Source organism: Arachis hypogaea, chromosome 12, assembly GCF_003086295.3.
Source record: "Arachis hypogaea cultivar Tifrunner chromosome 12, arahy.Tifrunner.gnm2.J5K5, whole genome shotgun sequence".
Classification (NCBI taxonomy): Eukaryota; Viridiplantae; Streptophyta; class Magnoliopsida; order Fabales; family Fabaceae; genus Arachis; species Arachis hypogaea.
In genome coordinates this window covers 18209901-18354079 of record NC_092047.1, presented here as the reverse complement: position 1 = coordinate 18354079, position 144179 = coordinate 18209901, and the positions used below count along the sequence as shown (strand labels likewise).

The following is a 144179-nucleotide window of genomic DNA, read 5'->3' as shown; positions in this document are numbered from 1 at the left end:
AAGTATGGAGCAAACAAGAGAGCCCACTCATGGACCTCAACAAGAGCATGAGAAAATTTCTCATCATGAAATCCCTGAGATACCTCAAGGGATGCATTTTCCTCCACATAACTATTGGGAGCAACTCAACACTTCTTTAGGAGATTTGAGTTCTAACATGGAGCAACTAAGAATGGAGCACCAAGAGCACTCCATCATCCTCCATGAAATTAGAGAGGACCAAAAGGCCATGAGAGAGGAGCAACAAAGGCAAGGAAGAGACATAGAGGATCTCAAGCACTCCATAAGATCTTCAAGAGGAAGAACAAGCCGCCATCACTAAGGTGGACCCGTTCTTTAATTTCCTTGTTCTTATTTTTCTGTTTTTCGATTTTTTTTATGCTTTATGTTTATCCATGTTTGTGTCTTTATTACATGATCATTAGTATTTAATGTCTATGCCTTAAAGCTATGAATGTCCTATGAATCCTTCACCTTTCTTAAATAAAAAATATTTTTAACTGAAAAAGAATAAGAAGTACATGAATTTCAAATTTTAAAATAGTTTAATTATTTTGATGTGGTGGCAATACTTTTTGTTTTCTAAATGAATGCTTGAACAGTGCATATTTTTTATATTGTTATTTATGAATGTTAAAATTGTTGGCTCTTGAAAGAATAATGAAAAAGGAGAAATGTTATTGACCATCTGAAAAATCATAAAATTGATTCTTGAAGTAAGAAAAAGCAGTGAAAAACAAAGCTTATGAAAAAAAAGTGGCGAAAAATAAAAGAAAAAGAAAGAAAAAAAAAGAAAAAGCAAGCAGAAAAAGCCAATAGCTCTTTAAACCAAAAGGCAAGAGCAAAAAACAGTAACCCTTTAAACTAAAAGGCAAGGGTGAAAAGGACCCAAGGCTTTGAGCATTAATGGATAGGAGGGCCCAAAAGAATAAAATCCTGGCCTAAGCGGCTAAATCAAGCTGTCCCTAACCATGTGCTTGTGGCGTAAAGGTGTCAAGTGAAAAGCTTGAGACTGAGCGGTTAAAGTCGTGGTCCAAAGCAAAAAAGAGTGTGCTTAAGAGCTCTGGACACCTCTAACTGGGGACTCTAGCAAAGCTGAGTCACAATCTGAAAAGGTTCACCCAGTTATGTGTCTGTGGCATTTATGTATCCGGTGGTAATACTGGAAAACAAAATACTTAGGGTCACGGCCAAGACTCATAAAGTAGCTGTGTTCAAGAATCAACATACTAAACTAGGAGAATCAATAACACTATCTGAATTCTGAGTTCCTACGGATGCCAATCATTCTAAGCTTCAAAGGATAAAGTGAGATGTCAAAACTGTTCAGAAGCAAAAAGTTACTAGCCCCGCTCATCTAATTGAAACTAATCTTCATTGATGTTTTTAAAATTTATTGTATATTCTCTTATTTTTATCCTATTTCGTTTTTAGTTGCTTAGGGACAAGCAACAATTTAAGTTTGGTGTTGTGATGAGCGGATAATTTATACCCTTTTTGGCATTGTTTTTATATAGTTTTTAGTATGTTTTAGTTAGTTTCTATTATATTTTTATTAGTTTTTATGCAAAAATCACATTTCTAGACTTTACTATGAGTTTGTGTATTTTTCTGTGATTTCAGGTATTTTCTGGCTGATATTGAGGGACCTGAGCAAAAATCTGATTCAGAGGCTGAAAAAGGACTGCAGATGTTGTTGGATTTTGACCCTTCTGCACTCGAAATGAATTTTCTGGTGCTACAGAAGCCCAATTTGCGCGCTCTCAATTGCGATGAAAAGTAGACATCCTGGGCTTTCTAAAAATATATAATATTCCATACTTTTCTCGAGATTTGATGGCCCAAACTGGCGTTCAAAGTCAGCCCAAGGAATTCTGGCGTAAAACGCCCAAATTGGCACCAGAATTGGAGTTAAATGCCCAAACTGGCACCAAAGCTGGCGTTTAACTCCAAGAACAACCTAAGCACGGAAAAGTTTCAATGCTCAGCCTAAGCACACACTAAATGGGCCCCGGAAGTGGATTTCTGCACTATCTGCACTTAGTTACTCATTTTCTGTAAACCCTAGTAACTAGTTTAGTATAAAAACTACTTTTAGAGATTTATTTTATGTCTTTTGACCCCCTATCGATCTTTAAATCATATTGGGACGTTTATGTTTACGTTGGGAGGCTGGCCATTCGGCCATGCCTAGACCTCTTTCACTTATGTATTTTCTACGGTGGAGTTTCTACACCCCATAGACTAAGGTGTGGAGCTCTGCTGTTCTTCATGAATTAATGCAAGTACTATTGTTTTTCCATTCAATTCACGCCTACTTTTTCTCCAAGATATACTCTTGTTCTTAATTTAGTTAAGTCAGAATGAAGGGGTGACCCGTGACAATCACCCACTATCTTCATTACTCGCTTAGCCAAGATCTGCGTGCCTGACAACCACAAGCGGTCTACATGATGTTCAACGTAGTCATTGGACGACAGCCGGAGTATATTCTCTTGGGTCTCTAATCAACGATTCACATCGTCTCTCCTGACAATAGAGCATCTGAATTTGAGAATAGAACCTTCGTGGTATAGGCTAGAACCATTGGTAGCATTCCTGAGATTCGGAAAGTCTAAACCTTGTCTGTGGTATTCCGAGTAGGATCTGGGAAGGGATAACTGTGACGAGCTTCAAACTTGCGAATGTTGGGCGCAGTGACAGTGTGCAAAAGGACAATGGTCCTATTCCGACGCTAGCAGGAACCGACAGATGATTAGCCGTGCGGTAGCTGTACATGGTATTTTTCATCCGAGACGAGAAATCCGACAGTTGATTAGCCATACAGAGATCGTACATGGATTTGTTTTCATCCAAGAGGATCATACAGCTTGCCATGGAAGGAGGTAACGCATGGTTGGAAGAAGGCAATAGGAAACCAGAGGTTCAGAAGCAACAAAGCATCTCCATACGCTTATCTGAAATTCTCACCAATAAATTACATAAGTAACTTTATCTTATTTTATGTTTTATTTATCTTTTAATCATCAAAACCTCATAACCATTTGAATCCGCCTGACTGAGATTTACAAGATGACCATAGCTTGCTTCAAGCCGACAATCTCCGTGAGATCGACCCTTACTCACGTAAGGTATTACTTGGACAACCCAGTACACTTGCTAGTCAGCTATACGGAGTTGTGAATAAAAGTGTGAGATCACGATTCCATGTACCACAGCTATAGGTAAGGAAGAACTTTTCCAAAATTTTCCAAACCCTCACTTGATTCAAATCTTTGTAACTTTTTATCCAGAGCTCTGATCGTCACACTGTTTGCGGCCACATGACCGCGGCGTCGAGCTCTACAAATCCCATAATATTGTTTAAGAGGTACACCATGTTTTCTCACTTGTCTCCCAGCCCTTGATTTCGAAAATCTTGAGTAAAAGTGTTGAGATTTTGAGTTCTTTGATATTATAGGATCCAACTAGCTTGAGGAAAACACTTAGTCTTGTCTCTTTGGCCCGTGGGTATGGTAAGAATTCTTAACCCTAGTGAAATTCTTGATTTATTGTGTTTGGGTATTAAGTTGTTACACTTGAATGTGATATTGTGGATTAGGTAGTATATATATATATGTATATTGCAGCTTGATTGAGACTTTGGGTAGCTTGGAAGTAGAGCTATATGCTGGAAAAATCTGTTGTTGAGGTGTTGAGGCCTTAGAAACTTGAGGAAAAGTGAATTAGGAGTGTTCCAGGTTTATCAGGGAATCGACCAAGGTATGATTTCGGTTTTTTGTATCTAAAATATAATGTAATGTGAAAACTTAGGTTAGTGACCCTAGGATAGGAATTGAATTTGTGATGTTGTTAATTGGTTGAAATGAATAGTATTGATTATGTGATTATTGGTTTTGGAGGGTGTAATTGATGTTCTTGTTGATGATGCATGTGAATTGTATATGATGATGATGATTGGTAATTATAAAGGTTGACTTGAAGTTGAAATTGTGCTTGGTATGGATATTTGATGTTGTATATTGAATATTGGGGAATTAGAAGTATTGGGTTGGAATTTGATGAAAATGGAGAATTGATAAAATGATGAATGTATATTGTATATTGTTGAATTTGAAATATGAGTTGAGAGTTGCTTGATGCTGAATGGCTAAGGTTTGGTTGATTTTAAAAAAGGGTTGGAATTGGTTTGTTTTGAAAATGGAAGTTTTGTAAAGTTTTATGAAAACTATGTTTTTGGCCAGGTTTTGCGAAGCATAACTTGATCTCCAGACCTCCAATTTTATGTCAAACTTGTTTAGAAATAAAATTTGATTTGAGATGTTTATTCTGTTCGAAGAACGAAGGAAAAATGTTTTAAAATGAGGAAGTTATGCTCAATCAAAGTTGGGTGTACAAAGCTGAAAATTCTGGACTTAACAGCTTTTTGACTGATCTGCACTGTATGCGTATGTGAACCCCTCCATATGCGGATGGGCATTTCTGTTTGGCATGTATGCGTACGCGAACGGGATAATGCGTACGCATCATGGGCAAAAAGAGACCCTTGCGTACGCGAGCATGGGGCTTCATAAGCGGACGGTTGGTTCTGTCCAACGTACATGCGTACGCGGACGAGGCAATGTATACGCGAGGAAGCAAAAACGTACGCCCACGCGTACGCGTGACACCTGTTTTCAGCAAAGTGGATTTTGTATTTTAAAACCTAATTTCGAACCTCTAAATCTCTATTTTTACTCTTTTAGCCCCTAAACCTTAGTTGCATATTGAGTGGTGAGAAGAAGGTAGGGAGGAGTAGTAACTTAGAGATGAAGAAAGTTTGAAAAATGAATGAATGAATGTAAGGGAAAATGAATAAAGAAGTAATACTGAAATATGATTGATGATTAAATGATTATGATTAATTGAGGAAGCGTGAAAATGTGGCGAGTATGCTGGAGATGCATATATGGGTAATGACTGAATGTAGTAAATGAATCACGAATGGAGCATGTTAAATGTGAGTATGCTTGTATTTTCTCTCTGGTTGTAAGGGTGACCTGGCACCGATACCCTCTAATGGTGACATGGCACAGATACCCCCTAATGGTGATAGGACACGTATTCCCTCTAATGATATTAATGAGCAACAGAGAGACAGTGTCCGGGTTAGCTACCGGACATGTCGGGTTTGGCTTGATAACTAACAGATGAGACTCATCAGCCACTAGGACAGGCATGCATCATATGCATCTATATGTTTGTTTGGTGTGTATTGTTTGGAATGCCTAACTAATTGCATCACTACTTGCTACTTGTTTATCTGCTATATATGCTTTCTACCTGTGATTTTCCTGTATGTAATAATTGTGTTTGTAACAACTGTTTTCAGTGGCAGTTGGGAGGTTTAGAGGAATTGGATTGGGGAGTATTAGATAGTCTGAAGACCTTTAGCTAGTTGCCTATTTTACTTTTATAGTTTAGTTATGTTTATAATCTTTAATTATATGTCGGAAGATCTAGGATTGACTTTGGCTTTCCCAGGACATTATATGTTAGATATGTGGGCATTGTTACCATGCTGAGAACCTCCGGTTCTCATTCCATGCGGATTTTGTGGTTTTCAGATGCAGGACGTGAGGCTCCTCGCTGAGGCTTGTTTGAAGCTTCTGGTTAGCGAAGATCCTTATCTTTTGGGACTTTATTTTGGTTATATGTATTTATATCGATACTATTTATCTCCACTGTTTATATATATATATATATATATATATATATATATATATATATATATACACTGTATTAACTCCTCTTAGAGGTTATTTTGGAGACGCAGGTTCTGTAACTTTGTATTTTGGGGTTTCTTTTGGGTTTTCCTATATATATCTATATGTAAACTTATGTGCTCTGACCGGTTATCTTCGCGAACCGAGTCTTGAGCCTTGTTATCTATATTTTGATACTCTTTTATATCTATTCGTGTTAGCCTATCTTTTATGTTACTTCGTTTCCATTATCGCATTCAGAAGTGTTGTACTTTTCAATTTAATGATTTTGCTTTACCCTTTTCTTCAAAGGCTACTAGTTAAAAATCTTTTTTACTATTATTATATATATAATTTTACTTTTAGAGGTCGTAATACCTCACCACCTCTGTCTTATGACTTAAGCATAAGGCTCTGTGTGGTAGGATGTTAGAAAATGGACCATTGAAGGACATTGTAAATGTAGTGGTCGTAGATAGTTACCTCAAAGGAATAATATTAAAGGGGTTTAGGATGTGTGTTGGATATGGGAGTAGGACAAGATATTGGAAAGACTTATGGCTAAAAATAAGGTCGAAGGACAAGTTCCCAAGACTATGCGATTTCAGTGCATAGATCATAACTTATTATGAATTGTGGTTTTTAGGATGGTCTATCGTGGAATTAGAACCTTAGATGAAGAAGGTTTTTCTTTGAGTGGAAGAGTAAATACCGCGAGAAACTTCATATTATACTACAAAATGCTTTCTTGAATGTAGGTACAGAAGATAATATCATTTGGACGTTCTTGGTAGACGAAGATCTTTCGATCAAGTCTTTGGTGAATACGACAATTGGAGAAAAGTTAGGTTTTGTTGAATCCAAACACTTCTTTGACAACATATGGAGAGGAGTAGTCCCACTTAGAGTAGATATGATGGTATGGTTTGCGGTACTTGGGAAGCTAAACACAAAGGGGAGGCTTGCAAGGCTCAAAATAATTGCGAAGGACAAAACAAAATGTATCCTTTGTGGCATAACTGATAAGGATGTGAATCACCTTTTTGTACATTGTGAATATGTAGATAAATTATGGGCAAGTGAATTATGTATAAAGGGAGTGAATTGGGTGACACCGTTAGGTATTAAAGAGTTATTTTAGCATTAATGTGGGCAACAGAAAATTGTGATGGATAGAGAAAAATTGATTAATTTGTATTTTACAGTTGTATGGGTGACCTGGTAGGTTAAGAACCTAATTTTTTTGGAAAATAGAGAAATCCAGTGGGAAGAGGCTTGGGGAGAGATTATAAGTCATTGGAAGAAATGAGAAAAATATAATTATAAGAGTCATTAAGGTGGGAACCTTAGGAATAGAGAGGTAGATAAAAGGAATATATGTCCTAATCCTCTAAAAGTTAGGTGTTGGTGGTTATGCTCAGATTTTATACCACAAAAGCAATATTTTGTAGTGGGTGGATATATGCTAAAGAATAATAATAAGTTAAGGGTTATTCTTTGTGAAATGGTTTTTGGAGGTAATAGATTGATGGCTTTGGTAGATGGAAGTGAAATTGTTATGCAATTTATTCTTGAAGAGGTTCTTGAGATGATAAAGGAATGTACATTCATAAAATGGACGAGTCATGCCTTCTCGCGTGGCAACAAAGGAAGTCAAGTATATATTGGAGAATGAATTTTGAAAGAAACAAGTTCTGAACTTGATGCAAAAGGTGTCCAACATAGAATTTCAAATGGTCCAAACAAAGAAATTCATCTTCATTGATAAATGGAGAAAAATGGCTCAATTAAATAATGATAATGTTGTAATTAGCAATTTTAATTTATAAGTATAACTTAAGGTGTTTGTTTTTTACTACACATCAATTGGAACAATGTCTATCCTGATAGCAATGCTGAAGGGATAACGTGTGTTCTAAATTTTGATGTTGGTTTGGATATTAGGATGACTAGATAGTTTATTTGGTGATTAGTAAGCATAGTGATGTTTTGTTGGTAGTTGTACTTAACATACTTCTCTCTGTTTTTTGGGGTCGAGATCTTTGCAAAATTATCAAAAAAAGAGATATACACATGTCCTTTCTTGGACAAACACTTATAACATTTATACTGAGTAACATAACCTAATAATAATAATCAAAGATCAGATTTATAGTCTAGTTTTTGTTTGTTATAGGGTTTAAATAGGAGAAAACATGTACACCTAAAGACTTTTAACATATTATAATCTAATTTATTGTGAAGCAACATTTCAAAAGGTGTTTGATTTTGTAAAACAAGTATAGGAAGACGATTAATGATGTAAATGTCAATGATAAAAACATCATCCTAAAAATACATAGATAGAGAGACTGTGATAAGCAAACGAAAACAAACTTTAATGATGTGCCTATGTTTGTGTTCTACAGTTTTCTGTTGTTCATGTGTATATGGACATGAAAGGTGATAATGAATTCCATAAAAATATAAAAAAATTACAAAATTATTAGAGAGAAATTATTTTCCATTATCAAATTGCAATGCTTTAATAAAATAACCTGTTTGTTAGTTAATAAGTATAAGCAAGTAAATTTTGAAAACGCATCAACAAAATAAATATAGTAACAAAAACTATTTTTAGAGTAAATTGGAACAGAACCCTAAATATTAACATACAAAGGTCTAAAGGTGCATTATAATTATATTTGAAGGTAGTAAGAGGTTGTTGATGCATTTTAGCCAAATGATAGATTTCACACGTAGAAATAAGTGAGGAATTCATTGAAACATAATTATCACATTGTTTTAAAACATGTAAAATGGTGTTAGAGGCACTATGGCTTAACCTCTTGTGCACAAAGCAAAGTTTTTCTTCTTTAGATTTAGTGGTAATGGTCCAAAGAATAAATTTAGGATGAGAATGCAAATTAGTATGCAATCCATAAGAATGGCAAGATATAAAACAATTTAAAAAAATATTAGGATCTTTATTTTTTAGAGAAGTATTCAAAGTACATTGGTGTTGGTAAGAATTATTATTTAATATAAAGGATGAATCAGTGTTTAAAGCAAAAGAATTAGAAGGTGCAACAGTAAAAGATGCTAAAGTTTGATTACATTTTGGATATTGAGCACACACAAAATCAACAGAATTAGTAACATGTAAACATTTAGAAATAGAGACAATATTAAATCTATAGATGTCATTATCATCTTTGCTCTAAAGAAGGTATTATTGGATAACCTGATCACGAATAACATAATAATATGGCCAAACTTTGAATAAAACATGGTTGTTAGCAACAAATTGTGACACACAAAGTAAGTTATGTATAATATTAGGTACATACAATAAATTATTTAGTTGAAAACATAAATTATTAAGAGAACTAATAAGAATACGACTGCTTGTATGATGAATAGAGATACCTTGTCTATTACCAACAAACAGTTTTGAACCTTAACATGTGTTTGATGAGGTTAAGAGGTTGGAATGATCTGTAGTGATATGATGAGTAGCCTTAGAGTTAGGGCACCATGGTGAATCAAAGATGGATGAAGGGTTGGAGAAGTAAGCCCATAGTTGATGAAATGAGGATGATGGGGGTGTGGCATGAAAATTTCATATGAAACCATAGTTGGTGGTCAAGATGGTGCATTTGAACCTTGAAAATGTGTATCAAATCGGTAGTAATAATTTTTCACTACATGGCCTAAACGATCACACAATTGACACTGAGGAACCCCAATTGAACCTTCCACCACAATTAGAACTGCCTCCTCTTACATCTCTCCTGCCTTCAAAGCTACGCCTAGAAAATGGTTGATTGAAAGAGGGATTTTGTTCCAAATTATCTTGGGCTAGAGTGAGTAATAATTGTTTGAACTTTTTTGTTGTGTTTTCAGGAAAGGTCAGTAAATTTTCAACATCACCGATATTGAATAGTTCTAGTTTCACTTGGATTAAAGAGATATAGTTTGAAAATTTCTCAAGGAGACCTTTACAAATCGTTTCAAGATGGCCTTCATTAGAAAGATTGTAACTTGTGGCAGCCAATGATGCAACAAGATTCTTAATTTTGGAAGGTTAATCTGTGATGGAAAGATACTTCTTCTTTAATTCATGAGTTGATTGCGGAGTTGTTTTATTTTTATCTTCGTAGATTCAATCGAATGGTGTTGAAGCTTTTACTAGATTTTCAGAGAGGATGAGCAATGCACTATGAGATTCTTCAAGGAGGAATAGACAAAAGCTAGAATCCATGTGCTCAAATTATTGTCTTATTGAACCCATTCTACATACTTGGCAGAAATTATTCCAGAGGCTTTGGCAGCTTCATATTCAAACTTGGGAGGTGCCTTACTGATGGGAGAGAAATCGTCGGTAAAGAATTTCACAAAAAATAATCGCATTGCAAGTATAGATCTAAACCGACAATTAAACCTCAATCAAATTTAATTTGTTTGTCACTTAAGCAAACCCAATAAAAATCGACCGAAGTATTTAAACATCGGGTCGTCTCTCAAGGAATTGCAGGGAAGTGTACTTATAATTGGTTATGAGATTGTATCTTTTTGGGTTTTGTGATAAGAGACAAGTAATATAAATAACAAGGAAATAAAATAACAACTAAGAAAAGTCTTAACAAGGATTGAGAATTAGAATTCTTATCCTCATTGTCATAGTCACTTGTAATGGTAATTGCCTTTTGTTCTCACTTAGTTAACCTCTAACAGTTGAAGGTAAGTCAAGTGAGCAATTCAACTTGAGCTCACAAGTCCTAATCAAAGACTAGAGTTAGTGAAGCTCAAGCCAACTAGCAACTTTCAATCACCAACCAACAAGAGTGTTTTGATAACTCAAGTGTCTCCAAATTATTCAATCCAAGCTAAGAACATAAAAAAACTAATTTAAAATTCAACAAAGCATTTTATCAAACACTTGGTGGGCACAAAATAAAAGCTTAGACAAACAATAAGAGAATGAAAAATTTAAAACTAACAATTGCAAGCATCAATGATAACAAATAAAGGAAGGAGCAATAACATGAAATACATCAAATTGTATTAAAAAGGAAATTGAATCTAACATGAAGAGTTCATAAATTAAATTGGAAAAATAAAAACATCAACAAGGGAAATTAAACTAAGATGCTAGAATAATAGAAATAGAAGAAAACTAAATTAAAGTAAAGTAGAATTCTAAAATTGAGAAGAAACAAAGCTAAAAATCCTAAAATCTAGAGAGAGGAGAGAGCCTCTCTCTTTCTAGAAAACTACATCTAAAACCTAATAATTGTAAATAATGAGCTGTCTCTCTTGATTCTCCTACTCTGTAGCCTCTAGTCTGTGTTTTCGGGCTTGGAACTGGGCCAAAAATAGCCCAGAAATTGGCCCCAGTGTTTTCTGATATCTGCAGCACGTGATGCTTTTTCACGCGTATGTGTCGCTTGATAAGATCCTGGTCATGCGTATGCATCATGTCACGCATACACGTCGCTCGTCTGCTGCATTGATCACGCGTACGCGTCGCTGCTAGCTTCTCAAAACATCATTTTCTTGCGTTCCTTCCACTTTTGCATGCTTCCTTTCCGTCCTCTAAGTCATCCCTGCCTATAAGCTCTGAAAACACTCAGCAAACATATCACGGCATCGAATGGTAATAAGAGGGGATTAAAGTTAGCAAATTTAATGTCAAAGAAGCATGTTTTCAATCAAAGCACAGAATTAGGAAGGAAAATGTAAAACATGCGAATTATATGAATAAGTGTGAGAATAATGGATAAAATCTATTAAATTAAGCACAAGATAAACCCTAAAAATGGGGTTTATCACTTACCTTCTTGAATGTGATCTTCAAGTTCCTGGCCTCTAATGGTGAAGAGCACATATTTTTGCCAAGCCATGAAATTAGAATCATCGAACTTATCAAAGATTGGGGCTAAAAAAATTGTTTGTGGTGGCAGTGGAAATTGTTAACATCATGGATCGATTTTGGCTCTAGATACCATGTAAAGATTCAAGAATAATGCAAATCTGGGTTCTTGATGAACACATTACTTTTTAGTGAGAGTTTCAGAGAAAATAAACTGAGTACATAAATTGAGTACATGTATTGAAGAAAAATCTGAAAAAGAATAAAATTAATTCTAGCTACAGTACCATATCTAGCAATGGTAGTTAGAATTATTATTCAAGACAAAAATCCTAACTATTCTTTACACATGCAAATACCTTAACCACATTTTTCTCTTAAACCAAACCCAAACAAGTAAGCAAAATTAACACCGTCTCACTCTGCACACTTTTATCGGCACTACTACTACCATGTGCTACTGCCTATTTACCTTTTCGCCTCCTCCACACACCACCTACTTTGCCATCCTGTCTCCACCTCCGAACCTCAACTCAACTTTGCCTTTAGATATGTCACCATATCTTCATTATCGCCTTCACCTCCAACACCACATTCGGATTAAACCCGACCGCCTCTGCCTTCTTTTCTCTACCCCTATCTCTGTTTTGCCTCTTGATTTTTTACTTCATCCAGCTATCAAGATGATTAAATAATTTTCCAAAGCACCAAAAATAATATCTCTATAATCTTAACAATCAGACCAAGATACTCTATTTGAGTATTGTTCTTATGCAATCAAACCACAAGACGTACTGAAAAAAAGAAACATTTTTCGTTCCTTTTTAAAAATGGATTTATAAGGATCCATTCATGTATCTTAGGTTCATCATCATATTTTATCCAAAGTTTTGCTCCAACAAATATTATCATTTTCCGTTGGCTATCTTGTAATATTCTCCTCTTTTGAATAATTGATCACCATCTCCTCTAATGTTCCTAAAGCTTCTTCAAGGATAAATTGCATCACAATATCCACTCCCAAAATTGTCATAGCTGTACAACTACATGTTTCAACACATTCATGAAATAAAAACTAACATTGTCCTCTGGCCATTTTTTTTCATCCTCTTCTTGTAATATAAATTTTTTTAGTATAACAGAAATGTTTGAAAGATAATAAAAACTAACTCAAAGTTATTTTATTTTATATTTATTAATTATCTTTAAAATAAATATATAATATTAAATATAATAAATTTATAATTTTAGATGTTATATACATAAAATTATAAATATTAAATTAAATAAAATAATTTTAGATTATTATCTTTAGCATTACTGATTAAATTTCTTTCTTCAAGATTTTTCTTTTAAATAATCAATTGCCGCTTCTCATCACTTCATTTCAACTCCAGATTGGTACCCAACTTCCACGTTTTAAATGTCGCATTATCGTTGTCCTCTTCCATGGATTCATTGTATTTTTCTTGATCACTCTTAGCCTCTCTTTTATACTTTGGGGGTGTAACCTGATATAGCAGACTTAGAATTAGTTAGTTAATTGCTGCTGTTAGTATTAGTCAGTTAGAGTTGCCAGCTAGCAAAGTTAGTTAGACAGATTAAGTTAATTAGCTCTTGTGTAACTATATAAAGATAAGCATGTAATGCAGAAACATATGATGAATGAACACAACTTTCATCTTCGCCAAAATCCTTCTTTCTCATCTTCTCCAATTCTCTCCTTCTGCAGATTCCAATTCTCCAAATTCCAATTCACTAACAGCTTCTTCTTCACTTGCACCTTCCTCCTCTATTCATCTCTCTCTCTCTCACTCCCTTCTCCAAATTCTTCACCCTTCACCTTTGGACTCACCTGACAGAGATTGATGAGAGCCCAAATATCTCTAACCACGAAATTTCACACAATTACAATAAAATTCCACAGCAAAATTACAACTTTGATCCATTATGATTCTCACTACACTGACTCATTTGCTCCTAGTTTGCATCAACCAGACATGTCTCAAACTCATGTTCCACCTACACATCATCAAAACTATCAAAATTTTCAAACACCATCAACTTTGCATTCTGAATTTGTTGATCACACCATAAATGAACCTGTATATTCAACACACACACTGTTGAACAAACAGAAAATCTTACATCACATGCATCACATCAAAATCCACAGCCACTTGAACTTAGAAAATCTACACGAATTAAAAGGTTACCAGTCTATCTCAAAGACTATCATTGTAAAGTGAACAATTCAGTTTCTAACTCCACTCATCCTTTTTGCAGGTACCCTATTTCGCAGCATATTTCCTATGATGCACTCAATCCAAAACACAAGGTTTTTTCTTTGGCTGTTGCTGCAAACGTTGTACCTAGTAACTATGAGGAAGCTGCTGCTCACCCTTGCTGGAGAGAAGCTATACAAAGAGAACTTGAAGCTCTGAAGAAAAATCAAACTTGGCAAATCACAACACTCCCTCATGGCAAGAAAGTTATAGGTTGCAAGTGGGTGTTCAGGATTAAATTCCTCCCTGATGGAACCATCGAAAGATACAAAGCGAGGTTGGTTGCAAAGGGCTTCACACAAATTAAAGGTGTCGACTTCATTGACACATTCAGCCCAATGGTTCGAATGTCGACTTTGAGAGTGGTTTTGGCCTTGGTGGCTATAAAACAATGGCATATCAAGCAGCTAGATGTGAATACTGCTTTCTTGCACGACGACCTACATGAAGAGGTCTATATGACGCTTCTTCCAAGGCTTGAACAATCTGAATTGGCAGCGAACTCAGTGTGTAAATTGTGGAAATCGCTCTACGGCCTGCGGCAAGCTAGTAGGCAGTGGAATTTGAATTTGATTGAAACATTGAGCTCGGCTGGTTTCTCCAAATCAAAATCGGATCATTCTTTGTACACCAAAATCATAGCTCATGGGGTTACAATCATCATGGTTTACATGGACGACTTGGTCTTGACAGGCAATGATCTTGCTGGGATTGATTCAATCAAGCAGCTACTTGATCAAAAATTCAAAATTAAGAATTTGGGAGACTTGAAGTACTTCTTAGGCATGGAAATGACCTGCTCGTCAAAAGGGATCCATCTTTGTCAATGCAAGTATGCCTTAGACATCCTCAAAGACTTCGAATTCTTAGAGTGCAAGCCAACTAGCACTCCAATGGATTATACTTCTGCATCAAAATTGTCAAGGGAAAGCGGCAATGCATTAGAGGATCGAGCCCCATACAGACAACTAGTTGGCAGGCTCTTGCACCTGACCAACACAAGGCTATATTTAGCTTATGCAATGGGAAGACTTAGTCAGTTTATTGACTATCCCACAGATGTGCACCTGCAAGCTGCTCACAGGGTACTGCCAGTGACGGACCCAGAAAATTTATGTTAGGGGGGCAAAAATAATATACATTACTATCAAAAGATATATTAATTCAAATTTAAAAATATAAATTAAAGTGCACATTAATTAATCAAATACAAAAAAATAAAAAATTATATATAATAAAATAAGACGAAAAATATTTTTCTATTACTATTTCTAAAAATAAAAAAATATGTATTCTAAATGAGTAAATTGATCAATTGACTTTAGAAATTTATATGCAACATAATTACATATAATAAAATAGAACGAAAGATAAACAAATAAATAATAAGGATCACTAAATTGAGAATAAAATAAAATATATAAATTTATGAAAAAATAAAAAATTAGATTAATACCTACACTATAATTGTTTGAATTAAAATTTACAATTGAAAATATCAAAAAGAGAAATAATAAAATTAAAAGATACATAGAGTCATAGAGAGTTATATAAAAAAATATTTAAAATTTATCTTTTGATAAAGAGAAGATGACCACTAAAAAGAAATAGAAAAAAAAGGCTGAAAATATGAAATTAAGAAGACGGTTTAAGAGAATAAAAGAGTGGTGACGGCTAAAATTTGAGAATGAAAAAATACTAAATTTGATTAGGTTAACTAATAGTCAAAATGATAGAAAGATAAAATGAATTTGAAACTTTAAATAATTAGGTTTAATTTATTTGTAACGAAGTCATTTAAAATTTAAAATAAAAATATATTATATATATATATTTCAAAAAAAAATTGAAATGGGAGTGGGGGCACGTGCCCCCTACTCTAGCACTTAGGTCCGTGCTTGGGTACTGCGGTACTTAAAAGGATGTCCCTCAGTTGGTCTGTTCTTCCTGGCTGCCAATGATCTTAAACTCACAGGGTTCTCGGATGCAGACTAGGCAACGTGTGCAGATTCCAAAAAATTCATCACTGGCCATTGCTTCTACATTGGAAATTCACTCATTAGTTGGAAAAGCAAGAAACAGAACACTGTTGCGAGGTTGTCCTCAAAAGCTGAGTACAGAGCTCTGGCCCTGGCAAAATGCCAAGCTCAATGGCTATCTTTGCCAAAATTCTTCTTTCTTATCTTCTCCAATTCTTTCCTTCTGCAGATTCCAATTCTCCAAATTCCAATTCACTAACAACTTCTTCACTTGCACCTTCCTCCTCTGTTCATCTCTCTCTCTCTCTCTCTCACTTCCTTCTCCAAGTTCTTCACTCTTCACATTTGGACTCACCTAACAAAGATTGATGAGAGCCCAAATCTCTCAAACCACAAAATTTCGCAAGAGAAGTTCCATTCGCTCTTCATTTCTTTGCTTTCTCACATGTGTGAGTGGTTGTTGCTGTTGTTTGATTATTATTATGATGATCAAAGTTAAATATTAATAGAAGTATTATGCATAAATATTTTTGTGTTTACAATTAAGTGGTGACTTTTAAATTTTTCTTTACAATTATTAACACAACTATTGACTCTTAAAAATACAAAATATTTTTAATGACATTAGATAAGTGGCCATAAAAAATATATTTTATATTTTTAAAATAATAATAATAATTATTGTTAAAGATTATAATTAGATCGGACAAACCGATTTAGCCAAAAAATTGATGAACCAAATTTTAAACCAGTCTAAATTAATTTTTTTTATAAAAAATAACTACAATACCTAATTATAAAAAATGACTAAAATACTCATATTATATATATTATATATTTTGAGAACTCTAAATTCTAACCATTTTCTTCTCTTTGTGTCGTCATGGGTTAAGATTTATGGTTTTTAATATATATATATATATATATATATATATATATATATATATATATATATATATATAAAAGAGTATTTTGTCATTTCTTATAATAAGGGTATTATAGTCATTTTTTATAAAAAAATATTAATTTAAATCGGTTTAAAATTTATTTTATCATTTTTTTGGCCAAATTAATCTATTTGATCTAATTTTAATAAAATAATATAGTTTAATCAATTATATATATTGAATTTTAATTATTAAAAAAATTATATTTATCTAAGTGGCTCTCATTATTTTAATAATCGATGGGATTTGGTGTCAGCCAATCCTAGTGAAATGTTTTATATTTAATAATATATGTTTATAATTAAAAAATATAGATAAATAATTTCTAACTAGTTAATTTTAAATAACTGTAATTATTAATTATATATTTTTTAAAAACTAAAATTTAAGAAATCGCTAATTAATTGTATAGAGTACAATTTGAAAATATTTATTAACTTATTATTGGCTAGATCTTTGTTAATTACCTAACGAGATTGTTTATAATTATATAATCAGTTTTGAAAATATTTAGTAACTAAAGAAAATCAGTCAAAAACAACCATAACTTACTTTATTTAACATTCATTAATTATTGCGACAATTAATAAATACTAAATAAGACAAGTTTTGACTGTTTTTTTTGTTCCTTGCATTACCCACCAGTTTTTGGATAAGACACAAATAGGCGGCGATATGTTATAATATATATTCACAATTTGTTGCGTTTAATTTAAACTATTATATAGTAATAAAAAATTATCAAAGATTTCCCTTCAAGTCACTATCGTTTATGATGAAAAGGCAAAGGACACAACAAAACACATTCGTTTACCTTCACACATTTCTTAATTATTAAACCTCTAAAATAATAATTAAGTGACGGCTCTAGATCATCATCATTACCTTAACTATCGCTAACAAGCATCATCTCAACATCAGCCAATCGTAGATTGGTCCTAAGTAGTAATATGTTGAGCGCAGGTTAATAACAACTTGAAATTAACTCAAAATATGATAAAGTTTAATAGGCCACATCAATATGTTAAAATATAATATCCATTTGACCATATAGTTTGGTGAATATAATATAGGGCACGCTCATATTTTTTGGGGAAAAAAAATTCATGCTCGTATAATTGGATAAATAACTGCTGAATTGATTTTAATGTATTGTTAAGTAAAAATAATTGTTTTTTATTTACTGTTTAAATAACTATTCAAAAAAGATAGTTGATTGAATGTTGGATACAAAATTTTATATATGTCAATTCATAAAAATAAATATATATTTAAAATATAATTTACATATATAAATTAATTAAAATTTACAGTGATATCTTTCCTTGTTTCTTTATTCAAAGAAATTTGGACAAAATTATCCATATACTCTCTAATTAAAACATGTCAAGAGAATTTCTTTGGGTCACTTTCTGTTTAGTTTCCTTCTATGGTGTGCTGAGGAAAACGACACATACATACCCTCGTCCCAATTTTCATCTTCTATGTATATATTCTCTGAAGTGGTGATTCGATTCTGATGACTTATGTTACCAGTTATTCATGGCAAAATAACGTCATGTTGACATCAGCCAATCGTACGTATATGATAATTGGATTATATATATACAACAAAATTATTGATGAAGAAATATATCTTTTAAATTATTAAATTGATGAAAAATATAGATTTTAAATTTGTTGGCTACAAAAAATAACTCTAAAATAATTTAAAATGCGATAAAAATATTTAAATATATATTTTTAAAAGAAACTTTAGAGATTGAATTTTGATATAATGTATAATCGATGATAAAATAATCAGTTATAGCTTGGATGAAAATAAAAAAGTGAACATTTGGCTTAATTTTTGGAGTTAAACTAAATAATTGGGTTAACTTAGTATGTAAGATGGCTAGGGTTTTTTTTTTTTTTTTTGGTATATGGGGTTAAGATGCCTATAAACTGATGAGACCTATTTGGTTATATGGTCCATCTTTATGCGAGCATTATTATTTAAATTTTGTTGAATTAACTCTATTGACAGGATTAGGGCTTCAAGCAACTTTACTAATTAATATCATGGAAAAAGGTTATAACTTTTGACTTTGTTAGAATTTGAATACGGCTGTTTTGATGTGTTTGGATGGAAGGAAAATATGGAGAAAAGAAATGTTATAAAAAGATAATTTTATTCTTATATTATAAAATATATTAAAAAAGTAAAAAGGTAGTATTGAAAGTAGAGAAAAAAATATTAATTTTTTTTTTATTTTCTTTCTAATGTTGGAGAGAAAAAAATTAGTGGACCCACCAGTTTTTTTTCATTCATTTTTTTTCTTTTTTAATTTTCCTCCTCAACTAAATAATGAAAAATAATCATTTTCTTTCCCATTTTCTTTCCTCCCTTTTCTTTTCTTTTCTTCCATTTTCTTCTCAAACAACCATGCACTAAAGAGAATAAGAGAACGATATGGTGGGATTGAGAGAAACGAGGTACAGTAGTATTTATTGCATGTTAATGAGATTCAACGATATTTTGAAGTTGGATAAGAAATTCCTTATTCTGGTTGCAGAAGCAAATCGTTGCATGGTATGATTCTAGGTTTATGAGGAAAGTTGAAGTAATGCTATGAAAAGATATTTAATTTCAGGTGGTTTGGTGATGATTATGGTTAATAAATTTAGCAAAGACGTGTATTTTGTTTCGCTTTCATAATAATATTAATTTTATGTCTAGTAAAAATTGTAATTTCATCTTGCTTACGAATTCTTTCTAATTGTAACGATAACAGGGCACACAATTCTTTAAATAATTTTTTCTAAGAGGAAGTGATAGAGGTACTCTCTTTCAAAAGATTTCAGGCTTTTTTATTTCTCTTTTAGAATACACGATAAAAAGATTATACTTAGTGATGGTTATCATATATTGTCGAATCAAATAATATAACCAACATGTGTTTATGGCCAATAAAATGCGCATACCTCATATATATATATATGGTTTGAATTGTGTGAGTATGTGCTGTTGTGAGTTGTGAATTATATATGTGCTTATGTGCAAATTGCTATATATATGACTGTGTTATTTGCTAATGCCTCATTGGTGTTCAAAGATGATTGAAGTTGAGGTAGTGTTAGAGCTTAGAATATATCTCTAGGCTATGGTAATGTGTTAAAAGTTAAAAAGAGAAATGCATGATAAGTTTAATGGGGGTAAATATAGCTACTAGGTGAGTTCGGTAATGATAACAAAGATACATAAATCCCTAGTTCTCATCGGTCCCCAAGTAGTTAGAAAAGACTTCTTAGAAGATGTGATTTGAAAAAATAAACAAAATGAAATAAGTATAAGACTTAAAATTTTATAGAGATAACCCATATCTAACATCTCTAACATACACATTGACAAAATATTAGGGTTAAGTATAATTTTCGTTCTTAAAGTATACATTAAAATTTTTTTTTGTTTCTAACTTTTTTTACAAACAAAATTATCCTTAATATTTAATTAATTTTAAAATTGTTCTTATTTTAGGGACTAAAATCGTATGAAGGTGGTGACGGAAGCGAAAGCAGAGGTAAATCGTAGACAGTTTCTTCTTTCTTTTCCCCTTCTTTTTCTTTCCTTTCCCCTTCGCAGGAACATAAACACTCTCTTTCTCTTTTTTTTTATTTTATAATTTTTTTGTTATGGATAATTTGGTCCAAAATTTTAATATTTAAGTTAAAATGAAGATTTTAAAATTTGATTTTAAATTTTAAAGACGATTTTGTATGCAAAAAAATATTGGAGACGAAAAAAATTTTCAATCTATACCTTAGGACGTAAAATCATACTTCACCCCATTATATTACTTATACACATTTATGTAACTATTTTCAAAAGGAAAAATTTTCAAATTTATTTTTAAACAAAGGTTAATATAGCAAAACTTCCCATAAATAAATATTTTTCATCAATTATATTATAACCAAATATGATTTATGATAGTAAGGATATTTTATAATTCCACTATGTGAATAAAAAGCATTATGAGATTGATTTATAATCTTTAGGTGTTTGTTTCAGTACGATAATAAATTTATACAAATAAAAATATGGACAAATTAAAACATAATATATGGATTATATTTTTCATGTCAATAATTATTTTTTTTAAATATATATCATATCAATACTTTTACTAAATTACCCTTATGATTTAATAAAAATAAAAACTATTTTTTATTTAATGTTACAAAAATACTTAAATATCCTTTTTTTATATTGGATAAAAACTATCCTAATCTTTTTAATTTAGTCAAAATTCAATTAACCTTAGTTTTATATTTTTAAATTTGAAACCATTTAAAAATTAAAACCAAAATATATTTGATTATTCGTATACACTAAAAGATTGCTTCGTTTCTCATGAACCATAATCTAATCTTTCGTACCCCGATTCAAACCAAAAAGAAGAACACGTGTGAAAAATTGATCTTCATCATTGTATACCAGTCTACCAATAAAGTGCAATCTCACCCTTAATTTCCTACCCAAACAGCAACAGCCTATCCTCACTCTCTCTCTTCGTCGTAGCCACGCTCTCTCTCCATTGTTCTTTATGCAGTAGCAGCACGCATTAACAGCCACCTTATCGTTCTCCACGCATCAACAACCCTGTGTTGCCTTCTGTACAGAGCAACCATAGTGTCATCCTCCACATAGCAGCAACCTTATATTGCTCTCCAGTGTTGTGCCTTCCTCCACTCCTCCTTGCAGTTTCCACTCTTTGTCTTTCGTTTGCAGCCGTTCAGCCCTGTTATTTCCACGGTCTAGCCCCACAAGTTTTGTCGACACAGTCCCCTGCATCTAGAATGGAGCCTCAGGTAATTTGCAGTTCAGTTCCAACGTTTTCTGTTTTAACTTTTGATATTTTTTGATAATTTGTTGTTTTGATAATTTTAATTATTTATAGTTCTATTATTTGTGGTTATGTTCTCTACTCTAGTGTTCTCTCATGTAACCTTTATAGTTGCTGTTTTTTGATTATTTAATTTTAATTTGTGATTTGGTATTTAATTTGTGCTTGTTCTAATTTTAGTATTATTGTAATTTTAATTTATGTTGTTCTAATTTTAGTTTTAATTTTGCTTTAGTGTTATCTGCTGGAAAATGATTTTAATCCAAATCCTCAGTAGACATTGCCCTCTTCATTCTCAGCACAAGAGTTTGCTTATTAGTTGGATTTCATCACTTTTCTTCTCCTTCTCATGCTTCTTTTTTATTGTCTCTTTCCTCTTCTCTTCTCTCTTTACAACTTACTACGTGGAGAACGATAGAATGGCTGTACTGCACGAAGGGTGACACAGAGCTGTTGATGCGTGGAGAATGACAAAGTGGCTGCTGGTGCATGATACTACTGCATGAAAGACGGCGGAGAGAGAGCGTGGCTACGAGAAAAGGAGAGGATGAGGATAGGCTGTTGCTGTCTAGGTAGAAAATTAGGGATGAGGTTGCATTTTATCGGTAGATTGGTATACAATGATGAAGAACAACTTTTCATATGTGTTCTTCTTTTTGGTATGAACAGGACACTACAACAATATAGATGATTTTTTAGGGTTATATGTATAAAAAAAAAATTAACAAATTTTGACACTATTTTAACTATGAAAATATGTTAATAAAAATTTTGTCAAAAATAGTATTTTTAACATATAAGTAATTGTGAAAAAAGTTTAAATCTTATTTTGATAAATATTGACTATCAAAAATAATTTGTTAGAAAAATTTGAGAATATATTTTCTGTGATACTTATTAACCATCAAAAATACTATTTATTTTGACACTTATTGACCATAAAAAATTCTCAACAAAAATTTTCAACAAAGAATGAGATGAGATCTTGAAATTGAAGAATAAACTGAAATTTTAAAAATAAAGAATGAGTAGTATGATCCCAATTAAACTGAGTGCAGTGTGATGCCAAAATTGACAAAGCCCAGAAAAGAAGAGAAATAGTGGAGTAAATTGAAAACAAACGAGTGTCAAAATTGAAGAGTAGTTTTCTACGGTTAAATTATTCATCAAGAAAATATAGAGAATTTAATATTTGTGATATTTGTCAAAAATATATATTAATTTTTACATTTAATTATGATTGTTAAAAAAAATGTTAAAATATAATAGGAGTACGAGAGATTAGATTAGAGTTTATGAGAAACAAAATAATTTTTTAGTGTATATGAATAATTAAATGTATTTTAATTTTAATTTTTAAATGATTTTAAATTTAAAAATATAAAACTAAAGTTAATTAAATTTTAACTAAATTAAAAGAATTAAGGTAATTTTTGACTAATATAAAAAGAATATTTAAATTTTTTTACAATATTAAATAATTTTTTTAATTTTTATTAAAATATAAAAATAATTTAATAAAAATATTATATTGATATAATATATATTTAAAAAAATTAATTACTGATATAAAAAACATAATTTATGTATCGTTTTTTAATTACCGATATATATAAATTTATTATTATATCGAAGTAAACACCTAACTTTTAAGTAGATGTATGACCAACGAAGAGATTAGTCATAATCCCTGCCAACATTAAGATCGATATGATATATGATTCCATAATTAACATTGCTGTAAAAATATCACCGTGAAATTATTAGTAGTATAAAAAAATCAAGTAGTTGACCAACTCCCTCGTAAATAAATATCAGAAATTCGAATATTATTATTATTATTATTATTATTATTATTATTATTATTATTATTATATATAATATAATTTATTAATTAATAATAAATTTTTAATAAAATTTAAATTTATAATAAATTAATTTTTAATTTGTTGAAATAAAAGATGTAGAAAATTAGAAGTATATATAAATGCTTTTATTTTTATATATAATCAGTTTTTTAATTTAAATTTTAAAAATAAAACTTCTTTTTATTTGAATATTTAAGAGTCTTTGTGGATTATGACTAGTATTTTTTATTTTTTGAATTTCATAAAAATCAAAACAAAAAATAAAATAAAAAATAAAATTTATTATTTTCTCACAAAATAACTAAAAATATGATAAAAAAAAAATTAGTATAGCATTAGAGCTATTTTTGTATAACCTTACAATGACGAGTTCGAACTATAAAAATAATTACTGATATAATTATTAAATTAAACGACATATATATTATATTTTTTTAATTGTGATCCTTCTCCTAAAACTTTAGACCAAATAACTCCTAATATTTTATACCGTACCTTTGCAAGTTTATAATTGTCGAGAGATCTAGTATCAAATTTGAGATTTTCCTTTAGAAAAAATTAGAGATTTTCTAGAGTAGTCATTAAAAAAATAGAAAAGGAAAGAAAGAAAGATGAATGCACGTGCGGGCGCCAGCAAAACGACAAGTGTGCATAAGCTCTGCATCATGCATGCACAACCCTTCCCTGTTGCTTTTTCCGCTATTCTTACTTCTTAGATGGGTCAACTTCAACATACTACATTTAATATTATATAATAATATTATTCTAATATCATTACAATGGGTTTTTTTATTTTCATTTATTTTTTATTCAAACCGTCACATACGACCGACCCCCTATATGGTCAAAACTTACCAAGACGACAACATAACAAACACAATTTAGTAACATTAGTCGTCACTTTATCTCCATATATAAGTGTATTATATCCATTTACCACACACCACCAATCAAGCTTCACAGAGCTCACAAATCAAACATAGAACCAGTTACTTTTTTTTGAGTGTCTAAAAATTAATTACTCTAATAATTAGGGATAATTATTGATGGAGGGAGGGAAATCATCATCATCGTCGTCGTCCTCAATTTCTAATGGCAATAATGTTGAAGTAAGGTATAGAGGGATTCGTAGGAGGCCATGGGGAAAATTTGCGGCGGAAATTCGTGACCCGACAAGAAAGGGGACAAGAATATGGCTTGGAACATTTGAAACTGCTGAAGAAGCTGCAAGGGCTTATGATGCTGCTGCTTTTCATTTCCGTGGCCATAGGGCCATTCTCAATTTCCCAAATGAGTATCAAGCTCCTCTTAACCCTAATTCGTCCTTGCCTTTGCCTTTGCCTCTTTCTGTTCATCCTCCTCCTCCTCCTCCTCCTCATTCGAACACGAATGCATATAATTTGGGTTCGTATTCGAATGAGGGGATAGTGCAAGGTGATCATAGTCATGATCGTGCTTTTGAATTAGAGTATTTGGACAATAAGTTGTTGGAAGAACTACTCCAACAAGCTCAAGATGATGATAGGTATATATACCAGTGCAATGATCATCATACATTTTACAGATAAGTGAGATTAGTTATATAATAAATCGAATGATTGGTCGTTCGAATCATGGAATCATGCATATGCAAAGGTTAATAAGAAGCAAGCTAGCTTAGAATTACGAGAGTGTTATCTGGCTTGAAATTTATTGTTCATTATTTTCATTGATTATTAATTTTGTTTGTTTATGTATATCATCATCAAAGTTCTTTCGAATGGAATTGGACATTTTATTATTATTATAATAATTTCAGGAATTTGTTTAAAGAAAATAAGAGATGATGCCACTTTTGCTAAACATTGGATTCCATTTTGATTTCCATTGCTTATCCACGTGCTGATCGCGTTGCTAATTAAGTTAAAGAAAAGAATATGTGCCCATTCAGCAACGAATTATATGAAACTGAGAACCAACATATATATGACATTAAAATCATGTTTACATGCACAAAATCATGTCTGTATGACTATAAGATATTGTATTTAAAGATATTGAATTAGTATTTTTTTTGTATTTATTATTATATTTTTTATTTTTTAAATAAAAAAATAAAAATAAATTAAATTTTTATAATTTATTTTAATTTATTATTAAATAAAATATAAAAATATTAATTTTTGGATCTTATTTTATTCTATTCTTAAAATTAAAGACGGCATAATATATTGAACGGATATGAAAATATGGTGCTCTTAAAAAAAAGAAAGAAAATAACAAAAAAAGGACAACATAAACAAAAGATATTATATCAGGAAGAGAAATTAGCTGGTAACATACTAACATGCATGTACATTAAGAGAAATTGGATAGTAATATGCATGTACATTTATTTATTTAAGAGGTAAATATCAAATTGGTATTTGAAAGATTTTTGTACTGATAAAATGGTACCTGATTTTTGTTATTGATAAAATAGTCTTTAAAAAAATTTTAAAATTTGACAAGTGTGTCCCCAAACTCGCCGGAACAAATCTCCGACAAGCACAATGCTAACATGGCCACCGTATTTTGGTGACCTGGCAAATTACCCTACAAATCCTAATCCCCCCTCCCCCAACGCAGAGTACCCCTCTATCTCCTTCTCCATCGCAACCCTCTCCCTACCCAACGCAACCCCCTCCCTCTCCCTCCCCACCGGAACCCCCATTTCCTCTCCCTTTCTATTGCAGCCCCCGACGCACACTCCCCCTTCCCTTTCCCTCCCCATCGTAGCCCCTTTCCCTCTCCCTCCTATCACAGCCCCTTAACCCCAATGCACACTCCCTCCTTCTCTCTCCCATTCAGTAACGAATTATGTAAAATTGAGAACAACATATATATGACACTAAATCATGTTTATATGCACAAAATCATGTTTGTCTGATAATAAGATATTGTATTTAAAGATATTGAATTAATGTTTTTTGTGTTTATTCTGATAGAAAGGATATAAAGATACTAATAAGAGGTATAATTTATTTTTTATTTTTTATTATTTTTATTAATTTTTTAATTATATTTTTATTATTATATATTTTTTCATTTTTAAATAAAAATAAAAATAAATTAAATTTTTATAATTTATTTTAATTTATTATTAGATAAAATATAAAAATATTATTTTTTGTTGAAGAAAATCTCATGTTTTGAAGCTGTGATATTGATGGTTTGATAAACCAAAAGGGATTAAGAGAGAAAAAAATAAGTTCTTCTCATTTTGAAAAGAATGAAAAAATTCCTTTTAAAAATATTTGTTGAGTTATTACACCTTATATACTATGTATTTCTTATGTACTCCCACTAAAAAAATTATAACAAGTAAGCATATATCTACTATTAATAAAAAAATAATCTAGGTAACACCCTCCCGCAAGCTAGAATTGTATAAATCTAATAATCCTAGTTTGAAAATATTACTAAGAAAAGGACCCGGTGGCAGAGTCTTAGTAAGAAAATCAGCAAGTAGGTCTTTGGAACGAACTAACATGAGATCAATGAGACCAGACAAATGCTTTCACAAATAATGTGGTGGTCCACTTCAATGTACTTGGTTCTTTCATGAAAGATGGGATTATTGGCAATGTGAATGGCTGATTGGTTGTCACAGAATAGAGTGATAGCCTTCTGAAGCGGCAATGAATGAAATCCATTAAGAAAGATAACCAACTAGCTTCACAAGTGACAACAACAAGAGACCTATATTTAGCTTCTGTAGAGGAAACGGTAGTTTGCTTCTTACTCTTCCAGCTAACGAGAGAGTTCGCAAGCATAAAGTAATAACCGGTAACGGAACGACGAGTATCGGCACAGGTAGCCCAGTCAGCATCGACAAATCCGGTGAGATGCAGATTAGAAGTAGAGGAGAAGATAGACCAGTTGCAGGTCTACCTTTTAAATATCAGAGAACACAAAGCAACCTGTAGGTGAGAAGTGGTTGCACAGTCTAAAAACTGGTTCAAACGTCCCACAGTATAAGAGGGTTTAGAGTTTAGGGTTTAGTGTTTGTGAGATAAAGGAGTCGGCCGATGAACTGTCTGTAAGTAGTGTTATCCGTTAAAATGGTACCTGATTCCTTCGAGAGTTTCTAACTATAATCAAATGAGGTGGAGAAAGGCTTGCAATTTAGATAACCAAAATCCTTAAGAAGGTCCCTGGCGTACTTCCGCTAATAAATGTAAATTCCAGAGTTAGAGCGTGCTACTTCTATTCCCAAGAAGTACTTGAGATCACTAAGATTCTTTATTTTGAACTTGTCATCCAAAATTTGCTTGATGGAATTGATTTTGCCAATGTCATTCCCGGTTAAAACCAAGTCATCAACATATACTAGAATGACAGTGAAGCTTTCAGATTGTTTCTTGATGAAGAGGAAATGATCATAAAAAAACTGTTTATAACCAGCATCAACAAGAGTCTGAGTGAGCTTAATATTTTATTGTCTACTTGCTTGCTTAAGCCCATATAGAGACTTTTGCAATTTACAAAGCAAACCTAGTTGTGACACAGCCAAACCGGGTGGTATATTCATATAAACTTCCTTGTCCAAATCTCCGTGAAGGAAGGCAGTATTGACGTTCAGCTATTTCAAATGTCATTTCTTTGCCACTACTAATGCTAACATTACTCGTAGGGTAGTCATTTTGACAAATGGATTAAAAGTATCACCATAATCTACTCCTTGCACTTGAGTGAATTCTTTTGAAACTAGCCTCGCTTTGTGTCTTTTTATGGTGCCATCGGAATTGAATTTTACCCGAAAAACCCATTTGCAACCCACAGCCTTCTTGCCTTTTGGGAGTTCATTAAGATACCAAGTTCTGTTCTGATCTAGAGCTGTCAATTCAGCTTGTATTGTCTTTCTCCAACATTTATGTGTAGCCGCTTCCTCATAAGTGCTAGGTTCCAGATTTGAGGTGATGGCCAGAGAAAGGGACTTATATTTTGGGGTTAGTTTATCATATAACAAGTGTTGTTAGATAGGATATAAAGAGTTAGAGTTGGCAAAGTTGCTAGAGTGAGCTGTGTGGGTTATCATACAATGGTAGTCCTTCAAATAAGCAGGCGATTTCTTAACTCTTTCAGATTTTCTAGTGATACAGTCATGTATGATGTCGTAGTTTTGTGATGCATGTGCATTGTTAGTGTGTGGTGTGGTAATGGGTGCAATAGTGTGTGAGAAAATTGGTGAGTGCATTGAGTTTGAGAAATGTTCATTTGAATCTGTGAGTGTGGTATGTGTATGTGATTGCAAATAATGTGTGGATGGTGTATCATATTGAAAAAGATCAATGCGTTATGGAGTACTAGTGGGTACTGCAGGAATATCAGTGCTAGTAAAATGTGAAAATGGAAAATGAGTTTCATAGAAAGTTAAATTTCTAAATATGAAAATTTCTTTTTATTTTAAATCAATAAATCGAAAACCTTTTGTTCCTAATTTAAAATCGAGAAAAGCTATTTTTCTGGCTCTTGGGTCTAATTTTGTTCTTGAATTTGTTAATGTGGAGGCATATGCAAGAGAATCAAATACTCTTAAATATGAAAGATTAGGTAAGTTACCATACAAAAGCTTATAAGGACAAGTATTATCTAGTTTAGTGTTGGGCAGCCTATTAATTAGGTGAATATCGTAAGTAACTGCGTATAGCCAAAAACAATATGAAATTCCTGATTGAAATAACAGTGCTCTAGCAACACCTAAAATGTGTTGTTGTTTTCGCTCTACAATCCCATTTTGCTCTGGTGTTTCTACACAAGAAGTTTGGTGTAAAATACCAGTTAATGCAAAACAAAATTTTAGAGTGAATTCTGGCCCATTGTCAATCCTTATATATTGAACTTGTTTTTTAAATTGTACTCTGACAAAGTTCACAAAATTAATAACCAATCGTGATGTCTTAGATTTGGTTTTCATAAAAAAAATTCAAGTGAATCTGCTCTTGCCATCCACCATAGTAAAAAAATACCTATGTCTTTCATTGGAAGGGATAGAAATAGGACCCCAGATATTCATATGAACTAAGTCAAAACAATCTTTTATTTCAATTGTACTAAGATTAAAAGATAATTTCTTTTGTTTTGCAAAACGACACGAGTCACAAGGAAGTTTTGAAGCAACATAATCTATAAAAGGATAATATTTCTTCACTAAAATCAATTTATGCATGGATATGTGTCCTAATCTAAGATACCAAATGTTGTTGTGCTCAGTGTGTGATGGTGTTGTGGGATGAGTAGCAGTCGTAGTTGCTGCCAATGAAGCTTGCTTTGTTGGAGGAGGGGAAAGTGAGAGAATTCTGGTTCTCTACTCATTGTATATAACCCTTTTATACACTCAACAATGCCAATCATCTTTGATGTGGATCGATCTTGTATCTCACAACACTTATCATTGATTAATAGTTGGCAATGTAAGTTTGAGGTTAATTTTCACACAGAAATCAGTTTAAAATCAAAAGAAGGAATGTACAAAACATTTTTGAGAAAAAAGTTTTTAGAGAATGTGATTATGCCAATGATGGTGCTAACAGTTTTGGTCCTATTTGGCAATATCACATTTATTGGAGCAATATTTTAAAAGTTTACAAAATCTTTTAAGTCAAAAGTCGCATGATCTGTTGCATCGGAGTCAATGACCCATAGTGCAGATTTTGGAGTGATAATGCTCATAATTATCGCATTAAAATGTAATACAATGGTTTCACCTGGAGCAGAGGTCTGAATAGAATTAGTCAAAATTTGATTTGCATTATGAGGTTATTGCTGCACACTTTGTGAGTTTTGTCTTTGATCAACTCTAACAAGGCAAATCTTTGTTCTGGAGTGAACTCAGATCTTGATATTTCAGTGTTCTCTTGGAGACAATTGAGTTGGGATTGTTTATCACCGAGTATATCATCATGCTCCTCAGCACGTGATTGATAGTGGTATTATGTTGTTGTCGTTGATAGAAATGGGAGGAGTACCCATACTTCTTATAACACACATCTTCTGTGTGGCCTTGCTTGTTACAATGAGAGCATGTCATTGTAACTCCACGATTTCTACTACCTAGATTTTCTCTAGGATGGAGAAAATAAGGGTTTGATTCATATTAAATCGAACTTGTGGCTTCGAAATTTGAGATTGAAGATTCGTGAGTTGATGGAGGAGATTGGCATTGCTCTGGTGGTCAAAACCACCACTCGAGGATCTATTTACCATATCTGCTATTTTGAGAAATTAATGAATCATAGAGTAATAAGGATTTAGTTCCAACTCGTTGATCGGAACAACTATGTTTACCAAAAAAGAATCTTGCGAACTAGTCTCTCATCAAACTCTATTGGATGAGTTTGAAGGAAGAGATAAGAAAAGGGAAAAGAAAATGCCGAAAGAAAAATTAGGGAAAGAAAGAAAATAGTAAGATTGGCAACGATTGTTTCTCAATTTATAACTTTTTCAATTTGATTCATAGCTTGATTGTTCTCTACGCTCACCGCACCATAAAAAAAATTTCATTTCCTAAGCTGTTCAATTTAATAAATCAAAAGGGATTAAGAGAGAAAAATAAGTTCTTCTCATTTTGAAATTGAATAAAAAAATCCCTTTTAAAAATATTTATTGAGTTATTACACCTTATATAGTTTGTACTTCTTATGTACTCCTTCTAAAAAAAATTACAATAAATAAGTCTATATCTACTATTAATAAAAAAATAATCTACATAGCATTTATGTCTTATTTTATTCTATTCTCAAAAATAAAAATAGTATAATATATTGAACGGACATAGAAATATAGTGCTCCTAAAAAAAAAGAAAATAACAAAAAAAAAGAGATAACATAAACAGAATATATTATATCAAGAAGAGAAATTAACTAGTAATATACATGTACATCTATTTATTTAATTATTATTTCACGATCAGAATATCTTCTGTCGAACATAATGACTAATCCCTCGTTATTATAGCTTATAGGTATGCAATAAGTAAGACTGTTTAAAAAACTTAAAAAAATTTTCATACTCAACGAGAATTAAATTTTTGATAACTGATTAAAAGAAGATGACCTATTCCTTTTAACTATACTCCCGAATTTTATTTAGTAGCTCTAATTAAATCTTCATTGGTTTTAGAGGGTCGGAGTAATAGTTAATTACATGGATCCAGAGGAAAAATAAACTTAAAAAAAAAACATAAATAGAAAGAGAGAGAAAAAAAAGTGAAATTATTGGTCCAAGTCTTAGCGCAATGATTTGTCTCTTTGAGTTATAAAAAACTAGTATTTTTATCCGTAATAACTACGCAATGATAATTTATTTGTCTCTTTGAGTTATAGAGAACTAGTATTTTTATCTGTAATGTTATTACGAAAATATATATTTTTTAAAATTATGTTCAACTTTATTTTGACAGTATAGATTATGCAAGGATTTATAAAATCAAACTACTTTTATAAAAAAAAAAGTTGTAGGTTGACAAAAGTTTCTAGCTAAGAAGACCAATGTATCTATGGATAAAAAATCAAATAATAAGATTTTTAGTTATTATTTTTATATGAAAATGTCTAATTTTTTATTAATAATTAATTCTAATATTCGTTATCTAAAATTTGAAACAATTTAACGTGTATACTTTTACATTTAATTAAGTAGTAAGTCTGTTGCACAAATAGAAATAATTAATTTTTATACTTGTTATTTAAAAGTAATATTTTTTCTCTCTATGTATATAAAAATATAATTAGATATTAATATAAAAAAATTATACTACTAGTTATAAAATTAACTCAAAATTAATTTTTTTAAAACAATTGAATCTTGATTCTAACTTTTAATTATAACATTAGTATTCTCTCCAAATTATACGTAATAAATATTTGAAAGAAGAGAAATGAAAATATAGATTAGAAAGATAAGTGGTGAAAATTTAAAACTAAATAAAAAATTAAAAAAATATGTATATAATAATAATACTAATATTTTTTATCTGAGTTATATTATTTTGTTAATTTTATTTTCTGTAGAATAGAAAGGTAGAAAAAATAGAGAATGAGAGAAAAGAGAGAGAAAGATAAAGATAAAGAATGAGAGTGATAGTGAGAGTTTGTTAATTTTGGAAGAAAAATTTTATTTTAATTGTAATAAAAAAATATCGGATGATATATTTTGATTTGTCAAATTACTAATATAAAATATAAATTATATATAGTGTAAAAATGGTAGAGAGAAATAAAAAATGGAGAGAGATAGATGAGAGAATTTAGGAAGAGAGTTTATTAATTTTGGAATGATATATAAAATTGTTAGAGTGGTTGAAGGAATGAGAGAGATAGAAAAAGGAAGAGAGAGGAGGGAAGAACTCTTTAATTCTAGAGGGAAAGATTTGATTTCAATTGCAATAAGGAAGTGACATGTGACACATTTTGGTTGTAAAATTAGTATGGAGGAGAGAAGAATTCTTTAATTTTGGAAGGAAAGATTTAATTTTAATTATAATGAGGGAGTGACATGTGACATATTTTGATTGTAAAATTAGTAAAGAGGAGAAGAGGATTTCTTAATTTTGGAGGGAAAGATTTGATTTCAATTGTAATGAAAAAGTGATATGTGATACATTTTAGTTGTAAAATTAGAAATATATAATAGATATAATAGATATAAAAATTTTGGATGTTACTCAATGTGTAGTTTTGAGTGTTACTTAGTGTATAAATAGATATGTGTATAGACTCAATAATAAACGACTCAATAATAATAAAATAACAATTAAGTGTTTATTTTTTCCATACATTCTCTTTTTTCTTTGTACCTTATACATTACGGTTCTTTTGTTCATCTTCTTTTCAGAACATTAAACTCTTTTTACATGGTATCAAGAGCAAGGTTCACACACACATAGACACAGAAACATATATATATATATATATATATATATATATTCAATTCTAATATTTTAAAATTAACAATATCATCAACACACATATATATATATAATCCATATTTATTCAATTCTAATCCTTTAGAATTAACAATATCATTCTTAAAGTACATAATAAATTAAAATAGTAGCACACATTATAATAAATACTTTAAAACATACATTCAAATTTTGTAATACTAAATCTGCAATATTAAATCTGTAATTTATTAAATCTTTAATTGAACATTGAAAAACATCAAATAATCAAATTAGAAACTCAAAAAATAATAAAATTATAAATTATACTAATACTGTAATTTACTAAATCTGCAATATTGAAAGTAAAAAAAAATCTAAATCTTTAACTTTAAAGAACCAAAATAATAAACATTTGACAATTCAACATTCAATACAAGTTCAACAATCTGTTTACGACTTACAATTAACTCTAATCAAAATAATTAATTACTAACAGCCATGAATGGATGAACCATCTGATCATCTAACATAAACGATAAGCAATAGACTAAAATTAGAAGGATAATAAAGTGTCATGACAGTTCTAAAGCTCATACGGTAATATATATAGAAGGAATAGTAATGCGAGAAGTCCGATAAATAAAATAAAACTCAAAGACGTGGAAAACAGAGGTACAAAAGTGCGAATTGTTACACATGATAACTAAAGAATAGAGATACGAGATCATGACATAATACAAAGTTATATATAAGTATGATAGTCATAAGAACACTAGCCAAAACCTGCAGAGTTTAAGCCGACTAGTTAATATAGACAATCAGAGTATTTGATTTAAAACAGCATATACATCCTATCTCTCAAGTTTAGCCTTAAGACAACAAAGTTATACTTATACAAAAGATGAGAGAATAACTATAATAAAAGTAAAACAGATACAAAATAAAGTGAAGCCATCCTCCGCTCTGTCACCAATCTGCAACTCACATAGGTGGGTTGCGACCTGCATCTAACAAAATAACAACAATATATGGTATGAGAATCGTAGGTTCTCAGTATGGTAACAGTGCCCAATATGTAAGAGATAAGATTCTGGGATGCCAAAGACAATCCTAGAACTTCACATCAAACTTAAGATTCAAACTTAAAGCAATGATAAATTTAAAACCCTAACTTAAAATCATAATGAAACAGGGGTAATCTAACTTAGAAAATTTCGAACTAAACCAACACCATCTTCCCATAGCCTTTACTAGCCTAACCTCCACGCGATCCCATCGCCACCACCTACCAAACATTCTCAACCCCAGTGGCAAACACAAACAGATACAAAGAAGTAATACACAGGTAATATGACATATACAGCAAGAAATTCAGGAAGCATATATAAACATGTTATACAATTAGGTAAAACAATGCAAGTAGGCAAAGCAAGCAAACATATAGAAAATGCACATGATGAATGCCTGTCCTATTGACTGTGATATCACATTGTCAGTACAACTGCCAACCCGACACATTCCGATGGGAATGGCGCTTCCGGTCATGAATATAAAGGGTACCCTCCCTAGGGATATAGTGCCCGGCCACTTTTCCAGAGATATAGTGCTCGGCCACTCTTATGACTCAAAAGGATGCGAGCGAGATATTGAGCCGCAGACCTCACATTACCCAGGGATATAGTGTCCGGCTACTTTTCCAGGGTTATAGTGCCCGGCCACTCTTGCAAATTACAAATCGCCTTTCAATTAGAACCAAACTCAAGTTATCACTCTCATTAACCATATTCATTCCTTCCCGAGTCCCAGACTCGTCATAATCATCATTAGTCCTTGATTCTACAAGTTAATCATCAGTTCTCAAGTTTCCAAAGTCATCACCCATATAACACTTCACCCGTTTACCCACAACTTCAGAAACCTGAGTCTTTGTCTTCTAAACTCATACAGAAATTTACCATTTAATTTACTAACCCATCTTTATCAGTCTTAGGGCCAAATCACTAGTTAGTAATCTCATACAGTAGATAAAGAAGTTTGGAAGGTTAGAGAACCCTTGAAAAGTGAAAAAAAAAATTTCAGCAAAACAGGGATCTCGCGTGCGCAAACCACTGTCCCGCATATGTATGTCTTGAAATTTGGGTGTCTGCATACGCGGCACCCTACTCACGTACGCGAGTATCCAAAACTGAATGAAATGCTAGCATCGCATGTGAAAAATTTGCATACGCACGGGTAAAAATTTGAACTTCTGCATACACATGCAGTGCCCGCATACGCGAGACACCCAGGCAATGGGAAATGCTCGCGTTGCGTGCACTGTGTTGCCTATGCAAGCCTTACCCGACTTAGAAACATTTTAAAGCTGCAGAATTTCAGATTTTTGCACTGAACTTCAATCGTGCATAACTTTTAATTTTAAAACATTTTCCATTCGTTCTTCGAATGTCTTAAAGCTCTCAGACCCAAATTTCATAAAAATCTAGTTTCATAAAAAATGGGGGTCTGGAGGCCAAGTTATGCTTCGCCAAAATTCATTAAAAATCAAGGTTTATACAAAAACATCAAAGTTCTCTAGTTTCCAAATTCCAAAACCAAACCAAACCAAAACCTACTCAATTTCATTACAAAACACTACCACATACTACACTTTACTATTCCATTGCACTTCAATCAATTCAACACCTATTTCATTCAATTTTTCCACCTCCTTCCATTATAATTCAATAAAAATCCACAATTCATAAATCAAGATCTCAACCTTAACAATTTTACATAATTTAACTCTTCATAAACATCACTCACGACCATTCAATATCAACACCAACCACAATATTCAAAACCCAATATCATCATCAACATTTATCATCAAACATTAATACTCACCATCATAATTCATCAATTTCATCACAATCATCAATAATCATCATACATTATCAACAATCCAAACCTATCATCTGGTCCACTAGTCTAAGGTTCACGAAACATTACATATTACAAAGAGAAAACCGAAACCATACCTTGGCCGATTTCCAAAATGCACAAAAGTCACCAATTGATCACAACAAGCTCAATCAAGCCACCAACTCAACTCCTCTTGCTCCCAATATCACAATTATCAAGCTATACACAATTAATTCCTAAAAATCAATACCTAAGATTCCTAAATACACAATTTCACAAGGGTTGAGAGTAAGCTTACCTTACCTACTATAGATTAGGATAAAACCCAACAAATCTCCACTAATGGTTGACACCTAAACAACCAAATCACAAAAATCTACTCAAAACCAAAATCTTAATTTTAAAATTCATAAGGGCTGAAGAATGGTGTGTGGATTTCAAAATCTTACCAATAATACTTAGTTAAAAACGACGGGCTTGGCGAGAGCTTTCCGTAGCCATAAACGAGATGTGAATCGGAGCACCGTAGCTCAAGTTACAAATGAAAGAAGATGAATGTGAATAGTATTTTCTTGCAACCCTCACATATCTTCTCTAATTCACGTTGCTGCTGCTGTGTTGTGTTGAAAGTGGCTTAAATGGCCACTTAAATAGCTTTACATATGTTGGGCTTGGGTCCAACTTGGGCCCGGTCCAATCCGTTAGCGTTTTTGGCCCGTTTGGCACAATTTTGGGCCAAACCTTTAGAATTAGCGCCCGGATTTTCATCTTTAATTATTTCTCTAAGGTTTTCTACAGTTTTTATTACTCTCACGCAGTACTGGACAGACTTAAGCCAGTACTACTAGCTAATTTACCGGTACGCGTTTTTATGCATTTTTCCGCAGAAAATTACATTTTTCTGCTCGAAAAAATCTACTGAGTCGAAATATCATATTTAAAATTTCTAATTAATATTCTAAATTTGTTTGAACCTATTTTAGGCAATTAAATTTTTTTTGTTATCTATGCGGTAAATTTTTAATTCCAGTTCTTACATTCTCCCCTCCTAATAAAAATTTTTGCCCTAAAAAATGTCAGTCACCACAATAGCACACAAGAGTAGATCTCGTTCAACTCAACGTATAGCTTCCCGACCTTTTGATAATCCTTAAAATGGTCCGTCACACGCAATGTTCGTTGACACTAATTTGAAAGCTACCCTAACCTTGTTCTCTTTTTCTCCAACTCGTAGCTCCTCAATTCTCTGCTAATCTTTAAAATGAATTACATCCATATCCTCGAAACTCCTTCTTCCACGAAGCGTTCCTCTCCTAGCGTCATCAACTTAATCAACTCGTCCAGGCATACCTCATTGTTTCCGGCCAGTGCTAACGATAACACATTTGATTCATCCTGACCGCACCAAATCCTTCCCGAGTCCTTGGCAAACCCTTTTACGACATCCATGACAACTCCTTTCCACTTCCAGTGAGAAATCTCGAGAGGTTGTAGCCTTTCCGATGGCCTTTGATGTTCTATCTTCACCTTCTACTTACGTCAGACTCTTGACACAATCGATGCTGCACCATCTTCATCTCAGGTCACCAGAACACCTTCTTTAAATCGTGATACATCTTCGTGGTTCTAGAAAGAATAGAGAATCTGCTCCTATCCCCTTCTAATAACTCTTGCCTCAAATGCCCAAGGTTCGGTATACAAATTCTCATCTTATGCCTCCATATACATTTTTCATCCTCAGTAATCGCTCCTTGCTTTTCCTTCCCAATCGACTATGACATTCTCTAAAGTCCTTGCTCACCCTATTGCCCCTCCTGTATCTCAGTCATAAACATACTGGTAACGTGTAACTAATTCCAACAAATTCCTTTCGTCTGCTTCTCCAACTCCTAACTTAAGTTTCGCAAATCCACTCATCAACTCCCTCTCTTTGGTTTTCACCCACTTCAAATTCCAACAGTTTTCTTCTCTGATCCGCATAACTCTTCTGTCAGCTCTGTGCAGTCAAGATTCTGGCCCTAATCTGTTTGATCTTCTCAGTAGTCTCTGCTACTAAATCCGGCCCCAACACACTTGCTTCACTGACTTCATACCAACACTGTAGAGATTGGTACTTTCGTCCATATAAAGCCTCATACGGAGCCATTCCGATGCTCGCATGAAAGCTGTTGTTGTACGCAAACTCCACTAATGGCATGTAACGGTCCCAACTTCCTGGTCGATCCAACACACATGCCCTTAGCATATCTTCCAACGTCTAAATAGTCCTTTCCGACTGTCTATCCATTTTCGGATGATACGCCGTGCTAAGACATAGTCTCGTACCAAAATCTCTTTGGAATGCTCCCCAAAATCTCGAAGTGAAACAGGGATCACGGTCTGATACTATGCTTGATGGCACCCCGTGCAACCTTACCACATCTTTAATATACAACCTTGCCATCTCCTCAAATGAGTAGTTCATCCGTATCGGCAGAAAGTGAGCGGACTTGGTCAATCGATCCACGATCACCCAAGCTGCCTCAAAACCTGCTCTCGACCTTGGTAATCCTGACACGAAGTCCCTCGCAATTCCTTCCTCAATTGTCAGCAACACCTTCTGTAACTCTTGATCGTCTTGTTGAGCTTTTAAAATTTTGATCTTGAAGTCACTAGAGATCTGCAGTTGGTTCAGGCATACACTCTCATCAAATTCTCCGACACTCAGGCTCAAATCCACAAACTTGCTCACCAACTCCTCTTCTTTAATCATCATCCAAGCGAGCATCAACGACTTCTGACTCAATGCATCTGCTACAACGTTCGCCTTCCCGGGGTGATAACTCAGTTCAAAATCATAATCTTTTAGTAGCTCCATCCACCTCCTTTGGCGCATATTGAGCTCCTTTTGATCAAAGATGTACTTGAGACTCTTGTGATTCGAAAAGACTCTAAACCTCACTCTGTACAAGTAGTGCCTCCAAATTCTCAATACAAACACAATTGCTGCCAATTCTAAATCATGAGTTGGGTAATTCATCTCATGAGGTCTCAGTTGACGCGATGCGTAAGCTACCACGTTCCGGTGTTGCATTAACACGCAACCCAAACCCTTCAATGAAGCATCATAGTACACTTCAAACGGCTCGTGCGGCTCCAGCAAAATCAAAACAGGTGCTAAAGTTAGTTTTTCCTTCAAAGCTTGAAATCTCTCCTCACATTCTGACGTCCACACAAACGGCACCTCCTTCCGGGTTAACTTAGTCATCGGTAATGCAATTTGAGAAAATCCTTTGATGAATCTTCGGTAATATCCGGCCAATTCTAAGAAACTTTTAACCTCTGTTATTGTCACCAACCTCTCCCATTCCATCGCTGCCTCCACTTTCGAAGGATCTACCGCTATTCCGCCCTTACTCACTACGTGGCCTAAGAACTTCACTTCTTCCTTCCAAAACTCACACTTCGACAACTTGGCGTACAACTTCCTCTCTTTCAGAGTTTGCAAAACTATTCTTAGATGTTCCTCATGCTCCTTCTTTGTCTTCGAGTACACCAAGATATTATCTATGAACACCACCACGAATTTGTCCAAAAAGGGACAAAATACTCTATTCATGTAATTCATGAACACAGCAGGTGCATTCGTCAACCCAAAGGACATCACCGCAAACTCGTAGTATCCATAGCGCGTCCTAAACACCATCTTCGGGATATCATCCTCCTTCACCCTAATCTGATGGTAACCGGATCTTAAATTAATCATCGAAAACACTCCAGCTCCTTGCAATTGATCCATTAAGTCATCAATCCTAGGCAACGGGTCTTTGTTCTTCACACTCACTTTATTTAACTGCCGGTAATCCACACAAAGTCGTATTCCTCCATCTTTCTTTTTCACCAATAAAACTGGTGCTCGTCACGGAGATACACTCGATCAAATAAACCTCTTGTTCAAAAGCTCTTCCAATTGAATCTTAAGTTCCGCCATCTCTGTCGGAACTATTCTGTATGGCGCAATCGACACTGGTCCGGCTCTCGGTACCAATTCTATCGCAAATTCAATTTTCCTTTGAGATGGAAATTCGGGAATATCTTCAGGAAACACTTATGGGAACTCCCTAACTACCGAAATTTGATCTAACGTCTATTCATCACCTAACGCGCTTGCACCCAAAAGTATATATCTCGGACACTCTTTCCTACTACAATTCACCATTACGGAATTCAGGTAATAACCCTCAGCTATCACTGCTCCTCATTCTCCTTCTCCTTCCGGCATAAACTAAATCAATCGCTCAAAGTAATCCAATAATACTCTATTCTTTGACAACCAATCAAACCCCAAAATCATCTCCAACCCAACCATCGGCAAAAAAATTAAATCATGAATAAATTTTCTACCCTCAAATTGAAAGATATTTGCCTATAACCTAATCTAGTCACAACCGTCTGATACGGGTATGCACATGCAAATCAAAAGCTAATTTTGACATTCTTAATCCCAGTTCCTCAACCTTATCAAAAGCAATGAATGAATGCAAAGCTCCAATATCATATAATGCAACCAATGTCTTGTCACTAAAAAAATATTTACCTCTCATCAAATGATCCGCCTTAGCAGCATCTCTGGCGTTCACAGCAAACACTCGACCTTGTTAGTTCTGGCCCATATTCTGATTCCTCCTACGAGGGCAATCCTTCTCAAGGTGTCCAGGCAGTCCACAAGCAAAACAGCCGCCTCTTCTTATCGCCTGGTGATAATGATCATAAGTGGGTCTCCTAATGCCTCCCTGACCTTGAGGGTGTTCAGGGCGTGTCCACCCCTCTTGAAGTTCTGACCTGTCGGCTGAAATTACTTCCTCAGCCTCTGTTGTTGTTTCCTCCTCGTATATCCCTTGCTAGTGCCACCTTCTTTGCACAACCCTTGCCTTGTTCACAAGCTCGGAAAATATCCGAATCTTCAAAAGAGCCACAGTAGTCATGATGTTTTCCCTCAATCCCCCTTGGTACTTTATGCATTTCCAACTCTCATAGGACTCCGGGACACCTTGACACACCCTAGAGAACCTACAGAGTTCCTCAAACTTGCTTGTATACTCCGCTACTGACAATGAGCCTTGCTTCAGCTGCATAAGCTCCAACTCCCTAGCCTCTCTTACTGATTCGGGAAAGTATTTCTTGTAGAAATCTGTCTGAAACACATCCCAAGGAATGCCGGTGTTCTGAAGCTGTAGTAAGTGGCATTCTCCTTGCTACCAATGCTGAGCCTCTCCCATAATTTGGTACGCCGCAAACTCCACAAACTAATTGTCTGGAACATGCTGGGCCTGCAGAGCACGCTCTACGGCTTGGAACTAATTATCTGCTTCAGTAGGGTTGGTTGGTCCTCTAAAAGTCGGTGGATGAACCTTTAGAAACGAAGACAAGGTCATCGGAGCACCTCCCAAGTTGTTACCATCTCCTTCTCCATTCCCATTTGCATTTCCGTTTCGGTTCATCGCCGCATGAACTCGGCATGTTCATTAACAGGTTGATTACCCTCATTGTCTCTTTGTGTACGCGTATGACCTCGTCCATGAGTAGCCATTAAGGTTCTCGTCTACACCAAACAATCGATATCAAGGTGACTAGTCTCAATATCTCAAGCCTAATGCTTCAATTATCCCAAAAAGATATTCACAAACAAGCATGCTATACAATATCAACCAGATAACCTAAATAGCATGAAAGAAAAAGACATAGAGTATGCAATGAAGCACAATCGGTCCATCCCTTAGGCTTACGAGGACAAACTTCTCTGATACCACTAAATGTAACATTCTATCACCCCAAGCCTTACCTCTAGCCGTAAAGCGAAGGATAATAAAGTTTCACGACAGTTCTAAAGCTCATACGGTAATATATATAGAAGGAATAGTAATACGAGAAGCCCGATTAATAAAATAAAACTCAAAGATGTGGAAAACAGAGGTACAAAAGCTCGAACACTAAAGCATAGAGATACGAGATCATGACATAAGACAATAGTAATCAAGGTATATATATATATATATATATATATATATATATATATATATATATATATATATATAAGTATGATAGTCACAAGGACACTAGCTGAAACCCGCAGAGTTTAAGCCGACTAGTTAATACAGACAATACAGAGTATTTGATTTAAAATAGCATATACATCCTATCTCTATACTTATACAAAAGATGAGAGAATAACTATAATAAAAGTAAAACAGATACAAAATAAAGTAAAGTCATCCTCCGCTCTGTCACCAATCTGCAACTCACATAGGTGGGTTGCAATTTGCATATAAAAAAAAACAACAATATATGGTATAAGAACCGTAGGTTCTTAGTATGGTAACAGTGCCCAATATGTAAGATATAAGGTTCCGGGACACCAAAGGCAATCCTAGAATTTCACATCAAACTTAAGATTCAAACTTAAAACAATGCTAAATTTAAAACCCTAACTTAAAACCATAATGAAATAGGGGTAATATAACTTAGGGAATTTCTAACTAAACCAACACCGCTATCCCATAGCTTTCACCAGCCTAACCTCTACGGGATCCTATCGCCACCACCTACCGAACCTCCCCAACCCCAGTGGCAAACACAAATAGATACAAACAAGTAATACACAGGTAATATGACATATACAGCAAGGAATTCAGGAAGCATATATAAACATGTTATACAATTAGGTAAAACAATGCAAGTAGGCAAAGCAAGCAAAGATATAGAAAATGCACATGATGAATCACATTGTCGGTTCAACTGCCAACCCGACACATTCCAATGGAAATGTCACTTTCGGTCACGAATATAAAGGGGTAAGCTCCCCAGGGATATAGTGTTTGGCCACTTTCCCAAAGATATAGTGCTCAGCCACTCTTATGACTTGAAAGGATGTAAGCGGGATACTGAGCCACAGACCTCACATTACCCAGGGATATAGTGCCCGACCACTTTCCCAGGGATATAGTGCCCGACCCTTCTTGTGAATTACAAATCCCCTTTCAATCAGAACCAAACTCAAGTTATCAGTCTCATTAACCATACTAATTACTTCCCGAGTCCTAGACTCGTCATAATCATCATTAGTCCTTTATTCCATAAGTTAATCATCAGTTCTCAAGTTCCCAATGTCATCACCCATATAGCACTTCACCTGTTTACCCACAACTTCAGAAATCTAAGTCTTCGTCTTCTAAACTCATACAGAAATTCATCATTTAATTCACTAACCCATCTCTATCAGCCTTAAGGCCTAATTGCTAGTTAGCAATCTCATACAGTAGATAAAGAAGTTTGGAAGGCTAGAGAACCCGTGAAAAGTGAATAAAAATATTTTTCAGCAAAACAGGGGTCTCACATACGCAAACCTCAGTCTCGTGTACGTATGCCTTGAAATTTGGGTGTCCGCCTACGCGGCACCTTGCTAGCGTACGCGAGTATCCAAAACCGAATGGAATGCTCACGCCACGTGTGAAAAATTTGCGTACGCACGGGTAAAAATTTGAACTTCCGCGTACGCATGCAGTGCCCACGTACGCGAGAGAACCAAACAGTGGGGAATGCCCACATCGCGTGCACTGTGTCGCGTACGCAAGCCTTACCAGACTTGGAAAAATTTTAAAGATACAAAATTTCAGATTTTTGCACTGAACTTCAAACGCGCATAACTTTTTAATTTTAAAATATTTTCCGTCCATTCTTCAAACGTCTTAAAGCTCTCAGACCTAACTTTAATAAAAATCTAGTTTCATAAAAATGGGGATTCGGAGACCAGGTTATGTCTCAGCAAAGTTCATCAAAAATCAAGTTTTATACAAAAATATCAAAGTTCTCTAGTTTTCAAATTCCAAAACCAAACCAAACCAAAACCTACTCAATTTCATTACAAAACACTACCACATACTATACTTTACCATTCCATTGTACTTGAATCAATTCAACACCTATTTCACTCAATTTTTCCACCTCCTTCCACCATAATTCAACAAAAATCTACTATTCATAAATCAAGATCTCAACCTTAACAATTTTACATAATTTAACTCTTCATAAATATCATTCACCACCATTCAATATCAACACCAACCACAAGATTCAAAATCCAATATCATCATCAACATTTATCATCAAACATTACACACTCACCATCATAATTCATCAATTTCATCACAATCATCAATAATCATCATACATTATCAACAATCCAAACCTATCCTATGGTCCACTAGCCTAAGGTTCACGAAACATTACATATTACATAGAGAAAATCGAAACCATACCTTGGCCGATTTCCAATATGCACAAAAGTCACCAATTAATCACAACCAAGCTCAATTAAGCCCCCAACTCAACTCCTCTTACTCCCAATATCACAATTATCAAGCTATACATAATTAATTCATAAAAATCAATACCTAGGGTTCCTAAATATACAATTTCTACAAGGGTTCAGAGTAAGCTTACCTTATCCATAGTAGATTGGAATGAAACCAACAAATTCTCACTAATGGTTGGCACCTAAACAACTAAATCACAAAAATCTACTCAAAACCAAAATCTTAATTTCAAAATTCATAAGGGCTAAAGAATGGAGTGTGAATTTCTAAATCTTACCAACAATACTTAGCTAAAAACGACGGGCTCGGTGAGAGCTTTGCGTAGCTACAAATGGGACGTGAATCAGAGCACCGTAGCTCAAGTTACAAGCGAAAGAAGATGAATATGAATAGTATTTTCTTGCAACCCTCACCTCTCTTCTCTAATTCATGTTGCTGCTGCTGTGTTGTGTTGAAACTGGCTTAAAAATTGCCACTTAAATGGTTTTATATATGTTGGGTTTGGGCCCAACTTAGACTCGGTCAAATCTGTTAGTGTTTTTGCTCCATTTGGCCTAATTTTGGGCCAAACTTTTAGAAGTAGTGCCTGATTTTTCAACTTAAATTATTTTCCTAAGTTTTTCTACAGTTTTTATTACTCTTACGCAGTACCGGACAGACTTAAGCAGGCACTGTTGGCTAATTTATCGGTACGTATTTTTATTCAGTTTTCTGCAAAAAATTACATTTTTTCACTCGGAAAAATATATTGAGTCCAAATATTATATTTAAATTTTACTAATTAATATTCTAATTTTTTTTAAACCTATTTCGGACAATTAAATTTTTTTTATCTAAGCGGTAAATTTTTTATTCCAGTCCTTACAAAAACAATAACAAAATAATTCTAGAAAAGGAAAACGACAAAAAAAATTTTATACACTATAACAAAAATCACTTTGAATGAAAAATTTTTGGTAGTAATAATATAATTGTAATTATATATAGGGTTAAGTACTGAAATCGTCCCTAAAGTCTGGGGTGAAAATCAAAATCGTCCCCGACCTTTTTTTGTTATTAAAATCATCCTCAACGTTACAAAACGTTATAAAATCGTCATTTTCCACTTCAATTTTATTTTTTTTACCATATTACCCTTCATTAGTAATAAAAATAAATAAAAATAATATTAAAAAATTAAAACAAACTCCCCCCTCCCTTCCCCTCCCGTAACTCCCTCACTATCACACCTACGCATCATGTTCTGCATCATCTTCATCATCCTTATCACCTTTTGTCCATAACTTCTACATCATCTTCATCATCCTTAGGCAACTCTCTTCCTCTCCCTCTTCTTTTTCTCATGGCCATCACCACTGCCTCCATAATTATCACACTTTCCTTCTCTCTAAATCACTATCACCCATCCACAAAGTAAATCCAGCAACAGCAACAACAAATTAACCAACAAATTCAGCAACATTAACACACATTTAGCAACAGCAACAACAAAATGAACAACATCAACAACAACATCCACAAAATAAATCAACAAAAATTTTAAATTTAACAACAATTCAGCAATCATCAACTGCAACTTCAGATCCAAATTCAATAGTAACAGAAATTAAAAAAATAAAAAAAAATGATATTTATCAGTTTATGTTCTTTAGAAAAAAAATAAAAAAAAGGAAGAACAAAAAGAAGAGGGATTCGAGGGTGAATACAACAAACTCGAAGACGCTTCTATCAATCCCACCACCCTCTGCTCTCCACCTTCCCAACCTCTCACAACTGACCTCACTCCTCCTACCCGCATTGATCCCCATGGAAAGTGGTCAGCTCCAGGAAGCAAAACAGAGAATCAGAGAAGTAGAACAGGAAGAAGAATAGATCTGAATATGGAAGGAGGAGCAATACGGCAAGAAGGCAGAACGGAGGTGTAACACTGCAGGAGGCAGAACGGAGACGTGGCGCTGTGAGAGGAAGAACGCATGCCGGCGCTGCGAGAGAAAGAGCGCGACGGAGAAGGAGTCGGCGCTGAAGAAGAGTCAGAGGACATGGTTGTCGTCGAGGGGTAAGGATTGAGGTCGGTGATGGAAAGGGAGAAGAAGGTGGAGAAGGAGATGAGGAAGGTGAGGCCAACGTTAATGGAGGAAGGGTTGAGGTTGGTGATGGAAAGGGAGAAGAAGGTGGAGAAGGAGGTGGGGGCGGAGATAATACGGTGGCGGAAAGAGAGAGAGGAAGAATTGGGATTGTGGTTGGGAGGGAGGGTTCCGAAGAGGGGTAGGAAGAAGGAGATGAAAGGGAAGAGAGGGAGAGACACGGAGACAAGATGGGGTTTTGGGAGGTTGGGTTTTTATTTTTATTTTTTTTAATTAATTTTAAGGGTAATTTGGTCAAGAAAATAAAATTAAAGTAAAAAATGACGATTTTATAACGTTTTGTAACGTTGAGGATGATTTTAATAACAAAAAAAGGTCAGGGACGATTTTGATTTTCACCCTAGACCTTAGGGACGATTTCAGTACTTAACCCTTATATATATTATTTAACTTATATTTTTGCGATAATTATATATTTATTTTTATTATTATATATAATAGTAATAATTATATATTTTTTAATTTGTGGCCATTAAAAAGTTTTTTCTGATAATTATATAATTATTGTTAAATTTTTTTTAACTACAAAATATAAGACGACTAATATCTAATTGCCAATAAATAAATTAACGATTATTTTTATTTCCGCTAAAAGTAAAATAAATAACTGCCAAAAATAAATTTTCGATTGGTAATAGTATTACTTCAACAAAAGTGACAAAAAAAATATACCATTAATTTTTATTGGTGATAGTATTACTTCAACAAAAGTGACAAAAAAAGTAAGAGAATATTCACATGATGACATTTTTATATGAAGATGACATTATAAACTCTTAGATGGTTAACCAAACATATTTAGTCAAATATTCAACTCATTCAATAGTCTATAATACTATTTTCATATAAAGATATCATCATAAAAATATTCACTATACCATTGATTTTTATAAGTGATAATGGAATTGTGTATTTAACTCAACTTTAATGTTTTCTTCTTCTTTTTTGGCAACATTTGTATAATTAGTTTTAGGTGTATGTATGTACGTATGCCAAAAACCAATACAAAATTCGACTTATATGCTTTTTTTTCGTATTCTAAATTTTTTTATTATTAATATAAAAAAAATTGACAAAAATTCTACTCAACATAAAATCACCAAATTTTAATATTTCTAAATATTCTTATAAAAAAACTGCAACAAAATCATTTCTAAAATTTTTTTGAGAGTATACCAATATTCCATACTTGATTATATTTACTAATAAGATCTTTTTGAAAACTCTCTTATCGTTTTCATTTCTGTAGTTATTTTTGTCGACACTTGAATTTTTTTACTGTATGTTTGGTAGTTTACATATTAATTTTGAACTTCTTTTTCATAACTATAATGACAATTCGCATCTCCATTGCTTCTTCCGTTTCAGGGGCGGAGTTAGATAAAATATTAGAGGGGGGCAAAAAATATTTACACAATAAAATAAGACTAAAATAAAATTTTAAGGGGACTAAACTGAAATTTATATATAATTTACATGTAAAAAATTAAAATTAGGGGGCCATTACCCGCCTTTCCTTGTACATGGCTCCGCCCCTTCCGCCCCCTCCTCCATAAAAAAAAATTAAAAGAATGATACCTCAATGCAAGTTGATTCTTAGCAATTTTTTATTTGGGAAAATTAGTTGTTAACTAAATAAAATTGATAATTTGACCTTTGATATTTCTATAATATCAAAATTAGACAAACTAGTTCTTAATAAAATAAAAATTAATTTTTTATTTTTTAAAGTTTAAAGCAATTTTTAATCATACTATTTCTTAGAAAAGTTAAGAACTAATTTTTCTATTTATTAAAATATTCAGAGATTAATATAATTTATTATTTTATTATGAATTAATTTATATAATATTTTAAACAATAATGCCCCACATCCAAGTTATATTAGCAACCAAGTCTAACCAAGTCATTTACATACATGCGTTTTTTTTTTCTTTTCGCATATTACTGTTGTAGCTGTCTTTTTTTATTCTTCTCCATTTTTTTCATCTTTTTCTTTCATTATCTTCGTCACCACTACCACCACCACCTCCTCCTCTTCCTCCTCATTTCTATCTAGTTTGAATTTATTCTCCTCTTTCTTTTTTCTCTTCCTATATCATCATCATCGTCGTTATCGTCGTTATTGTCGTTTTCTTCTTGTACGTCTCCTTCATTGTCTTTCAAAATTTTGCACATGTAAGATTTCAATACAATAAGTATGCATTCGAGTCTAATTGAGAAGTAATACTCTTAAAAGAAGTAAGAGCAATAGGAAAACAAAAGAATAAGAAATAAAAAATACAGCATTAAAAAATATATTTTTGTATTTTTGTAGTAATATTTCGATATCAAAATTAAGAAATTTCGGTATTAAAATGAAGAAATTTCGGTATCAAAATAAAAAAATTTCGGTGTCAAATTTAAAAAATTTCGATGTTTTTTGTTTCTGACCAGAATTCAATCCAATAAATGTGAACTTACATTCATTCAACTAAATAAGATTCTAATATAGTACAAACATGTTCATTCAAGTAATTTCGGTGTTATCTTGTGATATTTTAGTATGCAATTTACTTTTTACATTCATTCAATTAAATATGACTGTAATACATATTCATTCAAGTCTAATATGAGAAGCAATGTTCCTAAAAAAAGTAAAAATAACAATTCAAAACTCCTCCTCCTCCCCTTATTCTTCGTTATCTTGATCATCATGATTACTTAGCAAGCTTAAAACATCAAATTAGAATATTCCTTCTCATTATCTTTAGTTAATAAGTAAAAGAAAAAAAAGAAGCTCTCAATGAAGTATAAGAAGTATAAGAAGGCATTAAACAGACATTTTTGTGTTTGTAGTAAAATTTTGGTGTCAAAATTAAGAAATTTTTGTGTTTTTATAACAATATTTCGGTGTCAAAATTAACAAATTTTAGTATTTTTTTCTGGTAAAAATTCAATCCAATAAATGTGAACCTACATCCATTCGACTAAATAAGATTGTAATATAGTACAAACATGTTCAGTCATGTAATTTCGGTGCTATCTTGTGATATTTTAGTATGCAATTTACTTTTTAGATTCATTCAATTAAATAAGATTGTAATACATGTTTATTCAAGTCTAATATGAGAAACAATACTCTTACAAAAAATAAGAATAACAATTTAAAACAACTCCTCCTCCTCCTCCTCCTTAAAGAAGCTGTATTTTTATAGTTAAATTTTGGTGTCAAAATTAAGAAGTTTCGGTGTTATTATTAAAAAATTTCAGTATTATTTTCTAATAAATTCTGCATATTTAAAATTCATTGTCATCTTCTTCTTCATTATCATCATCTTCTTCTTCTTTTCTTGTCTCACATTTTTATAATTCTTTTTGTTTTACCTTTTAACAAAAATAAAAACAAAAAAAAAAGAGAAGAAAAAAGAAATAAATAAAAAGAAGATATACATAATGCTGCAAAAAATTACCAGGATGATGAAGAGGAAAAGAAAAAAATGCAATAACTACCTGTAAAGAAAAAAAAGGAAGGCGAAGAAGAAAGAAGAAGAAGCGTGCGATGCTCATGGGAGTTGGAGCGTGTCTACACACTCTCACTAATAAAATTGGTTTTTGTTAAGTTTAAATCAATTTGATTAGAGTTGGCTGTTAAAAATACTTAGATGTGTAACAAAATTGTATTTTAAAAAATAAAAAAATCCTCTTGTTAAATTTTATATTGGTAAAATACGCTCTGAAACAAGAGCATATTATCAACAAGTTGGTCTGCATTGCATAGAGCTAGCAGCCATGAATTTCGTCCTCAATGTGCAGCTTCTTGAAAGATTTACCAAAGAATTTCAAAGTTGCAAGGAGCATAAAGAAGATCGAACAAAATAAAAGGAAAGTGGAATCAATTTTATTTTTTCTAGAAGAAAGAAAAGGGTAAAAACGACATTCTATAATATTATTTTATATTCTTTCACAATTCAGTATTATAAATAAAGTATTGAACTTTTTGTCCTTTTAATATTTTTTAAAGAATAACATATATTTAATTTTTTATTCATTTAATTAAAAATAAATTAAACCTGTTAATTATCACTGTTTTTTTTTTTTTTTAAGAATCACCCATACCGAGGTAGAATATTTTGGTCCCAGTCCGGCAGTCCCACAGAAGGGATTTGCCAAAACAGCATTAGAGTTTTTCTCTTTTTAAATTCATGTGTTTTGGGCTTGGGCCATTATCAGGTTATTCAAGTCGAAAGTTGCAAAAAAAAAATTAAAAGTTTGGCGGCTACTTACATTACGGAAATACGGATATGATATAGATTTAACAGTGTTTTTCGGATCTAAACATATCTTACTAAAAAATAGAAGAGGTTAAGCTAAGCCACTTCTTTTGCCTTTGGCAAAAAAAAAAAAATTGCTTTTTCAGATATGTTATTATGTGTCAACATATTTAATTTTATGTGTCAACATATTTTAATTTTATTTTTAATCTGTATTTTTAAAATAAATTTAAAAATAATATATTATTATTTACTAAAATAAAATTTTTTTAAATATTTTATATAAGAAAAAATATTAAAAACAATTAAAATATTAATTTATATTTGATATTATTAAAGTATTAAAATATTATTATAATTTCTATAAAAATATTTTTTATATTTAAAAAGATTCTAAATATTTTAAATATTAATTTATATTTTACTATCAATAATATATTTTATTATGATTTCTCTAACAAATATTAAATATTAAATAATATATATATATATATATATATATATAATAATAAAATTTTTGTATCTGCATGTTCTATATTCGTGTTGATAAATTTTATAGCCCGCCATCAATTAATATGTATTGTAAAAGAAATATATTACTTAAAAGTGAAGATCTAAATCAGTCCAAAAATAAAATTTAAATTGCGATTATTTTATGTTTCAATAAATTTTATTTTTTAAAAGTTTTTGAAAAAAACTAATTTATTTTATAATAATATCGTTTAATACTTTAAGTGATAATAATAATAATAATAATAATAATAATAATAATAATAATAATGTGATGATGATGATGATGTGATGATGTCGATGGTGATGATCCGCATACAATGTTTTATGTGGCGACTATTTGTCCTCTTTTCATCACTAATAATATAATATATTTCCCACGTGGGAATTATTTCTAGTTGGCAAATTTAGCATCAGGTTGCAAGTTGCTAACTGAAAATCCTTTTGATAATTGGATACAATGAACATGTCAAAAAGGGTAAGATCACTTGAACAAGGTGCATGTAATGTGTCAGTGTCACCAATTTACAGCTTTTTTTTTTTATATTGATAATTAATTATTTTCAATAATCTAGAAGAGGATCTAGTAGTAGTGAACTTATTTGGTCAAGACTTGTAATTATTAATTCTTTTGGCGAAATAGACAAATAGTTGTTGATTAGTACCCACTTTTCATTATTTTATTCTTGCTTCCCTGTTTGCTCTCAAATTTATTATAATGTCAGTTATCCATCAAACTATCCATGAATCTAGCCGATATAATAATTGAGGGAGTGTCCACAAACATTTATACATTTTAAAGTAGAGTAAAGTATATTAATTAACTTGTACTTTGTAATTTAGTAATGTACCACTAGGTGCCACTTTGGACTATGCCTTAATAACATTATATTCCAACTTGCTATTTGCATATATTATTAATTACTAATTTTTACTAGATGCATGAATGCCAAAGAAAGGCGATTGCTGTTACATGAATTGAACTTTGTTATCAATTATTTTTTCTTTTTTTCCTCCTTGACTATTTTAAATTTGGTGGTCCAAATTTTGCTTAATGAAACAAGTGATTGTAATTTAGCAGGTTTTCATGGGTTGCATACTGTAATTAATTGCCTGATTATTTATAAAAAAATATTCTTAGCTGGTACAATTTTTAAGGTTAAAAATATATATTATTGTTAAGCATGTTAAGATATATAACCTATATTGACTAATTATGTATTCTTGATTAATTGTGGCTATTATTTATTATATTTAACTGAATTAATAAAAATAAGTTTAAATTTAAAGATACTAATTAATTTTTTTATGGTATTTCTCAACTTAATAGGTTAAGAATTAATCTGCTGCAGATTTGGATTTATTTAAGGTTCGTCATTGGACAATGGATTGCTATATGTACAAGCGAGATTCAAACTCCTGGCTCTTGCTAAACCGGACGAGTGAACTGACCACATGGCCAACCAAAATTCGTTAAAGTCTCTTTTAATATATCTATAATATATGTTAAAGATATAACAATTCATATGTCTCCATCTTGTTAACTTAAGTTTTTAAGAGAAGTGATATATACATGAGATGATTTCAGAGCTTCTATGATCTAAAGATTTATAATTCGATCCTTGATGACTCTAAGGAAAAAAAATTTTAACGTAAGATAAATAAAAGAAAGAAAACCTATGCAAAAATTTAAGCAAATCTAAAAAGAGACTCTTGCGTGAAGTGGTGTGCGCCGTGTGTTAGAGATATAATTATTCATGTATATTCTTCTATTAATTTAAATTTTTGAAAAAAGTGATTACATAATAATATAATTATTTTTCATTTAAATAAAAGGCAATTATAAGTGAATTGAGAAAGTATTAATTACTAGTGACGATTTTTTAATAAAATGTTAAGAAAATATTTTCAAAAATATTTATTAATTAGTTATAAATTTTACAAAAGCTTAAATAATATTAGGAAAAAGCTAGCTTTTTTTTTTCCCTTTTGGTAGAGGAATTTGAATCTTTTAAGATAATGTTGACCACAATTTCTAATTGTTCACATTTATTAAAAAGTGAACAAATACATGCTTCTTTAAAGAATAATCAATTTTAAATCCAAGAACATTTCCGCTCAACTATATGCTTAAAAAAAAGGATCGTACCAATAAATTAAAATTAAAATCACATCAAAGTTGTAAAGCTAAGAAAGGAAACCTAGGACAACCAAAATTTGTAATAGGTCAAGTTAGGCCCACAATGAAATAATTCAGAGTTCAGACACAGGTTGATACATGCACATTGCACCTATTTTAAACATTAGAAATGATAATATGCATACAAAATTACAATGAACCAACGCAAGTTGCATATATAAAATTTTCAGATGTTCATAAATCCATGATCCTTGGATTTTACGCCGCAGAAACTACCATGTTAAGTACTTTGTTGTTTATTTAAATCCTTTCAATAATAATATATATATAGCATGTTGATTAGCTTGAATTATTAATCAATAATTGCCACTTGAAAGTTGAAAGTGGTTGAATAGACCAACATGTAATTTATTATTAATGTATTTGAGTTATGCAAGAGATCAATTCAACGAATACAACCTAGCTACAAGTTTATATCACTAAGTTCAATAATAAGACTATTTGAATTTGATACATTCATGGTACATGGAATTAATTAACAACTTTCAGTCTTTCATCCCTAATTAAGCTTTTTTCAGGCCTATTACGTAGACCCTTAAGTTTTTTAATGCCAATTTTGTTTCTTTTAAGATGAAATCAAAACCTAATTAATCCATTGATACATAATAATGTATCTAGACATAAATAAGGAGAGGCTGCGCCTCTAATTATATATGGATCATTAATTATATTCCAACTTGTTATTAATTCAATCGAATTAGTTGATGAATAGTGCACAAATAATGCATGTACCTTAATCTGATCAATTGATTTCACATTCGTTGTTCCTAGTACATATTAATTAAGTATGTGATTATATCCCAATTAAATTACCACTTGAGTGATATATGAGAGTTTTCTTTCAAGTTATACATGTTAAGAATTTCCACTATGGACAATGGTGCATATAAGAAACTCATTCAGAAGTTAATAAAAGGTACAAAGTACAAACTAACCGTATATATCACACCCTACATACATATGTCTTTAATTTAATTTGTCTTAGCTTGTATTTCTGATAATATGCTGATTTCATCATAATAGGTTGCTTTGGTAGAAGGAGCTGTTTACATGAATGTATACAAGTAAGTATGTCCTACTATATATCTTTCAATATTTATCATTTAGTTTTGAAAGTTTATTCGGAATAGTAAATATTAATGTACATGTAGACTTTGATAAACCATAGAATAGTAGTTACTTCATTCTTGGATTGAAATGAAATGTGTTCCATATAATTGTGTAATAATCTGATGAATATATATATTGATGTTATGGGCTTATTAGATTTTGAACATCTTTGCTAATGTGATGCATGATAAGGGTTGATGCCATTTTGAACTAGTTCTTGTTAATAATGAAAGCTTGTTTTAATCTAAGGCTACGTGTGGTGATCATGCATGTTTACTACTTCTTAATTGTTGTATGATACTGAAAATGGAAATAACTTTTTTGGGTTTATAAGAATATATTATAAGTCTATTAAATAGGTCCCATAGGCAATATATAATATATAATGTAATAAATAAACATTCTATTACTAATTAACATATAGTAATGATAGAAAAATGATAATATAAAATTATCTTATTTAATTTAATATCTAATAATTAATGAATATAAAATAAAATAATTTTAAATTAATTTGAGTGATCGTTTAATTTTAATTGCCATTTAGCTGAGTTTTCAAAATAAAAAATAGAACACAATAATAGATTAGTCCTGCCACAAGAACACACTAGGTTCGAAGTAGGGATGACAATAAAATTTTATGGAGCAGAGATCTCTCTACCGTCTTCAATTTTCATTTAGTAAAATTTCTTTTATTTTCGTTTTATTTTTATTATGAATTTTCGTTTATTTTTGCAAAGAGGTGAATATTTACAGCTATTTATAGATATTAAATTTTAATTTTTTTAAAAAATTAATACAATTATAATAAAATTTAATATACTTTAATTAAATGTATCAAATTAAAATATAATTTAAATATAAATTTAACATAATTAATATATACACAAAATCTTCAAAACATAAATTAAAATAAAATAAAATAGAAAAACATAAGACTGATCATTTGATGATTTATATTTTAAAATGACAAACTGGTAAAATTGAAATCAGTGCCTATCATATCAATTATTTAATGCTATGAGTTTGGTTTTGGTAAGTATGCCAGACCGAAGCTAGGTGTGATTTTGGTGAGTTTGAGTTCTCTAAATTAAGAAAATGTGTAAACGATCGATAAAGCGACACTACAACAAAAATTATTTTATTGACAAATTTTTGTGGTAATAACATAATAATAACTATATGTTTTATTTAGTTTATATTTTTATGATAATTATATTATTATTATTATTATTATTATCTGTGGCCATTAAAAATTTTTGCTGGTAATTATAGGGTAAATTATTAAAAATATACTCGAATAATTTTGTTGCTGACAAAAATACATTCAAATTTTCTATCGACATAAATTTTCTCAAATAATTTTAAAATTTGACAAAAATATTCAACATTAAATATTTATTTTTCAAAAAATGTTTTAGAGATTTAATTTTGATGCCACTTTTTGTAAGTATAATTAAAAAAATGAGATATTATTATTCTTAAAATTTATTAATTTTTCACTAATTATATATTTTGTGGTTTTTTAAAATTATTATTTATTGGTTGTTGATAAAAAATAAAAAGAATATATTCTTAACGAAAAATTACCAAATTTTAAGGATAAAAATATCTCATTTTTTTAATCGTGTTTGCAAAAAAATCACATTTAAATTCTATCTCTAAAGTATTTTATTGAGAATATATATTTAATGTTGGACATTTTTATTACATTTTTAAATTATTTAAAGGCATTTTTGTTGATAATGAAATTCAATTGTATTTTTGTCGGTGACAATTATTTGAATATATTTTTTGTAATTTATCCGATAATGATATAATTATCGATAAATATATTAGTCGACTAATGTCTAATTCTCGATAAATATATTAGTCGATATTTTTATTACTGCTAAAAATAAAATAAATAATTATTAAAAATGATTTTTCTAGTGTGTAAGAAATAATTTAGAATGCTATTTTGTATGAGAACTTGGTAATCATTATTTCTCGTTATTCTAAGATACAACCCTAGATTCAAAACCCATGTTCCCCTTCCTTAGCTTCTCTTTCATTTTCTCCCTTAAACCCTATTCCTCTTCTTTAATTCTCACCTCTCTCTTTTGCTGTTCTGATTGTTCATTTCTTATTAATGTTAAATCAAATTAATTTTGCTGTGATGAATTTCTGGGATCTCTTTCAAGGAGAGAAGAATTTGCCGAACGGAAATGTGAGGTATGTTAGATTGAACTTGATTTTCTTTCTTATTTTTATTTTTCCTCAAGATTCATATTTATTTTTATTTAATTTGGTATTTTTAGAATGAAAATCACTGTAGGCTGGAACAGTTTTCATTTTACGTAGATTATTATTAAAAAATTAGACCTTATTCGTCTTATATTTTGTCGTTAAAAAATTTGAGCAATTATATAATTTTTAGTAAAGACTTTTTTAATAGCTACAAAAAGTATATATTTATCATTATATCATATAATAATAATGAAAAATATATAATTATCGCAAAACATAAGTTAAATAAGATATATAGTAACTATTATGTTGTTTTTATTAAAAATTTGTTATTAAAAGTGACTTTTGTTGTAGTGATATTTGTTATATATATGCATTATTTGTAATATTCCGAGCTTAATCTTGATGTAGTTCACTTCAATTCTCTTATTGGAATTGGTTTTTAATTTTTGAATGAAAAAATTTAGAAAATAAATTTTTAGTTAGTCAATATTAAATTTTTATTTTAAAAATTTTATTTTTTAAAAGATTTAAAATTTAAAATTTATTATTTAAAATTTATAACTAAAGTTTATTTTTTAAAATTTAAAATTTAAAATAAATAAAATAATTTTCTTAAAATTAATTGATATTAAATAAAAATGTTAGTTCCTAACATTATTTTGTTTTTGAATATATAGTTGTTATGATACTTATGAGTTGAAGATTTGATTTATATTATTTGGATGTATGCAGTAACACAGTTGAAATGTTCCTTTGCACATCATGAGGCACTTGATGATGTGTATTTTTTTTTGTATGTCACAAAGCTTTTATTGGAGATGGCAAATTCAAATATTATGTTTGTTATTTGAGTTTTAATTCCAAATTAAAGAGTGTGTGTAATATTTTAAAAGTGAAATGTGCTTATAAATTAGATAAATGTGACTTTAGTAATTTTAGGTATGAAAATGGGATGGTTGGATATAAACATAAAATAAATTAATTTTAATTTAAAAATTAAAGAAAATTAAAGCTTATTTATAATACATTAAGTATGTTTCATTATTATGGCAGCTAATATATAAGTTGTGATATAATTTCTGGTTGTTACTAATATTTGTCAAGTCCCTTCAAAAAGTTTGATGATGCTGTCTAAATTAATTTTTTATTATTCTTAGTAGTAGACTTATATATATATATATATATATATATATACATATATATATATATATATATAGAGCTCTTTTCTGGTTCTTTGTGATTGTAAAAATTCATATTTGTTTGCAAGCAGGATGCAAATAAGGGATAATAAAGCCAGATACAAAATCAGATATGCAAAGCAGATTAAGAAAGATACCCAATTTATGGTAAGTTAATTACTACATGTTGTCTTGAATTAATGGTTAACAATTATTAAATATTAAATAAGATAAATTTTGACAGTTTTTTGTTAATATTTTTTTGTTATCAAATATTTTTATTTTATAATATATGTGTTTTATTTATAAATTAAGATTTTAAAATATTTATAATGTTTAAAATATTTAGGTAATATTTTTTTTTATTCCTAATAATGATGTGATTTTAAGAAAAAAAATAAGCATAGAGTATTAATTGTATTAAAAGTTTGTTTTTCTCCATAAGAGAAAATTTATCAAATTATATCTCTTTTTATCATTATTAAGAGTTTCTTCTCTCTTACATTGAGTATGTTTTGGATAATAAATTATTTCTCCTAATAGTTTAAATTGCTATGTAAATACATATAATTGCTTCTGTATTTAACACGCATCCAATAACCTATGCTGGGATTGAAGTCTGAACAATATATAAAAGTGTTTTTTTTTTTTTTTAACATTGTGTTCAAAGTCCATTTTTATTTAGAAAAATGAGGGCTATAGAAATAAAGTCTATATATTTCGGATATACATAAAAAATTATGATATTATATTATAAATAATTTCTCTTAAAATTAACATGTTAGGTAAATACATATGAATGGTTCTACATTATACATTATGGAACAATTATTATGACACAAAAAGAGTATAAATATAATATGTATTCGCTAATAGTTGTATGTCACATTCTAGTTGGTTTATTGAAACGGTCTAATCCACCAGTTTACGAATATATATTATTTATTTTGATATTCCAGGTCTCGTAATGTAATTCTTAATAGAATGACAAAAACCGTTCAACCCATCAAAATATGTCCATAATAGAGAGGGGAATATATTTTGGCGGTTTAAGTAATTTCTGTTCTTCCATCAAAAACAAAATTGTAAACCCAAAGTGCCAAAGCAATAATATTTCCACGTGCGTGGACTAGATTGTTACATTTATCAATGAGACAAAAAAAATTTTAAAAGTATAACTCCAAAAGCTGGTTTAAGATATAAGAGTTATTTGATACTTGTAAATACTATAAGGATCACAATCTTAATAGAAATGAGTAGGGGTGAATGCAGATCTGATCGGATATGATTAAAATTTTGATATGATTTGTGCTAAAATTATCGGGTCAAAAATCAAATTTAATATTCGCAATTTTTAAGTTTGGATCCAATTCAATTCGCACATTTGCAGATCAGATCAGATCTCAAATATATTGGCCAAACATAGAAATATTTTAAAAACTTATTTTTATTAAAAAATATTAATAAAATATTATTTTTTATTTTTTTAAACATGTTTACTCTTAAAATATTATTAAATATATTTTTTTAAATAATAAAAATAAAATAATACAACATATATAATAACTATTAATTGAAATAAAATATAAAAAGAATATTTACGTATTTATTAATTTATTTATTTTTTGCGAATCTGCGATACCTACATAAAATCTGCAATCCGATCTTATTAGTATGCGGATCGGATCAATATCTACAATTTCGGATTCAATGAATTCGAAAAAATACTGTAGATATGCGGTTCGAATCTAATACATAAACACCCCTAAAAATGAGCTTTATAATACACTTTCTTCACATACACTCAATAATAAACTTTCATATCATAAAGTTTTATCAAAGAAAAAAAAGTTAAACAACTTTTAAAAGCGAGTGGATCTAACTCAATTTAAAAAAGTAGTTAAAGAGATAAACTTATTTACTACTTATAAACACTATTAAAGTTATATTCTTAATAAATGTATGTTCGTAAAACAGAATATCGTTGTCACGATCTTTTTTTAAATAAAAATTAAAAAATTTACTCGGACGATAAAAAAATATGAGAAGATAAAAACATACCTAAGACAAAAAAAAACCACAAAGTATAGCTATCAAAAGTTTTAATATGAAAGTAAAATTAGTAAAATGCCCCGAAATAAGACATACAAGTGAAATTTTGTATTGGCCAATTAGTTTCTTATGGTCCGCGAGAATAGGCTCAAGAATTTGAATATGGTTTAGAACGTGGTGTTTTGGCTGAAAATGGAGGAAAATTGTGTATTACCTCTAGGTGGATGTCTCTGGTGCAAGGTCAACACGCAGGAGGCATGTTACTTGCTACACATGGGGAGCGTGAAGATGACGTGACAGCATGCGGTTGGACGGAGCAAGAATCACGCGGGGGGCGTGATGACGTGGTTTAAAACGATTGGCTCGCTTGGGCAGCACGTGGGGGGCGTGCTGCCTCAGCACGTGGGGGGCGTGATGACGTGGCTGAACGTGATTGACTTGCATGGGTATCACGTGGGGGTGTGCTGAGTCAGCACGCGGGGGCGTGCTGAGTCAGCACACGGGGGCGTGCTGACACGTGGCAAGGCGTGATTGGCTGAGGCAATCAGCACGTGGGGGGTGTGGTGAAAGCTCCTCTCTATATAATGCAGTGCTCGGATCCATTTTCATTCTGAGTAAGAGTGTGTGAGTGTTCTTTGAGTGTGTTTGTAGTGTAATGGAGGGTACCGCAAACTTGGTGGTGTATCGCGACGGTGAGATATTACGTAATACTCATGAGGGAGTGAGGTTTGTGTGCCAGAATCCATTTTCGTTTGTGATTCCATGCACCATGACGTTAATGGAGCTTCAGAATGGTCTCTATCAAAGCATGGAGAGCGGTACGTTAATGAGAGTGAGCAGAATTCTGTACCGGAATCCGATTATAGTTTTTGGTGGTCTAATATAGTTTGATACCATGCTAATCATAGACGAAATAAGTATGCAGAATATGTTTCAAATTCACCGGAATACTCAGATGCGACAGCCACAGATTGAGCTATATGTTGAGTTTAAAACCGTAGAGGCGGAAGGGATTCAAAATGATTTAGAGGTGGCGGATGATAGAGCTGCAGTGTACGAGGGAATGAATAGTGACAGCGAAGAGGACTTTGAAGTCACTTATGAAGCCGACGACGAAGACGAGGATGGTGATGTGGGAATTGAGACAGCAGCGGAGAATGTAGTGGTTCATCCCTCGATTAGTCAACTGATGAACGTGCCACCTTTTATGCGTGAGTTGGATCTCGACGCCATGCATGCACCGAAGTTTCCGGAATATTCAAACATAGGTATGTGATGACTTAATAATACGTTTTTGTTAATTTATACTTTAGATTGATTAATAAACGATGATTTTTACTTTCTGTAGGCGTTGCTGATCCTGAGGACGGAAAGTTCTGGATTGGAATGGAATACAGTTCTAGAAAGTCGGTCGTGGCAGCAATTAGAAGTTACACCATCGCTAGAGGAATTGACTACGACGTGTATGAGTTTGAGCCACAGACGTTCTATGCAAAATGCAAGATGTATGGGCATGGGTGCGACTGGCTTATCCGAGCCAGCTTGATACGAAAAAAAGGTTGTTGGAAGATACGCAGATACAACGGTAGGCACATGTGCACAATGGGAGTGATTTCACAGGATCATTCCAAGTTGGACTCGGATACAGTTGCTGAGGTTATAAGGCCATTGGTCGAGACTGACCCGTCCATCAAGGTGAAACCTATAATAGCCGAAGTCCAGTCAAGGTTCAGCTATACCATCAGTTACCGAAAGGCTTGGTTGGCAAAGCAGAAGTCCATAGCGAAAGTTTTCGATGATTGGGAGGAGAGTTTCCAAACCTTGCCATGGTGGCTCTCGGTTATGGTTCAGAAGATGCCTGGGTCAGTTGTCCAAATAGAAACACGGCCACTGTACAACGGGAATAAGGAGGCGCAAGGGGTAAAAATACTTCATCGCGTATTTTGGAGTTTCAATCCATGCATTAGGGCATTTAGGCATTGCAAGCCCCTAGTTCAGGTTGATGGCACACACCTATATGGAAAGTACAAAGGTACACTTCTGGTCGCTGTTGCACAAGATGGGAACCAGAACATTGTGCCTATCGCTTTTGCCTTGGTGGAAGGGGAGACAGCTGATGCGTGGCACTTCTTTCTCAGGAATCTGCGAATGCATGTTGTCAGAAAAAACGGTGTGAGAATGATCTCAGACCGGCATGAGTCAATTCGGGCAGCAGTAAATCGTTCCGGAAGTGACTGGCAACCTCCAAGAGCATAGTGGATGTTTTGTATAAGGCACATCAGTAGCAACTTCCTACGAGCATTCAAAGTCCCTCACTTGCAAAAGCTTGTGATCAACATTGGGTATTCAAGAATGGTGGAGGAATATAACATCAACTATAAGAGATTGGAAGAGCGAGGCGAGGCATATGCCAGGTGGTGCGACGACATTGGGTATTGGCATTCGACGAGGGACATCGATGGGGCCATATGACGACGAACCTTGTCGAGTGCATTAACTCAGTGTTGAAGGGTGCCCGTAATCTACCTGTGTTGGCACTAGTCCGAGCAACATATTATCGGTTAAATGAACTTTTTACGCGGAAGAGTGCCGAGAGTCACGAACGCAAGCGTGCTGGATTTACTTATTCGGTATTCGCACAACAGCGGATAGAGGCAAATATGCAACAGGCTGGGAATATAGTTGTGCACCGTTTTGACAGACGAAATGAGGTATTTGAGGTGCGCGAAATGACTAGCGGAAAGGTGTCAGTCGTTGATCTTGCACGACGGCGGTGTGACTGTGGGCACTTTCAGTTGGAACGAATACCATGTCGCCATGTTATTGCTTGATGTGCTAACCAGCGTCTCGATTGGCAGCTATATGTGCATGACGTGTACAAGATGACAGAGGTTCGTAAGGTATATAGATTCGAGTTCGCATCGTTAGGTGATTGGTGCGGAATTTATAACCACAAACTAACCGGCAAGTGCACCGAGTCGTACCAAGTAATACTTCAGGTGAGTGAGGGTCGATCCCACGAGGATTGATGGACTAAGCAACGATGGTTGATTAATTTACTTAGTTAGACAACCAGAAAATAGTGTTTTGAGAGTTCAAAAGCATTAAACAGTAAATTCAGAATATCAGAAGATAGGTAGTAAATAAGTTGAGAATAATATATGGAGAAACAGTTAAGGTTTCAGAGTTATCTATTTTTCAGATTGACTTTTCTTACTAACTATTTTAATCATGCAAGATTTAATTCATGGCAAACTATATGTGACTAAACCCTAATTCCTTAGACCTTTTTAGTCTCCTCTAACTCTCGTCAACCGCCAATTCCTTGGTCAATTAATTCCAATTAGAAGGTGAAGTTTAATTCTAGTTATTATGCCACAAAAATACTAATTATCCAAATAAAAGAGGATTATATGTCACGTATCCCATTAAGTCCAGATAATTAGAATTTAGGAGAAATTGCTTTCAAGCTATTGTTCAAGTAAAGAGCTTTTCCAAGTTATACAAGAACTCAATTAGAAAAAGGGTCATACTTCCGTTCCACCCAAATTCATAAGATAACGAACGAAAACAATTCTTGAATTATAAATCAGTACATGAATTAAACTAGAAAAACAATAGAATCAATCCATATAATAGACAGAGCTCCTAACCTTAACAGTGGAGATTTAGTTGCTCATGGTTCAGAGTGGAAACTAGGATTCTCTTAAACTGTAAATTGGAATGAGGTGGAATAATCCCTCAAGAGAAGTTTCTTTTCTCTTTTATATCTAATCCTAATTAATATAAAATCTATTTTCTAAAACTAAAATAATATCTTTTTCTATTTTAAAATAAAAATTAAAGTTTTAATTAAGAATCAATCAACAATCCGTGCGAGCCTTGTAGCGTGGGGACCACTTGGCGGTTGAAGGGGAGCTTGCGCCTAACTTGGTGTGGGTTGCGCCTTACTTGAGTGGCACAGTGAGGAAGGGCACTTGATGCTCATAGCCTGCGCCTTACTTGAATGAAAGGTGCGCCTAACTTGGAGTGCCTTCTCCACTATTGCGTGCTTTTGATGTGTCTTGCGCCTAACTTGAGAAATCTCAAGTTAGGCACAGCCTAGCCAGTGCTCCAAGGAGTGTTATTTGTGAAACTGGCGCCTAACTTGCAAACTTGGGCGCCTAACTTGGGATGTGACCTTTGCTTTGTGCGTGCTTGTTATTGTTTTGCACCTAACTTGAGAAATCTCAAGTTAGGCGCAGTCTTGGCAGCGTAGTTGGAGAAGAAGTATGGACTATTATACATCGTTGGAAAGCTCTAGAAGTTAGCTTTCCAATGCCACTAAAATCACGTCCATTGGATCTTTGTGGCTCGAATTATTCAGGTTTGAGTGCAGAGAGGTCAGGATTGACAGCATCATTCGCCTTCTTCTCTTTTCCTGCGGAAACTCCATCAAATCCAACCGAATGCTACCTGAAATAAACAGAATTGCACACGACTCAAAGTAGCATCCATAGTGGTTAAAAGATAATTAATTCTTGATTAAACTCAACAAATTGAATGCAAATTCACTAGGAAAAGATAGGAAAGATGTTCATGCATCACAACACCAAACTTGAATTGTTGCTTGTCCTCAAGCAACCAAAATTAACATAGGCCCAGGATGTGAATTTGCATGAGTGAGAGTTCGATTAAACTCATGTCTCTTCTTGAAGTGAGGTTTATAACTGCAATCCTGAATAGTTTCGGCATCTCACTATCCTTTGAATAAGAAGGATGTCATTGTCATTCGGAATTAGAATCCGGATAATATTATGAATTCTCTAATCTTTTGTACTTCAATTTAATCCTTGAACACAACAAATTTTCTTTTATTCTCTTTTCTTTGGTGCTTTGCACCTTGAGCCTAGCCGTGACTTTAAATGTTTTGTCTCAAACTTCACTTGACACAAAAACACCACAAGCACTTAATTGGGAAACTCTCTATAAGTTCTGATTTTTCTTTCAGTTACTCCCAGACAGTGGTGCTCAAAGCCTTTGACATACTCTGTTAAATGTATTTGATCTCGACTCTTAGTGTTCTATCTCAAGAATTTCTTGACACAATCACACCATAAGCATATGACCAGGGAAACAACTCTTTGAGCTTTTAATCATGTCTGACCTCCCTAGTCATTGATGCTCAGAGCCTTGGACCTTGCTTTTTTTTTCTTTTGTTGTTTCTTTTGCTTCAAGGATTAAACTTTCACTTATTGCAGAGAATTCATAATAGTTCTCTAAACTCCTGTTCCTTGTACATCAACATTCTTTTGATTCAAATTTAAATATTCACTGTTCATGTCATGCATTTAGAGTCGCAGAAAATACCACCACAATTAAGTAAATAAGACTATTCTTTATTATAAACTCTATTTCTCATACAATACATCTTTTTCTTCTTTTTCTTTTGGATTCAAGCTCAGCGAGCAATACATGAGACACTTTTTAGAATTAAGAGCAAATAACAGAAAAAGAAATAGCAAAATAAACTGGAACCTAGGAATTGAAATAACAAAAGATCATGCAGAAACCAAGTAAAACAGCAGAAAACAGAAATATAACATAATAAGAACGGGAGGAAATATAGAATGAAAAGAACTCAACCACCTCAGTTATCCTAGTGGTCGTCTCATTCTTCAGGTTGTGCTTCTCCGTGAAGATGATTCACCTCCCTTTGGTGCAACTAAAAGAAACAAAAAAAGTCACAAGCGAAGCGACAACACCAAACTTAAAAGTTTGCTTGTCCTCAAGTAAAGAAAAACTGAAAATAGGGAGGGACATAAAAAGACGTACGGAGGAGTAAAAACAAATATTAATGTAAAAGAAACTGAAAATAAAAAAGGATAAGAAAGATAAAAAGTTAAACTTTTTTTTAAAATTTTTGTACATATATAATTATTTATTTATCGTATTTTGTGTGTGTTATAGTTGACAAAGGGGGGCGTATATGTATAAGGAAAGGAAAAGGGGTGGGGTCACGAGTGGATCTAGGAAGTATTGGGGGAAATCAGGAGATTTATGCTTAACTTGATATGTCCTTGTGCCTAACTTGTCCTGAAAAGACACTCTTATGGCGCCTAACTTTAGTTTCTTTGCGCCTAACGTGAGTTGAACTCCTTTATTCACTACACCTGACTTGATAAACCTTGCGCCTAACTTGAGGCCACCCGTGAGTGCAAACACCTGCTGCACCTAACGTGAATTTGGTTGCGCCTAACTTGAGGTGTGTCTTCACATCTTGCGCCTAATTTGAAAATTCTCAAGTTAGGCGCAGACCCTTCAGAGAGAATTGTTCCTTTGTGCGTAATATGCCGCGCCTAACTAGAGAATTTCAAGTTAGGCGTCAACTCTTCTGAATCAATATACTCCTCTATTGACGTCCGTAGCTCTGTACTCAGAAACCTGTTTCTGTTTCAATAACTCTGTATGATTGATAAACCCATATTTTATGATATATTTTGTGCTCAATTCAAGAGATTTATTCAATCCTTCACCCACTTATTCATGTAAATTGCATGGTTTTACTTTTCCTTCCTTATTATGTGATATATGTGAAATACATGTTTCCTATGCTTTGAAATTATTTATTTTAATTACCCATTATTACCATTCGATGCCGTAATTTGTGTGTTGAGAAGTTTTAGATCTTCTAAGGCAGGAATGACTTAAAGGATGGAAAGAAAACATACAAAAATGGAAGGAAAGCACAAAATGGAGTTTTTGAAGAAACTAGCAGCGACGCGAACACATGGACGACGCGGCCGCATGCCCAGCGCGAAAAGGTAGCGACGCGAACGCGTGACTGACGCGGACGCGCACCTTAAGCAGAACACAGATGACGCGGACGCATGACCGAAGCGAACGCGTGATAAGGAAAACTCCAGAAGACGCGGACGTATGACCGAAGCGAACGCGTGATAAGGAAAACTCCAGATGACGCGACCGCGTGACCCACGCGGACGCGTGACAGATGCCACACACCAGAAAATACAGAAAACGCTCCCAGCGATTTCTGAATCCCTTTTTGGCCCAGATCTAAGTACAGAAGGCACAGATTAGAGGTTATAAAGTAGGGGAATGCATTCATTCAAAGAGGTTTTTCAATTATTTTATTTTTCATAGTTTAGATGTAGTTTTTAGAGAGAGAGGTTCTCTCCTCTCTCTTAGGTTTTAGGATTAGGATTCCTCTTAAAGGATTTAGAATTTCAACTCTTCATCAGGTTCAATATTCCTTTTACTTTATATTTCTCTTTTACTTTCAGATACTTTAATGCTTTCTTTCTTTATTACTTTTGTTGCCAAATTGGCTTATGAACCATTCATGTTTAGATTTGATTTTCCATTTAATATAATTTGAGGTATTTCAGAATTATGATTGCTTTCCTTTGTTTATATTAATAATTTAGATTTTTCCCTTTTGGTTTTGGTTGATTAATTAGTAACTCTTGAGTTGTCAAACTCACCGTGACTAATAATTGTTGTCTTTGCTAATTAAATTGAACTTCAATAACTCTAGTCCTTTCTTAGGAATTGACCAGGACCTGAGGATCAAACTAATTGGTCCACTTGACCTTCCTTTGCTTTAGTAAAGGCTAACTAAGTGGGATTAAAACTCAATTCTCATCACCATTGATAAGGATAACTAGGATAGGACTCCCAAATTCTCATACCTTGCCAAGAGTTTATTTTATAGTTATTTATTTATTTTATTTGTCATTTAAATTACTTGCTCCTTGCCTTCGAAATCCCCAATTTACAAAACTCATAACCAATAATAAGAACATACCTCCCTGCAGTTCCTTGAGAAGACGACCCGAGGTTTAAATACTTCGGTTATCAATTTTAAAAGGGGTTTGTTACTTGTGACAACCAAAACGTTTGTAAGAAAGGACTTTTGTTGGTTTAGAAGCTATACTTACAACGGGAGTTTATTCTGAATTCTAGACCATGCAAAAGTTCTCTCTTCAAAATGGCGCCGTTGCCGGGGAACTGCAAACATGTGCCTTATTATTGGTTATTGTAAATATTTTTCTTTTATCTATTTATTTGTTTTTGTTTTTTTCCTTTTTATTTCTATTTAGCTACTATGAACTCTCACCTCTCTCGCTTTGAGTTTGGTTCTGAATTTGTTGAAGGGAATATAAGCTATAACAGGAATGTGCATCAAGGTCTAAGAAATCAAAGATGGATGGAGCCACGAGGATCTGATCAACCCTTTAGACAGCAACACCCTCCACAGTATCACAGACGAGGACCATTTTACAATGCATACCAAGCTGATAGATATGGTAGACCTCCTGATAGTCACCAACAAGCCCCACCCTGTGCTTATAGACCGCCCTCTCAACATAACTTCGAACCACAACACTCACAAGCTCCTTTTCACCATTCACCACCGTATGATCCTTATTTACCCCAATTCCAATCCAATTACTCCCAAACACCACCACTTCCCTATGTACCATGTCCATATTCATCACCTCGAGAATCACAGGCTCGCTTCAAGGAAACAGTAGATCAACTTCATACAACCCTTCATCAGCTGGAGCAAGCAATATATCAATTATCTTCTAGACGTTTGGACACTCAAGGAACTCCAATAGCTTTATGTGGAGAATCTAATGACAAACGTAGCATGAAGGAGACACTGGAAACCCCAGTAGGCAGTAGTGAGCATAACTTTGTTCTGGAACAATTGGAGGAAGCTCAAATTAACCAAGAAGAAGAAGTACTGGTTGAAGATTTAGGAGATGCTGAACCTCCATGGGAATCCAGAGTTGTGAAAAATTCCGTCAAGGATGTTATAATTGATGCTAAGGAGGATAGTGCACAACCCCCAAAGCAGGTATTTTATGAAGAGCTAGATGGAATAACCCAAGACGCAAGTTTCCTTGATGATGATAGTCACAAGTCAAGTTCTCCAAGTAATGAACTTGCATCCGCAAGTGAATTCTCCGAGATTGAAGAATCCTCTCCAAGTGAATACGAAGATGATGCGGAGGTAGATTTCTCTCAACCTCAAGCTTATGACTTGAGTGACGAGGAAGACATAGAAGACATTGATCAGGATGCAGTTGCAGCTAAAGAACTTTGCAAAGAAGTGGAGGAATTCACAGAAGATTACAAGGGAGTAGAACTTACAGAACCACTGGAAACACCTATCTCAAGGCCATTGCCACCTAATACAAGCTTCAAGTGGGTACAATCCTTAACATTTATCTCTACTTTTCCACTTGAATATGGTTTGCTTGAAACAGATGGCCAGCTTAGAGCTCTCTGCGGCTTTAAGAGTAAGAGGGAAATGGCTCATACTCAGAGCTGGTGCGCAAGGTTCAATAAGGTTCTACGCTTCAATTCGAAGTGCAAGGATTGGTATCAAGTTCAATTGAATGGGTCTCGAAAGATGTTTGGTCATCTTGGTGAGAATACAATTTCTAAACCGCCCGGATGGAAGAATATAGATCAAACCAAAGGCGGATTTAAAAGTAAAGTTTGGGATCCTGGAATCTATTCTAACATTCGTCACCCCGGGAGCCTAAGAGCCTGTTTGAAGCTGCTCAAAGGCTTCACATGCCTAGTTTGGGACCCCGGAGGCTGTTGGCATTCCAAACATTGGTGGAGATTTCTGGATGAATTTAAGCATAAGCCACCATAACAGGAAGCTCATCCAATGTCCAGATTAAGGACTTTAACTAAAAGTGCTAGGTGGGAGACAACCCACCATGGTATGGTCGTTTCTTTCAGTTATTATTTTGTGTTGTTTGTTTTTATATTATATTATTTTTCATTGAACCTGAATATTATTCATTAGCATTGCATACTGCATATCTGCATAATTGCACAATTGCATAAAAAAAGTAGCGTGTGCGAAACTACCCCCCACGCGTCCGCGTTAATCACGCGGACGCGTAATCTGAAAATCGGCGTAAAAAATCCAACGCACAGAAATCTGGGCTGGAATCATGCGGCTGGTGTGTGTTTAGCACAAAACGGCCCACGCGTTCGCGTCCCTGACGCGACCGCGTCACTTACGAAACATCCATCCCACGCGAAAGCGTGAGCGACGCGTTCGCGTCGCGAGGATATTATGGCACCCCAATGGAGACAGAGAATTGCGCTAAAACGACGCTGGAATTGTGCGTTTAGCACAAATTCCAGCGACGCGGTCGCATGCCTCACGCGACCGCGTCATTCATCATTTTACCCATTCCATGCGATCGCGCCAACCACGCGACCGCGTCAACCCCAGTCCACCCTAGCCACGCGATCGCGTGCCCCACGCGTTCGCGTGGATTCAAATTCATTAACCCTAGTGATGCGAAACCCTACCCCCATCGCGCCCCACTTTCCTTCCCCAACCCCCTCTGTTCTCTCTCCCTCCTTCCATTGCCACCACCCCAACCACCTCCGGCCGCCACACCACCCTCGACCACCCAGCCACGACCACGACGCCACCCCCTCCTTCTTCCTTCCCTCTCATTCTTTTCTCTCTCTTCTCTTCTTCCCTCCACTGCTGCACCAGCCTCATCCACTGCACATCCACCTGCCCCTGAGCCCATCTATCACTTGGTGCATCACCTCTTTGCCCGCTTGGATCGCATGGAGCGTCGCAACAAGTGACACTATGAGCACCTTAAGTTGATGATCCGATCCAGCAGTGACATCCCTTCCGAGTCCGACACTCCTTCCGATACATCTGAGGTGGAGGAAGATGCTCATGAGGAGGAGGCACCTACCCAGGCGGAGCAGGCAGGACCACAGCAGGTTGCGCCACATCCTGAGGGTCCACACCAGATACAGGCCGCAGATGCAGAGATTCCTATCCAATCAGCGCCTCCACTGCAGCAGACCGATCCTCCTACCCTTATCCAGTCTGCAGATCCTCAGGCCACCACAGATACTCCAGCAGCCCATCCTTCCGGAGATGACACCCCTTCACACCCAACTTGAGTGAGCATCGAGGACGATGCTACATTTTAAGTGTGGGGAGGTCGCCATCTCTGGCGTATTTTTTTGGTGAACTACTACAGACTCTTTTTATCTTATTTTGTTTATTTTTCTATTTTTATCTTTATTTTTACTTTTTAGTACTTATACATTGTTCTTTTGCTGTATTTTTACTCTATTTCAGTATTTTGCACTTTAGTTCATATTTTAGCCATTTAGTTTAGTTGCAATTCTAACTTATTTAGTTATAGAATATGTGGATTAATTAGTATAGTTTACCCTTTTAGCATATGATAGTTTGGTTTAAATTGAAAATAAAAAGGAAGTAAACTAGAGACTTTAACAGAATCAAAACAATCCACACACCTTGTATATATAGCATTACATGTTGGTTAGTTAACAACATTTCATCAAGGAAGAACACTAAAACTTTAAAGCCACCCAAAATTTTTACATTGAGAATAATGGGAACTCTTAATTTTTACTTGCATGACATGTATAACTGATATATGATTTTTGAGCTAGAGAACACACAGCCTGTGAGTTTTGAGCTTAATTGTATGGTTACATTCAAACCATAAATTTTATTCCTGTGTGTTTTGCCCTTCTTTTTCATTCTGATGTTCTTTACTTTGTTTTAATCTATATGTCCGATTATAGAATATAGATACATACCAAGAAAGTGATTGAGGCCATCATTTAAATTTTTCCTCACTTATCCCAAATTAGCCTACCTTTTACATCACCCTTGTTAGCCCCCTTGAGCTTTTTAATCCCCCCTTTTTCTGTAAACCACATTACTAGCCTTAAGCAGAAAAACAAAATAAAAATTCCAAGTTAAATCCTTGGTTAGCTTAAGATAGAAATTGTGTATTGTTTAAGTGTGGGGAACTTTATGGGAACATAGATGATAGAAACAAAGGTAGAAAGTTAAAAAAAAAGAGTTTCAAAATAAAAATTTGGGAAGCATGCTCATGTGAAACAAAACAAAACAATTGAATCACCAGGTGCATCGAAAAAAAAATTTTTAAATAAAGGGGATACAAAAGTTCCCCAATTGCAAAATAAAAAGAATCAATGCACATGTGACAAGGTTAAGTTTAATGCATGAGTTTGGAATACAAAGTGAGAAAATTTTGGGCAAATAGGTTAAAGAAACTTTTGAAATTACAAAGTATGTATGTTAGGTGAGATCTTAGACTAATCAAGGATTCACTTATTAGCTCACTTAGCCTTATACATGTACCCTTACCTTTACCTTGGCCCCATTACAACATTGAAAAAGACCTCATGATTTTTGTATGTCTGTATCCTATAATTGTTGATTGGTTAAATGAATAACAAAGTTATAGAAAGTAAGGATAAAAAGAAGAATAGAGTGATTAACCCAATAAACACTGAGTGACTAGAGAGTAAACACAAAATCCAGTGAGGGTTCAATAGCTCATCACCATATATCTCTGCTTAAATTGTTAATTGTCTTGCAAGTTTATAAAATATTTTTACCCATCTCAATTATAAAAGTGCTTTAACATTATCTAGGGTTTGGCTATGCATATATGATTCCTTGAGAATGTGAATTGATTTAACTACATGTAAGCTTTATATACAAGTGAGTAACAATTAGAATTGCATGATTCATTTAGGATAGATTGCATTGCATGAGATTCCACCACTTTAACCTTACCTTACTATTTATCTTGGATTTAGCATGAGGACATGCTATTGTTTAAGTGTGGGGAGGTTGATAAACCCATATTTTATGATATATTTTGTGCTCAATTCAAGAGATTTATTCAATCCTTCACCCACTTATTCATGTAAATTGCATGGTTTTACTTTCCCTTCCTTATTATGTGATATATGTGAAATACATGTTTCCTATGCTTTGAAATTATTTATTTTAATTACCCTTTATTACCATTCGATGCCGTGATTTGTGTGTTGAGAAGTTTTAGATCTTCTAAGGCAGGAATGACTTAAAGGATGGAAAGGAAACATAAAAAAATAGAAGGAAAGCACAAAATGGAGTTTTTGAAGAAACTGGCAGCGACGCGAATGCATGGACGACGCGGCCGCATGCCCAGCGTGAAAAGGTAGCGACGCGAACGCGTGACTGACGCGGATGCGCACCTTAAGCAGAACACAGATGACGCGGACGCATGACCAAAGCGAACGCGTGATAAGGAAAACTCCAGAAGACGCGGATGCATGACCGAAGCGAACGCGTGATAAGGAAAACTCCAGATGACACGACCGCGTGACCCACGCGGACGCGTGACAGATGCCACACACCAGAAAATACAGAAAATGCTCCCAGCGATTTCAGAAGCCTTTTTTGGCCCAGATCTAAGTACAAAAGGCACAGATTAGAGGTTATAAAGTGGGGGAATGCATTCATTCAAAGAGGTTTTTCAATTATTTTATTTTTCATAGTTTAGATGTAGTTTTTAGAGAGAGAGGTTCTCTCCTCTCTCTTAGGTTTTAGGATTAGGATTCCTCTTAAAGGATTTAGAATTTCAACTCTTCATCAGGTTCAATATTCCTTTTACTTTATATTTCTCTTTTACTTTCAGATACTTTAATGCTTTCTTTCTTTATTACTTTTGTTGCCAAATTGGCTTATGAACCATTCATGTTTAGATTTGATTTTCCATTTAATATAATTTGAGGTATTTCAGAATTATGATTGCTTTCCTTTGTTTATATTAATAATTTAGATTTTTCCCTTTTGGTTTTGGTTGATTAATTGGTAACTCTTGAGTTGTCAAACTCACCGTGACTGATAATTGTTGTCTTTGCTAATTGAATTGAACTTTAATAACTCCAGTCCTTTCTTAGGAATTGACCAGGACCTGAGGATCAAACTAATTGGTCCACTTGACCTTCCTTTGCTTTAGTAAAGGCTAACTAAGTGGGATTAAAACTCAATTCTCATCACCATTGATAAGGATAACTAGGATAGGACTTCCAAATTCTCATACCTTGCCAAGAGTTTATTTTATAGTTATTTATTTATTTTATTTGTCATTTAAATTACTTGCTCCTTGCCTTCGAAATCCTCAATTTACAAAACTCATAACCAGTAATAAGAACATACCTCCTTGCAGTTCCTTGAGAAGACGACCCGAGATTTAAATACTTCGGTTATCAATTTTAAAAGGGGTTTGTTACTTGTGATAACCAAAACGTTTCTTCTTTTTGGGGACCTCCGCCTTGGTGGATGATACATTCCCAACACCAAACTTAGGTTTAATGTCAGGAGAAATTTTATTGGTTGTCAGCAAAGGACGTTTGAGCTGCAGATTCTGCTGTCCGTCATCAGGGGGTTCTTGAAGGTTTGGATCAATAAGCTCAGTCTGTATGCACCTCTCTTCTCTACCTGCTGAATGAATATCTTTGAAGACATGAAAGATCAGTTGCTCATTATGCACTCTAAGTACTAATTCACCCACTTCTACATCAATTAGAGCTCTCCCAGTGGCTAGAAAAGGTCTTCCTAGGATTATAGAGGCATTCTCATCCTCCCCTGTGTCAAGAATCACAAAATCTGCTAGGAGGAAGGACTTACCCACTTTGACCAAGATATTTTCCACAAATCCGTATGCATGCTTTATAGATTTGTCTGCCATCTGTAATGCTATCCGTGTGGGTTGTGCCTCTTGGATTTATAGCTTCTTCATCACAGACAAGGGTATTAAATTGATGCTTGCTCCCAAATCACATAACGCTTTCTCAATGGTTGTGTTCCCAATGGTGCATGTAATTTGAAAGCTCCATGGATCTGGCATCTTCCTTGGCAAGTTATTCTGAATTATGGCACTGCATTCCTTAGTCAGGACCACTGTCTCATCTCCCGTTAAAGGCTTCTTCTTTGACAACAACTCCTTCATGAATTTGACATAGAGAGACATTTGCTCCAAAACCTCAACAAAAGAAATATTGATTTGCAACTTTCTGAAGACTTCCAAGAACTTTGAAAACTGTTTGTCCTTGGTCTCCTTTTGAAGTCTCTGAGGATATGGCATTTTAGGCTTGTACTCAGGAGCCTTTGGCAATGTAGGATAAGTGTTAAGAGAGTCTGTGAATGGGTTGTCTGCACGCTTTGGAGGGGCGTGCTCTACTTCTTCCTTCTTCTCCTTTGGAGCTTCTTTTTCAACTGGCTCCTCATTAACTTGTGCTTCCGTACTTGCCACTTGTCCACTTATCAAGGTGATAGCCTTGCATTCCTCTCTTGGATTCACCACTGTATCACCAGGGAACGTACTTGGAGGCCTCTCAGGTATTTTCTTGCTCAACTGGCCTACCTGTACCTCCAAGTTTCTGAGGGAAGCTCTAGTTTCCTGCATAAAACGATTCATTACTGCTTCCATATCAGTGTTCTCCTGGGACTGAGAATTTGCCTGCTGAGGTAGTGGTTGATGATGAGACTGAAACTGGTGGTTATTATGATTATTCTGCTGAACACCGCCCTGAGAATTATTGTTAAAATTCTGTGATCCCTGAGGTTGCTCTCTCCACCCAAAATTTGGGTTGTTTCTCCACCCCTGATTATAGGTCTTAGAGTATGGGTCATTATTGGGGTTTCTAGGAGCATTCCCCATGTAATTGACCTGTTCAGAAGAAAATTGAGTATAATCATAATTCTCATTTTGCACAAAATTACCTGTCATGTCATAAGGGATCTCTTGAGGTGCATTTTGAGTGTTGACAGCTAAAACCTACATCCTACTCAATTGTTGAGAAATTAAACTCATCTGCTGACTCAAAATTTTATTCTGAGCAAGGATAGCATCAAGAGCTTCTACTTCCATAACGCCTTTCTTTTGAGGGGTCTCAGAGTTCACAAGATTCCTGTTAGATGAATATAAATATTGGTTGCTAGCAACCAATTCAATAAGCTCAATAGTCTCCTCCGGTGTCTTCTTCTTGTGCAATGAACCACCTGCAGAATTATCTAAGCACATCTTGGACATTTCACCTAAGCGTTCATAAAAGATATCTAGTTGGGTCCATTTGGAGAACATGTCCGGAGGACATTGCCTAGTCAGTAGCTTGTATCTCTCCCAAGTTTCATAAAGAGTTTTACCATTCTTCTGCCTGAAGGTTTGAACCTCCACCCTAAGCTTAGTTAGCTTCTTTGGTGGGAAAAATTTAGTAAGAAACTCAGTAACAACCTTGTCCCAAGTATCCAAACTCTCCTTGGGTTGGGAATCTAGCCATAGCTTTGCTCTATCCCTCAGAGCAAATAGGAAGAACATGAGTTTGTACACCTCAGGATTCACTCCTTTTATCTTCACAGTATCACAAATCTGCAGAAAATTAAAAATAAATTGATTTGGGTCTTCTTGGGGAAGACCATAATACTGGCAGTTTTGTTGCACCAGGGTGACCAATTGTGGCTGCAACTCAAAGTTGTTCACAAATATAGGAGGCACCACAATGCTTTTTCCATAAAGATCTGCAGTAGGAGCAGAGTAAGAGCCAAGCACTCTCCTAGGTTGCTCATTCCCATTCGGATTTCCCATGTTGGCATCAACAGCATTATTATGATCCATAATTGATTCTGCAGTCTTGTAAAGTCTTGCTTGTTGCAAACGCCGCCTGAAAGTCCTTTCAGGTTCAGGATCAAAGTCTAATAGAGGTTCCTTGTCTCTGTTCCTGCGCATAAACAGATAGATGACAAGAAAAGATGGAACTCTCTACGTCAGAGTGCAGAGAATTCCTAGGGAAGTAACCTGAGTAAAGAGATAAAAAAAATACTGAATAAAATAAACACTAAAATTCGAAAATTACTATTAAAATTAAGATAAAAAATTTCGAAATTATTAGGCAAATTAAATAAGAAAAATTAAAATAAGACTAACTAGGGAACACCAAACTTAATTTCAGAAATTAAGAAAAATATTAGTGCTATTTATTTATTTATTTATTTTATTTTTTTCGAAAATACTAAAGCAAAATTTAAATAAAATTAAAACTAAAACGCCTAATCTAAGCAATCAAACAACTAATAGTCCACTATCAATCCCCAGCAATAGCGCTAAAAACTTGGTGCGGAATTTATAACCACAAACTAACCGACAAGTGCACCGGGTCGTACCAAGTAATACTTCAGGTGAGTGAGGGTCGATCCCACGAGGATTGATGGACTAAGCAACGATGGTCATACCAATTAATTCACATATAATTCGTATGTCATAACCCTAACTTTAATGTTTGGAACTAGGAATCACAAGAACCATAAATATTTACCTCCTGCATGTAGTCTATATCATGCCTAAATCTCGCTACGGTCTTTGATAACCACGCTGTGGTCCATTCCGAATGACTCCACCTAAAACATGATACATTGAAAAAATTTACATAAGTAACCGTAAATGAAATATGCATAGTGAATATAATTTCCGACAAGAACCATAAATATTTACCTCATGACAACTGGTATCTCAGCAGGTGGAAGGGTATGTCTCAGTACGGGCGCAATACACGGCATTCGCTCCCATGCCCAAACAAACAACAGAATAAGAGGGTCATTCATCTCCTTCGTATCATATCGTGATGCACGACATAGTGCTCTGTAAAGATGTGCGAGACATGCTGACCCCCAACTATAAGTATGGATCCGCTCGAGATCGCGAAGCAACGGTAGATACTTCGCTTGGGCTTATGCGGTCGACTTATCTGTGAATAGGGTCGACCCTAACATACCGAAAATGTGACATCTGACGTATCTCCTTATGGAATCTTCAGTGTCCAACGGCTCTGCATCTCTGATACGTTGAACCCAACCAAGCTTTATATAGGATTTCGAATTACCACTGAGTACTGGTTCACGTCCGAATATTGCCATGCTCTGACTCCGAATGAAGTCACTACTACTGTCAGTCCATCCACTCACAGGCTCTCCATCAATGGGTAAGCCAAATATATGAGCGACATCTTCCAATGTCACTGTAACCTCACCCACCGGCAACACAAAAGTATGAGTCTCCGGCCTCCACCTTTCAACCAGAGCAGCGAATAAAGGGTGAAATCCTCTTATCACCCCAATCACTACAAGAAAAATACCCATTCAGCCACACTTTTTTTAAGCTACATTTGAAAAGCGTAGCCTATTCTATGAATAGGCTACGCTTTTCTCCGTGTTGCCTTTTTATAAGAGAAAAAGATACACAATTATGACATCATTTAAAAAGTATAGCCTTAGGTATTATAAAAATCACTTATAAAGCGTAGCCGTAGGTTGATATCTATAGATTCACTTTTTATATCAAAGGGGACGCTTTTAAAGGGTAGCCTATTTATTAAGTTTTGGGTGCATTTTAAAAGTGATGCCTAATGTATCTAAAGCAAAAAATTTGACACTTGCTGAATTTTTTTCCTCTTGACTTTTTCCCATAACCACGCACACTCAGCTCACACACTTAGTGAAATTTTTACCCATTACCTCCAAAGCTCGTCATCACTCACCTCCAAAGCACGAAAAAAACCCATTCAGAGAAGATGAAAACCCTCATCATCACGAAGATAGAAAACCATACGTATCTACTATCTAGGGCAAAATGCTCGAAACTTAGTTAATTTTTTTCCCTCTTCCCCCAAAGCACATAACACCCAGTGAATTTTTTCCCCTCTTCCCCCTTTCCCCCGCTATCATCATTTCGCACAAAGCTAAGAGTTCATAGCTCTGCTTTGCCATCACATGGCTCTTCTCCTTGCACCACATCCTCACACTGCTCTGCTACGCCAGGCCACGCCACCACCGCGGCTCTGTTACACCGCACCGCCGCCGCAGCTCTGCTACTTCGCAATGACGCTGCAGCTCTCTTATGTCGCACCACCTCCTCGCCCTGCTCTTCTGCTTTTCTCCGCGTCTCCTTTGCTAATCGTGCCGCCTCTGCTCCGTCTATCCCTACTCGATTCGCTCTCTCATCCACGATAGGCAGACTTTTAATTTTTTTTCCTGATTTAGGAAATTAGGGTTCCTAATTCCCACTAGCCTGTGTTAAATTTAATTAGGGTTCCTATATCACAATTTCATTTTTAATTAGGATTTTTCTATGCCTGGTTCAATTTCGTGTCACATTTGAGCATTGCTTATTATTATTAGTGTTGAATTATAGTTTTATTCTTTATTCAATTTGTGATGAATTGGGAGTTTTAGCTTTCTCGTGTCATACCTACTGGATATGACCCTTGTTAATATGCTTTGTTGTAAGATCATAAAGCTAAGGGTGTTTGAAACTGATTCTAATGGAGACGAGAATATTATCAGCTTTTATTCAGAATAATTCCAGTTCTTGCTGTTGATTGGATTGGCAAAATTAATATAAAATCAATAGAGACATAACTTGAGGCTGATTTATCTTACAAATCAACTCATTCTTTTCTTGGATTTGGTGAAAATCAGAAAGTGGTCAAAGGGAAGATCCTTAATTCATCAACTTTGAATGTTCTGTATGAAGTTGATGGTCATTGGGATAGGTACTATATTGTCTTTAAAATTTTTCACTTATCGGTTCTTAAACAGTTAATTTTATTCTATGTTAGATTTATGCTCATTTCATAACCATTTTGATGGGGCAGAACAATAAAAGTGAAGGATACAAATAACAGGAAAGCGAGAGTGATATATGATGCAAAAGAAGTCATTAATGGGCTGCAAGCACCAATTGTTAAGGATGCAGAGGTAACATATATAAGACTATTCTCTATGATAACATAGCATGTTATTTGTCTCGTAAGATTCACATTGTGTAGTCAACACCTGGAAATGAGTTTTATAAGATCTTATACTTTTTCATCATACGAGCTAGTAGCTTTGTGTTGCAATCTGGTATAATTGTGAATGCAGTAGCTCAACCAAGTTGCTTTCTAACTATTGGCAGTTTCTGCTGAGTTGTTTTGCTGGTTTTGGCACTTATTTTGCCTTGAGATAATTGGAGATACTTAGTTTTCTTGTTAAGTTTTTGCATTCTATCAATTATGAAAGCAAATTATAATCTTAGCTTTCCATTCTGTTAATTATTCATCAGGATAGTACTTTTGGCATCCAAGAAGCAGAAAACCTCTAGTGAAAAGTCAAATACTAAGGGAAAGGCTGCAAGCAAAAGAACAAACAGAGAAGCCGTCAAAAGCTTCAGTGAAGGATCAAGGTGAATTGATTGTATTTTTCTCAATATCATTTCTAAAGTGAATTCTTTTGTTTTTCTTGTATTGCGGAAGAACTTAGCTGAATCCATAGATAATGCGGGATTACATGATTTATTTCAAAAGTTTGGAAATATCTTGTCCAGCTTTGGGAATTGCTTTGGTGCTTCAAATTGGTTTAGAGGGAGTGATGATAGTGATACTGCTGAGAAGCCACGGGAACGAGGTAATAAAATTGAGGTTGTGACTAATTGAATGATGTTGTGTTTGATTTATTGAATGATGATGATGCTGAAAATTCTGTTTGTTAGAGTGCATAATTTGTTGAAAGGCTAAAAGCCAAGTTTCATGATTGAATTAATTGATGATACATGCTAATGATTATTTGAGATGATGCTGGTCTATTTGTTATATATGATGCAGTAAATTGACGATAATATGTGTGAATTGTTTGAGTGATTTGTGGCTGGATTGCTATGTTGAGTAATGCAGAAATTGTTGATTTCATATGAGTATGCTTAAATGTGAAAAGTGACAAAAAATGGTGATTTATTAATCCTGAGCACTTGGGACTGATTTAATTTTTCCAACAAGTTACAATAGGTAAAAGAAAGTTAGAATGCAAGGTTAGAGTGAGTGAAAAGCTAGGAATCAATTTTTGACCTCTCAAAATCCAAGGTTACATGTTGCAGAATTATGCAGTTTCAGGCAGCAATTTGTGAACAAAACTAGGAGCAATCTAGCCACTTAAAATGAGTGAAATTATTTTTCTATAAAACTTTAAGATGTCTAGATTATTCACCTAAAATTTCAGAAATTTTATATGTGTGGTTTGGGAGATATGTTTTTTAGAAAATGGTCATTTTCTGCAGAAACAATGCTGTACGAATTCTGAAACAGCAATTTCAAAATCACATATCTCAACACTCTGAAACTATTTGGAGGTGAAACCAAAGAAGAATGAAATATTAGGATGTCTAGTATTTTATGTCCAAATTTCAGAACAATTCGAATTTTATAGAGAAAGTTGTGTCTTCTGGAAGCAGGGCTGTTCACTGCTGCGACAGCACCCTTTCCTTAAAACAAAACCATATTTCGAGAGGCATAAATTTTTCTAGAGAAGTGAAAATGCTCTGGGACTTGAACTGGGTGAAAGATGGGTAAGTCTGGTTCAACCATACCAAACTTTAGGAGAATCCAACCAAATATGGATTTTATATAATTTTTCTAAGTTGGTTACTGCTTGCTGTTTTTCTGAAGTGTACTAAATCAGTAGCTGATTTTTAAAAAATCATATAAAATTAAATTCTTAGAACGTAGTTGCAAAACCAAAACCAAAGTATACTTTAGGATTCCTCTAATGAACTTGTATTCTATAGTTGGGAAATAATTAATGTTTTTTATATGTAAGGCTATGTTCACACTGCAGGAGAGACTATTATTCATCAATTCTGCCATCTTGGCTCTTTCTCTTTTCTTGGTGGTGGTTCTGTGGTACGTTTTACTTTGAATCTCTTTGTTTAGAATTTTTTTATTTGTAAAAAAAAAAGATATGATTATTATGATATCATGTAAGGATAGTATACAACACTTAAGCCAATTAGAAAAAAGTTTATGAAGGCTGTGATTAGTAAGTATTGTATGAGGAATCTGGTTGTTCTTGATTTTGGAATTCAATAGAGCATTATTGGTCATCGAGATGATTAATAGAAAGTTGATTAAACTGGGTCTAATGTGTTATTGATATTGAATTTTCCTTGTATAACTTGTTAAAGCAAATACTGTTACCATGCCAAATGATTTAACATTACTCAGTGTGCAACTACAATGTCATGTTCTTATATACATGCAGGTTTCACAAAATGTTCGAAAGTACACAATGGTAGCCAGAGAAAGAGCGGAGCTTCGGGGTCTAAATTTAGTGGGCCTGACTCGACGTGGATTCAGCATTGCAGAGGTTATACTAACAAAAATTTTAAAATTACTCATCTTCGATTGTTTTTCAGTGCAACTAAACTTCTCTCTTGTTTAATTATCCAGATCAAGAACCTTAAAGCAGTCTATCGGAAGATATTCATGCGTGCTGATGCAAATGCCGGGTCATTCGAGGATAGGCTTACCGAAGTGGTATTTCTCTATTTTGCTTTATCGCTTTCAGGTAGCCATGATTTGTAGTAACTTAGCACTGTCACATTATAGATATAATTGCGCTGGTGTGGTTAACCACCCCCTTCCCCCGGTGGCACACGCAAAAAAAAAAAAAAAAAAAGAAAAAGGAAAGAAAACTGCATGTTGCCTTTTGTCTGATATAAATTTCTAACCTAAGGTTGTTAATAAATAGATCTCTTTTATTTCACAAGGTATATATTTTTAGTGAGAATATGAAAGTAAAAGCATTAACATTGTATTGTGGCATTTTTTTCGTATTGAGGGAAAGGTGAGTCCTAAATTTTACTGAGTCTTTGAGGAGAAGTGTGGCACCACAAAAACGATGTGAATTTCATTTATACTCCATAAACTTTAAGTGTGTCATTAATGTATGCTTTAATTTCTTTGTCTACTTTGAATATATTAATTCATATCATCTATCATTAGTTTTGTTATGATGATAACTAGACAGCTTAGACTACATGTGTTAGCTTTCTGTTTCACTTGGGTTATAGTTTTTTTCAGCACTTAGATTTGTTTTTCAAACCAACTGCTGCTTTCATCTGCAATGTCAACTGCAATGTCAAATTCCCTTTTCAGGTGGCTAGCTTTCCATTTGATGACCATAATTGCCCCCCACTTCAACTGATTATCTCATTCTGTCATAGTGCATACTCGTGGTTGAAGTTAGATATTGAGAATGTTGTGGTTGTCCATTGTAAGGCTAGAATGGCAAGAACATGATTGATGATTTTCGGTCTTCTATTATTCTTAAAAGTGAGTAGTGTAACAACCACCCCTTCTAGAAACCAAAATTTAAATTCGAAATTTGAAAATCAGTTAGGAGATAAGCTTAGAATTTTGAAATTTTGGATAGGAACCTAGTAACCACCCTCCGTTTGAAATTTAAAATATCCCAACCACCCTATCCCCAAATGTATATAAATAGGGGAACACCCATAGGTAGAAAAATCACTCCTCTCAAACACTAACCCTCTCCCTTCTCTCTACAAAGAAATAATATTCTGCGGGCAAACACAAGAGGCAAGCTCAAAGAAGCGTTAGGAAAAAGAGTAGGGAATTATGTTTTTTTAAAATGCTTGGCATGTGTTATGTTCTATTTTTATTTTCTTCCATTCACGAATGTTATCATGACATTAATTATCTTTCACTCATCCTTTATTCATGTTGATCATGTCTGTCCACCATGTCATTCATGTCTTCTTAAATCATTAGTATATGTCTCCTTGTGATATTCATTCAATTATTCACTATACTCATTTTGTGCTCTTTCATATGATTATATTGTTAATATTCCCTTAGGTCGAGAGTACATACCTTCTTATAATGCTTATTCAATCTCCTATATTATTATATTAATATTCCCTTAGGGCCGAGAGTACATGCCTTCTTATACTGTCTTGTTCAACATACTATATTCTATTATATGCATGTGTGTGATCTCTTACATTATTATATTATTATTTATAATATTTCATTCAAATATTTAATATACCCTATTCTATTATGTGCATATCAATATGTTATTATTACTCCTTTAAAGTCAAGAGTACATTCTTTCTTAAATATTTTATTCAAATATTTAATATATCCTATTCTATTATGTGCATATCATTATGTTATTATTACTCCTTTAAAGTCAAGAGTACATGCTTTCTTAAATATTTTATTCAAATATTTAATATACTCTATTCTTATTATGTACACCCATATGATCGTTTGCACCATTATATTATTCCTTTAGGATCGAGAATACATAATTTCTTTAATATTTTGTGCAATTATTTAAAATGCCCTATTTTCTGCACTTTGATAGGACCTCTTTCAATCCATGCTATTATATTACCAAGATCTTTTAATTAGAAAATCCATACACATGCTAGAGTCTCATGATTTTCATATATCCATTTATCATCACAATTGTCCCTTTTCTTGCATGATCTCTTCTTATATGATTTTTCTCTCGTGTATGTTTAAACAACCTAATTGTAAATTGAACTGAGGGAATGATCCTTCGGTAAGGGAAGGTGACCCCCAAAGACAAGATATCGATATGATCCTTCGGTAAGGGAAGGTGATCGATCGAGATGATCCTTCGGTAAGGGAAGGTGATCGAAAAACGTTTGGGATAAGAACCTTCGGTAAGGGAAGGGGACTATCCCATCAATTTTATATAATAATATATCTTTTTTATATGACTCCCTTCTTGTGTATGTCTAAATAACCTTGGTTGTAAATTAAACTGAGGGAATGATCCTTCAGTAAGGGAAGGTGACCCCCAAAGACAAGATATCGATATGATCCTTCGGTAAGGGAAGGTGATCGCCAAAATGTTTGGGATAAGAACCTTCGGTAAGGGAAGGGAACTCCCACTTATACCGGTTTGAGATCAATACCCTCCATAAAAGTTATAAATTAAGAAAGGAGAAGGCACGAATGAAAGTTTGATTTCTATGTTTTTCTTTTAGATTTAATTATGATTATGTTGATGTTACTTAAGATGTTATCCTTCTATTTTCCTATATGCTTTCCTTTTTGCACACATGTTTTACAAGAAAGATGCATATTACATGCCATGTTATACGCTCCTTTTTTTAAATTCCGCACGTGGGCTGGAGATGGATATGGAGGTGTTGCATAGCACTCCTACTGAGACGTTAGGTTCTCACTCCCTTTCTTTTCCCATACTGTCTCCAGAGGAACATGGCACAGCGGATAGAGACGACGCAGTGCCCCCCGAGGATAACTTCCGAGTATGACCCCTCGAAGCACGCGTGGGTAGTTGCGACCACTACTACCGTGCTCCAAACTATCTACTTAGGTCGAGAACTCGTGGAAGAAGAACCCCAGCTGTCCGTCATAGGAACGCTTCAACATCTAGGAAGCGGTCACTTAAGGTGGTACACCTCGAGTCCGACTCCGAGACCGAGGAAGAGGAATCTGACAACCCTGGCCAGAAGGAAGACACCATGGAGGAGGATCCAGAGGAGGAGTTGAACCCTTGTGGAAGTCCAAGGGTGGAATACGTGCCCTATTCCCCCACTTCGGCACCCCGTCGAGTTTTGGTTCATCCCACGCAACGAAACCAGGTCTTCACTGCGCGAAAAGGTGTTGGAGGGAGACCCTTGGTACCTCGATTCGTGAATAACTGAAGAGTCCTGATCAAGGATAGGATATGATGCAAGTATGGGAGCCTCTTCGACAAGATTAGTTTAGGACGTAATTAGTTTCTTTTCTTTCCTATAAGTATTTTGAAACGTACTCATGGTTAAGATGTTATTTCACTTTTATTCAAATTCCAACGTTTTAGTGCTACTCATTTTCCGTTCTACGCGCATTTACTCCTTCCTTGCGTAACGATTAAGTCATTCTTTTTCTTGACCAAGTGTGGCACCTTATTTTAAAGACCTCCACGATAGTATAAAACTTAGGGTGTTACAAGTAGTATCTAAACATTTTCTTCTAAATTTAATGAACCTGCTTTACATTTACTCCATCTTTCTCTTTATGCTGCTCAGTTTTATTTAGATTTGGCAAATTAAATGTGCTGCAGTTCTTTCCAACTACTGAGGAGTCAATGGATTACTATAATCAGAAACGATGTGTTGATGGAAAAAGACTTGTTTACTAGCTAGAATGATGGCTGCTAATTTGTATTATTCCCAGATAGAAGATCTTATGTTCGAAGTAATTTATTTTTAGAGAAATAAATTGTATTTTTAGAGAAATAATTTGTATTATTTTCAAATAGAAGATTTTATGGCTGCTAATTTATTATGGCAATCTAAATCTTGTTTAAGGATAATTTTTATTATTTAAAGAATATTACATAGTATTATTATATATTTATTTTTATTTTATAATGTTTCACTAATTTAATTAAAAATATAGGATTATATATATAATTATATTATTAAATATTAGGTTTTAGAAAAAAATTATATATACATATACATATATATATATATATAGAAAACAAAAAAAAAAAACAATGAGGGACCTAAGGCTACACTTATATGATGTAGCTATGGTATAGAAAAAAAAAAAAAAAGAGGGATCTAAGGCTACACTTATAAAGGGTAGCTCTAGTATACAATGTGGCTACGCTTTTCAGGTGATGCAGTAGCGCTAAAAAGCGTAGTCTATTCTAGTAAAAGTGGAAGCTGAAAAGCGTAGCCTTTGGTCCTGGACAGCATCACTTGAAAAGCGCACCCTATTCCCAAACGCCAAAAGCGTAGCCCTTGGTGCAGAAAAGCTTAGCCTTTGAGAATAGACAATAGCCAAATAGGAATCATCCCAGAAAGCGTAGCCGTAGCCCAGAAAGCGTAGCCGTAGCCTAAGACATCATTTTTTTTCACTCTTGGCTACACTTTTCAAGTGTACCTAAATGTGTGTTTTTCTTGTAGTGAATCCTAGATACGTAGTAGAATCCCATGGTGCGTAAGTAGTTTTCGACCATCGGGTTCCATGTCTGTGGCGGATCCAGTTTACGCACCAACAAATTCTTATTAGGTTGCATCAACAAAAATATATTTGTTAGATTAGTTATAAATATTCATTTATTAATAAACAAATATTAACATATTTATTTATAAAATATATGTAAACCGTTAATAATATTTACATATTCATTTATTTTAATATTTTATTTGTTAAAATAATTAACGTGCATTACCATATTTATTATTTAAAAAGTACTTTTTATAATAATAATAATAATAATAATAATATCTATTTAAACGGTTTGTATATCAGTATATGTATATATTTATTAGTATACAAATCGTTTAAATAGATATATGTATATTATTATTATTATTATTATAAAAAGTATATGTATATTATTATTATTATTATTATTATTATTATTATTATACACTTATTTTTAAATAGATATAAATGAATGACCGAGTCGATTTTTTTTCGTGCGTCAAAAATATATATTTTTCTAATATTTAATAACAATGCATATTTTCTAATATTTATTTATTTATTTATTATTTTAACATTTATATATTAAAATTTTGAATATGTGCAACATACATATTTATTTATTTACAGAATATATATTTATTTTACTATAGTATTTTTATATTTTATTATAGAAAAAATATATTTTATTATAGAATTTTTATTATATTATATAAAATACATTTGATTATAATATTTTTATAACATAAAATTAATTTAAAATTAACAAAAAAATTATATTCTAATATATTAAATATCAAAAAATAACAGAAATTTAAACACACAATAAAAATATAATTTACCAACTTATATAAATTGGATGATCTAAATAATTTATAATATGTTTTTTCGGAGCACAATAATTACGAACCATTTTTTAAAATAAATACAAAGTAATATTTTTTTTCTCCTATTTCCCAATCTTCCTCTTTGTTTCTTGCAACCCTCCTTTCCCTCTTTGTTGATCAGCAATCCCCCTTATGGTAACACACTACTTCTACAACTCTTCTACTCTCCCTAACATGGTAACACACTACTTCTTCTGCATATCTGAATGAGGGTATGGGAGGCTCTTTATATAGAGCCACTACTCTATCGCGGAAAGCTTTCTTTGTCGCCTCGCCGTTTTGCTGTCGCCTTTACCGCCAGCTCGCCGCCAATCCACCCACGAATAGCCGTCGCTAGAGGAGTTTCGCGCCAGTCACCGCCGTGCTTCTTGGCGCCGTTGAGTAAAGTCGAGAGAGAGCGTCTGACGTGAAGGAGAGGAGAACATGAAGACTAGGGTAGGAGCAAGGCCCTGTTCCGCACCGCCATGCCTTCACGCCATCGAACTACCACCGCCACTGCTAGGGTTTGGCTCCGTCACGTCCTGCTATAGCTGGAGTTAGCCGCTGTTAGAGCTGCTGTTCTGCCATCGTCAAACTTGAAATGGGTCACTGTTGTTGCTACCGGTAGCAGTGTTTCTATTATGTTTCTGATTCCTTTGTTTATGAGACTTGTAACATTTTCTTCCTTACTCTATTACTATTTTGTTCCTCTGTCATATCTCTGTCCTAATTATATTTGCATATTTTTATTCTAGCGTTGCCAATTTATCTCCTAAAAAATTATGATTGGCGCTAAGATCGCTGTTGCTGTTGCTCCAAGAGGAAAGTTGTTGCTACTACGAATTAAGAATAAACAAAGGATTTGTTGCATTTAATTACCGAATTTCAGCTAATTGAGGTAGGAGATTCGTTTTAAAATTAAGATTTTTTAATTTTAGAATTCCAAAAGCTTATTGAGTAATTGCGAATAATTTATAAATTCTTTGTATGACTAATTAATGAGAACTAATTAATGAGAATCGATGAAGTTAAATTGTTGGTGATAGTATGTTTGAATATGTTGAATTTGATATTTGATTTATTTGATGGTGCTGTAAAGAATTGGTTGGTTAGGTTATCTATATGTGTATTTGCTAATTGTGATTCTGTTATTGATGATAATATTGTTGTAGTTGCTGCTTGTTGTATTGTGATGGTGAATGGTAAAACATTTTATGTTGTTTATTGAATTGGGAATGTGAGTTGCGTTCTATGAATTGAGTTTGAATTGAGGCTGTGATTAATGTTAGAATCTCTAGTTATGTTGATGTTTTAATTTGATTGTTGATTTGAGAAACTATGAAAGTGAGGAAGCCTGTAAGGGTGGCAAAGTCAAATTTTAAAGGGAGGTTATATCCGAGTTTTTGTAAAAATATACAAAAAGTGATTTTGATTTAAAAATCCGACTTATAGGCTTATTTTGAGAAATTATTCTATGTTGAGAAAAGATTTGGCTTACATATTTACACATATCGAGAAAAGGGTTTAATATTGGAAAGTTTGATTTATACTTCTAAAGTAAGGAATGACTTGGGTTTAAAACCGTTGGAATGAGTTTGAGAAAATATTGGTTTGATTTATTAGTTAGCTTTCAGATTTATAAATGTTCTTATAATAGATATAGTTTGTTGGATTTATCAATGATTTTTTAGAATTGAAAATGGTTTGGTAGGGGACATAGTCCGAATTTCAGAAGAAATATTGCCGAAATTTTTATAAAACTCCAAGACTTTGTTTAAAGCGTTATTTAAAAGCAAATCTGATTTAAGAATATTATTTGATTTCGATTTATTACGGAAAGAGTCTTGTTTTCAATTCGAATTGTTAAGAAAAGTATAATGTTTTAAATTCAATCTTTTAAGAAGAGATTTTGTTTTAAGTTGCGATTTGAGTTCGGTTTGTTAAGAAAAAGAAAGAAAGAGAAAAGAGAACCCGACATGTGATTATGAAATGAATAAAAGGTCACGAGATGGTGATGAAAAGTAAATAGTTATGGTGCCGATGTGAGAATGTTACGCCATGGGATTTATATGTGAATGATTGTGCGGGGATGCCTGTGTATATGGAATGGCTTCCAGGAGAAAGGGTCACATGCTTCAGCTGAAGAATCAGTGCCTGCAAGTACTTGCAGAGCTCATGTTTGACATACTTCAGCTGGAGAATCAGCACCTGCAAGAAGTAAAAACTTGCAGAGGTTCTGTCATTGGAATGCCTTATCCAACTTGCTAGTTGGATTGCCTCGGGTGCGGGTGGAAACTGACAAATAAGTTCGTTACCTACGATAGGATTAGACATGTATCATATTGTTTGCGTATTTGCATTTGATTGTGTTTGCTGGTTGTATTTCTCTGTGATTGTGCTGGTTGACTTATTTTGCCTTGCTTGTGAGTTCAATTGGGCCTCTTGTGCTTCTAGTTTATGTATTAAAGTGATTAAGAATTAATGTCGCAAATGAGGTTTATTTTAAGTTCTGAAATTTTAAAGAAATCAATTAATTGTCTAAAGTAAAATTACAAAATAATTTCAAAGGCTTGATAAAAATATAGTTTCATTAAGTAAAGTCAATTATTCGCATTTTGTTCCTTACTTTTATGGCATTCCCTTTCTTTACTGAGAATCTGCGAGGACGATGTTCTCACTGCCCTACAGATTTTCTTTTTCAGCGACAAGTTCAAGAATCCTTGGCGTGGAGCTGCGACTGAATGATAGAGTTTTATGTACAAATGTATTTGTATTTCCTGTATTTGGTTTAGTCTTAGATTTTATTTTACCCTCGTCGTTCATTATCTTAATTTTAGAGGGGGTAAGACTTGTATTTGAGAATCTTTGAATAAATCTATGTATATAAAGCTATGTGATTGTATATATACTTTTGTGATTAAGTGATTTAAAATAAAGTCTCCTTTCGTTTTCTTGATTAAAATTTTGGTTTGTATTCGCAAAGGCTCAATATTAAATATAATATAAAATAAAAAGATTTAGAGGTATGTAACGCCTGGACTTTTAGTGCAATCATGAGGTGCTAAAAGTTAGGGTGTTACATTCACCACCCTCACTAGACAGACGGAACATTCTCAAAATCATACCCAAACTTAACCAAGTCGAGGCAATCTTTGGCCTTCACGCGCACCAAGTTCTTATTAATAGAAAATTTGATTCCAAAAAGTCAAGGTCAGTAATGCCTTTGTTATCGAAAGATTTCCATAGATTCCACGTTCTATCGACATTGGAATGGTGACAGTAGAAGAGAGAATCCCTACCAGCAGAATAGAGAGATCATATGTCCTCCCCATTTAGCTGGGTTCTATCCCTAAACCAAGTGTGGAGCGTGTTGTGCATGCTCTCACAAGTTCTGGCACTGGTTTTCATGGTGAAAGGCGTGTCCTGCAACACAGAAAGCATGTCCAAAGAAGTTCAATGACGTGTTCACTTCAACGAAGTTTATGTACATCAAATTGAGGTTATCGTCTACGTTGCTGTTGGTGTCAGGGCCATTCCTGTTCCAACTCAGATCCACCAAAATCGACAGTTGATGGTTTGCGTTTCTAAGTGGGTCATACATCGATGATCTTCTGTCAGTGGAAAGGGAAGGCATTTCCATGCCACCATGGTGATCCTAGTTCCAAAACAACAATGCAAATGTTAGATCGTTGATTAAGCTTTCCAAGAGTTTCTCGTAGAAATAAAGGCACCAACAATGAAACGGAAGGAAAATCCAAAAAGTAATGGATCTGGAGATTCTTGTCAAGGAAGCCAACTTCGTGATACGAGTTTTGCCAGTAAGCGCAATAAATGGTAGTTTGTTGGGTGAAGAGTGAGGGTTGTTGTGTGGTGAAGGTTGTAAAAGTCTGGAATTTGGTAAAGAAGAAATGGTGGTGGAGTATGGTGAAAGTTGTGAAAGTTTGGGATTTGGTACCAAAAAAATGGTAGTGGAGTTAAGGTTAAAAATTAAAAGGATAATTTAAAAATTTTATTAAAAATAAAAAAATTAAGCTTTTGATATTTTTATCACACAAAATTCATTTATAAGTATAACATTAATTTTTTTTTTGGTGGATACTTTTGTCATAAAATTTATAAATACAAATAGTTATTTTTTCAAATAGTATTTTAGTCGTGTTTTTACATTATTTAAAAATATTTTTGTTAATAATAAAATTTAAATATATTTTTATAACGACAAAATTATTTGAATATTTTTTGTTGATTTATCCTAATTTGTGTTCTAAGATATTCGACAGTTAAACCTTTTTTATTTAGCAGGTCACTACTCACCGGTATATATTCACGCGGCCGAAACGAAAGTTGATCCATTAGAAAAATTCTTGAATTTACATAAACACCCTTGATGATTTCTCTATATACCCAAAATATCCCCTTCGGATGAAATGTGTGGTCATCATCGAGCAGATCTTCAATTAATTGTGAAAAGGAACAGCAGCACTTGCAAAACTACACTGCTAGCTACAAATCACAGGTTCTTTCTACCACTCTTCTTTTCAATTATTTACAAAACTTGGATACACTATGTGCTTTTGTTTTCTGAAGCGAATCAAAATTCATTTTGTTCTTTCCGGTTTGCTTTTCAGATTCTGATGACACCCTATCTTCATGTTTTGGATTTGAATTTTGGGATGTTATCAGATTGCTTGAGAAATAGATACAATACGGATTTAATTTTTTTTGTATTACAACTGTTTGATCATTTACTTGTTTTTAATTTGAGCTACAATAGTTAATAGGTTAGAGATTACTGAATTTAGAATACTAAATCATGCCATTCAAATAAGCATAATGAATATCTGATATAATAGTTTCAACTAACAAATTATTTGCAACATTGAACACTGTAAGTCAGGTTGCCAACCCTTTGGTGTCGATATAGAAATTGAAATCCCAGGTGGATAATTGATTAGATGAGTCCAATGAGTTTACGTTATTTGAGCGGTAATTTGCAAATGGTAGGTCCTTGTTCCTTAGATTTTTACTGACAGATCTTCTAGAAGGCTTCATGATTGTTACTGAAGATGGCGGTAAAAGCTGTCAAAACGAGTAGGAATAAATTAAAGCATAATATTTTTTTATTGTTTTTTGCCTAACATCTTTGGCACCCTCATATTCTTTTTTTTGGGAAGCTATGCATAAACCTAATGCATTCCCTATTTCTGAATTGTGATTTCAACTCTTTAGAATATTTTATCACATGAAAAATTATACTATGTTATAATAGGTGTGTAATATTCCGAATTTTTAAATAATTAAATTTATTATATTTGTTTAGGATTTTATTTTAAAAAAATTATTTTTATTAAAAGTAATTAAATAAAATTTTATAATATTTTAAATTTAAAAATAATTAGGAGTTATATGTAATTTTTTTTATAATAATTAGAGTTTAAATTAATTAGAATTTTATTATAATTGAGTATTTCACATAATTTCAGTAATCGAAAAATAAGAAAAAATCGTATAATTTAATTTAAATAAATTCTATTATAAATAAATTATGATTTAATTTAAATTTTTTATTTTTAGAAAATAATCTATCGAACATGATTAAATTGATTTTATGAATACTTTAAGTTTAAGTCAATTAATATTTTTGTATAATTTTTATTATAATTAGTTATTTTATAATTTAAAATTAATCTTCCGGTGATAGAAAAATAATGAAAAGTTATATTATTTAATTTGAATAATTAATATGTTTATTTTATATTTTAAATTAGAAATAATTAATTGAACTTAGTAACATGTTGATAAACAATGTTCTTAAATATTTTTAATAGAGTACATTTAATTTTAAAATTATTCTACCCTTTAATTTTATCAAAATATTTATTCATATTTTTTTTTTATAAAATCCCTAATTTTTAATCCTAAATCTCAAAAATCCCCAAATTGAAAATCAGAAATCCTAACCCTAATTTTCCCCTTTTTCCCAGCCTCTTTCTTCCTAAACTTAACACACATAGTTGTAAAAATCGATCAAAACCAGTACGAACCAATCAAACCAGTTAATGGTCAACTTGCGTGCTAACATCAGCATGTGGGAGTTAAACTTGGCTCGACTCGTATGAAGACCAAGTTGACAACCACTGCACCAATTTGTATTTTGGTATCTTTCATGCTTTTTATAGTATATATTTTAGTATTTTCTAACTAATACATAAATATATATATATACACGAAAATACTTAACTCAATATTTTTTAAATTAATTATTTTTTAATTGAAGTACAAATTAATTAAATTTAAAATAAAAAATAATTATGAATATAAAAATAAAATAAAAAATACTTATTCTGAGAAGAAAAATAAATTTATATAATTATTTAATTATATTAAGATATTTAGACTTTAAAATTACTTTTTGAATATAATTCATATAGATTGTTATTCTTATTGTATATTATTATAGTAGTATAAACTAATTATGTTTATATTTGTATTAATTATTTATAAAATTCAACTTAATTATTCTTAAAATGTTAGTAAAAATATGTATTTCGAATTTTAATTTTAAATTTTTAATTATTTTTTATTTTTTATTTACGTGAGAGTGATTTTATCAATTAAATTAATAATTTATCAGTTAAACCAATAAATTAATAAATCAAAAAGGAGAGAAAGGAAAGGGAGAACCTAAGCTGTCAAAATAAAAAACACACAGAGAGAGAGAAAGGGAAAACGGAGAAGAGGAGGGAGGAGCTCGCCGCCGTGGAGTGAGGTCACGTCGCTATCAGATCTGAAGTCGCTGAGGAGCCGAACGCCGTCGAAGCTGCACCGTCGCGTCACCGTCGCTGTGACTCCGCCGAACCCGTCACACCCAGCCGTGTCTTGTTTGCCGTCGTGCCATCCACCCACGCCGAGAAGGAAGAGAGAAACAGAGGAGAGTGGCGTCGCGCCTGCTGCGAGCTCGCCGCCGAGGGAAGCCGCCGTCGCCATCGTCGTCCTCATCATGACCTGTCACCATCGCTGGAGCCAGCCGCCTTCGTCGCCGTTCATCCTTGTCGTCGCCGTCGCCGCTGGTCTGCCTTGGAGCCGCCGCTGAGTAGATCGCGAGAAAGAGGAGTTCTCGTCACTGTTGTGCACCCAGTCATCGCTGCTGCTTCCAATCCTGCCGTTGATGCTGCCGCCACTGCCACAACCACCCTTGAGCTGCTGCGCTGCTGTTGACCTGTTGAACCACCACCCGAGCTACTGTTGGCTTGCCGCTGCTGTTTGTTGAGTTCAAGATCGCTGCTGCTGTGCTTGCTCTGTTCTGCCTCTGCTTCTAGTTTCGTAGTTGCTGGAGCCTTTGCCGCGGGGAACCAACGCTGGAGCTGTCGTATTAGGTGACTTTCCTGAGTTCAACTTTGAGGTAGGGGATTTATTTTAAAATTAACAGTTTTAACTTATGAATGCCAATGAGGTTTAGTAAGTAATTGCAAATAATTCATAAATATGATTAATTGATAGGAATAAACTTGATTTGAGGTTGTGAAATTTGGATTAAGTTTGGTATTGAGATGATTTTCTAGTATTTCAATTAATTTATTGATTTTAGGTTGTGGCTGTGAATGTCATTGGGTGTTCTTGTTGTGAGTGATTGATTAGTTGACAAGATTAATTGTTTATTGAGGCCGTGACTGATATTGGTTTTCTGATTTTGATGGAATTGTTGAGAATTCTGGTTTTCGGAGATTATGCTGAGTTGGTTGAGTTGTGACTGTATTCTGATTATTGAGAATAAGTGCTTGCTGTTGATTTTATTTATCTGATATATCGGAATGGCTGTGAAACTGACGTGCGGTTGGTTGGAATTGGTTTTGATGGTTGTTAATGTTGATTCGTGATTAATTAGAATTAAGTTTGAGAACTATTAAAAGATTGAAGTTTGATTACTAAATTATTTTCTTGAAATTTGATTTCTTTTAAAATAAAATAGTAACTTTGCTAATAGATAAATGACTTTAAAATAACTAGAATTATGAAGGCTGATTTTTGGAATACTAGTTGATTAAGTTTAATTTTGGAAGGACTCTATGATATGTGGAAATTAGTTATGAATTGATGAGAAGGGAGTTGGATTGATGGATTATGTGGAAATTGCAGAGTATGGTTAAATTATTAATTATTATGAATTGTGAATTTTTGAATGATTGAGCATCTTCTGTTTGATAATTGTTGAGAAAAGGGCTGGTGATTTGTTAAGAAAGAGGGAGCCCGTAAGGGTGGCTAAGTCCGAGTTTTAGGGGAGGTGTTGCCGAAATTTTATAAAATCTTAAGGCTTTGTTGAAATGTTATTTAAAAAGATTTCAATTTGGAAAATTATATTATTTGAGTTTTACTTAGATAAGAAAAGAATTATACTATTTTGAATTTGGATTACCAAGAAAAGGTTTATGTTTCAAGTTTGAATTATTTAAGGAAGGAATTATGTTTTGAGTTTGATTTAATATGAAAAGAGTTATGTTTTGGAAAGTATTTAGTAAAATTAAAATAAATGGGTCTCTTGAATCTTTTGAAAGAGAATTAAATTGAAAAAAATAGTTTTAAAGTTTGTTGAGTTGAGATGTTGCAAAAGTGAAAGCCATAAAGTTTATGTAGTCTGATTGATCAGAGAAAGAAAGAGAAAAGAGGAATAAGAGAAAGAGAATGAGAACAAAGAGTTGAGCCTTGTGATATGATCATTTATTGTATGTTCACCTGCTGTTTTTCCGTTAACCCTAGAGGTCCTGTAGGCCAAAGTTCACCTACAGAACGTTGTTATTTCCGTAGGCCGAAGTTCACCTACAGTGAATATCAATTGTGTATCTCAGGGTGTTGCTCCTGTAGGCCGAAGTTCACCTACAGAGAGTTGCGATTCCTGTAAGCCGAAGTTCACTTACAGGGGCGCGATTTCTGTAAGCCGAAGTTCACTTACGGGAGTGCCATTTCTGTAGGCCGAAGTTCACCTACAGAAAGTTGTTGTGTTGTGTTTAGACTATTCCTGTAAGCCGAAGTTCACTTATAGGAGTGCCATTTCTGTAGGCCAAAGTTCACCTACAGAGATAAAGCCATATCTAGGACTAGTTCCTAGGTAATGTCGGGCTGCAGGGTGTAAACCGACACGTGAGCTCATGGTCTGCTTAGGACAGACATGCATCATATTGTTTGTGCACTTGCATTTGGTTGTGTTTGCTTGTATTACTTCCCTGTGATTGTGTTGTGTCTTGTTGTGACTTGCTTGTATGTTGAACTGAATTTCTTGTTTGTACTATTAGTTTGTGAATATATTAAAGTGACTAAAAATTGATGTTTTGATTGAGAATTAATTATGTGGCTGAGAGATGGTTAATGTGACTAGTTTTATATTTAAAATTTGTTTTGAGTTTAGAGATTTTGAAAGAGGTAAGTAATTAGCTAAAGTAAAACCAAGAGTATTTTCAAAAAGGTTTGATAAAAATATAGTTTCCTTGAGTATGTTAATTAGTTGCATTTTATTTCATTACTTTTACAGCATTCCCATTCCCTATTGAGAACGTGTGGTTTGTTCTCACCCCAAAATTTCTAGAAATAGGTTAGTAATGCCTTACTTTTGGTACAATCATGACGTACTGGAAGTTGGGTCATTACAAGGTGTTCTGAAGAAATGATTACTATACAGAATTGTGTCCTAATACAGCTTTGAACACTATTTTGGAAGATGCACAAAGTGTTTTGTATGGCTCACTTTGTTGTGTTATTTACAGCAATATTACAAATATCTAATTTTGTAACTTTTCCTAATGCCATACACTATGCAGCTTGAAAATTAGGTTTACTGATTAATCTGGCATCATATCAAGTACAATCTACAGTTGCTTTTTCTATAGTAGTTATTTCTCTGATGGTCTCTCTTCTGCCGCAGGTTCAATATTGTTGGTCAGTGGGCAGTGACAACAATTATAGATTTTTCACTAGCACAACTGATTCAGGTTATTGTTCTCCTTAGTATGGGTGACAAAAATGGTGGTGGATGTCAAGCATTTAAATATGTAGTTATTGCTAACCATGGTGAATTTCAGTGCTGGTTTGGATTAAAAATGGTGGAAAAAATTGGATTTGGTAAAAAAACTTGGTTTTGAATATATGTAAAACTTATTTTAAATTGGATTTGATATAAAGCTGCAGATAATTGGATAATTGGAGATTTTGTGTAAATATCAGAAAAATAGACACTTGTTAGTTGTTCCTGAACTATAGCTAAGTTAGACACTTGTTAGTTGTTATGGAACTACAGGTCAATTGCTTCATCATTTTCATGATACTTTAACTTTGTTTTTCATATTTTAAATTTTGGAATTTCTATACTTGCACAGATAGAGCTCATGAATGTTAAGAATTACTTACTGGTGGTGTGTTGTTATCTGATGGGCACTTCCTGAATGTACAGACAAATTCAAAGAACTGGACATAGTTATAGATGAAAAGTGGAATTAATTATAGCTTCAGAGGGAGGCCTATTTCCCTAGCTCTGGCTGCTTGTTTTCTTTTTACCATATTACTTTGGACATGGGAGAGTAATCCAATAGCTGCGACTTTAAGGTCAGCTCAAGAATGGTACCTCATGCCTTCAGGTTGGTATTCTGTTGTCTTGCCAGATAAACCAAGTGATATTGATAGTCTATTTTATCTCTTGTCTTGTGCCTTGAAGTGGATATATGTACATTCCTGCAAGAATGGCTGAAATAGTTTAGGATTCTGATATGATCACTAGACTTTGAGAACACCTAGTTGTTGATGTTAATACATTCTTATAATCATTACTTTTTCTTGAATATAGAATCATTATGTAATGTGCAATTTTTTTATCTTTTCCTACTACTCAGCAGTGTAGATATCCATATGAAGTAATAATTGTCTTTGCCTCTCTTTGTGAGGCTTAAAGATTTTCCATAATAAACAATGAACCCTGTTAATTACATATTTTTTGTGTGGATTTCTGTAAAGCAATGGTGATCAAATAACAGATTCACATTTGCTATGCTCAAAGTTGTACCTCTTGTACGATCTTGTTGCTAACTGTTTTATTGACTACTAATGGGTATTTGATTCTTGTTGGTTGTGTAACCGTTTTCACGTTGTTTGTATTTTTCAATTACCATTTTTCTTAGCTTGCTAAGTTTGATTAACTGTTGATTTTTATTATTTTTACCCTTTATAAATAATATCTACTCAGAATTTCCTACAGAAGTCCGAATTGATTCAACAGGAACTCAAAAGCTGGAAGAAAGTGAGGAAAAATCCTCAACTCCAATCACGAAAAATGGAACCATCCCAAATGCAAATACTGTGGATTCAGAAGCTGTAGGATCTTTTCCTGCAAAATCTCTAGAAATTCAGTACAATCAAGATGTTAGATCTCCCAGCAGTGAAGGTACATTCTTTTAGTTATATTCTTAGATTTGTTACAACGAAGTTTAAGCTAATGCACTAGTAAATTAGCTAATATTCTGCATATTTTGTATGTGTGTGTTTTAAATCACGGTTGGCATTTGCTTGTATTTTCATTCATCAATGAAGTTTACTGGCTGGATTTTAGTATTACTTGGATTTGTCCTTTTCAGATTGTAATTATGCCAAGGGCAGGTGGGTTGCAGAGAGTAGGAGACCACTTTATTCTGGATTTGGCTGTAAGCAGTGGTTATCCTCCATGTGGTCATGTAGAATGACACAACGGCCAGATTTCTCATATGAGGGCTACCGCTGGCAGCCAGTAAATTGTGATATGCCAGAATTTGACAGCTCTTCCTTCTTGAGAAAGTAGGTATAATCCTTTCTTTTTCTTTCAACAAATTGTTAATTAACACATCTTTTTTAACAAGATTAACATGTGATTTTGATTTACTCTTTTTTTCTGGAATTTTCTGGATCTGAAATGGTGATGAAAGTTTTCTGGCTGGTTTGCGTGCTTGATTTTCTCAACTGTTGTGCTGTTAACATAAATAACATTGCATCGTACTAATTTTACAACTAAATCTTGTGTTTGTTAATTTGTACTTACTATATCTTGTTAACTTAGAATTTCTACTCCTTGTAATTAATTTATATACTTGTTTGCAAGTAGTCTATAACGTTAATGTGGGAATCTAGGATGAAGGACAAAACGATTGCATTCATAGGAGATTCGCTGGGCCGGCAACAATTTCAATCTCTGATGTGTATGGTCACTGGTGGACAAGAAAACCCTGAGGTTCAAAATGTTGGATGGGAATATGGTCTAGTAAAACCCCGTGGGGCTATTCGTCCTGATGGCTGGGCTTACAGGTTTCCGAAGACCAATACCACAATCTTATATTACTGGTCAGCTAGCTTATGTGATCTGGTTCCCCTTAATGTCTTGGACAAACTTTCCGATGTTGCCATGCACTTGGATCGGCCACCAGCTTTCATGAGACGATTCCTTGATCGCTTTGATGTTTTGGTTCTTAATACAGGACACCATTGGAACCGGGGGAAACTTACTGCAAACAGGTGGGTAATGCATGTTGATGGAAAGCCCAATGAAGACAAAAGGATTGCAGAGATTCCCAATGCCAAAAACTTGACAATCCACAATGTTGTCAGATGGCTTGATTCGCAACTTGTCTCACACCCTCGACTTAAAGCTTTCTTCAGGACTATATCACCAAGGCATTTCTACAACGGGGATTGGAACACTGGTGGCAGTTGCGATAACACTATCCCGTTTACTAATGGCAGTGAGGTCACACAAGAGGGATCTATGGATCAAACTATTGAGAGTGCACTAAAGGGAACCAAGATCAAGATACTGGATATAACAGCCCTTTCGCAATTGAGGGATGAGGCTCACATGTCACGCTACACTGCTAGAGGAATTCAAAACACAAGTGACTGTTTGCATTGGTGTTTACCTGGTATTCCGGATACCTGGAATGAACTCCTTGTTGCTCAGATATAGGTTCTGGCACAGTTTAGTTACATCTTCCACTCTTATAACCTGTCAAAAAAAGTGAAGAACAAAAGAAAATACATAGGCTGACATGTGTTAGTAAGATGTTTGGCCTTGGGGAATCAAATCTGTCAATTCTTTATGGTCTAGGGAGACCAGTTTTTGTTTTCAGTCAAATATATTTTATGTATTATTACGTTGGCACTGAATAAGAACATGGGAGTTAATATAATTTCATTCTGTCCCATATCAGTGCCAAAAAACTAGGATTATGCTTTTAACAGAGGATACTAAGCAGCAGAACTAAAACCAGGCACGAGCTAAGTACTTATTGAATAACGCAGGAAATAGAAATATTGGGTAACCAAATTTTCTGGTTACTAAATTTAATAAAGTCTTATGTGTTATGTGTTCTTCTTTTTCACTTTCTTTTGCATTTTTTTCCTTTTTTTTTTTCCTCCATCTTCTTTTTGAGTTTTTGTGCGGTTTTTTCCCTTTTTTTTTTTTTTTTTTTTGGGGTTCTATATTTCTCTTTCCTTCCTTTCCTAAGTTTTTTTTTCTTATTCTTCTTTGTTTTTTCTTTTATTATTTTTTTTACATTTTTTAAAATTTTATGTAAAAGAAGAATAAAGAGTAAAGTATCATTTTTGTTCTCAAATGTTTGGGATAAGTTCTAAAGTTGTTCCTAACGTTTAAATCGTTCTATTTAAGTCTCTAACGTTTCAAAATTGACTCAATGTTGTCTTGCTGTTAAAAATCTGTTAACAAAATTGACAGCATGACAAAATTGAGACGATTTTAAAACATTAGGGACTTAAATAGGACGAAAACGTTAGGGAAACGATACATAGAAATAAATTTTAATTTTATCCTTCAACAATATCAATCTTTTATGGTACATAGTTATTCAATTATTTTTTAATCATATCTAAGTAAATTACACTTAATCACGTTACTTTCATTCTAAATAAATTTATTTTTTTATAATTTTACTCTTAAAGATTTTTACTCATCATGAAATGTTTGTAAAATGAGTAGAATCACATTACTTTATTGTATATGTATTATTTTTTTCCCACAAGTTTATGTATTAGTCATTCTACAAACTTTTTATGATAAATAAAATTCTTTAAGAGTAAAATTATAAAAAAATAAATTTATTTAGAATAAAATTAATGTGGTTAAGTACAATTTACTTAGATGCGATTAAAAAATAATTGAATAACTATGTATGGTAAAAAATTGATATTATTGAGGATAACGTTAAAATTTATTTCTATGTATCGTTTTTGTCTCCAATGTTTTCGTCTTATTTAAGTCCCTAATGTTTCAAAATCGTCTCAATTTTGTCTCGCCGTCAATTCTGTTAACAGATTCCTAATGACAGGACAACATTGAGTCAATTTTAAAACGTTAGGGACTTAATAGGACGATTTAAATGTTAGAGATAACTTTAAAACTTACCCCAAACATTCGAAATAAAAACGATACTTTACGAATAAAAGAGAAACCGAACAAAAAATTGAAGAAAAAATGCACAAAAAAAAGAAGAAATTTCTTTATCCAAAATACATAAATTTTGTGATATTAAACATAAGAAACTTTTTTACAATAAACAAATTATATGACGATGAACAAAAATTTTCTGACGATAAATACATAAATCTTTTAATGGTAAAACACAAATCTATTAAGAGAAGTGTAACAACTCTAGTTTTTGCACTAACGCGAGTTTTTCTTAAAATAATATTTTAAAGCGATTAGTTTTATTTTAATGAGTTGACTTCGAATCCCGAAATAAAATAAATGGTAATATAATTTTATTATTATGTTATTTATTTATTTTATTTGCTCTAATTATAATGGAGCTTAGATAATAATATTAATATTATTATCAAGTCTGACTTTTGACAATATAAGAAATTATCCGTATTTTTTGATGAGTTTAAAATTGCTAAAGTTTCATCAAATATCTTTTAATTTCTAAGTTACTAATGTCATTTATGTTAATAACTCATACATATTTAACTTTATTATTATTATTGTTGTTGTTGTTGTTGTTGTTGTTGTTGTTGTTGTTGTTGTTGTTGTTGTCGTCGTCGTCAGAACCGAACCGGTAATCGAACCGATAAGGTTACTGGGTTACTGGATCACTGGTTCAACCGGTGGGTCACTGGTCGAACCGGTTAACTCGGTATAATTAAATAATTATATAAAATTTAATTATTTTTTATTATTAGTATTTTTATTTTTTTATAAAAATAATTATCATTTTTAAATTTTAATACTTTATTAATTAGTTTATATTTATTTTATTATTATATTATTATAGGTGAAAAGTCACATACAATTATTTTTTTGTGAAGTTGATATTTAAGAACCGTTAGATGATTTGATTAGTTTAACTAAATATCATCTAGCGATTTTCAACTATCAACCTCATATGAAGACAAAAAATAAAATAATATATTAAAAAAATAATATTAATAGATATCATATAATCATGAAAAAAAATAAATTGTGATTAATTAAATTTTTATTTATCTTTTTAATTTGTATATATTTAATAAAATTTATAGTTAAATATAATCATATTGGAAGCATTTTGAAAAATTTTCCAATTCACCATCAACGTTGACCGAACGGCTCGGACCGATCCAGTTTTCACCGGATTTGACCGGTTAATATTGGTTCAACACCTTACACGATCTAAATACTGGATCGGACCGGTATAGAATCCGATTTTCCGGTCGAATCGGCCGATCTGATCCGGTTTTAACAACTATGGTTGTTGTTGTTGTTGACCGAAAGAAGAAAAAAAAAAAAAAACATGGACTCACATTCAACAATAGCACTTCATGTTACACAACCCTAATCATCATCATATATTATTACCGAGCATATAAGAAAGAAAAAGAGAGACTTATCATGGAACCATATGTCATTAGGCGATGACACTTAATCCTTTTTTATTGCCAAATCATATCCCACTAAAAGCCAGTTACCTTCTCCTATTCTTCATCCATTCATAACCGAATTGCATGAAAAAAAAAAAAAAAAGAAAAGAGAGAAAGAAACCAAAAGTACTCATTGAAGAATCGTAACCCCGTTAATTTTCCTTTTTCGATTTTCTACGATCCGTAACTCAACTAAAAAATCTAATATGATAAAAGTGTTCGTATCTTCCTTCTCTACGTGTTGACGTCATTTTTGATCGGTGGAAGTCGACAGAGACGTAACTTTTCTATCCCTTTAAAATTGACCAACTGGAGTTTTAGGAGGCACAGACGATTCTAGATGTTTTCTTCTTCGGCAACTCGGTTAGAAAGTTTCTCTGGAGTTTCGAGTATTTCGATTTCGTATGAAGGTAGGGTTTTGGTAAATTTCACCGACTAAATGATATTTGATAAGTGAACTGATGTTTGGATTGAGTATTATTAAAATTTGATTGCATTTTATGTTGAATTTTGTTGATAAATTGATATTTTGATGAGGTTGTGTTTCAGTCTATGAAGCACGGACACTTTGCTGAGTTGTCGTGTCTGCGTGTCAGACACATTTCGGACACGACACTCACCGACACTAGTCCGACACGCGTGTCTGCTGTGTCCAAACTGTGTCTCAATAAAAAATAAAAAATTCTTCTCCGGACACACTTGAACACACCTAAATACCATTACGTGTTAGCGTGTCCGGTCTTATTCTTAATATATATTCTTAAAATAAATTTAGATATAGTATATATTATTATTTAGTAAAACAATAAATATTTTAAATACTTAATATAATTAAAATAAGATATTAAAAATAATTAAAAAAATAATTTATATTTTAATATCAATAAAATATTAAAATGTCATTACGGTTTATCTAAAACATATTTTATATTTTATATGTATGCGTGTCCCCGTGTCGTGTAAGATTTTAAAATTCGCGTGTCGGTGTATCCCGTGTCGTGTCGTGTCCCATGTCCATGTCAGTGTCCGTGCATCATAGATTTCAGTCAGCTCGAAAATGGATAAAATTTCAAGTTAATGTTTTGATAACAAATAAAATAGGATTTCGGTCTCGTTGGAAGACAAGAAATTAGTTTGGAAATTTTATTTTGAAGGGTGTAGTTTTAATTTTATAAAAAGACTGAGGTTAGGTTTATAATTATATCAAGTTTTTCGGGTATTTTGGACACTAAATCAAAAACAGAGGTAAAGTGGATATTTTATTTAGAATTAGGATTATCTATAACAATATATAATAGCAAAACATGGATTTAGTGTCCAATATTTCTTTCCAGTATTACCCTTTTTAATCAATTTCTCCACTTAATGTCAGTTATTCATTTATGAAAAACTCCCATTACTCCACTTGGCCACCTTAACATAACTTTTACCCATCTTTCACTTCTTATCTCATTTTTATTAATATTATTGAATACATTAATAGATTTTAAAAATATATTAATCTCATGCTAATAATAGATTTGCTTTTAAACATTCAGGTACTCATAATAATAGTAAAATTGATCCAAATCAAAGTAATAGATAGAACTGTAATAATATTAATGAGTATAAATTATCATTTTTTAAAAGCTTTAATTCATTGTTAGTAAATTTTCAATTATTTTTAATATATTATGTTACATATCTATAACAATATACAATGGCAAAACCTATTTTGGTGTCCAAATTTTTTTTTTTCACTTTTATCCTTCCTAATAACCTTCTCCAGTATACGTCAGTTATTCTGCTTTACAAAACTCCCACTACGTCATCTTCATTCACGTTCTCTCTTATCTCATAAATCTATACCAATATATCAAGCCAATATCAGAGTTTGGTGTCCAATTTTTATAGACACCATTTGCCCTCAAATAATTTATTTTACAAATCAAATTTATAGACAAAATAGTAATAATACATTTTTGTTTTTAATTTAAAAAAAAAGTCATTAACCCATTAAATAACTGCTGCAATAATGAGAAAATTAAATAACTGCTCTACTTACAAATATTCCTCACTGTTGTTGATTTTTTTTATGCATCTTACTATCTTTTGGTTCTGACATGCATTTACTAAGAAAGGGACACCTGCAAATCATCGTGAGAGGATTTGACAAGGAAGTTGATACAATTTCTATGTCAACTCCATTGCCAAATACAGGTACATTTTTTAAAAATAATAATAGACGTTATGATAATACTAGCGGCTCAACAGCCTGTTCAGTTACTTTTCTATTATTTTTAAGAAATTAATTTTATTTTTTTAATATATTATTCGTTCTTCAAATTTATTAGATCACTATTTTTTTTATTTTAATATTGACGTGATCTTATTTATATCATATTTTAGTATTGGTGTTAATATATTATTCACCCTTTAAATTTGTCAAATAAATATTTTTTTATCATTTCAAAATTAACATAGCCTTAGTTATATGATATTTTGTTGAAATTAAAATTACTATAAAAAACTTTTAAAATGCTAAATTATAAAAGCATTATCGAAAAAAGATATAGTTAAAAAAAACGATAAAAATGTTATCCTAATTTAATATCAATAATTATAAAAAATTATTCAATAATTAAAAAATAAATTATAAAAAAATAAAATATTTTAAGTAATTTAATATTTGTAAGAAATATAAAATAAATAAATTTTAATTAAAAAAATAAGGAAAACGAATTATATTATGCGTAATAAAATCATGATAAAATTTATTAACATTATTTATAAATTAGTTATTTATATATTAAATTTATTTATTTTTTCAATCCTATTTAATTTGAAGCAAATTTAAAAATTTAAATTCAAAATCCACTTTATCTTTATGCATAATTCTAATAGATAAAAATATTTATTTCTTTAATCTTTATTATAATTCTAAAGATAATTAAATATGCTCAATATAAGATTAAAGAAGTAAATATTTTTATCTATTAGAATTATACATAAAGATAAAGTGGGTTTTGAATTTAAATTTTTAAATTTGCTTCAAATTAAATAGGATTGAGAAAATAAATAAATTTAATATATAAATAACTAATTTGTAAATAATGTTAGTAAATTTTTATCTTGATTTTATTACACATAATAACAACATAATTTTTTTTCCTTATTTTTTTAATTTAAATTTATTTATTTTATATTTCTTACAAATATTAAATAACTTACATTAATTGAGTAATTTTTTTATAAATTATTGATATTAAATTAGGATAACATTTTTGTCATTTTTTTAACTATATCTTTTTTCGATAACATATACATATCTTTAATGTGTGCTTTTATAATTTAGCATTTTAAAAGTTTTTTATAGTAATTTTAATTTCAACAAAATATCATATAACTAAGGCTAAATTAATTTTGAAATGATGAAAAAAATATTTATTTGACAAATTTAAAGGGTGAATAATATATTAACACCAATACTAAAATATGATATAAATAAAATTACGTCAATATTAAAATAAAAAAATAGTGATCTAATAAATTTGAAAAATAAATAATATATTAAAAGGATAAAATTAATTTCTTAAAAATAATAGAAAAGCGGCTGAACAGGCATGTTAGTGCCTGTTGAGCCGCTAGTTTTTATAAATATAAAAAAAATACGTGAGATATAATTTTGTAAAATATTGAGGATAGAAATAGAATATTAAAAAGTTTGTGATCTAGAAAGAAATTAGTAAAAGTCTTAGAAATAAGGTTTTATAAACTAAGTTTTAAAAGAAAAATGTAAATGTTATTTTCAGTTTTTATTCAAAATTACTCTTTATATTAAAATAAATTATTTTCTTTATCAAAGATAATTTATATTGTGGAATGATACAAAGGAAAAGAAGAAAAACGAAAAGTAAAGGAAAGAAAGATAATTAAAGGGATCTCTGCCATAAGAGAGTAGAGGACAAAGATAAAGAAAAAGCTTTAAAAGACTGTCTGCCACAGGATAGCAGATGTGGCATTGTTGGGCCTTAGTGCCAAATGTAAAGTGGGGACGCCCACACACTGAGAACTGTTTTCCAGATGTACGCTTATTGATTTGGAAAGTCACACTGTATGCGGCCTAGCCGTACGACTTAAAGTCACACTGTATGTGGCCTAGCCGTACAACTTATAAGCACACTGTATGCATCTGGAAAGACATATCTGGGACTCGTACCCAGGTAATGTTGGGAGCGGGTAGGCAACCGATGCATGAGCTCATTACCTGCACTAGGGATAGACATGCATCATGATTGATTGAGCATATCTTCTATGAATTATGTTTTCTGTGATTGTGTATGTGTTGTGTTTGTTTTCTCTTTATGTTCTTTAGTTATTGTGTTTGATGCGTGATTCGGTTGTTGCTGCTAACTGGGTATAGTATTAAAACAGACTTAATTAACCACCCCGATCCTACTAAGAACTCCCCAATTCTTACCCCTGTTCTTCCCCCTTCAGATGGAAACAGGAACTCTAGTTAAGATTACCCCTATATATATACGAGGACCCAGCAAAGGATATGAAGGTGATAGAGAACTCGTCTTTTGGCTGCAATGATCGATCAGAGACAGTAAGAGTTGGTAGCGTATTTTGGGTGGCGCCTACAGTGTAGCTTAGATATTTTGGTTTAGTCTCTCACTTTGGATAGATCCACCGAGAGATTAGGAGCTATAAATACTGGTTAGGTTAGTTTCGGGTGCCAGCTTAGGGGCTTCCTATATGGACCAGGGCCCGGAGCGTTAACTATGTATATAGTAGCAAGATATGTTGTACGCTAACTCATGCGATATATGGTAGTACCTGATGAGCGGATAATTTATACGCTTTTTGGCATTGTTTTAACTTAGTTTTTAGTATGATTTAGTTGGTTTTTAGTATATTTTTATTAGTTTTTAATTAAAAATCACATTTCTGGACTTTACTATGAGTTTGTGTGTTTTTCTATGATTTCAGGTATTTTCTGGCTGAAATTGAGGGAGCTGAGCAAAAATCTGATTTAGGCTGAAAAAGGACTGCTGATGCTGTTGGATTCTGACCTTCCTGCACTCAAAGTGGATTTTCTGGAGCTACAGAACTCCAAGTGGCGTGCTCTCAATTGCGTTGGAAAGTAGACATCCAGGGCTTTCCAGCAATATATAATAGTTCATACTTTGCTCAAGGATAGATGACGTAAACTGGCGTTCAACGCCAGTTCCATGTTGCAGTCTGGCGTCCAGCGCCAGAAACAAGTTACAAGTTGGAGTTCAACACCAGAAATAGGTTACAACCTAGCGTTGAACGCCCAAAACAGCCCAGGCACGTGAGAAGCTTAAGTCTCAGCCCCAGCACACACCAAGTGGGCCCCAGAAGTGGATTTCTGCGCTATCTATCATAGTTTACTCATTTTCTGTAAACCTAGGTTACTAGTTTAGTATTTAAACAACTTTTAGAGATTTATTTTGGACCTCATGACATTTTTAGATCTGAACTTTGTACTCTTTGACGGCATGAGTCTCTAAACCCCATTGTTGGGGGTGAGGAGCTCTGCAGCGTCTTGATGAATTAATGCAATTATCTCTGTTTTCCATTCAAACACGCTTGTTCCTATCTAAGATGTTCATTCGCGCTTCACTATGAAGAAGGTGATGATCCGTGACACTCATCACCTTCCTCAATCCATGAACATGTGCCTGACAACCACCTCCATTCTAAATCAGATTGAATGAGTATCTCTTAGATTTCTTAATCAGAATCTTCGTGGTATAAGCTAGAATTGATGGCGGCATTCATGAGAATCCGGAAAGTCTAAACCTTGTCTGTGGTATTCTGAGTAGGATTCAAGGATTGAATGGCTGTGACGAGCTTCAAACTCGCGATTGTTGGGCGTAGTGACAGACGCAAAAGAATCAAGGGATTCTATTCCGACATGATCGAGAACCAACAGATGATTAGCCGTGCTGTGACAGAGTATTTGGACCATTTTCACTGAGAGGACGGGAAGTAGCCATTGACAACGGTGACACCTTACATACAGCTTACCATGGAAGGAGCCTTGCGTGTGTGAAGAGGAGTACAAGAGAAAAACTGAAATAAAGAAGACAAAGCATCTCCAAAACCCCAATATATTCTCCATTATTGAGTAACAAGTATTTGTTTCATGCCCTTTTATTCCTTGCTATCAAATTTGATAAGTGAATTGTTTTATTGTTTTCCTGTCTAAGAGTTACAAGGTAACCATAGATTGCTTCAAGACAACAATCTCTGTGGGATCGACCCTTACTCACGTAAGGTATTACTTGGACGACCCAGTGCACTTGCTGGTTAGTGGTACGAGTTATAAAAAGTGTGATTTACAATTCGTGCACCAAGTTTTTGGCGCCGTTGCCGGGGATTGTTTGAGTTTGAACAACTGACGGTGAATCCTGTTGCTTAGATTAGGAAAATTTTGTATTTTGGGTCAGAGTCTTTATATTCTTTTCAAAAATTTTTCAAAAATATTATTTTTCTTTATTAGTTTTTAGTTTTTCTTGTTCTGTTTCTTTTCTTGTTTTTCGTGTGTCTTTTCAAAACATTGGTTTTCAAAAAATTTTTTTTTCTTAAGTATTAAAAATACTTCTTCAAAACAAGTGTTACATTTACTGCCCAATTGGCTAGAGCGTTGGTCTAAGTTCGTGGTAATTTGGTATACTCTTTTCAAAATCTTCTTTTTCAAAAATAATTTCTCTATTAAATTTTGTGCCAAACTTTAAGTTTGGTGTTTTCTTGTTGATTTCCCTTTGGTTTTCGAAAATTTTAGTTTGGTTTTCTAAAAATTTTAAGTTTGGTGTTCTATCTTCATGTTCTTGTTGTTCTTGTGAGTCTTCAAAGTGTTCTTGAGTTTTCCTTGTGTCTTGATCTTAAAATTTTTAAGTTTGGTGTTCCTTGGTATTTTCCCTCCAAAATTTTCGAAAACAAGGAGCATTAGATCTAAAAATTTTAAATCTTGTGCTATCTTATTGTTTTTCTCTCTCCTCTTTAAATTCAAAAATATCTTTTCCCTCTATTTTAAAGCAATTTTTCGAAAATCAATTTTAAAATTTAGATTTTTTTTATTTCAAAATTTAAAACCCTTTTTCAAAAAAAAAAAAACAAAAATCATATCTTTTTCAAAACTTCCTAACAACTTTCTCTCTCCTCACTTTTTTGAAAATCTTCACCCATTTTTATTTATTTTATTTTAATTTATTTTATTTTCAAAATAAATAAATAAATAAATAAATAAAAATAATTTTTTTATTTTACATCATCTCCCTTTCTCCATCATGGATCTAAGTGGAAATGAACAGTCCAGAAGGACTCTGGGGTCATATGCTAACCCCTCTACTGCTTCACATGGGAGTAGTGCATACCCTCCATTGGAGTCAGTAGCTTTGAGTTGAATCCTCAGCTCATTATCATGGTGCAGCAAAGCTGCCAGTATTCCGGTCTTCCACATGAAGAACCTACAGAGTTTCTGGCACAGTTTTTACAAATTGCTGACACAGTACATGATAAGGAAGTAGATCAGGATGTTTACAGATTATTACTGTTTCCATTTGCTGTAAAAGACCAAGCCAAGAGGTGGTTAAATAACCAACCTAAGGCTAGCATAAGGACATGGAAACAGCTGACAGAAAAATTCCTGAATCAATACTTTCCTCCAAAAAGGATGACACAGCTAAGGCTGGACATCCAAGGCTTTAAACAAGGAGATAATGAATCTCTTTATGATGCCTGGGAGAGATACAGAGAGATGCTACGAAAGTGCCCCTCTGAAATGTTTTCAGAGTGGGTTCAGTTAGACATCTTCTATTATGGGCTTGTAGAAAGAGCTCAGATATCTCTAGATTACTCAACTGGTGGATCTATCCACATGAGAAAGACAATTGAAGAAGCTCAAGAGCTCATTGATACAGTTGCCAGAAATCAGCATCTGTACCTAAACAGTGACCCTTCCATGAAAGAAGAGGCCAAAACAGTAACTGCTGAATTCAGTTCTGTAGAACAAGCTGCTGAATTCAATCAGCAATTGGATTTTCTAACAAAACAGTTAGCCGAATTCAAGGAGAGACTACAAGAGACAAGGATGGCTAATATAAATATGGAAGAACAATTAAAGCAAACAAAGCAGCAGCTGTCAGAACAAATAATAGAAGAATGCCAAGCAGTTCAATTAAGAAGTGGGAAAATATTAAATACCCCACCTCAAGGCAGCAGGAAGCCAAGAAATGAGCAAACTACCCAAATTCCATCTGAGGACAGTAAGAGCCCAGGGAAAAATAATTCTGGCGCTAAAACGCCAGAAATTGGGTGGAAGACTGGCGCTGAATGCCCAAACCATGCTCAGGACTGGCGTTCAACGCCAGAAACAAGCAAGGAACTGGCGTTGAACGCCCAAAGGAAGCACAGTTCTGGTGTTCAAACGCCAGGAACAGATGAGGAGTTGGCGTCTAACGCCACTCCAGCTTCCAACCCTGGCTTTCAAATGCCAGTGAGGGATCAGACACTTGCAAGTGCTGATAATAAATCCCTCAAGAAGGCTTCTCAACCTACCTCTGTAGGAAATAAACCTACAGCAACTAAGGTTGAGGAATACAAAGCCAAGATGCCTTATCCTCAAAAACTCCGCAAAGAGGAGCAAGATAAGCAATTTGCCCGCTTTGCAGACTATCTCAGGACTCTTGAAATAAAGATTCCGTTTGCAGAGGCACTTGAGCAAATACCCTCTTATGCCAAGTTCATGAAAGATATCTTGAGTCATAAGAAGGATTGGAGAGAAACTGAAAGAGTTCTCCTCACTGAAGAATGCAGTGCAGTCATTCTGAAAAGCTTCCCAGAAAAGCTTAAAGATCCCGGGAGCTTTATGATACCATGCATATTAGAGGGTAACTGCACCAAGACAGCTCTATGTGATCTTGGGATAAGCATCAACCTAATCCCTGCATCCACTATCAGAAAGCTTGGCTTGACTGAAGAGGTCAAACCAACCCGGATCTGTCTTCAACTTACTGATGGCTCCATTAAATACCCATCAGGCATCATTGAGGACATGATTGTCAAGGTTGGGCCATTTGCCTTCCCTACTAACTTTGTAGTGCTGGAAATAGAGGAGCACAAGAGTGCAACTCTCATTCTAGGAAGACCATTCCTAGCAACTGGACGAATCCTCATCGACGTCCAAAAAGGGCAGATAACCCTGAGAGTCAATGAGGATGAGTTTAAGTTGAATGTTGTCAAAGCTATGCAACATCCAGACACATCAGACGAATGCCTGGGCATTGATATTATTGACTCCCTGGTGGAAGAGGTCCATATGATTGAGAGTCTCGAATCAGAGCTAGAGGACATTTTTAAAGATGTTCAGTCTGATCTGGAGGAACCAGAGGAAATAAAAGAACCTCTGAAAACTCCTCAGGAAGAGGAGAAACCTTCTAAACCCGAGCTCAAACCACTACCACCATCCCTGAAATATGCATTTCTGGGAGAAGGTGACACTTTTCCTGTAATCATAAGCTCTGCTTTAGGGCCACAGGAAGAGAAAGCAGTAATTCAGGTGCTAAGGACACACAAGACAGCTCTTGGGTGGTCCATAAGTGATCTTAAGGGCATTAGCCCAGCCAGATGCATGCACAAGATCCTATTGGAGGATGATGCTAAGCCAGTGGTTCAACGACAGAGGCGGCTAAATCCCACCATGAAGGAGGTGGTGCAGAAAGAGGTCACTAAGTTACTAGAGGCTGGGATTATCTATCCTATTTCTGATAGTTCCTGGGTGAGCCCTGTCCATGTTGTCCCTAAGAAGGGAGGAATGACAGTAGTTCATAATGAAAAGAATGAATTGGTTCCTACAAGAACAGTTACAGGGTGGCGTATGTGTATTGACTACAGAAGGCTCAATACAGCCACCAGAAAGGATCACTTCCCTTTACCATTCATAGACCAGATGCTAGAAAGACTAGCAGGTCATGAATACTACTGCTTTTTGGATGTATATTCAGGTTACAACCAAATTGCAGTAGATCCTCAGGACCAAGAGAAAACAGCATTCACATGTCCTTCTGGAGTGTTTGCCTACAGAAGGATGCCTTTTGGTCTGTGTAATGCACCTGCAACCTTTCAGAGGTGCATGCTCTCTATCTTCTCTGATATGATAGAGAAGTTTCTAGAAGTCTTCATGGATAACTTTTCAGTATTTGGAGACTTATTCAGCTCCTGCCTTAACCATTTAGCACTTGTTCTGAAAAGATGCCAAGAGACCAACCTAGTTTTAAACTGGGAAAAATGTCACTTTATGGTGACTGAAGGGATTGTCCTTGGGCATAAAATTTCAAACAAGGGAATAGAGGTGGATCAAGCTAAAGTTGAAGTAATTGAAAAATTACCACCACCTGCCAATGTTAAGGCAATCAGAAGCTTTCTGGGGCATGCAGGATTCTATAGGAGGTTTATAAAGGATTTTTCAAAAATTGCAAAACCTCTAAGAAATCTGCTAGCTGTTGACACGCCATTTGTGTTTGACACAAAGTGTCTGCAGGCGTTTGAGACCCTGAAAGCTAAGCTGGTCACAACACCAGTTATTTCTGCACCAGACTAGACATTACCATTCGAACTAATGTGTGATGCCAGTGACCATACCATTGGTGCAGTATTGGGACAGAGGCATAACAAGCTTCTGCATGTCATTTATTATGCTAGCAGTATTTTAAATGATGCCCAGAAAAATTACACAATCACAGAAAAAGAATTACTTGCAGTGGTTTATGCCATTGACAAGTTTAGATCCTACTTAGTAGGATCAAAAGTGATTGTGTACACTGACCATGCTGCTCTTAAATATCTACTCACAAAGCAGGATTCAAAGCCCAGGCTCATAAGATGGGTATTGTTTCTGCAAGAGTTTGATATAGAAATAAGAGACAGAAAAGGGACAGAGAATCAAGTAGCTGATCACCTATCTCGGATAGAACCAGTGGCAGGAGCATCCCTCCCTCTTACTGAGATCTCTGAAACCTTTCCGGATGAGCAATTGTTTGCTATTCAGGAAGCTCTGTGGTTTGCAGACATTGCAAACTATAAGACACAAGGTTCTCCTTCTGTAACCATGGAGAGGAAGCATGAAAAGCTTCTCTCACTGCAGAGTCAACCAAAGCCCCCACAGTCAAACTCTAAGTTTGGTGTTGGAAGGCCACAACCAAACTCTAAGTTTGGTGTTGAACCCCCACATTCAAACTCTAAGTTTGGTGTTGGGAGGTCCCAACCTTGCTCTGATTATCTGTGAGGCTCCATGAGAGCTCACTGTCAAGCTATTGACATTAAAGAAGCGCTTGTTGGGAGGCAACCCAATGTTATTTAATTATATCTATTTATTTTTCATGGCTATTTTATGTTTTCTTTAGGTTGATGATCATGTGAAGTCGCAAAAACAAATGGAAAATCAAAAACAGAATGAAAAACAGCATGAAAAATAGCACACCCTGGAGGAAGATCATTCTGGCGTTTAAACGCCAGAAACAAGCATCTGTCTGGCGTTTAACACCAGAAACAAGCACCAAGCTGGCGTTTAACGCCAGAAACAAGCATCAGTCTGGCGTTAAACGCCAGAAACAGGCTACATTTGGGCGTTTAACGCCAGAAACAGGCAGCAGTCTGGCGTTAAATGCCAGGATTGCACAGTAGGGGCATTTTGTACGCCTAATTGGAGCAGGGATGCTAAATCCTTGACCCCACATGATCCCCACCTACCTCACCATTCAAATTCAAACCATTTCCCTCCCAAACCCACCCATTCACACACTTCCATCTCCTCCATCTTCTCCACTTCTTTCTTCTTTTGCTCGAGGACGAGCAAACCTTTTAAGTTTGGTGTGGTAAAAGCATTGCTTTTGTTTTTCCATAATTCAGTGGTAGAGCAATTGACTGCAGATCAAAGAGCTATGAGGAAAGAGCAACAAAGGCAAGGAAGAGACATAGAGGAGCTCAAGAGCACCATTGGTCCTTCAAGAAGAGGAAGATGCCACCCTCATTAAGGTGGACCCATTCCTTAATGTCCTTGTTCTTATTTTTTGTTTACTATGCTTCATGTTTAATTATGTTTGTGTCTTCACTATATGATCACTAGTATCTAAGTGTCTATGTCTTAAAGATATGAATGTCCTATGAATCCATCACCTTTCTTAAATGAAAATTGTTTTCTGAAAAAGAAAAAGAAGTACATGAATTTCGAATTTTAAAATAGTTTAACTATTTTGATGTGGTGGCAATACTTTTTGTTTTCTGAATGAATGCTTGAACAGTGCATATGTCTTTTGAATTTGTTGTTTATGAATGTTAAAATTGTTGGCTCTTGAGAGAATGATGAAAAAGGAGAAATGTTATTTGATAATCTGAAAAATCATAAAAATGATTCTTGAAGCAAGAAAAAGCAGTGAAGAACAAAGCTTGCAGAAAAAAAAATACGAAAAAAAAAGAGAGCAAGAAAAAGAAAAAGTAAGCAGAAAAAGCCAAAAGCTCTTTAAACCAAAAGGCAAGAGCAAAAAGCCAATAGCCCTTAAAACCAAAAGGCAAGGGTAATAAAAAGGATCCAAGGCTTTGAGCATCAGTGGATAGGAAGGCCTAAAGGAATAAAATCCTAGCCTTAGCGGCTAAACCAAGCTGTCCCTAACCATGTGCTTGTGGCGTGAAGGTGTCAAGTGAAAACTTGAGACTGAGCGGTTAAAGTCGAGGTCAAAAGCAAAAAAAAAAAAAACAGAGTGTGCTTAAGAATCCTGGACACCTCTAATTGGGGACTTTAGCAAAGCTGAGTCACAATCTGAAAAGGTTCACCCAGTTATGTGTCTGTGGCATGTATGTATCCGGTGGTAATACTGGAAAACAGAGTGCTTAGGGCCACGGCCAAGACTCATAAAGTAGCTGGTTCAAGAATCAACATACTGAACTAAGAGAATCAATAACACTATCTAAATTCTGAGTTCCTATAGATGCCAATCATTCTGAACTTCAAAGGATAAAGTGAGATGCCAAAACTGTTCAGAAGCAAAAAGCTAATAGCCCCGCTCATCTAATTAACACTGATCTTCATAGATGTTTTTGGAATTCATTGTATATTCTCTTCTTTTTATCCTACTTTTTTTTTAGTTGCTTGGGGACAAGCAACAATTTAAGTTTGGTGTTGTGATGAGCGGATAATTTATACGCTTTTTGGCATTGTTTTTACTTAGTTTTTAGTATGATTTAGTTGGTTTTTAGTATTATTTTATTAGTTTTTAATTAAAAATCATATTTCTGGACTTTACTATGAGTTTGTGTGTTTTTCTGTGATTTCAGGTATTTTCTGGCTGAAATTGAGGGAGCTGAGCAAAAATCTGATTCAGGCTGAAAAAGGACTGCTGATGCTGCTGGATTCTGACCTTCCTGCACTCAAAGTGGATTTTCTGGAGCTACAGAACTCCAAATGGCGCGCTCTCAACTGCGTTGGAAATTAGACATCCAGGGCTTTCCAGCAATATATAATAGTCCATACTTTGCTCAAGGATAGATGACGTAAACTGGCGTTCAATGCCAGTTCCATGTTGCAGTCTGGCGTCCAGCGCTAGAAACAAGTTACAAGTTGGAGTTCAATGCCAGAAACAGGTTACAACCCCAAAACAGCCCAGGCACGTGAGAAGCTTAAGTCTCAGCCCCAGCACACACCAAGTGGGCCCCAGAAGTGGATTTCTGCGCTATCTATCATAGTTTACTCATTTTCTGTAAACCTAGGTTACTAGTTTAGTATTTAAACAACTTTTAGAGATTTATTTTGGACCTCATGACATTTTTAGATCTGAACTTTGTACTCTTTGATGGCATGAGTCTCTAAACTCCATTGTTGGGGGTGAGGAGCTCTGCATCGTCTTGATGAATTAATGCAATTATCTCTGTTTTCCATTCAAACACGCTTGTTCCTATCTAAGATGTTCATTCGCGCTTCACTATGAAGAAGGTGATGATCCGTGACACTCATCACCTTCCTCAATCCATGAACGTGTGCCTGACAACCACCTCCGTTCTACATCAGATTGAATGAGTATCTCTTAGATTTCTTAATCAGAATCTTTGTGGTATAAGCTAGAATTGATGGTGGCATTCATGAGAATCCGGAAAGTCTAAACCTTGTCTGTGGTATTCCGAGTAGGATTCAAAGATTGAATGGCTGTGACGAGCTTCAAACTCGCGATTGTTGGGCGTAGTGACAGACGCAAAAGAATCAAGGGATTCTATTCCGACATGATCGAGAACCAATAGATGATTAGCCGTGCTGTGACAGAGCATTTGGACCATTTTCACTGAGAGGACGGGAAGTAGCCATTGACAACGGTGACACCTTACATACAGCTTACCATGGAAGGAGCCTTGCGTGTGTGAAGAGGAGTACAAGAGAAAAACTGAAATAAAGAAGACAAAGCATCTCCAAAACCCCAACATATTCTCCATTATTGAGTAACAAGTATTTGTTTCATGCCCTTTTATTCCTTGCTATCAAATTTGATAAGTGAATTGTTTTATTGTTTTCCTGACTAAGAGTTACAAGGTAACCATAGATTGCTTCAAGCCAACAATCTCCGTGGGATCGACCCTTACTCACGTAAGGTATTACTTGGACGACCCAGTGCACTTGCTGGTTAGTGGTACGAGTTGTAAAAAGTGTGATTTACAATTCGTGCACCAGTACCTTTATATGTATGTATGTTCTATGCTATATGTTATGTTGATATATGATATTGGCCTTGTGTATGTTTTATTTGATTCCCTATTATAGCTTGTGTATGTTTAATTAGCTGTCCTCGCAAATCCTGTTATAAAATAAAAGTTTTTCTCCAAAAATTCGATTCGCGCGCTAATACGGTTACAAGATTAATAATAAATATTTAGTTAGCTATTAGGTGAACAAGTTGGTAACACTTGGTTTCCAGTATGATCATGACGTACTGGGAATTGGGTCGTTACAAGAAATATAAGAGGCAAATACATAAATTTTCTGATAACAAATACAAAAATTTTGTTATGATAAACAAATACATTTATGAAACTAAACACAAACTTTTGAAGAAAAACATAGGAAGAGATACAAAAATTTTATAATAATAAACACAGAAATTCAAATTACATTTTTGAGTTACTCACATTGTATTTATATTATTCAACTAAATTTATTTATCTTTTAACTAAAATTTTGTATTTTTTTTCTGTTATTCAATTAAAAAAATATGTACAATTCAGCTCACATTTCTATATTATTCAACTAAGACTTGTGTGTACTTTGGCTAAAATTTTGTCATTTATTTGTGTTATTTAAGTAAAAAATCTACACAGTTCAGGAATGAACAGTAGTTGTACTATAATGTAATGAATACATTTGGCTTGTGTAATATTTTGACAGAAGTGAATAAAGTTGTGTTAGTTGTATTTTTTGTATTTCACATCAATATAATTCCCTTACATAGCTTAGTATTAAATTAAGAGGAATGACTTAGATATCATAGAAACAAGCCAAAAAGTGCTTTAATTATCCCCAAAGGCACTCACAAACAAGTATGCTATGCATATCAAGCAGATAATTTAAATAGCATGAAAGAAAAATGACCCAGAGTGTGCAACGAAGCACAATCGGTCCATCCCTCAGGCTTATGAGGACGAACCGTTTTGATGCCACTAAATGTAACACCGCGTTACCCTAAGCCTTACCTCTAGCCGTAAAGCAAAGAATAACAAAGTGCCATGACAGTCCTAAAGCTGATAATATATAATATATATCCAAGAGTTTATATAACTAGAAGCCCGATGAAAGAGTAAAGCTTTAAAGCGAAAATACAAAAGGTGAAGCGTTCATACACGATAGCTAAACGCGTAAGCACGAACAGGACAAGACATAAACCTTGTTGATAGCTCCAGGATACACAAGGCAATAATTAAATTAACAAGATATATATATATATATATATATATGAAATACCAAAAAGAGAACTAGTCACAGCCTGCGGAGTTTAGGCCGGTTAGTCAAACTAAAATACAAAAGAGTTTTTGAAGTTTAAAACAGCTTATACAACTTATCTCTCAAATCAAGCATCCAAGGCCATAAAGTCTAAAACAGAAAAGTGAGAGAAAGTACTATAGCAAAATAATCAAAAATGCCGAAAAGAAAACAAAAGATCCTCTGCTCTGTCACCATCCCGCAACTCACTGAGGTGGGTTACAACCTGCATATGAAAAACAACAGCATATGGTATGAGAACTGGTGGTTCTCAGTATGGTAACAGTGCCCAATATGTAAGATGTAAGGTTCCGGGACACTGAAGGCAATCCTAGAACTTCACAACGATATAGATATCCAAGCTTAGCAAAAATAAATAACTTAAACCATAAACAATATACAGAGTTATCTAAACTTAGGGATTTCTAACTAAAGCTAGTCACCGTTGTCCCACAGCCTTCACCAACCTACCTTCCGTGTGATCCCATCGCCACCACCTATCTAGCCTCCTCAGCACCAAACAATCACAGATAATGCAAGCAAGTAAAACACAGGTAGTATTCATATATAACAAGTAATTCAAGAAGCAAGTAGGTATATTATACAATTAGGCAAACTCAAGTAATCAAAGCAAACAAGCATATAAGAGATGCATATGATGAATGCCTGTCCTATTGGCTCGTGATATCACTTGTTGGTCTGTAAATGCCAACCTGACACATCCTTCCGAATGTAGCCTTCCTGCCACGCCTAGAGATATAGGCTCTGCACACTCATGCAGCAGAAAACATACTGCCACCCCCAGAGATATAGGCTCCGCACACTCATGTAGCAAGGAATGAAACAACAACAACTATCTCATCATAACTCATTCCAAATATATAGTGTTGGACACACTCTTGCAGCAGAAAAACTGCCACGATGGATGGTGCACGAATTGTGAATAACCAAGAGAGTATAAATTAAAGGTTACTTGTTATGCAGTAATGGAGAATATGTTGGAGTTTTGGAGATGCTTTGTCTTCTGAATCTCTGCTTTCCTCTGTCTTCTAATTCACGCACGCACGTCCTCCTATGGCAAGCTGTATGTAGGGGATCACCGTCGTCAATGGCTACATCCCATCCTCTCAGTGAAGAATATGCTCACATGCTCTGTCACAGCACGGCTAATCATCTGTCGGTTCTCGATCATACTGGAATAGGATTCTTCATCCTTTTGCGTCTGTCACTAACGCCCAGCACTTGCGAGTTTGAAGCTCGTCACAGTCATTCGATCATTGAATCCTACTCGGAATACCACAGACAAGGTTTGGACTTTCCGGATTCTCATGAATGCCGCCATCAGTTCTAGCTTATACCACGGAGATTCTGATTAAGGAATCTAAGAGATACTCATTCAATCGGATATAGAACGGAGGTGGTTGTCAGGCACACGTTCATAGTTTAAGGAAGGTGATGAATGTCACGGATCATCACCTTCATCACAGTTAAGCGCGCGAATGAACATCTTAGATAGGAACAAGCGTGTTTGAATGGAAAACAGAAGTACTTGCATTAATTCATCGAGACACAGCAGAGCTCCTCACCCCCAACAATGGAGTTTAGAGACTCATGCCGTCAAAGAGTACAAAGTTCAGATCTAAAATGTCATGAGATGCAAAATAAGTCTCTAAAAGTTGTTTAAATACTAAACTAGTAGCCTAGGTTTACAAAAAATGAGTAAACTATGATGGATGATGCAGAGATCCACTTCTGGGGCCCACTTGGTGTGTGCTGGGGCTGAGATTTAAGCAATTCACGTGCAGAGGCCATTTGTGGAGTTGAACGCCAGTTTTTGTGCCAGTTTGGGCGTTCAACTCCAGCTTTTGATCCTTTTCTGGCGCTGGACGCCAGAATTGGGCAGAGAACTAGCGTTGAATGCCAGGTTACGTCATCTATCCTTGTGCAAAGTATGGACTATTATATATTGCTGGAAAGCCCTGGATGTCTACTTTCCAACGCAATTGGAAGAATGCCATTTTGAGTTTTATAGCTCCAGAAAACCCACTTTGAGTGCAGGGAGGTCAGAATCCAACAGCATCAGCAGTCCTTTTTCAGCCTGAATCAGATTTTTGCTCAGCTCCTTCAATTTCAGCCAGAAAAATACCTGAAATTACAGAAAAACACACAACTCATAGTAAAGTCCAGAAATATGAATTTTTCCTAAAAACTAATGAAAATAGACTAAAAACTAACTAGAACATACTCAAAACTATATGAAATTAACCCCAAAAAGCGTATAAAATATCCGCTCATCACAACACCAAACTTAAACTGTTGCTTGTCCTCAAGCAACTAGACAAATAAAATAGAAGACTAATAGGTTGAGAAGAAATAATATCTCAGAGTTTTTGAGTGAAGCTCAGATTCTAATTAGATGAGCGGGGCTAGTAGCTTTTTGCTTCTGAACAATTTTGGCATCTCACTTTATCCATTGAAGCTCAGAGTGATTGGCATCTATAGGAACTTAGAATTCAGATAGTGTTATTGATTCTCCTATTTTAGTGTGATGATTCTTGAACACATCTATTTTATGAGTCTTGGCCGTGGCCCTAAGCACTTTGTTTTCCAGTATTACCACCGGATACATAAATGCCACAGACACATAATTGGGTGAACCTGTTAGATTGTGACTCAGCTTTGCTAAAGTCCCCAATTAGAGGTGTCCAGAGTTCTTAAGCACACTCTTCTTTTTGCCTTGGACCTTGACTTTAACCACTCAGTCTCAAGTTTTCACTTGACACCTTCACGCCACAAGCACATGGTTAGGGACAGCTTGGTTTAGCCGCTTAGACCAGGATTTTATTCCTTTAGGCCCTCCTATCCACTGATGCTCAAAGCCTTGGAATCCTTTTTATTTGCCCTTGACTTTTGGTTTTAAGGGTTATTGGCTTTTTGCTCTTGCCTCTTGGTTTTAAGAGCTTTTGGCTTTTTCTGCTTGCTTTTTCTTTTTTTTTTTTCTAAATTTTTTTTCTGCAAGCTTTGTTCTTTGCTGCTTTTTCTTGCTTCAAGAATGATTTTTATGATTTTTCAGATTATCAATAACATGTCTCATGTTCATCATTCTTTCAAGAGCCAACATATTTAACAGTCTTAAACAACAAATTCAAAAGATATATGCACTGTTCAAGCATTCATTCAGAAGACAGAAAGCATTGCCACCACATTTAACTAATTAGAATTTCTCTTATTAAAACTCGAAATTTTATTGCCTCTTATTCAAAAGATCTACTACTTTACTCATGTTTGCTGATGATGAGAAAAATAAACTATAGCTTAATTGGAGATAAAATCAAAATAGATACTAATTACTACTATATGACTCCTAAGGTAAACTTCTATAAGGACATTGTCACAGAGTTAAGGCAGAAATTGGAAATTAACAACCTTTATTCTGGGGAAACGGGGGTTCCTCTGATCCTTGGGGTGCTTGGTCCTGCAAGAGAAGACTTTTGGCACTTCAATTCCCTTAAGTCACGCCCTTGCTCCTCTTGTTCTTTAAACATATAGGTCAGCATTTGACTGTGTTCCTTCTGTTCTTTTATTATTTGCTCCATAGCTTCCCGTATCTTGGTAACAGACGTCTCAAGATACTCCCAGTATTCAGATTGAGGGATCTCTGGGAGGAATTCCTGTGCTCTCTTCTTGATGGGATCATCCTGTGCTTGTTGTTTTTCCATTGATGCTTTGGTGATTGGCTTCTCAACTGAGATATACTCAGTTATTCCCATCCTTACTCCAGCGTCCTTGCAGAGCAGAGAAATCACGCTTGGATAAGCCAACCTGGCCTCTTTAGAATTTTTGTTAGCAATTTTGTAGAGTTTAGCTGAAATCAGCTGATGAACCTCCACTTCCTTTCCCATCATGATGCAATGGATCATCACTGCTCTTTTAACTGTGACTTCAGAACGGTTGCTAGTAGGCAACAGAGAATGCCCAATGAAGTCTAGCCATCCTCTGGCGACTGGTTTGAGATCCTCTCTCTTGAGTTGATTTGGGACACCCTTTGTGTTGGTGGTCCACCTGGCTCCAGGGATACATATGTCCTCTAGAATCTTATCCAGGCCCTTGTCTGCTCTCATCATCCTCCTGTTGAAGGAGTCTGGATCATCCTTCAGCTGAGGTAGCTTTAAGATCTCCCTGATCCTGTCAGGGTGGGTATGAACAATCTTTCCTCTGACCACGGTCCGATAGTCATAGAGAGCAGTCCCAGATAGTTTCTGCTTGTCAGTTTGCCACATATTAGCATAGAACTCCTGGACCATGTTCCTTCCCACTTTCGTTTCAGGATTAGCTAGGACTTCCCAGCTCCTGATTCAAATTTGCTCCTGGATCTCCGGGTATTCATCTTCTTTCAGATCGAATCTAACTTCCGGGATCACTGATCTCAGACCCATTATTTTGTTACAATAGTCCGAATGTTCTTTAGATAAGAACTTCCCTTGATTCCAAAGTGGTTTTGGAACGCTCTCTTTCTTGCCTCTTGGAGTGGGTTGTTTTCCTTTGGGGCCATGATCTTAGTGATTGCGGATAAAAACACCAAACTTAGAGGTTTGCTTGTCCTCAAGCAAAAGAAGAGAAAGGAGAGGGATAGAAGGAGAGCTAGGGGCAATTGTTGATGGGAGAGGAGGGAGGCCGAACTCAAATTTATAAGGGGGGAGGGTAGGTTTTCGAAAAAAGAGATAAAGATATGATAAAAAGATTTATTTGGAAAAGATAAGATAAAAGATATGATAAGAGAAGATATAGTTTAAAATTGAGAGGATATGAAAGATTTTTGAGAAAGATAGATTTAATTTTTGAAAAAGATAAAGTGGAGGTTTTGAAAAAGATATTGATGAGTTTGAAAAAGATAGATTTGAAAAGAATTTTGAAAAGAGTTGGATTGAATTTGCAAAGATGCCTGGTGCTTATGGATTAAAATACATTTGATATTTTTTTGTGGTAGGGTTTTTAGAAATTATGGAATTTAGAAATCAGGGTTCTTGACATGTTTATGTAAAATCATGCATTGAAACATAAAATTTGAAATTAGAATGGAAAAACGTGTGGAAAAAATAAATTTGGCTCCTCCCTGCCTTCCTGGCGTTTGAACGCCCAAACACTGCCTGTTTTGGGCGTTCAGCGCCCAAATGCTGCTCTCCTGGGCGTTCAACGCCCAGTTGCTGCCATTACTGGCGTTCAACGCCCATTGGGTGCCTAATTCTGGCGTTGAACGCCCAGATTGCTGCCATTACTGGCGTTCAACGCCCAGTGGATGCCCATTTTGGGCGTTGAACGCCCAAAATACACTTTTACTGGCGTTTTCTTGCCAGTGAGCTCTTTTTCTCTGTTTTGTGTGCAGATTCCTTCTGTAACCCTGTGAACTTATGCAATTGATTATTTACCTTGTTATCAATGAACTCTATATAAACAAATAAAAATAAAAATAGAAATAGGGCAAAATGCTTAGAGGATTGATGCCCCATGGCTGGGTTGCCTCCCAGCAAGCGCTTCTTTATTGTCTTTAGCTGGACCTTGCTGAGCTTTTAATCTAGCTTCAGCCTTGAGCATTCTTGCTCAATGTTGCCTTCAAGATAATGCTTGATTATCTGTCCATTGACAATGAACTTCTTATCAGAATCAATATCTTGAAGCTCCACATAACCATATGGTGATACACTTGTAATCACGTATGGTCCCCTCCACCGGGATTTCAGTTTCCCGGGGAATAGCCTGAGTCTAGAGTTAAACAACAGGACCTTCTGTCCTGGTTCAAAGATTTTAGATGACAGCTTTCTGTCATGCCATTTTTTTTATTTTTCTTTATAAAGCTTGGCATTTTCGAAAGCTGTGAATCTGAATTCCTCTAGCTCATTTAGCTGGAGCAATCGTTTTTCTCCTGCTAATTTGGCATCAAAGTTTAGGAATCTGGTTGCCCAGTAGGCCTTATGTTCCAGTTCCACGGGCAGGTGACATGCCTTACCATACACGAGTTGGTATGGAGAGGTTCCTATAGGGGTCTTGAATGCTGTCCTGTAAGCCCACAGAGCATCATCCAAGCTCCTTGCCCAATCCTTTCTACGGGTATTTACTATCCGTTCCAGGATTCTCTTTAATTCTCTGTTAGAGACTTCAGCTTGCCCATTGGTTTGTGGATGATATGGAGTAGCCACCTTGTGGCGAATCCCATACCGAACCATGGCAGAGTAAAGCTGTTTATTGCAGAAGTGAGTGCCCCCATCACTGATTAGTACTCTAGGGACACCAAACCTGCTAAAGATATGTTTCTGGAGGAACTTCAGCACTGTTTTAGTATCATTGGTGGGTGTGGCAATAGCCTCAACCCATTTTGATACATAGTCGACTGCCACTAGAATGTAAGTGTTTGAGTATGATGGTGGGAAAGGTCCCATGAAGTCAATTCCCCATACGTCAAACAACTCAATTTCCAAGATTCCTTGTTGAGGCATGGCATAACCATGAGGCAGATTACCAGCTCTTTGGCAACTGTCACAGTTACGTACAAACTCTCGGAAATCTTTATAGAGTGTGGGCCAATAGAAGCTACATTGGAGGACCTTGGTGGCTGTTCGGTCACCTCCGAAATGGCCTCCATATTGAGATCCATGGCAATGCCATAGGATCCTCTGTGCTTCTTCCTAGGCACACACCTACGGATAATTCCGTCTGCACATCTCTTAAAGAGATAAGGTTCATCCCACAAGTAATACTTTGCATCAGTAATTAATTTCTTCTTTTGTATCCTGTTGTACTCCTTGGGTATGAACCTTGCAGCTTTATAGTTTGCAATATCGGCAAACCATGGTGCTTCCTGAATGGCAAATAAATGCTCATCAGGAAACGTCTCAGAGATCTCAAGAAAGGGGAGGGACGTCCCTTCCACTGGCTCTATCCGGGACAGATGATCAGCCACTTGGTTCTCTGTCCCTTTTCTGTCTCTTATTTCTATATCAAATTCTTGTAGAAGCAATACCCATCTGATGAGCCTGGGTTTTGAATCCTGCTTTGTGAGTAGATATTTAAGAGCAGCATGGTCAGTATACACAATCACTTTTGATCATACTAAGTATGATCTGAACTTGTCAATGGCGTAAACCACTGCAAGTAATTCTTTTTGTGGTTGTGTAATTTTTCTGGGCATCATTTAGAACGCGACTGGCATAATAAATGACATGCAGAAGCTTGTCATGCCTCTGTCCCAATACTGCACCAATGGCATGATCACTGGCATCACACATTAGCTCAAATGGTAACGTCCAGTCTAGTGCAGAAATGACTGGTGCTGTGACCAGCTTAGCTTTCAGCGTTTCAAACGCCTGCAGGCACTCTGTGTCAAACACAAATAGCATGTCAGCAGCTAGCAGATTGCTTAGAGGTTTTGCAATTTTTGAAAAATCCTTTATAAACCTCCTATAGAATCCTGCATGCCCCAGAAAGCTTCTGATTGCCTTAACATTGGCAGGTGGTGGTAATTTTTCAATTACCTCTATTTTTGCTTGATCCACCTCTATTCCCTTGTTTGAGATTTTATGCCCAAGAACAATTCCTTCAGTCACCATGAAGTGACACTTTTCCCAGTTTAAAACTAGGTTGGTCTCTTGGCATCTTTTCAGAACAAGTTTCAGGTGATCAAGACAGGAGCTGAATGAGTCTCCATATACTGAAAAGTCATCCATGAAGACTTCCAGAAATTTTTCCACCATATCAGAGAAAATAGAGAGCATGCATCTCTGGAAGGTTGCAGGCGCATTACATAGCCCAAATGGCATCCTTCTATAAGCAAACACTCCGGATGGACATGTGAATGCTGTTTTCTCTTGATCCTGGGGATCTACTGCAATCTGGTTATAGCCTGAGTAGCCATCCAAAAAGCAGTAATAATCATGACCTGCTAGTCTTTCTAGCATCTGGTCTATGAATGGTAAAGGAAAATGATCCTTTCTGGTGGCTGTATTGAGCCTTCTATAGTCAATACACATGCGCCACCCTGTAACTATTCTTGTAGGAACCAGTTCATTTTTTTCATTATGAATCACTGTCATACCTCCCTTTTTTGGGACGACTTGGACAGGGCTCACCCAGGGGCTATCAAAAATAGGATAAATAATCCCAGCCTCTAGTAGTTTGGTGACCTCTTTCTGCACTACTTCTTTCATGGCTGGATTTAGCCGCCTCTGTGGTTGAACCACTGGTTTGGCATTATCCTCCAATAAGATTTTGTGCATGCATCTAGCTGGGCTTATGCCCTTAAGGTCACCTATGGACCACCCAAGAGCTGTCTTGTGTGTCCTTAGCACTTGAATAAGTGCCTCCTCTTCCTGTGAATTTAAAGCAGAGCTTATGATCACTGGAAAAGTGTCACCTTCTCCCAGAAACGCATATTTCAAGGATGGTGGTAATGGCTTGAGCTCGGGTTTAGGAGGTTTCTCCTCTTCCAGAAGAAATTTCAGAGGCTCTTTCATGTCCTCTGAATCCTCTAAATCAGGCTGAACATCTTTAAAGATGTTTTCCAATTCTGATTCAAGACTCTCAGCCATGTTGATCTCTTCTACCAAAGAGTCAATAAGATCAACTTTCATGCAGTCTTTTGATGTGTCTGGATGCTGCATGGCTTTGACAGCGTTCAGCTTGAACTCATCATCATTGACTCTCAGGGTTATTTCCCCCTGTTGGACGTCAATGAGGGATCGTCCAGTTGCTAGGAAGGGTCTTCCTAGAATGAGAGTAGCACTCTTGTGCTCCTCCATTTCCAGCACAACAAAGTCAGTGGGAAAGGCGAATGGCCCAACTCCGACAATCATGTCTTCAATCATGCCTGATGGGTATTTAGTAGAACCATCAGCAAGTTGGAGACATATCTGGGTTGGTTTAACTTCTTCAGTTAAGCCAAGCTTTCTGATAGTGGATGCAGGTATTAGGTTGATGCTTGCCCCAAGATCGCATAAAGCTGTCTTGGTGCAATTACCTTCTAATATGCATGGTATCAGAAAACTCCTAGGGTCTTTAAGCTTTTCAGGAAAGCTTTTCAGAATGACTGCACTGCATTCTTCAGTGAGGAGAACTCTTTCTGTTTCTCTCCAATCCTTCTTATGACTCAAGATCTCTTTCATGAACTTGGCATAAGACGGTATTTGCTCAAGTGCTTCTGCAAATGGAATCTTTATTTCAAGAGTCCTGAGATAATCTGCAAAGCGAGCAAATTGCTTATCCTGCTCCTCTTTCCGGAGTTTTTGAGGATAAGGTATCTTGGCTTTATATTCTTCAACCTTAGTTGCTGCAGGTTTATTGCCTATAGAAGTGGTTGAAGAAGCCTTTTTAGAGGGGTTGTCATCAGCATTTGTGTGTGTCTGATCCCTCACTGGCGATTGAGTGCCAGAGTTAGAAGCTGGAGTGAAACTGGACGCCAGCTCCTTGTCTGCTCCTGGCGTCTGAACGCCAGAACTGTCCCCATTTTGGGCGTTCAGCGCCAGGTCTTGCCCATTTTGGGCGTTCAACGCCAGATCCTTGCCCATTTCTGGCGTTGAACGCCAGTCCTGCCTTGTTTCTGGCGTTGAACGCCAGTCCTGAGCATGGTCTGGGCGTTCAGCGCCAGCCTTCCACCAATTTTCTGGCGTTTTAGTTCCAGAATTACTTTTCCTTGGGCTCTTACTGTCCTCAGGTGAATTTTGGGTGGTTTGCTCATTTCTTAGCTTTTTGCTGCCTTGAGGTGGGGTATTTAATGTTTTCCCACTTCTTAGTTGAACTGCTTGGCATTCTTCTGCTATTTGCCTTGACAGCTGCTGTTTTGTTTGCTTAAACTGTTCGTCCATATGTATATTAGCCATCCTTGTCTCTTGTAACCTTTCTTTGAATTCGGCTAACTGCTTTGTTAAAAAGTCCAATTGCTGATTGAATTCAGCAGCTTGTTTTACAGGACTGAGTTCAGCAGTTGCTGTCTTAACCTCTTCTTTCATGGAAGAGTCATTGCTTAGGTACAGATGCTGATTCCTGGCAACTGTATCAATGAGCTCTTGAGCCTCTTCAATTGTCTTTCTCATGTGGATAGATCCACCAGCTGAGTAATCAAGAGACATCTGAGCTCCTTCTGCAAGCCCATAATAGAAGATGTCTAACTGAACCCACTCTGAAAACATTTCAGAGGGGCATTTTCGTAGCATCTCTCTGTATCTTTCCCAGGCATCATAAAGAGATTCATTATCTCCTTGTTTAAAGCCTTGGATGTCCAGCCTTAACTGTGTCATCCGTTTTGGGGGAAAGTACTGATTCAGGAATTTTTCTGTCAGCTGTTTCCATGTCTTTATGCTGGCCTTAGGTTGGTTATTCAACCACCTCTTAGCTTGATCTTTTACAGCAAATGGAAACAGTAATAGTCTGTAGACATCCTGATCTATTTCTTTATCATGTACTGTGTCAGCAATCTGTAGAAACTGTGCCAGAAACTCTGTAGGTTCTTCCTGTGGAAGACCGGAATACTGGCAACTTTGCTGCACCATGATAATGAGCTGAGGATTCAACTCAAAGCTACTGACTCCAATGGAGGGTATGCAGATACTACTCCCATATGAAGCAGTAGAGGGGTTAGAATATGACCCCAGAGTCCTCCTGGACTGTTCATTTCCGCTTAGGTCCATGATGGAGAAAGGGAGATGATGTAAAATAGAAAAAATATTTTTATTTATTTATTTATATATTTATTTCGAAAATAAAATAAATTAAAATAAATAAAAATTGAGTGAAGATTTTCGAAAAACTGAGGAGAGAGAAAGTGGTTAGGAAGTTTTGAAAAGGATATGATGATTTTGAAAAAAAAAGTTTTAAATTTTGAAATAAAAATCTGAATTTTTAGAAATAGATTTCGAAAAATTGTTTTTTTAAAATAGAGAGAAAATATATTTTTGATTTTTAAGAGGAAAGAGAAAAACAATAAGATAGCACAAGATTTAAAATTTTTAGATCTAATGCTCCTTATTTTCGAAAATTTTGGAGGGAAAACACCAAGGAACACCAAACTTAAAAATTTTAAGATCAAGACACAAGAAAAACTCAAGAACACTTTGAAGATTCACAAGAACACAAGAACACCAAACTTAAAATTTTTAGAAAACCAAACTAAATTTTTCGAAAATCAAAGGAAATCAACAGGAAAACACCAAACTTAAAGTTTGGCACAAAATTTAATTGAGAAAATATTATTTTTGAAAAAGATTTTAAAAATAGTGTACCAAACTGCCACGGACTTAGACCAACGCTCTAGCCAATTGGGCAGTAAATGTAACACTTGTTTTGAAGAAGGATATTTTTAACCAAGAACAATAATAAGAGACTCTAAACCAAAAATAAAAATTTTCCTAATCTAAGCAACAAAATAAACCGTCAGTTGTTCAAACACGACCAATCCCCGGCAACGGCGCCAAAAACTTGGTGCACGAATTGTGAATAACCAAGAGAGCATAAATTAAAGGTTACTTGTTATGCAGTAATGGAGAATATGTTGGAGTTTTGGAGATGCTTTGTCTTCTGAATCTCTGCTTTCCTCTGTCTTCTAATTCACGCACGCACGTCCTCCTATGGCAAGCTGTATGTAGGGGATCACCGTCGTCAATGGCTACATCCCATCCTCTCAGTGAAGAATATGCTCACATGCTCTGTCACAGCACGGCTAATCATCTGTCGATTCTCGATCATACTGGAATAGGATTCTTCATCCTTTTGCGTCTGTCACTAACGCCCAACACTTGCGAGTTTGAAGCTCGTCACAGTCATTCGATCATTGAATCCTACTCGGAATACCACAGACAAGGTTTAGACTTTCCGGATTCTCATGAATGCCGCCATCAGTTCTAGCTTATACCACGGAGATTCTGATTAAGGAATCTAAGAGATACTCATTCAATCGGATATAGAATGGAGGTGGTTGTTAGGCACACGTTCATAGTTTAAGGAAGGTGATGAATGTCACGGATCATCACCTTCATCACAGTTAAGCGCGAATGAACATCTTAGATAGGAACAAGCATGTTTGAATGGAAAACAGAAGTACTTGCATTAATTCATCGAGACACAGCAGAGCTCCTCACCCCCAACAATGGAGTTTAGAGACTCATGCCGTCAAAGAGTACAAAGTTCAGATCTAAAATGTCATGAGATGCAAAATAAGTCTCTAAAAGTTGTTTAAATACTAAACTAGTAGCCTAGGTTTACAAAAAATGAGTAAACTATGATGGATGATGCAGAGATCCACTTCTGGGGCCCACTTGGTGTGTGCTGGGGCGAGATTTAAGCAATTTACGTGCAGAGGCCATTTGTGGAGTTGAACGCCAGTTTTTGTGCCAGTTTGGGCGTTCAACTCCAGCTTTTGATCCTTTTCTGGCGCTGGACGCCAGAATTGGGCAGAGAACTAGCGTTGAACGCCAGTTTACGTCATTTATCTTTATGCAAAATATGGACTATTATATATTGCTGGAAAGCCCTGGATGTCTACTTTCCAACGCAATTAGAAGCATGCCATTTCGAGTTTTGTATCTCCAGAAAATCCACTTTGAGTGCAGGGAGGTCAGAATCCAACAGCATTAGCAGTCCTTTTTCAGCCTGAATCAGATTTTTGCTCAGCTCCTTCAATTTTAGCCAGAAAAATACCTGAAATTACAGAAAAATACACAACTCATAGTAAAGTCCAGAAATATGAATTTTTCCTAAAAACTAATGAAAATAGACTAAAAACTAACTAGAACATACTCAAAACTATATGAAATTAACCCCAAAAAGCGTATAAAATATCCGCTCATCAATGGATATATAAGCTCCGTACACTCATGCAGCAGAAAGCATTCTGCCACGCCGGAGATATAGGCTCCACACACTCCCATATAACTCAATAATTTCATCATTCATTTCCAAGCCCTCATCTCATCATAACCATCACCAGTTTCCAACTTCTCAAAAATCTCTTCAACCATATATTTCACAACTCAACACTCACCACTCAAACTAGAAATTACACAAACCATCCAAACCTAGGTCACCGGCTCTAAACTCATAACTAAAAATACCCTCTTTATTCCTTTATTTTTCCCCTTTAGTCAAGATCCTAAAACTGGCAAAAAGGTGTTAAACAAGTATTACAGAAGTTTGCAAGCTTACCGGGAAGGTAAAACGGTTAAAAACACAGCTTTTATTGAAAAACAGGGCAGTGTGCGTACGCATAGGGTTGTGCGTACACACACCCAGAAGAGTTTTTCCAGCTTGTGCGTACGCACGATGTTGTGTGTGCACGCCAGAGTGTGCTAGCGCTTCCAACAGTAGGCATATCCACTACAAGAAATTACCGGAATAGCGACCGATTTAGCGACCGATTTTTGAACAAGACCACCAGACCTTCACCAAAGAGTTTTAGTCACTAAATCGGTCGCTAACATAATCGGTCGCTAAATGGTGATCAAATTTCCTGTCGCTAAATCGGTCGCTGGGTAAATCGGTCACTAAATGGCGACCAACTTTTCAGTCGGTAAATCAGTCGCCATAAAATTGATCGCTAAATTGGTCGCCAATACCTGATTTGGAAATCTAAAATCGGTCGCTAAATTGGTCGCTAATTCCTGAACTAAAAATCTAAATCGGTCACTAAATCGGTTGTTGTTCCTAATTTTATAATTATTGATTTTTACTAATTTCACATTTACCACTATTAAAACTTAATTTTCATAAATAATTATATTTCCACAAAATATAAAAAGAATCAAACATAGATTAATTTTCCAAATAAATACCAAAACATTCACAATGTTTACATAGAAATATAGAATTTAAAATATTGAAAAATTCTAAATACATCAAATCTATGATCCACAATCTAAACTAAAACATGGTAAAAATAATTCATGAACAACATAACTACATAACTCTGCTAATTTCACTCTTCATCTTCTTTCCTATGCCATGTATCTTCTGTATGTGGTAGAGTTTCATGTAGAGCACCTCAGCCTTGGTTCATCTTTCAATTTCAGCATCTTCACCTAACAAAACAATATTCTAGATTAAGAATTCTGGTGTCATAGCTTGCCTCAGATTTCATTCATGCTTCTTGTTTGCTTCACTTGGTGGTTGATGTTAATTCTCACTTATTTTTTATAATATTGATAAGCATATTGAATGTGAAAGTTTTACAATTCGGTGAATTCATAGTTTCCATACTAATATATAGTGATTGGACTTAAATCAAAGGAGAAAATAAAATCAAGTGCAAGCCACTCTCTTGATGAACAATTACCTATTAGGTTAAACAATATAACAATATATATTAACATAATAGTAAAACTAATATTCTAAATACTATAAAAATAATGAAAAGTATATTAAATATTTGAAAACGATATAAAAATAAACTGAAAGCCAATAGACAACCAGTGGTTCAACTAATAAATAGATAATGGAAGGTTAAAAAGCTTTCCTAAAAAAGGGTACAGCTTGGTAATATTTTCAAGTGACTGAGTTTTTATAAAGATACTAGACAAAAAAAGCTAGGCTATTAATTCCAGTGAAATGACGAACATACATTAACATGTTACATAATTATAAGCATGCCTTCAAGAGAGAGCAGAGCAAAAAAGCATAAAAAGGACAGAATAAGTAGCTTCATTTGACAATTTTTTTAACTATCTCCATCTTTTCTTGTTATATACCAGTGCTTATAGAATTAAGCTTTCCGGTTGAGTATTTTTCACTGGCAAGGTGTACGTCAAAGTCTGTTTGCCCTAGACATTAAGTTATACCATTCTATTTATTCGAGTCAAGTCTTTCAGCAGCTTCATAGCTCTCATCTTTTCCTTTGTTTTCATGTTCTTCATCCTGGTTATTTAACCAAAGCATGGTGTCACTTTGTACGAATAAAGCAACAATCTTATATCAATATTGAAAAACACATAAATGAACAACTGAGATGAGCAGGAAAAACACAGGCAAGCTGCTCAATTGTCTCTTGTACTAAATATTAGATGTATTCATTATTCAAATTTAATTTCCAAATATAGTTAGCATACTGAGAAGTTCACACATATCTACTTTTCATCATCTATTATGTCAAAATTATCCTTTTTATATACCTGAAGAAGGATTGATTCATTCAGATCTTCCACTGAATCAACTTAACTATCTGAGTTTATTTCAGCCTCTGCTCCACCTTCAATGAACTGCACATAAATTTGAAGAGCATTAAGGAACAATCAAAAGCATGTCAAATTGACACTCATGCATATAAATAAATTAAATTGAACTAATCAATAAAATTTCAAATATAATTAAATACCTCAAAAACATAATTAAATAGAAAAATAATTCTAAACTATTCACAATAATGCATAACATATAAAAAAATATATATACAGGCTGGAGCAAATACTCACATATCAATAAATGGTTTGCTAAGGTCCCTATTAAGATTCCCTGAGGCATGGATTAATAGATTAATGCATTGGACGTAGTATCAACTATTCATATTCATAATCAGTAGTATATATTGGCACATAGGACATATCTAGAATGTTTCTTTCTTTTTGGAGATTAGAAAATTGCAAACAAAACCTTCAACTTATCAAAAACAATCAAATGCTCCAAAAAAAAATATAGTTTAGTGTCTTGGGTAGTTTTAGCATCAACTGCTATAACTCTTACCTTCTAAGAACTAAAATGGTGATCACCAGCTGTGAATGAAGGACACAGATGATTGTTCTATGAGAATGAGACTAATAGCAGGACACAAACTCATGATGACAAAAATGAATGTTATATAGATTAAGAGCTAGATCATTTTCCAATAAAAAGAACCAAGAAATGCAGAGTACAAAACCATAGTCTTGTTTTCTTGTATCAAATCAAGTACCTTTACAAAGTTTTTAGTCCATACTTAAGACCCTTGGAACTTTAATATACAGCTCCTCATAGCTTGGAACCGCACCAATCATCGCATCCCTGTAAACCAACACATTTGAATCAACCGTTTTTCAACTATGTCCAATTGAAACATAATGATTAATGGCTAACTTCTGGTACGCGGAATCGTGATTACACTTTAATTATGTAAAATTCATTGCTCTTTCTTTCCCTGGAAATGGCGCCAAAAACATGATGCCAAGACCATGGTTCACAACTCCGTGTAACTAACCAGCAAGTGCACTGGGTCGTCCAAGTAATACCTTACGTGAGTAAGGGTCGAATCCCACGGAGATTGTTGGTATGAAGCAAGCTATGGTCACCTTGCAAATCTCAGTTAGGCAGATATAAATTGATAATGGTGTTTTCGAATAATAATTAATAGAATAGGGATAGAAATACTTATGTAATTCATTGGTGAGAATTTCAGATAAGCGAATGGAGATGCTTTCGTTCCTCTGAACCTCTGCTTTCCTGCTATCTTCATCCAATCAGTCTTACTTCTTTCCATGGCTGGCTTTATGTGATACATCACCACTGTCAATGGCTACTTTCGGTCATCTCTCGGGAAAATGATCCAATGCCCTGTCACGGCACGGCTAATCGTCTGGAGGCATCACCCTTGTTAATGGCTTCATCTTATCCTCTCAGTGAAAATGGTCAACGCACCCTGTCACGGCACGGCTATTCATCTGTCGGTTCTCGATCATGCTGGAATAGGATTTACTATCCTTTTGCGTCTGTCACTAACGCCCTGCAATCGCGAGTTAGGAGCTCGTCACAGTCATTCATTCATTGAATCCTACTCGGAATACCACAGACAAGGTTTAGACTTTCCGGATTCTCTTGAATGCCGCCATCATTCTAGCTTACACCACGAAGATTCTGGTTAGGAGATCTAAGAGATACTCATTCAGTCGAAGGTAGAACGGAAGTGGTTGTCAGGCACGCGTTCATAGGGAATGATGATGATTGTCACGTTCATCACATTCAGATTGAAGTACGAATAAATATCTTAGAAGCGAAACAAGATGAATTGAATAGAAAACAGTAGTACTTTGCATTAATCTTTGAGGAACAGCAGAGCTCCACACCTTAATCTATGGAGTGCAGAAACTCTACCGTTGAAAATACATAAGTGAAAGGTCCAGGCATGGCCGAGATGGCCAGCCCCCTAAAACGTGATCAATAGTCTCCTAAGATGAACAATGGATTAAAACTGAGACCAAAGATTCTCTAATACAATAGTAAAAGGTCCTATTTATAATAAACTAGCTACTAGGGTTTACATGAGTAAGTAATTGATGCATAAATTCACTTCCGGGGCCCACTTGGTGTGTGCTTCGGCTGAGCTTTAACTTTCCACGTGCAGAGGCTATTTGTGGAGTTGAACGCCAGCTTTTGTGCCAGTTTGGGCGTTGAACTCCACTTTGCAGCTTGTTTCTGGCGCTGGACGCCAGAATTAGGCAGAGAGCTGGCGTTGAACGCCAGTTTGCGTCATCTAAACTTGGGCAAAGTATGGACTATTATACATTGCTAGAAAGCCCTGGATGTCTACTTTCCAACGCAATTAGAAGCGTGCCATTTCGAGTTCTGTAGCTCCAGAAAATCCACTTTGAGTGCAGGGAGGTCAGAATCCAACAGCATCAGCAGTCCTTCTTCAACCTCTGAATTTGATTTCTGCTCAAGTCCCTCAATTTCAGCCAGAAAATACCTGAAATCACAGAAAAACACACAAACTCATAGTAAAGTCCAGAAATGTGAATTTAACATAAAAACTAATGAAAACATCCCTAAAAGTAACTAGATCCTACTAAAAACATACTGAAAACAATGTCAAAAAGCGTATAAATTATCCGCTCATCACAACACTAAACTTAAATTGTTGCTTGTCCCCAAGCAACTGAAAATCAAATAGGATAAAAAGAAGAGAATATACTATAAATTCCAAACTATCAATGAAACATAGCTCCAATCAGATGAGTGGGACTTATAGCTTTTTGCCTCTTGAATAGTTTTGGCATCTCACTCTATCCACTGAGGTTCAGAATGATTGGCATCTATAGGAACTCAGAGTTCAGATAGTGTTATTGATTCTCCTAGTTCAGTATGATGATTCTTGAACACATCTTCTTTATGAGTCTTGGCCGTGGCCCTAAGCACTTTGTTTTTCAGTATTACCACCGGATACATAAATGCCACAGACACATAATTGGGTGAACCTTTTCAGATTGTGACTCAGCTTTGCTAAAGTCCCCAATTAGAGGTGTCCAGGGTTCTTAAGCACACTCTTCTTTTGCTTTGGACCTTGACTTTAACCGCTCAGTCTCAAGTTTTCACTTGACACCTACACGCCACAAGCATATGGTTAGGGACAGCTTGGTTTAGCCGCTTAGACCAAGATGTTATTCCTTTAGGCCCTCCTATCCACTGATGCTCAAAGCCTTGGGATCCTTTTTATTTGCCCTTGCCTTTTGGTTTTAAGGGTTATTGGCTTTTTGCTCTTGCCTCTTGGTTTTAAGAGCTTTTGGCTTTTTCTGCTTGCTTTTTCTTTCTATTTTTTTTTCGCCTATTTTTTTTTCTTCAAGCTTTGTTCTTTGCTGCTTTTTCTTGCTTCAAGAATCATTTTTATGATTTTTTAGATTATCAAATAACATGTCTCCTAGTCATCATTCTTTCAAGAGCCAACATATTTAACATTCTTAAACAACAACTTCAAAAGACATATGCACTGTTCAGGCATTCATTCAGAAAACAAGAAGCATTGTCACCACATCAATATAATTAAGCTAAGTTCAAGGATAAATTCGAAACTCATGTACTTCTTGTTCTTTTGAATTAAAACATTTTTCATTTAAGAGAGGTGATGGATTCATAGGACATTTATAACTTTAAGACATAGTTACTAACTACTAATGATCATGTAATGAAGACACAAACACAGATAAGCACATAACATAGAAAACGAAAAACAGAAGAAATAAGAACAAGGAATGAATCCACCTTAGTGATGGTGGCGTTTCCTTCTTGAGGAACCAATGATGTCCTTGAGCTCTTCTATGTTTCTTCCTTGTCTTTGTTGCTCCTCCTTCATTGCTTTTAGATCTTCTCTGATTTCATGAAGGATGATGGCGTGCTCTTGATGTTTCACCCTTAGTTGCTTCCAATAATTGTGTGGAAGAAAATGTATCCCCTGAGGTATCTCAGGGATCTCTTGATTTGCAGTCAAATATTCTACCACTGAGCTATAGACCCTTGATGGAAGCTTTTGTCTTCCCTTTCCTCTTTCTAGAGGTTTCTCTGGCCTTAGGTGCCATCAATGGTTATGGAAAAAACAAAAAATCTATGCTTTTACCTCACCAAACTTAGAATGTTGCTCGCCCTCGAGCAAAAGAAGAAAGAATAGAAGAAGAAGATATGGAGGAGATGGATGGGAGTGTATATTCGGCCATATGGGTGGGATTGGGTGGGAGATAGATGTTGAATTTTGAAGGTGGTGGGTGTATGGATGTGAGTGGTAAATGGAAAACAGAAGGGATGATCATGAATGGAAAGAGAGATGATGAGGTAGGTGGGGATCTTGTGGGGTCCACAGATCCTAAGATGATCCTGTGGGGTCCACAGATCCTGAGATGATCCTGTGGGGTCCACAGATCCTGAGGTGTCAAGGCATTTACATCCCTGCACCAATTTAGGCATGTAAAATGCCCTTGCACACAACTCTGGGCATTCAGCGCCAGGTTGGTGCCCATTTTTGGCGTTCAACGCCCATTTGTTGCCATTTCTGGCATTGAACGCCAGAACCATGCTTGTTCTGGGCGTTCAGCGCCAGGATGCTGCCCATTTTGGGCGTTCAGCGCCAGAACCATGCTCTGTTCTGGCGTTGAACGCCAGGCAGATGCTTCCTCCAGATTGTGATTTTTCTTCTGCTGTTTTTGATTCCGTTTTCAATTTTTATATTTATTTTGTGACTCCACATGATCATGAACCTATAAAGACATATAACTAAGAAAAATATAGTTAGATAAAAATTGGGTTGCCTCCCAACAAGCGCTTCTTTAATGTCAGTAGCTTGACAGTGGGCTCTCATGGAGCCTCACAGATGTGCAGAGCTTTGTTGAAACTCTCCAACACCAAACTTAGAGTTTGGATATGGGAGTTCAACACCAAACTTAGATTTTGGTTGTGGCCTCCCAACACCAAACTTAGAGTTTGACTGTGGGGGCTCTGGTTGACTCTGTAGTGAGAGAAGCTTTTCATGCTTCCTCTCCATGGGTGCAGAGAGAGATCCTTGAGTTTTAAACACAAGGTTGTCCTCATTCAATTGAAGGATTAATTCTCCTCTGTCCACATCAATCACAGCTCTTGCTGTGACTAGGAAAGGTCTTCCTAGGATGATGGATTCATCCTCTTCCTTTCCAGTATCCAGGACTATGAAATCAGCAGGGATGTAAAGGCCTTCAACCTTTACTAACACGTCCTCTACTTGTCCATAAGCCTGTTTTCTTGAATTGTCTGCCATCTCTAATGAGATTTTAGCAGCTTGCACCCCATAGATTCCCAGTTTCTCTATTACAGAGAGGGGCATGAGGTTTATCCCTGAACCAAGGTCACACAGAGCCTTAAAGATCATGGTGCCTATGGTACAAGGTATTATGAACTTTCCAGGATCCTGTCTCTTCTGAGGCAATGTCAGTTGATCCAGATCACTTAGTTCATTGATGAACAAGGGAGGTTCAACTTCCCAAGTATCAATGCCAAATAATTTGGCATTCAGTTTCATGATTGCACCAAGAAACTTGGCAATTTGTTCTTCTGTAACATCCTCATTCTCTTTAGAAGAGGAATATTCATCAGAGCTCATGAAGGGCATAAGGAGGTTCAATGGAATCTCTATGGTCTCTAGATGAGCCTCAGAGTCCTTTGGTTCCTCAGAGGGAAGCTCCTTATTGGTCACTGGACGTCCCAGGAGGTCTTCCTCCTTGGGATTCACGTCCTCCTCTCCCTCATTGGGTTCGGCCATTTTGCTTATGTTAATGGCCTTGCACTCTCCTTTTGGATTCTCTTCTGTATTGCTTGGGAGAGTACTGGGAGGGATTTCAGTGATCCTTTTACTCAGCTGGCCCACTTGTGCTTCCAAATTTCTAATGGAAGACCTTGTTTCATTCATGAAACTCACAGTGGCCTTGGACAGATCAGAAACTAAGTTTGCCAAATTAGAAGTATTTTGTTCAGAGTTCTCTGTCTGTTGCTGAGTGGATGGTGGAAAAGGTTTATTATTGTTAAACCTGTTTCTTCCACCATTATTAAAGCCTTGTTGAGGCTTTTGATCCTTCCATGAGAAATTGGGGTGATTTCTCCATGATGAGTTATAGGTGTTTCCATAAGGTTCACCTAAGTAATTTACCTCTGCTATTGCAGGGTTCTCAGGATCATAAGCTTCTTCTGCATAAGAAGCCTCTTGAGTACTGTTGGATGCAGCTTGCATTCCATGCAGACTCTGAGAGATCATATTGACTTACTGAGTCAATATTTTATTCTGAGCCAATATGGCATTCAGAGTATCAACTTCAATAACTCTCTTCTTCATAGGCGTCCCATTACTCAAAGGATTCCTTTCAGAAGTGTACATGAACTGGTTATTAGCAACCATATCAATGAGTTCTTGAGCTTCTGCAGGCATTTTATTTAGGTGAATGGATCCACCTGCAGAAGTGTCCAGTGACATCTTTGATAGCTCAGATAAACCATCATAGAATATATCCAGGATGGTCCATTCTGAAAGCATGTCAGAAGGACACTTTTTGGTCAACTGTTTGTATCTTTCCCAAGCTTCATAGAGGGATTCACCTTCTTTCTGTCTGAAGGTTTGAACATCAGCTCTAAGCTTGCTCAGCTTTTGAGGAGGAAAGTACTTGGCTAAGAAAGCCGTGACCAGCTTATCCCAAGAGTTCAGGCTGTCTTTGGGTTGAGAATCCAACCATAATCTAGCTCTGTCTCTTACAGCAAAAGGAAAAAGCATGAGCCTGTAGACTTCAGGATCTACTCCATTAGTCTTAACAGTATCACATATCTGCAAGAATTCAGTTAAGAACTGAAAAGGATCTTCAGATGGAAGTCCATGAAACTTGCAGTTCTGCTGCATCAGAGAAACTAATTGAGGTTTCAGCTCAAAGTTGTTTGCTCCAATGGCAGGAATGGAGATGCTTCTTCCATGTAAATTGGAATTAGGTGCAGTAAAGTCACCAAGCATCTTCCTTACATTATTATTATTTTCGGCTGCCATCTCCTCTTCCTGTTCGAAAATTTCTGAAAGGTTATCTCTAGATTGTTGTATTTTAGCTTCTCTTAGTTTCCTTTTCAGAGTCCTTTCAGGTTCTGGATCTGCATCCACAAGAATGTTCTTATCCTTGCTCCTACTCATATGACAAAGAAGAGGGCACAGAAAAATAATAATAATAATAGAGATCCTTTATACCACAGTATAGGGATCCCTGTGTGAGTAGAAGAAGAGGGGGAGGCAAAGAATGTAATGTAATGGAAGAAACACAACTGTGAGGAGGGTTGAGATGTGAGATGAGATGTTAGTAAATGAATAAATAAATAGAATGAGATGAGAGAGGGAGAATTTTCGAAAAATATTTTTGAAAAAGAGTTAGTGATTTTCGAAAATGGTTTTTGAAAAATGTTAGTATTTTTCGAAATTTTTTTTTTAAAATCAAAAATAAAAATAATTAGTTAATTAGAAAGAAATTTTTGAAAAAAGGGGGAAGATATTTTCGAAAATTAGAGAGAGAGAGTTAGTTAGGTGGTTTTGAAAAAGATAAGAAACAAACAAAAAGTTAGTTAGTTAGTTGAAACAAATTTTGAAAAGATAAAAAGTTAGGAGGTTAGAAAAGATATTTTAAAACCAACTTTTTTTGAAAAAGGTAAGATAAGAAGATATTTTAGAAATTAGTTTTGAAAAAGATTTGATTTTTAAAATCTCAATTAATGACTTGATTCATAAGAAATCACAAGATATAATTCTAGAACTTAAAGTTTGAATCTTTCTTAACAAGCAAGTAACAAACTTCAAATTTTTGAATCAAAACATTAATTGATTATGTTATTTTCAAAAATTTGATATAAAAATAAGAAAAAGATTTTTGAAAAATATTTTTGAAATTTTCGAAAATAACTAAGAATTTTGAAAAAGATTTGATTTTTGAAAAAGATTTTGAAAAAGATAAGATTTTCAAATTGAAAATTTGATTTGACTCATGAGAAACAATTTAATTTTAAAAATTTTTGAAAAAGTCAATCCAAATTTTCGAATTTGATGAGAGAAAATGGGAAAGATATTTTTTTGATTTTTTGAAATTTTTATGATGAGAGAGAAAAACAGGAAAAGTGATGCAATGCATGAAAGTTATGGATCAAAACAATGAATGCATGCAAGAATGCTATGAATGTCAAGATGAACACCAAGAACACTTTGAATGTCAAGATGAACATCATAGACACAATTTTGAAAAATTTTTAATGCAGAGAAAACATGCAAGACACCAAACTTAGAATTCTTTAATGCTTACGCACTAAGAATTCAAGAATGCATATGAAAAACACCATACAACACAAAACAAAAAATCATCAAGATCAAACAAGAAGACTTACCAAGAACAACTTGAAGATCATGAAGAACACTATGAATGCATGAAATTTTCGAAAAATGCAAGATGCACATGCAAATGACACCAAACTTATGACATGACTCATGACTCAAACAAGAAACAGAAAAATATTTTTGATTTTTATGATTTTCTAATTTTTTTGGATTTTTTTTTTGAAAATTATATGAAAAAAAGAAAAAATAAAGATTCCAAAATTTTTAACATGAATTCCAGGAATCTTGCATTCTTAGTCTAAAGCTTCAGTCCAGGAATTAGACATGGCTCACTAGCCAGCCAAGCTTTCAATGAAAGCTCCGGTCCAAAACACTAGACATGGCCAATGGCCAGCCAAGCTTCAGCAGGTGAATCAGGAACAACAGCAGGTGGATTAGCAACAACTAGCTTGCTCTTGATAACAAATTGCTGCCTCAGTCCAAATAAATTTAGACATGGCTTCACAGCCAGCCAGGCTTCACATGCTTCATGAAACACTAGAATTCATTCTTAAAAATTTTGAATAAAATTTTTGAAAACATTTTTATAAAAAAAAAAATTTTTTTCGAAAACAAAGGAGAAAATTTTGAAATATTTTTGAAAAATTTTTTGAAAAGAAAACAAAAAGAAAATTACCTA

The 144179-nt window shown here is 34.4% G+C and overlaps 4 protein-coding genes, 1 long non-coding RNA gene and 1 other non-coding gene across 19 annotated transcripts; 5 read left to right on the top strand and 1 right to left on the bottom strand.

Annotated features, from left to right (window-relative positions):
* The first annotated feature begins 24517 nt into the window (after nt 1–24517).
* On the top strand, nt 24518–25382 carry LOC112727046 (ethylene-responsive transcription factor ERF098-like). Its single transcript, XM_025776646.3, has one exon. The coding sequence runs from the start codon at nt 24610–24612 to the stop codon at nt 25129–25131; it is 522 nt and encodes a 173-aa protein (XP_025632431.1). The 5' UTR covers nt 24518–24609; the 3' UTR covers nt 25132–25382.
* Nucleotides 25383–54641: 29259 nt separating this feature from the next.
* LOC112729169 (oxysterol-binding protein-related protein 4B-like) lies at nt 54642–82798 on the top strand. 3 transcript variants are annotated; one of them, XM_072208963.1, is made up of 9 exons: nt 54756–54894; nt 57124–57154; nt 58443–58518; nt 79784–79857; nt 79960–80062; nt 80409–80528; nt 80670–82017; nt 82376–82480; nt 82564–82798. In XM_072208963.1, the coding sequence occupies exons 1-6, from the start codon at nt 54885–54887 to the stop codon at nt 80445–80447; spliced, it is 333 nt and encodes a 110-aa protein (XP_072065064.1). In that variant the 5' UTR covers nt 54756–54884; the 3' UTR covers nt 80448–80528; nt 80670–82017; nt 82376–82480; nt 82564–82798. The 3 variants fall into 3 exon arrangements, with proteins under 3 accessions (XP_072065062.1, XP_072065063.1, XP_072065064.1); XM_072208961.1 differs by adding an exon at nt 54642–54746 and having other exon boundaries at nt 54854–54894; nt 80409–82480; XM_072208962.1 differs by having other exon boundaries at nt 54746–54894; nt 80409–82480.
* Nucleotides 81680–83415, top strand: LOC112729790 (probable acyl-[acyl-carrier-protein]--UDP-N-acetylglucosamine O-acyltransferase, mitochondrial). The gene is made up of 5 exons (XM_025779940.1): nt 81680–81683; nt 81953–82017; nt 82376–82480; nt 82564–82650; nt 83197–83415. The coding sequence occupies exons 1-5, from the start codon at nt 81680–81682 to the stop codon at nt 83413–83415; spliced, it is 480 nt and encodes a 159-aa protein (XP_025635725.1).
* A 7678-nt stretch (nt 83416–91093) lies between these two features.
* Nucleotides 91094–101341, top strand: LOC112727044 (protein trichome birefringence-like 14). 12 transcript variants are annotated; one of them, XM_072208960.1, is made up of 7 exons: nt 91094–91807; nt 92292–92505; nt 97903–97969; nt 98428–98611; nt 99247–99411; nt 99602–99797; nt 100128–101341. In XM_072208960.1, exons 4-7 carry the CDS (start codon nt 98458–98460, stop codon nt 100954–100956), a joined length of 1344 nt encoding a protein of 447 aa, XP_072065061.1. In that variant the 5' UTR covers nt 91094–91807; nt 92292–92505; nt 97903–97969; nt 98428–98457; the 3' UTR covers nt 100957–101341. The 12 variants fall into 12 exon arrangements, with proteins under 12 accessions (XP_072065061.1, XP_072065058.1, XP_072065055.1 ...); XM_072208957.1 differs by having other exon boundaries at nt 99226–99411; XM_072208954.1 differs by having other exon boundaries at nt 99214–99411.
* A 33420-nt stretch (nt 101342–134761) lies between these two features.
* Nucleotides 134762–135971, bottom strand: LOC140177294 (uncharacterized). The gene is made up of 3 exons (XR_011869112.1): nt 135845–135971; nt 135069–135155; nt 134762–134814 (listed from the first exon to the last, which is right to left on the bottom strand). It is a non-coding gene; the product is annotated as an uncharacterized lncRNA (long non-coding RNA).
* Nucleotides 135972–141676: 5705 nt separating this feature from the next.
* LOC112730912 (small nucleolar RNA R71) lies at nt 141677–141784 on the top strand. Its single transcript, XR_003166713.1, has one exon. It is a non-coding gene; the product is annotated as a small nucleolar RNA R71 (small nucleolar RNA).
* Nucleotides 141785–144179: the final 2395 nt, after the last annotated feature.

Excerpts from the sequence above, each read along its gene's own strand:
- LOC112727046 (XM_025776646.3), top strand. The coding sequence starts at position 24,610 with ATGGAGGGAGGGAAATCATCATCATCGTCGTCGTCCTCAATTTCTAAT.
- LOC112729169 (XM_072208961.1), top strand. Across the intron at positions 58,519-79,783 it reads AGAAAGATACCCAATTTATG|AAAGTGGTCAAAGGGAAGAT; the intron begins GTAAGTTAATTA and ends GGTGAAAATCAG. Across the intron at positions 80,063-80,408 it reads CAATTGTTAAGGATGCAGAG|GATAGTACTTTTGGCATCCA; the intron begins GTAACATATATA and ends ATTATTCATCAG.
- LOC112729790 (XM_025779940.1), top strand. Across the intron at positions 82,481-82,563 it reads GTGGATTCAGCATTGCAGAG|ATCAAGAACCTTAAAGCAGT; the intron begins GTTATACTAACA and ends TTAATTATCCAG. Across the intron at positions 82,651-83,196 it reads AGGATAGGCTTACCGAAGTG|CACTTAGATTTGTTTTTCAA; the intron begins GTATTTCTCTAT and ends AGTTTTTTTCAG.
- LOC112727044 (XM_072208954.1), top strand. The coding sequence starts at position 98,458 with ATGAAAAGTGGAATTAATTATAGCTTCAGAGGGAGGCCTATTTCCCTA. Across the intron at positions 98,612-99,213 it reads ATGGTACCTCATGCCTTCAG|AATTTCCTACAGAAGTCCGA; the intron begins GTTGGTATTCTG and ends ATATCTACTCAG. Across the intron at positions 99,798-100,127 it reads AGCTCTTCCTTCTTGAGAAA|GATGAAGGACAAAACGATTG; the intron begins GTAGGTATAATC and ends GTGGGAATCTAG.